General features: G+C 33.5%; 9 protein-coding genes, 2 long non-coding RNA genes and 1 pseudogene across 18 annotated transcripts in view; 4 read left to right on the forward strand and 8 right to left on the reverse strand.

Annotated features, from left to right (window-relative positions):
- Positions 1–29,897: 29,897 nt before the first annotated feature.
- Positions 29,898–32,933, forward strand: LOC108324624 (aluminum-activated malate transporter 14). The gene is made up of 6 exons (XM_017557568.1): positions 29,898–30,177; positions 30,292–30,432; positions 30,633–30,911; positions 32,128–32,240; positions 32,368–32,511; positions 32,595–32,933. Exons 1-6 carry the CDS (start codon positions 29,898–29,900, stop codon positions 32,931–32,933), a joined length of 1,296 nt encoding a protein of 431 aa, XP_017413057.1.
- A 6,526-nt stretch (positions 32,934–39,459) lies between these two features.
- On the forward strand, positions 39,460–40,452 carry LOC128195822 (uncharacterized). The gene has a single exon (XM_052874510.1). The coding sequence runs from the start codon at positions 39,460–39,462 to the stop codon at positions 40,450–40,452; it is 993 nt and encodes a 330-aa protein (XP_052730470.1).
- A 7,664-nt stretch (positions 40,453–48,116) lies between these two features.
- LOC108324623 (antifungal protein ginkbilobin-like protein) lies at positions 48,117–48,578 on the forward strand. The gene has a single exon (XM_017557566.1). The coding sequence runs from the start codon at positions 48,117–48,119 to the stop codon at positions 48,576–48,578; it is 462 nt and encodes a 153-aa protein (XP_017413055.1).
- A 587-nt stretch (positions 48,579–49,165) lies between these two features.
- On the reverse strand, positions 49,166–52,929 carry LOC108325157 (F-box protein At2g27310). 5 transcript variants are annotated; one of them, XM_017558174.2, is made up of 2 exons: positions 52,609–52,929; positions 49,166–50,471 (listed from the first exon to the last, which is right to left on the reverse strand). In XM_017558174.2, exon 2 carries the CDS (start codon positions 50,453–50,455, stop codon positions 49,334–49,336), a length of 1,122 nt encoding a protein of 373 aa, XP_017413663.1. In that variant the 5' UTR covers positions 50,456–50,471; positions 52,609–52,929; the 3' UTR covers positions 49,166–49,333. The 5 variants fall into 5 exon arrangements, with proteins under 5 accessions (XP_017413663.1, XP_052731378.1, XP_052731379.1 ...); XM_052875418.1 differs by having other exon boundaries at positions 49,166–51,524; XM_052875419.1 differs by having other exon boundaries at positions 49,166–51,531.
- Positions 52,930–68,590: 15,661 nt separating this feature from the next.
- LOC108324622 (uncharacterized) lies at positions 68,591–70,752 on the reverse strand. Its single transcript, XM_052874511.1, has 5 exons — positions 70,697–70,752; positions 69,491–70,069; positions 69,097–69,364; positions 68,832–69,023; positions 68,591–68,755 (listed from the first exon to the last, which is right to left on the reverse strand). The coding sequence occupies exons 1-5, from the start codon at positions 70,750–70,752 to the stop codon at positions 68,591–68,593; spliced, it is 1,260 nt and encodes a 419-aa protein (XP_052730471.1).
- A 9,227-nt stretch (positions 70,753–79,979) lies between these two features.
- LOC108325119 (probable aspartic proteinase GIP2) lies at positions 79,980–81,534 on the reverse strand. The gene has a single exon (XM_017558130.2). The coding sequence runs from the start codon at positions 81,516–81,518 to the stop codon at positions 80,211–80,213; it is 1,308 nt and encodes a 435-aa protein (XP_017413619.1). The 5' UTR covers positions 81,519–81,534; the 3' UTR covers positions 79,980–80,210.
- Positions 81,535–82,738: 1,204 nt separating this feature from the next.
- Positions 82,739–86,859, reverse strand: LOC108326675 (uncharacterized). Of its 3 annotated transcripts, none has more exons than XM_017560286.2 (6): positions 86,653–86,858; positions 86,337–86,558; positions 85,964–86,137; positions 85,587–85,748; positions 83,062–83,145; positions 82,739–82,987 (listed from the first exon to the last, which is right to left on the reverse strand). In XM_017560286.2, the coding sequence occupies exons 1-6, from the start codon at positions 86,680–86,682 to the stop codon at positions 82,880–82,882; spliced, it is 780 nt and encodes a 259-aa protein (XP_017415775.1). In that variant the 5' UTR covers positions 86,683–86,858; the 3' UTR covers positions 82,739–82,879. The 3 variants fall into 3 exon arrangements, with proteins under 3 accessions (XP_017415775.1, XP_017415774.1, XP_052731383.1); XM_017560285.2 differs by having other exon boundaries at positions 85,964–86,254; XM_052875423.1 differs by lacking the exon at positions 85,587–85,748 and having other exon boundaries at positions 85,964–86,254; positions 86,653–86,859.
- Positions 86,860–87,840: 981 nt separating this feature from the next.
- LOC108326674 (uncharacterized) lies at positions 87,841–89,931 on the reverse strand (annotated as a pseudogene).
- Positions 89,932–94,987: 5,056 nt separating this feature from the next.
- Positions 94,988–97,646, reverse strand: LOC128196013 (uncharacterized). Its single transcript, XR_008248054.1, has 3 exons — positions 97,397–97,646; positions 96,163–96,295; positions 94,988–95,144 (listed from the first exon to the last, which is right to left on the reverse strand). It is a non-coding gene; the product is annotated as an uncharacterized LOC128196013 (long non-coding RNA).
- Positions 97,647–104,744: 7,098 nt separating this feature from the next.
- Positions 104,745–113,483, reverse strand: LOC108325011 (uncharacterized). Its single transcript, XM_017557984.2, has 7 exons — positions 113,314–113,483; positions 106,362–106,537; positions 106,099–106,293; positions 105,477–105,791; positions 105,238–105,399; positions 105,090–105,173; positions 104,745–105,021 (listed from the first exon to the last, which is right to left on the reverse strand). The coding sequence occupies exons 2-7, from the start codon at positions 106,389–106,391 to the stop codon at positions 104,914–104,916; spliced, it is 894 nt and encodes a 297-aa protein (XP_017413473.1). The 5' UTR covers positions 106,392–106,537; positions 113,314–113,483; the 3' UTR covers positions 104,745–104,913.
- LOC128196014 (uncharacterized) lies at positions 111,938–114,239 on the forward strand. Its single transcript, XR_008248055.1, has 2 exons — positions 111,938–113,337; positions 113,532–114,239. It is a non-coding gene; the product is annotated as an uncharacterized LOC128196014 (long non-coding RNA).
- Positions 114,240–142,936: 28,697 nt separating this feature from the next.
- LOC108326539 (uncharacterized) overlaps positions 142,937–144,179 on the reverse strand; it is a 2,263-nt gene continuing 1,020 nt past the window's right edge. The window contains exons 4-6 of one of the 2 annotated variants that reach the window (XM_017560099.2): positions 143,961–144,122; positions 143,236–143,319; positions 142,937–143,155 (exon numbers count right to left, since the gene is read on the reverse strand). In XM_017560099.2, coding sequence (XP_017415588.1) covers positions 143,078–143,155; positions 143,236–143,319; positions 143,961–144,122 — 324 coding nt within the window. In that variant the 3' untranslated portion in view covers positions 142,937–143,077. Of the gene's footprint in view, positions 143,163–143,235; positions 143,320–143,960; positions 144,123–144,179 lie in introns of both variants that reach the window. The other variant, XM_017560098.2, reaches the window with a different exon arrangement.

Here is a 144,179-nt window from a genome sequence, read left to right on the forward strand (position 1 = left end):
TACCTCCGTGACGTTATGAGCTCCGTTGTCCACCGACTACGAATCTGAAAGGAAAAGGAAACATGGGCAATCCAAAGGAGAAATGAAAGAAATGAATGACAACAGGAAATAGAAGAAGGAAGAAAGGAAGATTGCGTACCTGCGAGGGACAAATCGGATGGAATGAAGGGGGAACTGATTTTGCGGATGGAATTAAGGGGGAACTGATTTTAGGGTTCAGTGGAAGGGAGAAATTGAATCAGAAATTATTAGACGAAAATATTGGGTTTAATATATGAAGGGAATAAAATTTTAGGATTGTTAAAAGAAAACTTAAAGTAAAATTTTTAGAGGGAAAAATGTAAAAGAATTAGTAAATGAAGAAAAAAAATATATTATTATTTGAGGAGGTTATAAACCTCTCTTAAAAGGAATTAAAACTCCCACAAACATTGTCAGTTAAATAATTTAAATTAAACATCTTAAGTTGTGTTAATTTGAGGGGGGTTTTTTATACCCTTTCCAACATAACCCCTCTAAATAAGATTTTTTTTGTAGTGGTTCATGACAAAAATTTTCAAAAGATCATTTTGAAACTCACCACCATGATCACTTCTCAAAGTTTTGATTTTCAAATCTTTTTCATTTTGAACACGTTTTGCAAAAGTTTTGAATGCTTTAAAAGCTTCACTTTTCAAAGTAAAAAAGAATGTCCAAGTAAACCTAGTATAATCATCAACAATTACAAGTGCATAATAATTTCCACCAAAACTCTTGATTCTAGATGGACCAAACAAATCCATATGCAAGAGTTCTAAAGGTTTTGATGTTGAAATCATACTTTTGGATGAAAAAGAGGATTTGGTTTGTTTTCCTTTTTGACATGCAGCACAAAGTTTGTCTTTCTCAAATTTTAGCTTGGGAAAACCAACCACAAGGTCTTTAGAAATTAATTTGTTCAAATGTTCCATATGAATGTGTGCAGCCCTTTTATGCCATAGTCAAGGCTTTTCCTCTTTTGCAACTAAACATGTTATGCTTTATGACTAGATGCACTTTCAATGTCAATCAAATAAATGTTGTTATGCCTAACACCTTGCAAAGAAATATCAGAAGAATTTTTTAAAGTAAACAGTGCATTTATCACTTTCAAAAGTTACCTTGAGACCTTTGTCACATAATTGAATTATACTTAGAAGGTTGTGCTTGAGACCTTCAACATATAGCGCGTCTTTTATGGTCAAAGTGTTCCCTCCTCCAATGTCTCCAGTTCCAATAATTCTTCCTTTATTGTTATCCCCATATGTAACAAATCCTTGCTTCTTCTTTTCAAAAGAGATGAACCTCTTCTTGTCACCAGTCATGTGTCTTGAACAACCACTGTCAAGATACCACGATGACTTCTTTGACTTAGAATGTTCCTACAAAACAAGTTGTGCAAGAATTTTAGGTCTTCAATCTCATTATGGGTCCTTGGAGTTAGTATCAAACAAACATCATTTAACAACTTTAACCCATGCATACTTTCCATTAGACACTCCAAAATGTTTAATGTTGCATTTGTTTGATGTATGACCATGCTTCATGTAATAAAAGCAACAAACACTAGGCATTTTATTTTTCACAAAGGTGCCTTTTTCAACCCAAACTCTATGACTTCTTTTACCTTGTGGTTTCTTATGTTGATGCATGCTCTTGTTTCTAAAATTTCTCCTTTTAAAGAAAGTTTGATCATGTGAGTTAGACTTGGTTTCTCTAGCAAGTAATTTCTCAAGTATATCAATATCAAACATATGACTCTTACAAGACAAACACTCAACAGGATTTTCATTTACATTAAACTAGGACACTTTAGTTTCAAGATTGCAAATTTTATTTCTTAGAATGACCTCTTCATCTAATGCACTTTCATATTGTAATATAAATTCATGAAATTCTTTCTTTAATTTCTTATATGCAACACCCAATTTTCAGATTCATTCATCAATTCAAAGAAAGGTTTTTCTAAATCTAATTCACTAGACTCAAAGCTAGAACCACTTACTTGACTTCCAGCATCATCAGAGTCAGCCATTAAACAGAGATTTGCTTTCTCGATTGATTCACTTGAGCTTGAAGAACTAGAATCATTTTCTTCCCATGCTATATAAGCCTTTTTCTTCTTGGGAAATTTCCTTTCTTTCTTTTCTTCACTTATTTTGTTCTTGGGATAGTGAGTCTTTACATGTCCTTTTTCTCCATATCCAAAGCATTTGATGCTTGATGGAGATCCTTGATTCTCCCTTCTTTATCCTCGGTATTTGTCCTTTCCTTTTGCTCTCATGAACTTAGCAAAATTTTTTATCATGTGGCTCATGTTTTCCTCATCATCAGAGTCGTCATCATCATTTCTTTTTGAGCTTTTTCCTTTAGATATTTCATATTTGAAGGCAAGATTCTTCCTTCCTTGATCCTCTTCTGTAGTCAACCTATTCAATTCTAGCTCGTGCTCATGAAACATTCTAAAGAGAATTGCCATTAACATTTGGGTGAGATTTTGTGACTTTGAGATTGTTGTTACCTTTGGTGTCAAAGACCTATCCAATGATTTCAAAATTTCTACATTCAATTCATCAACATCAAAGGTCTTACCTAACCCTGTTAGATGGTTCACTGTGTAAGTGAAGCACTTCTAAACATCAAAAATTGATTCTCCAGGCTGCATCCTGAACATCTCATATTCTTGGATGAGTATGTTCTATGTAACTCTCAGGACTTCCCACATCTCCTGCGCGGTCTTACACACATAAATTCTATAATGTTACGAGCCTTAATATCAAATTGGGCTATTCTATTTTCCTCATTAGTCTAGTTAAAGTAAGGTTTTTCAACTTCAACACCATCAATAGACCCCATGAAAATTTCCATTCTAACTTTCCAGAATGCATAGTTATCACCAGTAAAAGGAGGAGGTCTGTTGATGGAAGCACCTTCAGCCTAAACTTGATTTTGACCGGCCATTTTTTAAAATTTTGAAAGAATATCAAAGTAAGCTCTGATACCAATTGTAGGTATTAGGGTGTCGCGTAGCGGAATAAAAAGCGATTATAAGAGCGGAAAACGTGTAGTAGTTAATAAACAAGTTACAGTGGTCCATTTTCAAAAATTGATTTTCTTAAAGCACTTTTATCAAACAGTTGGTGTGCTAAAAGTGTAAAGAATGTAGGGAAGAAAAAAATCACACAAATTATTTTTATCCTAGTTCGAATCAAAAGATTCTACGTCCAGCCGTTAATCACTATAACGAGTGATTAACTATTTCACTAAAAACAGTTTAACAATTACAATAAGATGAATAGAAATTAAGAACAACAAAAACCTTCCTTCGCCAAACGAACCGAAAGAAACCGCTCAGCCAACTTGAAGAGAATCGCTCCGACCTTAGACACACTAAGCGCGAGTTTCTCCTATTCAAAAGACTTAACAAGAGCACACTATCACTTGAGAACTTCCTCAGACAAACCGCATTCTCAAATGGCATAGATATTTTCTAAAGAGTTTGGGAAAGAGTATATATAGCCTAGAGGTCAGAATTTATAAAGACATTTCCCAACTGCTAGTGATAATCGATTATTGTAAGTGATAATCGATTATGCTTGTTCGTTATGGGTTTTTCAAAAAGTGATAATCGATTATTTCGAGAGATAATCAATTATCTACGAGACTTGGGCAGTACTGACTCAGAACAGAATAATCGAGTATTCTGAGCAATAATCGATTATTTACGTGAGCAATTGATTTTCAAATGAGCTTGTGATAATCGATTATTACACTAAATAGTCGATTATCTGCTCAAACTTTCTAAAGACAGAAAAACTTCTAAGTGTTTACATTATCAAGGTTTATTCTTATTACAATTGATTTTACAGAAATGTTTTTAAATAAATTATAACTAAAGTCTTCAAGTTCTTCATTTTGTAGCATCATCAAAATCCTAATCTTCAAGACACCAATGCTCATCATGAAAAGATAGTACAAAAAATTTCAAAGTAAAACTCAAAGTGTAGCTATGTCAACCAACACAGGAAAGTGTGAAGAACGGTAAAAAAAACTTCAAAAATAAAAAAGAAATAGAAAACGGCCTCTTTTTGGAATTAGAGGCATGGGCTACTAGCTATGCAAGTACAGTTGGATTACTTGCATTTTTCTACCCAAAAAGCACGCATGATACGTCCGACTCCGTGACCAAAAGTTATGTTGTCACAAAGTTTGGGCTCACCCACTTCTCACAAAACTGAATCTGGACAACCAGTAGTGGTTTTGGGATTTTTCTATGAAAATATGGAGTAAAAGAAGTGACCACACCAAATTTGATCGAGGTTGTACCCGAATCAAATTAATGTGCAAATTAAAGGGAAATATACTAGGAAAATGACCCTTAGGTCGTCTCTTAAGGACCAAATGTGATTCAAGGAATACGTCAAACAGGTAGTGAGGGTGTTATGTGGACAATTTTACTAACTAAATTCACTAATTAAAACATTCATTAAAACACTAGTTAAAACAATGGTTAAAGATAGGTTGGTGTTTAACTTAGTTACAATGCTTCCAATCATAGATTAGTAATAAATTAAACACTGCTCTCACCCTATTCCAACACCAATCAACCAAATAAGCGAAGATTAATTGGGTTGTCCTAAATTTGAATTAAGCAAACGAATTGCACATGATTAATTGGTTCTAAACATTACGGATTAATTAACTAAGCGAGAATTAAACCCAATTAAACTACTAAGCATGTTCTAATTGCAAGTGCAAAACTGATTGAACATGATGCAAAGCAAGTCAGTTACATCAACAACTCACAAACCTTATGGAACCATTGCAACCTCACTAATCATCAATGCAAAAAGATTTAAGTTATCATTGTGAACAAACTAAAACACCAAAACACAATGGAATTCATTATTAAACGCTGCAAAACAGAACTGAAAGCGAAATGGAAAATCAAATTATGCAGAACACGAAAATCCAATTCAAGAACAAAATCCCAAAGCAAGAACAAAGACCCAATGTAGAATACAAAACTGAACAAAATGACGAATTGAAAACACACTAAACAAAATTGAATCAGTAAACGCAAATAATGAAGGCGCCTAAAAATGTAAAACGAAAAGGAGAGTGTAACTTGAAAAAATGAACAACAATGGAGAACAAATTCAAAAGGAAAATGAACTCAATGTAGTGAAATAAACTTCAATTAAATCAGAAACGAGTTCATGAGCAATGGAAATGGGTAAAAGATGGAAACCAAAAACCTAAGAATGGAGAGGAGTGCTCCCACTCTGTCCAAGCCTTCTAAAACGAAAAAGAGGAGAATGAAAGGGTGAGTGGGTTTGCCCCCTCCTTGGCACTAAAACCTAGGTCAGCCCACAAATGGGTCTCTCCAAAAAAAATGGCCGAAAACGGCCCAATGTGCTAAATTTGTCCAAAAATACCCTAAAAAATTACAATTTAAATTAAATTAAAATGTTGGTGTGGCGAGTGGAGAATGATGTGGTAGCCCTTAATGTCCCCAAAATATGATTCCAAAAATTCCCCTACAATTAATAATGACAATAATGAAGCACAATTAGTAAAATTGGGTAAATAATGAACATTTAAGCACAATTTCCTAATTAAATGTAGTACAATAAGCTAAGTGAAGTCGAGAAAATATTGACTCATCAATGATTACAAACTAATATTTTATTGTCATATACATTATTGCATACTCATACTTAGTTGATCATTCATTTTGCTTCACAACTATGTTGTATTACTGAAGTAACACTCAACACAGTTGAGAAAGTTCTAAGTTGCAGGTTTAATATAAAAGTTAACAAGTCTACATGATCATACCACTGGTCTGAAATTGATTATCAAATACTCTGCAGGAGTTCATCGATTATACTGACAGTAAAATCGATTAACAGACAAGAATGTGGTTTGATTCTCATTTCTGCTAAATCATAATTTTGAAACATTCATTTTTCTATTAAATGATTTCATGCATTCTTATTCTCTTTACTTCATATCCGTTGTACATCAAATTTAAGTATTTTGAATATTTCACAAGAAAATACAATGGCATCAAGCATTACTTTCACTCTAATACATGTTAATAAATATGTTATTGCTTGAAATAAGTTCTGCCATTCATGATATAATACTTTGATTAGACTATACTGTGTTAACTATTTTCTTTTTAGCTCTAATAATAGAATAAATCTTTTGTTTGGAATGTTTGAAAAGAAATACTACATCATGATAAGGGGAGCATCAATTTCTACAAATTGATCTGTAAGAATTTATATTGTTGTATCCCTTTATGCACTTATTTTCCTGTTACTTGGTATCTTTTTTGCTAATTCCCAAAGGAGGAGAAGTAACTAGAAGTCACTGGAAATCAGATTTTGGTTGTGCATTATAAGAAAAGGGGACATTGTTGATAGGGGGAGCTATGAGAAAGCTAAACCCAAACCCTTATGTGCTTTTTATGATGACAACAACAGAAATGTTTCAATGAGTTTCTTGCACAACAACAGAAATGTTTTAATATGTAAAGCTACATTTACATGTTTGTTTGTGCTTAACTGTTTGGTTTGCATACTTACTGTGGTTATACATGAGTTTATATCTGTGGTTATACATGAGTTTATATCTGTGGTATGCACATTCATGGTTTTGTATGATAAAATTGTTTGCACAATGCATATCTGTATGAAGTAATCAATTACAGTGTTTATGTAATCAGTTAGATTCATCAAATATCAGCAAATGCTTTAACTAACTGCAAGTTTTAACCTATTACATTATATGTATAATCGATTAAAACTCGTGCCTTTGCTTACACCTGATTGCTGAGTGCAGTGATCAGTTTTCAAATGAATTTTTTTTCAAATTTGCATAAGTGTTATACTTAGCCAATTACACAGTTTTCTTAATCGGTTAAATCTCGTGCACATTGAAAATTATTTTCATGACCAGTCTTAACTAACATAACGATCATATTTTGAATTGTTTTGACTTATGATAATTGTGCAATCGATTACATTAAATGTGTAATCTGTTAAATCTGTTTTAAGGTAATTCTGGTATAGTAGTGTTAATTATTTAACCGATTACATTAATATTGTAATCAATTAACATGCGTCAGACTTGAGAAAACTATATATTGACCCATAACACTCTGCGTTGATAACTTTCGAACATTCGATCTTTAATATTTGACAAAATGAGTTGAGATAAGATTTTGCAGGTGTGCTCATTCTCCAAGAATCAAGAAACGTTAGTTTGGAAAATTTTAAGGATTCTTGAAGGAATTGTTGTGTGTTTTCTTTGGCTGATCATCATCTGCACTTTGAGGTGAAGTTGTCAAAATGGGTTGTAACCAACGAGCCAACCCGACTCACCACGGGTTTGAGCCGGGTTGGGTTTGAAAAAATTGTAATTTTTTTATGCAGGGTTAGTTTTCAACCCGGCTCACTTAGAACCTAGTTCATCCGGGTTGAACCCATGGTGAGTCCGGTTGACTCTCCAATCCACCTAATTTAATTTAATTATTTATTATTTTGTGTTTCAATATTATTACTTAGCATTTTTTTTATGATATTGTAGATGGGGATAAAAAAAAGTTTCAAGAGAGAAAAATATTATAGATTTATCTATTCAAGACTCTAATATTATAAATGGACAAGTGATACAAAAAATATCAATATTAAAAACTTATTTGTTCGTCTTTTGTACTTATTTTTGGATTACGCTTGGATTGTATGATTTTTTTTTAATTTGAATTGTCTTTGGAGTTTAACATCATTTTAGAGTAAAACTTATTTAGATTTGAATTAAAAAATATTATATTTGATTTTTATTTTTAAAAAACTTATAATTAAGTAAGTTAGTGATTCAACCCGTTTAACCCACCAACCCATGATGGGTCAGGCTGGGTTCGAATTTTTTCATCTCATGAAGGGAACATGAGGTTCTGGTTTCTTTGAGAGGTGTCTCAAAGGGTTTCTGCAGGAAGAGGATTGTTCTTTCTATATTGTATTCTTCTATATTAGATTTTGAGTTGGAGAGGAGATTACATTGAAAGAGGGTCTCTGTAAGTCTTGTTATATAACTCAATCTTTATAGTGAAGTGGTTTTCAATCTCAAGTTGATTGCAAGGGACTGGTGATAATGCTAATTCTTACCATTATCTAAGCATCATTTTAGTAGCAAAATCAACTCTTCTTTAGCTTATTACTTACTTAAATCCTCTCTTTTATTTAGTTTTAGTATTTATCTATATTTTGAGCTACATTACGTAAATAATAATCTAATCCATTGTTTTTTGAGTTGTAATGTTGTTTTTGTGGTTTGTATAAGTATATTATGTTATTTGTAGCTTGGTTTGTGTGTAAGTGCATTGAATGAAGGTATGGAACTAAAAATCACAGATTGAATGGCCAATCTCGCACGAATCTGCATTATTTTCGCCTAGGCTAAACTTTCTCGCTTGGGCGAGATATGCAGAAAACTGAAAAAATAAGTTTTGCTGATATTTTAGCTTAGGCGAAACCTAACTCGCTTGGGCGAGAAGCGAATTTAAAATTCAAGCGCTGTCTGGAATATTTTCGCTTAAGCAAAAACTAAGTCGCTTGGGCGAGATTTAGGCTGAAAGTTGGGGTGCCACTGGAACATTTTCGCTTAAGCTAAAACTTTCTAGCCTGGGCGAAAAATTCTTCTGTATATTTAGCTTAAGCTAAAAAGTTTTAGCTTAAGCGAAAAACTGATATGACGCCCAACACCTTAAAAACTGGTTCTGCACCTAATTTTTGTTGTTGATTCTGAGCTTTCCTTTTCTTTGCGCTCTTTCACACATTCCTTTTAGTGTGCTTTTGGACCTTTCTATTCAGTTGTTGACTATGGAATACTAATTTAACTTTGAGCTCACTTTGTTCAAGATAACATCTTTCTTAGAACTTTAAAAGGTGTCAAAACCACCAGTGGTCATCCTTTGAGGCATGCATGAGCTGAGCAATGTATGGCTTGAAGATTTTGCTGCTCGTGTAGCATGGCCTGGGAGCTAGGCCCCTACTGATGGGGAGGTGGAGCAATTGCGGAGTATAAGCTACTGAAGGAGGAAGATGTTACATATGAAAAGTGAAGCTAGTGTTCTACACTGTTGGACCTGCAAAGAGTCCATTTTGATCGGTTTTTCAGTTTTAATTTCCAGTTCTTATTTACTTTTAGTTTTTGTGTTTTTGATTTCTTTTTGACTTGCCTAGTGGATAGTTCTTTTGCAATTGGTTTGGTGATTCGAGTGAATCATATGTTATGCTTGAATTGAATGCAAATCTTTTGTGCTTGCTCTTTATCTATGAAAATTTCATTGAAAATTTAATTGAGATTATGTGGTTAGGTTTGTTGAATAGAGGTTGTGGTTGCTTGTATATGTTTAGAGGGATGCTTGGTTTTAATTGTGATCAATATTCTTGGCATGATGTTTATCAAACTTTGGAACCCTAAGTAAACCTGTGAGATGTTGTGCCCAGAGTTTATTGTTGAGTGTTATCACTTTGAAATCACAATTGATTTTGCCTGAGTTTCTCTATTTGAACTATTTGCTTGCTTGTTACAAATGATCAAGGCCATCTTGTTCTTCAACCTCTTCTACATTTTTTAGCCTAAAAGCCAATGCAAAACACTTGAACCTTGAAGAAAAACTTTCTCACCCCTGGAACCTTAAGCTTATTGAAAAATCCTTAACCTCCTTACCTTGAGTTGAGATGAACATATATGTTAGGATAAGGAGAATGGTTTAAGTTTGGGGGAGTTTTTGAAATAAGGGAGCATTGAGAAAATAACAAAATGAGTCAAAAAGAAAGAAAAAGAAGAAAGAAGAAGAAGAGAAAGAAAAATGAATTCATTGAAAAAGAATTGGGAAATAAGTTGAGAAGTGGTTTATCCAATTGTGAAGCAAAGAGAGAGACTAATGCTATATCATGAAGTAAATTGTTTTATCTCGTAGCTCAAGGTGCTTTGTTGCCTAGAAAAACTAATTTTTCTTTTTAGCCAAGCCACATTACAAGCCTTAAAAAGTCCTTGTGATGCTAACTTGCTTGTGAATGTGTTTGATATTGTGAAACGAACGACAAATTTAATTTGTATAACACTATGATAGTTGAGAGTTAGACACACATCCTTATACACCATTGTGCTTGAGTGAAACACTTTCCTTGGTGAAGGATGGTTCCATGCATTCAATGAAAACATCTTGCCAGGTTTGTTGATCTATCAATTAAATCTATCTTGTGATTTTAAATTGTGAGCACAATGATTGAAGTTTAGCTTGCTAAGGCCATTTTATCTCTTGAATGTAATTTCTAAGTTGAGCAAGCATGATTGATTTTGTTTATTTGATTGGAATTGTGCTTGAGTTGCTAGACTGTCGTGATTGAATTGTTTACTACGTGAAGTACTTTTGCTTGAGAACAAGCAAAGTTGTAAGTTTGGGGGAGTTTGATAATGTTCATTCTTACCATTATCTAAGCATCATTTTAGTAGCAAAATCAACTCTTCTTTAGCTTATTATTTGCTTAAATCCTCTCTTTTATTTAGTTTTAGTATTTATCTATATTTTGAGCTACATTACGTAAATAATACTCTAATCCCTTGTTTTTTGATCTATTTTGATGTTAGGAAGATCCTCCATTACATTGAAGAGCCTCGGTGATCCAGGAAGTCATTGATTTAAAAGTCATTTTCGCTTAAGCGAGAATAATTTAGCTTAAGCGAGAATTCGGGCAGTATATATACTCACGAGGCAGAAAGAAAAAGGGTCTTTGGTTCTTTGGAGGCGCGATTTCACGTCTGGAGCTCATGGAGGGCGCGAGGAGCTTGTGGGAACATTTGTAAGCTTTACCCCATGGAAATGGAGAACCAGATTCATCTTGTTAGGGTTAGATGTAGCCTATGAACTCTTGTGTAACGAATGATTGTTTCGTATTTATAAATGCCTTTTCTATCTATTACTAGTATTCTTGTTTCCGATCTTAAAGCTTGCATGTAATGGGGACGTTCATGACTTGATTTTGGGGTTTCATTGAGCCAGGGATGAGATATGAAATCTTGAACTGAAACAAGAGTCCTTGTGGGTCATTGAGCCAGGGATGGGATATGATTCACATGTTGTCTTAGATCCTAGTTCTTAATGCGGGTTTGCTTGTTAGATTGTCCCAGGATTGGAGTTTGATAAGGAAAACCTAGGCTCTTTCACCTAAGGGATTAGGGCTAGAGTGTTTTAGTGGATTGACTTTAGTAAATTGATAGAGAGGAGATGAAATTGGTTATACACAAGAGTGCATTGGTGAAAACTAACCTTAACAATGTCATTTCATACCATTTCTAGTCTTTTCCATTTCCAAGTGCCTTCAATACCAAAGTCCAACCTTGTAATTACTTGTGAATTTATCTTTTTGCACATATTCTTAAATGATGAGTTGTTCTTGAGTCTAGATGAGTTGTTAATCGCACAATTTTCTAGTATTACAAATCTCTTGGGAAAATGATACTTGGTCTTACCACGGTTTATTACTTGAACGATTTGGTGCACTTGCCAAAGAGATTAACAACTGGATGTAGGCATTGAGGCCGAACCAATATAAAAATCTTGTGTTTGTCTTTCTATCCCTTATCTCTTTTATTGCATTACAATCTTTATTTGCTTGAGTTTCAAGAAAGTGCAAAAGATTTTATCTTAAATGTCTTTAACCTTCCATGTTTAGAGTCACTATTAAAAAAAATACTATTTGTATCCATTGTGCTTTACACTTTTAATATTTTATCTTAATAGAGTTACACTTTTAACTTCTTGTTTCAACAAAATAATTAAATTTCTCTTGTAAAATAAAATTCTATTTTAAAAGTATAAAAAATTTTAATTAAACTTGGCAAAAAAAAATTAGTCAAATTTAAATATTTAAATAATATATAATAAGTTAATATTTCTTTCAATACGTGTATACAAAAATTACTAGTTGTAAAATTTTAATTTATTTTTTAATAAAATTTAAACTTTATTGTTTTAGTTATTTGAAATATCTTCACACAATTTCTAAATTTCAATTTTTTTCTGTTTCCTCGTCCACTGAGACATGTTATTTAAAAATAAAATTTAAATTTATTAAATAAAAGAATTACTTTTTTTAGTTACCTCGTCTTAAAAAGCTTTCCACCATCATCAAACCCAACTGGGAATTCGGGCACTACACGAGACATATCCTCTGATGTGAGAAATTTGGACAAAAAGGAGCACAAGCTCTCTTTAGTGATTCCCCTAATAAAGGATTAAGCAAATGAGAGATGAATGAGAGATGAATGAGAGATGAAAGGTTTTATCGTAATTTCATTACAGAAAACTGAATTTCAGACAAACATTTTTGCAGTGCAGGTCAAATAGTAACCAAAACAATAACAAGATGAATGACTCATTATCATATTCTTATTAAAAGTTACTCATAATATAAATATTACAAATACATTTGTTTATTTATATGTTAACCTCTTTATAATATGTTTGGTTTTGAAAAAAGAAACAGAGAAAATGAAAATAGAAAAAAATCTTGAAAACTAAAAAGTAGGTAAAACATGAAATTAAGAGTTTTTGTTGTTTGTTAAAAGAAATAAGTACACTAGTAAAAAAACAACTTTTAAAGGCGCCCAATATGTCTCGGTTTTCCAAAAACCGAAGCATAATAAAACGCGGTGGCTTTTTGGTAATTAAAGGGAACGTATATGCTTCGGTTGTTGGGGAACTAGTGCCTAAAACCGATACTACCTCGGTTCATTGGGCCACCCGCGGCATAAACCTCTCTGTCACTCAACCAGTCAGATTGACTAACGTCCCGTCAAGGAGCTATCGCCTCGGCTCCCCCACAAACCGGTGCCGAAAACGACTATGACCTCGGTTGCTCACCCACCCGAGGCATAAACCAATCTGCCATTAACCACCCTCTGCACGTAGTCAGACTGACTGTCTTTTGTGAAGGAGATATCACCTCGGGTCCACACAGAACCGATGCCTAAAGCGGATCTGACCTCGGTTACAGTAGTGAACCGAGGCGTAAACGTCTGCATGTTCAGACTTTTCATCTGACAAATGTCTGTGTCATTCATTTTTTCCACATATATTGCTTCGGGTTTCCCCGGACCGAGGCCGAAAGCATCTACTACCTCTGTTTGGATGCCACTCGAAGCTTATAAGTTCATTTTGAAATTTATTTAAGTTGTTTAGGCCTCGGTTATTCGTAAAACCGAGGCATTATTGGTTTGATTTTTACCATAAAACAGAAGGGTTTACGGTTCTTCTTCAACACCTCCCTGTGCTTTCTCTTCTCCGTTGCGACCACCGTTTCTGGGCGAGCCTCCACCACCAAGGCGCCATTGTTGTCTTCTCCGTGCGTCCACCGTCGTGTCGTCGTGCCTCCATTGTCTCCCGCGAAGCGTTGTCCAAGTCGGGTGGCTATTTCTTGCACGAACTACAGGAGTTCTTTCCAAGCGCTGCTTCCGCCATCGTTCCCGCCGCTCCATCGCCGCTCCACCGCCGGTCCGCTGCCGCTCCGCTGCCTTTACTGTTGTCCTTTGCTGCCACGGTAAGTTTTTAAAAGCCTTTTCATAGAATTTGTCTGTGGCGATTGATATTCGTTTGAACGAAGAAAGGAATGTCTGCTTGTTGCTTGTTGCTTTTTGCTTGGATTCGTTATAAGCTTCCCAATCTGAAACTATTGTTATCTGCTGTAACAGTGTTGGAATGAATAGGAAACGATGATGTAAGTGTATGTTGTAACAGTGTGTATGCGTGTGTGATCCGAGACAAACAAGAAAAGGTCCCAATGCATGAGTTAATTGGAAGAAAATCATGACTTTGGTAGCTTAGATTTTGCTCAAATTGTAAAAGGTGTTTAGTGGAATTCTAATGGAATTCTAATGGTTTGACATGATACCTGTTTAGTGGAATTCTAATGGAAAAAAATGTATACATTTGTTAGTCCATGCTTGAGATTCAACTCATAACCCAAAATATCTTAACTATAATGGTAATTGAGTTAAAAAGTAAACATCTCTAACTTCAACTAAAAAGCTAACACGAAAATTGAAAACATCTAAACAAACTTAATCTTGAGACAATAATAAATTGAAATAATAAATTTACTTATTTAATTCTTTAATTGAACAATAAAGTCCATTCTAAAAAATATTCTAAAAACCTATCAATTACTTTTGGAAGAATTAAAATAAAAAGATAGTAGAGAAACCCAAGTTATTAGGTTCACTTGACCTAGATGCCGGCCACAACTTGTGTTTTGAGTCATGAAGCACTTGACTTTAGGCCAACACGTGTGTGTATATATATATATATATATATATATATATTTGAATGATATTTTTCTGTGGTGATTTTAATAGTCCTTTGCTTCCTTTTACTTGATGTATGTTGCATATGTAATTATTTGTTTGTTTGGATATATTCTCGTTTTGAATTAGCCTTAGATTCCCGTTTGAGATTGAATACAAAAATTATTTAATATCTCCATTTTTTTCTGAACAAATGTACTTTTTAAAAATGAATAGAAAGGAGATAGTAATAATAATTTATAAGTATTGAATCTTGAATTGTCCGGTTGGACAGTTTAAGAAGAGTAATAACTTTTTTCATAGTTTATTATAAGATATCAATTTTAATATACATGTCTTAAATTTCATGAAATTTTGCAGTTGTATTTTGTATTGATCTTCGGGTGCATATTTGATTGTGATTTATAATCACTTTCATTTCGTGTAACCTGAAGACCAATGCGAAATGCTGGCAAAATTTCGTGAAATTTAAGATATGTTGTTTAAAATTGATATGTTTAATAAACTAAAAAAAGTGAATCTTCTTGAATGGGACAGGGTCACACCTTGAATACAAACACGATCAAAGTGATCATTCAAGATTATTGAAATTGTGTAAACAATTTCAGTAAACATGCGTACAGATAGAGGGTGGATTAATTTACCACGCATCAGCACTGAGTACGAGAGAGGGGTAGAAGAATTTATAGCGTTTGCACAACGTAATGTGAGTACAAGTAGTGATGATGAAGTCAAGTTCAGATGTCCCTGTGTCAACTGTTTGAATGGGAGGAAGTTGAACGCAACGGATATTAGGGAACATCTTATCTGTGATGGTTTCATACGAAGTTATACAACATGGATATGGCACGGCGAATTAACAGACTTTCCAACTGTCTCTCCAACTGAAAATGTTTATGATTCCACAATGGATATGGAAGATCAAGCAGAAGAAGACAACTTAGAGGACATGATCCGCGATGTTGGCGTAGAAGCTTTTGCCCAAGCGCATGTGTATGAAACGATGTCCACTGATGCGGAGACTCCTTTGTATGTGGGTTCAACTAAGTTCACACGGTTGTCAGCGGTATTAAGACTGATGAATTTAAAGGCGAGCAATGGATGGAGTGATAAGAGTTTTACAGAATTGTTGTCGTTGTTGAATGAAATGCTGTCAGATGGAAATACGTTACCCAATTGTAATTATGATGCCAAAAAAATTCTTTGTCTGATGGGTATAGAATATAAACGGATACATTCATGTCCGAATGATTGCATATTATATAGGAATGAGAATGAAGTTTTGATAAAGTGTCCAAAATGTGGGTTATCACGATACAAGTCGAAAAACGGTGAAGAAGGTGGCATCACAGAAAAGAATGGTTCTGCTTTGAAAGTAGTTTGGTACCTTCCACTAGTTGCCAGACTTAAGCGTTTGTTTGCGAATCCAAAAGACGTTAAAATCCTAAGATGGCATGCAGATGAGAGAACAACTGATGGGATGCTTCGTCATCCGGCTGATTCAAAGCAATGGAAAATTATTGATCAAGAATTCCCCCAATTTGGTGAAGAATGTAGAAATCTTAGGTTTGGCTTAGCTACTGATGGAATGAATCCATTTGGTAATTTAAGTACCAATCACAGTTGTTGGCCCGTTATACTGATAATTTACAACTTATCTCCTGGATTGTGCATGAAAAGAAAGTACATGATGTTGTCAATGTTGATATCTGGTCCAAAGCAGCCTGGAAATGACATCGATGTTTATCTAAGGCCACTAGTTGAAGACTTGAAGTTGTTGTGGGTTGATGGGGTTGAAATATTTGATGCCTTTGCTTCAGAAACTTTCATGATGCATGCCATGTTATTTTGCACCATTAATGACTTCCCAGCTTATGGTAATTTGTCGGGGTACAGTGTGAAGGGTCATAAAGCATGTCCTATATGTGAAGAAAACACTGCAGCTCAACAATTAAAACACGGAAGGAAGACAATGTATATGCGTCATCGGCGATTTTTACAATCTAATCATCCATATCGAAGGTTAAAGAAAGCATTCAATGGAGAACAAGAGAAAGACAATGCACCCATTCCACTTACTGGACTTGAAGTTGCTGAGAAAGTTAATAAAGTACATCATATATTTGGGAAAACGTCGAAGAAGTCTTCTGTAGCGACCCCTTGGAAGAAGAAATCAATATTCTTTGATCTTTCATATTGGTCAAAGTTAGATGTTAGACATTGCATAGATGTCATGCATGTTGAGAAAAATGTTTGTGATAGCTTGATTGGTACACTACTAAACATCCAGGGAAAAACAAAAGATGGAGTGAATGCGCGTTTGGATTTGGTTGACATGAAGATCCGAGAAGAGTTGGAACCAAGAGAGATTGGTAAACGTACTTATTTGCCCCCTGCATGTTACACAATGTCCAAACAAGAGAAGATAAGTTTTTGTCTTTGTTTAAAGAGTATCAAGGTACCACAAGGATACTCTTCAAATATCAAGAGCTTAGTGTCAATGCAGGACTTAAAGCTTGTTGGACTGAAGTCTCACGATTGTCACGTCTTAATGCAACAGTTGTTACCAGTGGCAATTCGTGGAATTTTGCCCAAAAAAGTTAGGCTGACCATAACTCGATTGTGCTCATTTTTCTCGTCAATTTGTAGTAAAGTCATTGATCCTACAAAGTTAGATGAACTTCAAAGCGAAATTATCATCATCTTGTGTCAACTAGAAATGTTTTTCCCTCCATCCTTTTTTGACATCATGGTGCATTTACTTGTTCATTTGGTCAGAGAAATAAAGTTGTGTGGACCAGTATACTTAAGATGGATGTACCCTATTGAGCGTTATATGAAGATTTTGAAAGGGTACGTCAAAAATCAATATCGTCCAGAAGGTTCAATGATTGAAAGATATATTGCTGAAGAAAGTATTGAGTTTTGCTCTGAGTATATGACTAAAGCAAATCCGATAGGAGTCCCTCGGACATCATGGTTGAGTAGATATTCTACAAGTAAAAGCATCCGAGGTGTGAATGTGGTGACGAAAAGTCGTGAAGAATTGATGCAAGCACATCTGTACATATTAAACAACACAGATGAAGTGATCCCATTTTTGGAAGCACACAAAGCCATTGTAAAGGACAACTATCCACGACAATTAGAGAAATGGCAGTTGATGGAGCATAACAGAACATTCTTGTCCTGGTTCAAATCTGAAGTTTTGAAAGAATCACGGTCCTCTGAGACTTTGTTGTGGTTAGCAAATGGCTTGAAGTTTGATGTTGTATGTTGTACATGCTATGAAATTAATAATTGCAAATTCTATACAAAGACTTTGGATGATAAAAGCACAATACAAAATAGTGGCGTCAGTCTAGAAGCTGAGTCGCTACAGTTTTCCACATCCAAAGATCAAAATCCTATAGTTGGATCCATGCGATACTATGGTAGAATTGAAGAGATATTTGAAGTTGATTACACTAAGTTTTCCGTTGCACTCTTCAAATGTAAGTGGGTAGACAATAAGAGTGGTGTCAAAATAGATGAATCTGGTATGACACTTGTTGATTTTCGAAAGGTTGGTTATAGAGACGAACCGTTCATCATGGCATATCAAGCAAGTCAGGTTTTTTATGTCAAAGATCCTGCGTCTGACCATTGGTATGTTGCTCTCCAAGGAAAAAGGCAAATTGAAGATAAAGAAGAGAATCTAAGTAATCTTCATATCGTTGACAGCCATCCATTTAAAACGACAATAAATTTGGATGACGACCCTCTAATTGATGATATACAAGCAATACGAGAAGATCACAATGAGGGAATATATATATGATCAATCCATATGATTATGTATGAATTTCATGTTTGTGTAAATATTTATGGCTTTTGTTTTATAATATATGTTATTTTATAAGTGCTTTATTTATATTTCATCTTATTTATTGTGACAGATATATGGCTGAGTCACCTCATTCGTCAGGCGATGAAGTCCCCACCACTTCTACACGGACCAGAGGAGCAACGAGGTTACGACAGCTTATACTTAGAAGAAATGTAGGTGAGAGGACACCTGTCATTATTGACATGGTCACTGGAGTTGCATCTGGCCCAAATGCAGATGTATTTAGGTCTTACCTTGGAGTACTAGCACGTGATCGTATATCTATACTTACTCCATCCTTTGACCATGTTTCTGAGGCTGATCGGAATCTCATCTGGCAAGATCTATTAGTAAGTTAAGCAATATTGCTCCAAATTCTATATTCATTATATTGATAAATCTGTATTGATATAAGATTATTACTTTCTTTGTTGCAGATAACATTTGATATGCCAAACGTCGAGAGCTTAAGGAATAAGTGTTTATCTGCAATTGCAGAAAGATTTCGAGGGTTTAAGACCAAATTAACGTCTAGATATATATTTGGACCAAAAAGTAATGAAAATCCATGTTCCAAATATTCAGCAATTGACGAAGATACATGGCGTCAGTTTGTAGAGCTTCGTTCATCCGAGGCGTGGCAAGTAAGTGCAGTAAAATCATTCAATTCATCATTCATAATAAACTACCATGACAATTGTTTCATTTTGTCACAGGAAAAAAGGTCAAAAGCACAGGGACTAAGCGCTCAAAATAAAAATCCACACCTATTGTCTCGTGGTGGATATAGGAAGCTTCAAGAAAAAATAATGAAGCAGAAGTCAGATAGTAGACTTCCACTTTCTGATGGTGGTGACCCTCCTCCTCCTCCTTCACCACCATCTCGGCACGAGATGTGGAAGTTAGCCCGTATAAGACCATCAGGCTCCTACACTTCCGAGTCTGCCAGAGAAATATCTGAAAGAATTGTATGTCATTTCTTATATTTTTACATTAATTTTGTTATATATATTACATAGATCTTTCAAATGATTTTGAACTTTTGTTATGTGACAGGACTCCTTGGTTGAGCAGAGCTCCCAAGGTCAATTCACACAAGAAGGTCGCCAAGATATTCTTGCCACAGCTATTGGATGACCTGAGCACCCAGGACGGGTGCGTGGTGCTGGGACTGGCATAGGCATACGACAGTTTTTTGGGTCTTCCTCGCGTCCATATTCATACGAAAAGATGAAGGAGGAAATAAGAAAAGAGATGACGCAGGAGATCACAAAGAAGGTTCGAGCAGAGTTGTATGATGAAGTTGCTGAAATGGTTGCGCGCCAGTTCCAGCAGCGATATGAGGATTATGGCAATCGTCCTCCGCCATCTCCTGTAGCGGAACATGTTGTGCCCCCTACAGGTAAACTTATTCATTTTTTGGTTACTAATTTACTTTTTGCATAACCTAACATTTAATTTGACAGGTAGAAGCGGTAAAGGAAGTTGTTCAGCTGCCGGTGCCCCAGGGGACGACATGGATGAAACTCGTCCATGTAAGTTATATATTTTTTCTGATACTGGGACCATGCTAGTGGCTCGTGGTACAGTTTATGAGACAGCCACTGTAGTGCATGGTGTACAACTTTCAGAAGATGAGTTCAAGGTCACGGTGGATGAAGTTGTCATAGCGGATGCTGTTCTTCCTATGCCTACAGATGAGTTCTTCACTGTGGAAGAAGCATTTAAGTCCTTTGTCGCCTGGCCTAGACATTTGGTTGGTGATGTATCTGATCCCCCGGTAAACACTCGTACTATATACTTTTCAATTTTAATATTTACTTCTAATTGACGTTATAACATAACCATTTTTGCATTTAACAGCAGATAGGTCAAGAGGGAAGTCCTCCCCCGAAGAAGACTCATTTATCTGAGGATGACCCTCTTGGTGCGTTAGACGAGCTTGCTAAAATCATTTCAGATGTGCCGATGAATGTACACTGGGATTCTACTACATTTGGAAGAGAAGCTCAGATCCCATTGTACTTGCATCATCAAGATGTTAGGGAGCTTGCGTCGGGGAGAGAAGAAATTAATATTACACTCATTCAATTGTGGATGATGTAAGTTTATGCGAACTTTTTTATATAATTATTTTTTATCAAGTTACTTATATCAGATTATTTCTTCATTTTAGGTATATGTTTGATGTTAGTAACAAGAAGGGGTTCAACGATGTATATGGGTTCATTGACCCCTCTATGACTCATGAAAGAAATAAATTTGATGATATCCAAACATACATCACCACCTGCTTTGGAATGGGGAAGGAGATATATTTTCTCCCTTATATACATGGGTAAGTGAAGTTTGTTAACTTTAAAGTTTCATTTATTAATTTCAGTATATGACAATGAAGTTAGTACCAATTTCAGGTGTCATTGGCAGCTACTTGTGATCTCCATACCGGAGAACACTGCTGTCTGGTTTTGTTCATTGCAAAAGTCTCCGCCCAGCCCTCTTAGACATATAGTAGATTGGTAAGAACCTCAAGGTTTCAACTTTCTTTGTTGTATAAATGTATGCTAAAGCCATTTTTTTTAATAGTTCGCTTGCAACACACGTGATGTTATCTGGGAGATCTACTGCTACAGCTAAAAAGCTTGCATGGGTTGCCCTTAAGGTTTGGTATTTTAGTCCATACTTTGTTACATTTGGTTCCATTCAAATGATGTTATTTAACATTTTATAATTATGATGATATATTGTAGTGTAATAGACAAACGGGGTCATATGAATGTGGTTACTACGTCATGTTTTGGATGATGACCATTATTCGTGCACATTACACTACTGGATGGGAAACGGTAATATTTAGGTTTGAATTTTATTTTCTGTAGAGTTTAGATTTCATATACACTAATTGAAATCATTGTGTTTTATGCAGAGATTCAATAGGACTGCTCCAATTCCAGAGAAGTCACTTCAACTTGTGAGGAAAACACTGGCTAAATATGTAATTCATTTATATAATAGTATTTAGTAGATATTAGGATATAGTAAGTTCTAAGTTTATGTTTCTAAGTTGATTTATGTTTTTCTACATTATTATTAGTTTAACTTTGTACATTACATTCATTTATCCTTCAAACTTGATTTATGATTACATTAGTTGATTTATGATTCTAAGAAGTTGATTTATGATTATATTTAATGCATTTATGTTTTATTATAATTTTCATTCAAAATATACGTTTATGTATTTTTCTGGACTGTTCTGGCTGTAAATATATATGCAGGTCTGTTTCTGTAGTGGGGAATGTAGCAGAAACAGACCTCATTTTTAAAAAAAAAAACAAGGGAATATTCCTCGGTTAAGGTCATACCCGAGGTAGAAACGAGGTCTACTGCTTCGGTTATGGCAAGAACCAAGGCAGTAGAGGGTGGCTTTATGCCTCGGTTGTGGGGGAACCGAGGCAGTATGTCCTGCAAACGAGTCTACTGCTTCGGTTATGGCTCGAAACGAGGCAGTAGAGGGTGGCTTTATGCCTCGGTTCTGGGGGAACCGAGGCAGTATGTCCTGCAAACGAGTCTACTGCTTCGGTTATGGCTCGAAACGAGGCAGTAGAGGGTGACTTTAAGCCTCGGTTCAGGGGGAACCGAGGCAGTATGTGCTGCAAAAAAAAATAAAAATAAAAATAAAAATTTTACTGCTTCGGGTACGAAGCAACCGAGGTCGTATCCCAATTAAATATGCCTCGGTTCAGACCCGAGGTCAAAAGGGGAAGACATATTGCCTCGCCTGCGTATGCCTCGGTTGTAGAACCGGTGCCTATAAGCAAATCTAACCGGTGCCATTTCCCTTCATTGCACTAGTGGTAAGAAGAGAAAATATAACGAAAGTTATATAATTTGATTTTATTTCAAAGAAAAGAGGGAGATAAATGTATATAAGAAATAATGTATAATGTATTGGGTTGTTCTATACTTTCCAAAAGTAAATGGACAGTACGGAAAATTTCCGTGCCACGGATTCCGATTGAATCACTAAGGTTGTGTTCGCATGAGGGGAATTTACTGTTCACAGTGATTTGCGAGCGACGATGGACAGAGGTGAGCGTGTTCGTTTCAAGTGATTGTCGAAGACGAAAATGGACGGATTTGCGGGATGGTACGGTTTCAACGATCTTCGTATAATTGAGATGATTTGCGCGGATTCTTACCTGTTTACACATTTGCCCTGCCTCATTTCCGTAATACCGTATACATAATAACATAAAATATTACCCACGTTTGGCATATGCTGCAGTGACATGCTCACTTTTTACTGTTGAAGGATGCGGTTGAAGAGGAAGAAGACAACCATGGTTATGTAAAATATGGTGCAGAGATGTGGCTACGGGTGAAGGAAGTTAAAAGCGAGGGTGGTGTAATCGGTTATTGGAGGGTGTAACCGGTTACGCTGAAGAGGATGAAAACGAAGCCATACGTAATCGGTTACGTACTGAGTAACCGGTTACCAGCATTCGAAAATTTGTGGTCCTGTAATTGAAAATGCCGAATGAAGGAGACGAAGGTGGAGCATGGCGGAGCCTGGACGATGCACAGCGGATGGCCTGCAGCTTGTTGTTCTTCTTCACAGACCCGCATGAAGGTGAGGAAGGTGGAGGATGGTGGATGATGGTGGAGGCTGGACGTAGCAGAGGATGGGATGTAGGTTGTTGTTGTTGTTGTTGGCAGACAAGAGCTGAAGGTGACGAAGGTGGATGATGGTGGAGGGTGGAGGATGGAGTCTATATGGGATCAGAGTGAACCATGCATTATACGTGAGGAAGGTGAGGATTTACCACAAATTACAACCATAACCTACTGTATTTTTTTGTGTGTTGCAGGTGAAGGAGTTGTGAAGAATGTTGAGGTAGGCGAAGGTGTTGTGAAGAATGTTGAGGTAAGCAAAAACTAGTAGTAGCTAACACAAGAAGGTGCCCTGCAACTGCAAACTGCAATGTACGTTTGCAAAAAGGTAGAAAGTGAAGATGGGAAAGGAAAAGAGGAGGTGGGCACGGAGTGATTTTGGTTGTGCTGCTGTATTGAAGAAAATAGCTAACGTGGAGAGATTAGGAATGGGGTAGGAGGTGGTAGTGGATGTGTCATAATATACAAGGTAGAAAAGAAGATGGAATATTTATTATCATCGAAGATTTGATACCATGCAAGGTTCAGATTCAACTTATTAAGCTAGTAATAACAGTAACCTTAACATAATTATAATATAATAATATAATATGAATGTTTATTCAATCTTCAGTGCTTGATTGTGTTGTTACAGTTATTGAGCTCTTTCTTTGGTCATTGCATGAGTGGTTCATATATATAAGTTATTAAGTTCATTATATTTCCCATAATGTATTACATGACTTTAATATATATAAGTTTCTATGTAACTTATATTTGTATATCGAATTTTTTAAATTTTTTTTTAGATCATGTAATATTATAACTTGCTACTTAATTGTGGTTGTTTGATTAATATTAATCATTCTCACTTCAATGACTTATAAATTCACATCACTTTGTACTAAATTATATTACAATTTAAATTTACATTTTAAAATACATTCATTTTACTACATTATAATTTTTATAATTTTTAAACATTAATTTTCACAATTATTTGTAATTTTTTCCTATTCATAAACATTTTTACAATTAAATATAACATTACAAAATTACATTTTATAATACTTTTATAACTAGGGGCAATTTGGTCATCTTCATTTTCTACCAATTAAACTAATTTTTAAAATCTATTACATCAATCAAATCCTACACTAATTCTCATAAACTTTACTTCCAAATCCACTCTCAATTACCCACAAATCTACTCAAAAAAACAACTAAAAAATTATCCTCAAATCCACTCAAATCCATTCAAATCATCTCCCACAAATCACCCCAAAAGAACACACCCTAAATGTTGGAAACGGAACCGTCACACAAAAAATCTCGTCAATGGCTCCCGTTAATGGAAAAAAAATATTTCATCTATCTTGATCACTTTTCTACTTCATTAGTCAGACAAGCTTATGGAGAATGGGAAGAGAAATGCTAACTATATATTTATTTTTGTGTATTTTTAATATACCAAAAGAAAAACAATGACATTGAAACAGGATATTCTAAAATGGAGTATCATAGTAATATATATAGACTAATATTGATGAAAAGAAAGATACATAATAAAGAATATGTATTTTCATAATTATTGATAAAAAAGGATGATGATAAAATTACTAAAAAATTATCATGATTAATGAGGAGGAGAGCTAGTAGAAACCATTTTCTCTAAATCCATAACTAAAGTACATATTTTTTTTTACTAATTATAATGTAAGAAGACAACTCTTTTTTACAATGCTTCAACTTCATTTATTAAGTTATTCAAGACCCTTTTTAATTTCTTTAAAAAATAATTAAATACATCTTTAAATGTAACATTTTTATATGTATGAGTGTATATATTTATATTTATAATAGATTTTGACTTTTAAGATGTACACACCATTAATTCTCTTTGACTTAAGGCTTTCAGATAAAATTGAATATGGCTGAGTACTTAAAAAAAGGTATTATCTACAGTTAAAATATGTCGAAAACATTAAAAAATTTGTTTCTAATGATAATTTTTTAATAGATTTTTCATGAAGTAAAATCTGTTGAAAAATATTTATTTATAGAAATTTATATCTTTATTAATTAAAAAAATTTGTCAGCAAATTTTGTTTGTAAATATCATGATATAATTTGTCTTCTTTCTTTTTTCTCATTCTTCTTATTTTATATTTTTTTTTCATCTTTTTTGTCCTCCTTCACCCCCTCTACACAAGCATCACACTCCAAAGAGAAGAGTGCATCTTCACTCCAAAACCAAAATGAAAAATCTCAAACAATAATCTGGTTCGCGGTGATGGTTTGTGACGTTCGCTCAATATGTGGTGATTTTGTGTGGGTCGCAATTTGTGTCTTCAAGGTGTTACAATGGAGATCTCATGGTGAATGTTGATGCTACTCTAATGATGTTATATGATGTGTGAATTGACATCATAGTAAAGCTCGCGTGTACTGGGCTTTTGTTCAGGTGATTATTTCAAATGGTGCTCGGGTGGCTCATAGAGATCTAATGCAAAACTATGACTGCAACATAGTGAATCTTTAATGATTTCATATTTGGATCACGTCCCTATCAAGCCTAATCTATTCAGATCCTCGACGATAGTGAAACAACGTGCGCGTCCATCGTCGACTTCATATTTTTCCATCATCGATGATGCCACTAGACATTTTGCTCGTCGAAAGAAACTTTTGTTAAGACAATACCATCTATAGAATATATTGTCTAAACCAACTCATGTTTTGAAGTTTAACAAAAGTATTAAACAAAATATCGCTCTGTATGAAAAGTTGTTTTAGAAATAGTGTCTAAGAGAAAAATATTTTGTAACATCTCTGATAGACAAAATGAAGCTAATAATAACAATTTCTAGACTAAATTGTCTGATGAACTAAGTTTATGAATAATTTCTAAGAAAATAAAAGCGTTTTTAATAAATAATCTAATAAACAATATGAGTAACAAGCTAGAGTTTTATGAAAAGAAATATTTATCTAATGATAACACCGAAGTTAAAAGAAAGTTTTATTCAATACAATGTTAATTCAAGCAAAGCTTATTATGAAATATACCATCTAATATATGACCATTAAACTTTACAAATATCCTTTGATATAACATCTAATGTTTTACACCATCTGATGATCATATATGTTGTATGCTTTACCAAATGATGCATTTATTGATAATATGACAAATGATAAAATGTTTTGAATACGCAATACGACTAATGTTTATCAACGTTCAAAATATTTAATGCATGTATGATAAAGTGTTTCAATGCTTGTATACATTGTTCTTGATATTTGTGCATATTGCTAAAGTATAAATTATGATCATAATCACTGCATCTAAGAGAAAGAAGTTGTGAGATGAAATACATTCTGGGAATATTTCCTATGAAGCCTTATGCTTTGTCACATCGTACAAGCTTTGTTTTGCTAAAGGCTATGATAAAGCATTGTACCTCTACGAATACTAGACTCTGACTTGCCACCTAAAGACTACTTGCACTCTTGAAGTCAACTTCTTTGTCTAACAGTCATCTCTTAAGAAAAGTTTTTAATAGATAATGAACTCGTGAATGCTCAAAAAAAACTTGTTGTGTTCATATATCGTCTAAAGCCAAATATTTTCTATAAGAGAAAAACCTTAAAAAGTCTCATATTTCTTTGTGTTGTTTCTATAGTCTCTTTGAGAGTTATCAATTTGTACCTTTGCTCATAACATTGTTTGTATTGTAAATTCTAAAGATAAGTAAAACATTTGGTGTTTAACTTAGTTGAGTTAAATACATGTTGTGGTTGAGACCAGAAGTGGTTAAAAACGTGTATACCAAGAATGATTAAACTCGGACTAGTCATGTTGACTAGGTGAACCAAGAGTGATCATAATACTTGTTGTAAATCTAGAGAGGTAAAACTCATTTTCTTAAAGATTAGCGGAACCCCATAAGAGTTCTTAAGGGAGAACTGAACGTAGTTTAGATTGAGTGAATCAGTATAAAACAAAGTTATAGTATTTTGCTTCTTTAAACGTTTTCTTAAAACTCTTTTTGGACAGCATCGTCTGAACTTATCTTTTGTCTACCAATCTCTTAAAAACCTATCAAATGTCATTTTCGAAAAGTTTTAAAAATATTATTCATCTCCTTTCTAGTGTTTTCAGCTTTGCTCAAAAAAGAATACATGGTGGCTACCTCTAGTGTTGGCTAGGGTTTCTGTGTGGAGATATTGGAGAAGAAATCTTTGATGGTTTCTAAATTGGCAAAGATGAAGATTGGCTTTGGTGTTGGCTAAGGTATACACCTTCCATATTTAGAAGACAAATTTGTCATTCTTTTTATCGACAAATATATTGACAAAAAAAATCGTCAATAATAAAAATTTTAAATTATCAACAGATTTTAAAAACAAATTTTATAGTTTAAAATTACAACAGATTTTAAGGTTTAAAAATACTGACAGATTTTATCGATATAAAATTGATCGATATTATATATTTTATATATTAACAAATTTTCCTTAAAAAATATTTATCAATAAAATAATTTTTTTCATCATAGATAATTAAAATTTTAAAATTCGTTAATATACTAAATTTATCCACAGATCATCAATAAAATTCATCGATTTGAAATTTGATATATATGGAAAATTGTTAGAAATAACTACAAATCTCACAATAATAATAAAGTAAAAATATAAATATTATAGATCTCCATTTCTTTTTCGGTTTACTTTTTATTGTATAAACATCATCCTTCTAAATATTATTAAAGTATTAGTATATTTAAGTGCTTTTCGTCTGATTTGTTTTGTTAATGAAATACACTTAAACTTACTTCCTTTTTAATAATATATATGATAAGTAATTAAGTTCAAACGAGATAAATAAAATTCGAGTAACAAAAAACATGGTTGAAGCTTGATTTTTTAATTAACTAATTTTGTAGACATTTAGGTTGGAATGATATATTGAATTATGTGAAGGTAGATAGAGATCATGAAATTATGTATCGTATGATTTGAGTTTAAGAAGTTAGATTCTTATATTCGGAAATGATCATATTTTATAATTATATGGTTAAACTTGAAATATATAAAATATATATTTTATTTTTAATTACATTTTAAAATTATTAAAAATTATTTAAATGTTAAAAATAACTATATATACATCTCAATCAAACTATATAAATCATTGATATTTTTTAACAACATAATATCATACAAACTATTCGTTATTTTTATCCCATCATTATTAATTTGATATTTTTTAAAATTATACAGACACCCTCTTTCCTACAAGTTATTATAAAATAAATTTAATGTGGCCATAATTGTGTCAATATAGTACATCTAATGGGACATAGCAAGCACTAAGCGTGCATATAAATGTTTAAAGTAGGCCTTTCACTAAACAATGTCATCAAACAAATAAGACAAAACTTTAATTAATTATAAAGTCATCAAACTCAACTTTATTTCTTCCTAAATAACTAGAAATATTATTTAATCTAGAATTACCATGTTAGTTGAGGTTTTCAAATAATATTGTCTTAACGTGTGAATAATTTATGACTTGTATTACATTGTTAATATTTAAACTATTAATTGTAGATATTTTCAAAACTTGAAATGTACACGCTAATGTCATTAAATGTACTACTAGTGAATTGATTAAATTATATTTATAAGTAAAAAGGATATTAGTTAAGTAACATAATTTCTCATCATAAAATTGGTTCACTTTCACCTTTTTTTCCTACATTTTTTTCAAAAGAAATACTGTATTTTTCAGAAATACTTTTCTACTAAATAATGCTAAAATATAATATTTGCACAAACAACAAGGTAGGTACTTATTTGTGTGTCCAACGGGATATAAAGGCACAAAATTATCCCTTTCTACTAAATATTGCCAAAATGTAATATTTGACACAAACAACAAGGTAGGTACTATTTGTGTGTCCAACGGGATATTGGCACAAAATTAATGAGAGTATATTTATAAGAATTTTTTTACTAATAAAAATATTATTCTATAAGTTTCTTAAAATTTAATTAATTAATTTATATAAAAATTTCTTTAACTTTAAAGTGTATACCAATACGCGTTGTATGGTTGATGGAATAATGATGGTTTGTTTTGTGTCAGCCATTATCTTATATTTTGCTGACTAAGTTAACACATTCGAATCACTCTACCGTACGCTTCTTTATTTTAAGGAAAAGTGAAGCATCTTTTGGTAGTGCTCTTGACTATAGATGTCTTCTATTCCAGGTGTTAATTATTAGTGCCAAAAGCAATGCACGAAGTTGCAACGAAGAAGCAGAATTAAGCTATAGCTATGTTGTGAGATAACATAGAGAAACTCAGAAACGTGGAATTTGGTGGCTGGTGGAGGCATATACCAAAATAAAAGTGGTGTGAAGGAACTTACATATAATTATTCTGTGAAAGCCATTTTGTTTTGCTGTTGGCCGCCAAAATATAGTGCTTTTGTCATAGTAACATTCTGAATTAGGTTGTTACTGTTATTCGTGCCAACTAAACATAACAGTAGTTTTGGCTAATTGAGTTAGGACTTACACTATGAAGTAAGCATTACAGATATTTCATTTTTTTCTTCTAATATATACATGATTTCTCTTATGTAGTTACGTACATAAGAAAAACTAGGAAAGAAAATAAAGAGAGGATCTTTAACATGTGTAAAAAAAGGTAAGGCAGGGATTGAGAAAGAACATTCCTGATGTCTGTGTAATATGGTACACTCATCCGTGTACAAACCGTGTTCCACTGAGGTTCGGTGCATTAGTAATAAAAAAAATTATTAGTGTACTGTTGGCCGTACATGCTCATTTTCTTACTTCAAGGGTACTTGATCCTCCATATCGATCGTTGCATGCTATAAATATGATCGTAGAAGACCCTTCTACTATAGCTGCTGAATAATCAAAAGGAAACAAAACAATGGAATCAACTCATGTAATATCCATTACAAATGGTGAAGACAATGTTGCTCCAAGGAAGAATACTACTAAAACGTTTAAATTTTCACTTCCACCAGTTTCTTCCCTTCTTAGAGAAAACAAAATGAAAGACGCTAAAAAAATTATCCACAGCATCAAAGTTGGAATCTCCCTTGCTTTGATTTCACTTCTGTACCTCTTGGATCCTCTTTACGAGCAAGTTGGAGAAAATGCTATATGGGCTATCATGACTGTGGTCGTCACCTTCGAATTTTCCGCAGGTACTTTTCATCAGTAACACAGATTAAGATATAGGTTCAACTCTTACTACTTATATTGTCATGGCTTTGTAACCTGGTTGAAGCAATATGCATATAAACTAATTTTATATGCAGGAGCTACTCTAGGAAAAGGTTTAAATCGCGGAATGGGAACTATATTAGGAGGTGGACTGGGTTGCATAGCAGCAGTTTTGGCTCAAAATATTGGTGGAGTTGGCAACTCGATTATAATTGGTGCTTCAGTATTTATCTTTGGTAAGTTTCTCATATAAAACCTCTGAACTGTTGGTTTATTCTTTTCGAATTGTTGTTACAGTTTGTGTTTGATAAAAACAATGGTAAAAATGCAGCTGCAATTGCATTTGAAGAAACCTTTCAATATGCTCTTAATAGTGTAGATAGATTTTCCTACTTAAGAGCTGGAGCAATATTTAATTACAAAACTTTAATTTCAGGGACAATTGGAACATATTTTCGACTATTCCCGAGCGTGAAGAAGAGATACGATTATGGAGTGATGATTTTGATTCTGACTTTTAGTTTGATTGTGGTGTCTGGTGTGCGCACTGAAGATCAGAAAGTTTGGGAAATAGCAGTTGAACGGCTTTTAACAATTGTGATGGGTTTCGTTGTGTGCATTTGTGTGAGCTTGTTGATCTTCCCCTTGTGGGCCAGTGATGAACTTCATGATTCCATTGTCTCTAGATTCCAACACATTGCTGATTCATTACAAGGTAGCAGATATATAGTTTCTTCCTTTTTCTATAGTACAGTAGTAAATTTTCTTATTCAACTACAATAAGTCACAGTATTTTAAAAATGTCATATTTGAGAATGTATTTAGCTTTAAAATATACTTTTAAATACTGATATCTAGAAAAAACAATTCTACATAGTATCAACTATAAACTTTTAACGAGATGTTTAAAATATATCGATGACTTTGGAACTACCAGTAAATATTAACAGATCATAAATTGTTCTGTTATGGAATATTTCTGGTATGATAAAAAATAGAATAAAATAAAATAAAAATTTAGAAAGTAAGGTTATTTAGATTAAGCGAAGATAAATAAATAAATAAAATGTTGGTATTTATATTTAATAAAAAACTTTATTTTTTATTTTTTAATATAATTTTTCACTAAATTTATTATTAATATAATAAAAAGTATTTATAATTGATTGAGTCAGAAAAATATAAAAATTATCAAATATTATATACTTAAGCACGGGCAGATCGTCATTGGTTTTGAGCGGTCATGACTAATCTAATTTTTTTTCTCATTCAGAAAATTAATATATAAATAAAAAAAATTATTTTAATTTCAGTATATTTTATATATTTGATATTTTTAAAATTTTTGTATATCTATTTCGATATCTTTAAAATATTTTCTGAAAATGTCATTGTATTTAAGTATATGTTCACTCTTTAACATGCATTTTTTTTTCTTGTGTTTTATGTAAATAAATAAATTCCTTAAAATAATACACCCGTACAAGTTATTTTTCTAGAGTATTATTACTCTAAGTACATATTCGCTTTTAATGCATAAAGTTTGAATACTATATATTCTAGTGGACCACATGTTTAGTTTAATTTTTAGCACTCAAACTTTATTGATAAAAATAACATGAAATTGATAAATTATTTCTTATACAAGCCAATGAGTTGGCTTTTATACAAAACTATTATTCTTTTTTATGTTGGTGGGACCTATAGTCCAAACCCCATAAAATATTCTCTTAAATAAAAGAAGATCCCAATAAATAAAAGTCAGATAAAAAAAGTATTTATTTATTTATTTTCATCATATTATATTATATATTTTATATATCTCTTTGTTTCCATCTACTCTCTTCACCCTAATTATTGATCCAATTTTGGAAATGACATTTACTAGCTAAACTAAGATGAAAGGGTTGTATTTGTATTTCGTAACATAGGGTGCATGGAGGAATATGTCAAATTCGTTAGTCAAAAAGAAAATAAAAAGCCTGGTGCTAGCTTCAGTGTTTGCAAGTCGTTCTTGGACTCCAAATCAAAGGACGAGGTGCTGGTACGTATTACATTACGTATACATTCTGAAGCATTTCATACAAAGTAAAGTAAGATATCTTTTTGAAATTCGGATTCCATGTTCAGTGATACAAGTAAATAATGAAACTACATATCCGGTGTTTCAGGCAAACTTTGCAAAATGGGAACCCTGGCGTGGAAAATTTGGATTTTTCTATCCTTGGGAGAAGTACCTAAAGATTGGAGACGTTCTTCGAGAACTAGCTGCAATAATTCTTGCTTTGGGAGGTTGCCTCCAGGCCTCAGAAACGGTAGGTATTTAGAAATACCTAATCATCAATCCTTAATGTATGAACTAGTTTTGTTATTTGGGTTGAAATGGTTCGTTGGTTAGGCCATGAAAGTGGAACCAGTGAGTCAAAGTGTTCAAATGGAACCATGTGAGGCAATTGGGTCAGGAATTGTGTGGAGTCTGCGAGAACTTGGGGAGAGCATGAAGCAAATGAGCAAGTGTGAGGCTGACATATCAGAAAAGTTGAAGACAATGAGAGGAGAGATAAACTTGGTAATTTCCACGTCGAAAATTGCAGCAATTGATAACATGGATGCACTTGCAGTGGCGAGCTTCGTCTTCTTATTGAAGAAAGTTGTGGAGAAAGTAGAAGAACTTACCAAAGAGGTGGAGCAACTGGGAGACCTAGCTGCTTTTCCTGCTCATTCAACTTTAGTCTAAACGCTATATATATATAATATATAAATATAACGAGATACAAAACGAAATTTTGTTATCTACCTTTATGTATGTTATTTTATTTCCACTGAATTACCAAGAAATAGAGTATTATTTGACTTAATTACTTTCCTCAGATTTAAGCTGGATTTTCTTCAAGTCTACCATTCATAATGAATGTTAAAATCTATAGATTTTAAGATTTTCAAATTTTCTAGATTTTCCGTAGTTCATATTTTAAAACCACCCCTCGAATTTTTGTTAAGTACCAAATGAACAGAGACATGAAACATTAACGTCCAAAATAAAGTTTAAATGGCCGGCAACAAGCAGACAATATTGACTCCGTTTGAATTAAAAAAATTGACTTTTATGCCCTCATATTCAACAATTATATATATTAGAAAAAATCTCCTTAACTAAAAATTAGATTTATCTTCTTAGTTAACTAATTACATTATCTTTGGTTTTTGTTTAAAATCTGAACACTTTAAAAAAAAGACATTACCAACAGTTGTAATCCGTCAAAAACAATCAAAATCCGTCAGTAATAGGAAATTATCGATGGATTAACGACGGTCACATATTTGTCAGTAAATCCTTTGTTGGTAATAAGTATCGATGAACTTTAAAGAGGGTTTAAGTTGATTGCTAGAAGTAACTTAAGAGAGAAAAATAAAATGTAAAGTGGGATACGAGTAAAGAGAATTATGGAGGAGTTGCTCCAGGATTGCCGCAAATGAGAGTAGAATGTTTGGTGTGATATGGGTTGCGTTTGTAAATAAAGAAAGAGAAGTTAGTATTAGGGGAAGGTGTCACAACGTAAAAGAAGTTGAAGATAAAAAGATGAGTGAGGAAGTTAAGTTTTTTACATGGGTTTCTTGAACCTTGTCCAGGTTACATTGTGGGTGTTATCAAAGTAAGAAATAGAAAGGAATTAGATGGAGATGATGAAAGTTGAATTGGTGAAGAATGGGGAGAATGGGGCTATATGCGTGATGTTGATGCAGAGGGTTAGGTTTAACTAGAGTTAAGTGGAGGGAGAGAATGTTGTTGTTTTGTAAAAGGAGAAAGAAAAATGGTTACATGAAGAATGGTGGTTGTTGAAATGAATGGAGTGTCATATGTGATGGAGAAGGAAGGAAGAAAGGAGAGAGGGAATGACATGGAATGGGTGCTGGGAAGTTGAAAGATGAAGAGAAAGAAGAAAGAAAACAAAGGAAGACATAGGAAGCAAGTTTTTGGTTAAAGATAAGGTTGGTCCGTAGGGTGGCCAAATTCCAAACATTATACTCAAACTATGAGAGGCTAACAAGATTATGCAAGATCCAAGCCTGAATTATGCAGTAGCTAGACAATTACCTAGGTCAACTAACACTCATGGATTATGGTTTCTTCAATTTCCTTCCCTCTATAATTGTTGCATCAGTAGTCTTTCTTGCCTGCTAGACACTAGATCAGTCAAACCATCAATGGGTTAGTCCTTTCATTCATAGTTTCCCTTACAGTTGAAGCTAGCTACCATGAATCACACTCATTCTTTTTATTCATATTTACTTCAGAATCTAACTTTTCAAGACTATGCCAGTTACAAAGCATCATTTCAAATGTTCAAGGCCATAATGTGAGCCATAGAATTCTTTCTTTGATACATTAAAACACCATTTAACTTAGCTATATACCGAGAGAGCTACACTGTACACCAAATATAATTTACTCACTTCATTATCATCGCATCAGCAATAAAACAAACATCAAATTATGAACTATTTCTTCTTCTAATCATAAATACCACATTCCATTAACTTTATAGTCCAATCAACATCAATAGCCACTAATAAATCCACAGAATAGTCACTAACAATCGGACAATGGACTAACCGTTATAAGAAGAAGAGGGCAAAAGAAGAGGGCTTAATGGCCCAAGCCTCGCGACGCACGAACCCTACACCGCTCTCAACACACCAGGAAGCCCCTCATCACGGTTGTCGCCTCCTCTACGAAGCCCTCCTAACGTAGCAACAACTACTTTCTCACGCAGCCCCTGCAACCATAGAACGAAGCGCCACCGAAGAATGCCTGTGCGAATGAAACCTTGCCAATTTTGGGGAATGCTAGTGAGGGTTTGATGGCTCGAAAGAAAGGGTCCGTGAATGAAGAAAGGGTTTGATGGTCCTTGAATGAAGAAAGAAAGAGGAAGTTTGGCTCAAAAAATGAAAGTTGGGCGAGGGAAACCCAAGTTTTGGGGTTTAATACTCGAGCATCTTACTGATGGGTAAGTTAATTCACCAAGCCATTATTGACAGCCTAAAGGCCTTCGGTAATATTCCGCCGAAAATTTGACGTTTTCCTGTAATGGAATGAGAAAGAGAAGAATAATTTATGAACATTTCTTTTTCAATCAATCAAAATGTTTCTTAGAGATAAAATTGTTTGAATGACTTGTAGCATGCATTTGATACATCTTTTATATATATATATATATATATATATATATATATATATAAAGTAATAAAATTAGAATTCATATACTAATTTTGTTAATTATTCATAGAATAAGTATTATTTTTAATTAGGTATCATTTTAGACTAAACATTGGATTTCATAAATATAAATGAACAAATGGAAAAATTACTTTTTATAATGATTTTTTATATTAGTTATAATTCATCCACTATAATAAGTGACACGATGATAATATAAATAAGATAACAATTTTGATACTAATTGTAGTTATAATCGATGTAGGAAGTAACAAATCGCATATTTTTGTAATAATGAAGAAACAAATTTATACCGATTTTAGTTATAATTGGTGTAGAAAATATTTTTTATTTTGTTTTATTTCTAAACACAAACATACACAAAGGGTTCTCAAAATGTTCTCCACTAAAATCGTATCTCACTTAACCTCAAGTGAGGGAAAACCTGAAGCAATGAAATCAGAGATGTTCCCTTAACCCACCCAACAAAAAACCCCTGCTTAATGGTGCTGTTGGTGGTTGATGTAAAGTGGAGGAGCTAGGGTACAAGAAGATACGCACACGATTTATCTTCACATAGTGGCGACGACATCATCCTTGTAGTGATTTTAGCTTCCAACTCCAACAAATGGAGAATGGACTCCTTAAGGTTCACTAGTGCGACATTGTCCTAGTTCTGACGTTAATATTGGTGGTAGCAACAACGCAATGAGCAAATGTAACCTTTTGTCAGCGGTGGCTTGAGTGAGACAGCAGAGGTTCGTAGTTCGAGCGAATTGAAGCTAGGGTTCAAAAGGATGGGAAAGGAGGTTGTGCAATAGATAGCAAAAATCATAATCATCATCAGTGAGTCTCGTTGAACATCAATGTAGCCATGGCTAGTGGTGGCTTGGTAAAATAGTGGAGATGCCTCAACTTGTAGGAATTGGGGTTCTTTCAAGTTAGCAAATTAAGTTGTCTTTTAAACTTCCATTTGTTTCTTCTTTTGGTATTTGTGTGTACTTTATACATATGCAGGAATAAGCCCAAAATTGCTAAAAACATTGAAAATATGTGAGGTTTTTACAAAAAGGTACTTAAAATCTTGGTATGAGACTTGTAGAGTTGTTGGGAAAACAGTGAAGATAGAGAAGAGAGAGTTGGAGGTGTTCGAGGATGGGATACAAAATCTAAGGATAACATACTATGTGGGAAATGATTTCTATATCGGTTGTGGACTTAATTGATATAAAATGTAACCCTTTTTGTATTTGGAACCAGTATAAAAATTGGAAACTTTTTATACCGCTTGTATTTATAACCAATATAGAAGTCTTTTTTAACCGATATAAAAAGACTTCCCTACATTAATGGAGGGATTGTCTCAAATTGTAGACACAATGCATTTTTTTTCTAAACACAATCAATGTATTCAATGTATACAAATGAGAAATTTTCAATGCATAGTCTAATGCAATGTTTCATAAGACGTGATGCATTGTTTAAATATAAAAGGTATATATCACGATATAAATTATACATCATTTGAATCCAATTTAGAGATGTTTATTTTAATGAAAATAATGTACGCTTTAGTACAATGTTTTGATAATGTGATTTTGAGTCATAGGCTGGGTTCATTTTCTTTTCCATGTGTAAAAACTCTATAATGACAATAATCTCAAGGAACCCCAAGGAAAGGAGTATAACCCACTTTACTTTCTTCTAAAATCAATACAAGTTTGCTATATTTTCTTCATTTCAATTTACTTTTCCTGCATTCCTTATTGTTCTTGTACTGATTTACAATTCTTTGCATTATTTTACTGTTCTGCATGATTTTACTCGGTTTTTTACTTGCCTTTCTGATAACGGTTTAAAATACCATTATGTGTGATGTAATTTTGATACTAAAAGCACCCTTTTTGACTTAGAAACTTGCTTTGACTCATGCTTTTTAATTAAGTTATGTGAATAAGAGAGTTAAGGTTGAATTTGATGATTTTATGACTAATTCCCTTTGTTTTGATAGAAAATGAGTTAATACAGGAAGCAAAGATGAAGTGCTAAGGGGGAACCGCACGAAGCTTGGGCGCCCTATAGGAAGCTTGAGCGCAGAAAAATTGACGTCCGCCGCTCGGGCGCCCTCCTAGGCCGCCCGTGCGTCGGCCCCCGAAGCCCAGGCGTCCAATTGAAGGCTCAAGCCCTACGAAAATCGACATCCACCGCTCGGGCGCTCTACATGGGGCGCCCGAGCGTCACGCGCTGCAGATCCGATCCAGCTTTTGCTCTGTTTTGACTCTTTTGGACCGGGCCCTGTTTCTACTCCTTTCCAGCTTTATTTAAAAGACCCAGGCGCTCTAGGTTTTGTATCTCTGGCTAGAGAAACACAATAACACACTCTTCCACTCTCTAAAGACGGATCTGGAGGCGGGAGCTTCCTATTCTACTCTTAGGGTTTCACTATCTCATGTTTTTCCATTATTCATATAGTTTCTCCATGTTTATGGGGAACTAAACTCTATTTGTTGTTGGGGAATGATGTAACCTTGTGAACTCTCATGTATTTGAATTGATTCTTAATTTATATGCTTTTGTATTAATTATTAGGAAATTCATCTGTTTCAATGCTTGCTCTATTTAACTCATTTAGTAGCATGATTTATGAATTGCATGAGTGCCGGGAGGTTTCTTACAATTCAGGTTCTTGTTGAATTCTCCCAAGGGTAATAATATTTCTCAAGGATGAGGGTATGAGTACTTGGTCGTCTTAAGCTCTTGATCTTCACACTTAATTTTCTAGGAACACTAGGAATTGCACGAACTAGGAATTAAGGCAGACTTATTGCGCCGAGGGATCGGGTTCTAAGTAATTTAGTGAGTGACGTTAATATTAATGTAAAAAGAAGAATTCTTATATACATGAGAGTAAAGTTGGTGAAATCAAACCCTAACAACACAACCATCTCATTTTATAAACAATATTCGTTCATCTTTGTGTTACTCTACTATTGATCAATTTGCATTAATATTTAATTTTATGTCTCTACATTTGAAACCAACAATCTCATTTTATTTAAGTCTTAATTAATTGAGTTATCTCACACCTGTTTAGTGCCGAGAGTCTTTAGGGATATGTTACTTGGTCTTACCAGTTTATATTACTTGTGCGATTTGGTACACTTGCCGATCCATCAACAAGTTTTTGGTTTCGTTTCTAGAGATCAAAAATATTGTTAACAAATTTTTGGCGCCGTTTCTGGGGACTCATGGTTTAAAGTATTCTATTTGTGTGATTCTTAATTAATTTTGGCCTTACTTTATTTTATTTGATTTTATTTTTGTTTATTTTTGTTTCTTTTACTTTTATTTTTGTGCTAACAATATTTTCTAGGATTTTGTGTCTAAGCTTGCAGAATGCAATTCGGACAAGAAATTAATTATATGGGCACTCAATTCCACCAAAGTAATTTCAACCACTGGTGGGAACCTCACTCAAATATGGGACTAGGTCAATTTGGATAAGCTGTCGGACAACAACAATGACAGCAACAACCCTCTCTATCAGAAAGATGGGCTAAGATGGATGACACCCTTCAATAGTTAATTCAAGTGTTTGATGCTCATCATAAAAGCAATCAAGCAGCATTCAAGAGGATAGAGAAGTAGCTCGGTCACATGATTCAGAAGCTGGATGATATTGGGAATAACATGAAAGCTAACCCCAGAGAAGAATGCAACGCTGTTGTTACTAGAAGTGGAAAAGTTTTAGATGAGAGGTTGAGTTAAAAAGAAAAAGAAGAGAGAGAAAAAAAAAGAAAAAGAGAGAAAAGAAAAAGAAAGGTTCAGTGAAAAAGAAAAAGATAAAAATGAGAGGGAAAAAGAAAAAGAGAGAGAAAAAAAAAGAGAGGAAGAAGATGAGAGAAAGAAAAAAGAATCTTATGAAAAACCCCTTCCTTATCCAAAGAATTATTCTAGGAAGGAAAAAGAAAAACAGTTTGAGCGTTTCATGGAAATCTTCAAGAAATTGGAGATTAATATACCCTTCTCTGAGGCTCTGCAACAAATGCCTTCATATGTTAAATTTTTGAAGGAGTTCCTTACAAAGAAAAGAAAGTACATTGAAGAAGAAACCATTGAAGTTCAAGGAAACTGCAGTGCTATCATACAAAAGCTCTTACCCCCCAAGTATAAAGATCCAAGAAGCTTCAATATTCCTTGCACTATAGGGAATATCTCTGTTGGGAAAGCACTTATTGATCTGGGAGCCAGTATTAATGTCATGTCGCTCTCCATGTTTGAAAAGATTCAAGGGTTGGAACTCAAGCCTACTCGGATGACTCTTCAACTTGTAGACAGATCCTTGAAATATCCTTATGGGGTAGCTGAAGATGTGCTTATGAAGGTAGATAAATTTCTTTTTCCTATGGACTTTGTCATCATGGAGATGGAGGAGGACGTGAATGTACCTCTTATTCTTGGGAGACCTTTCATGAAAACATCAAGAGTTTTGATTGATGTGGAAAATGGAAAATTGAAGGTGAGAATGCAAGATGAAGAAGTAAATTTTGATGTCTTTCAAGCCATGTCTCACCCAAAAGATGATAAGGAATGTTTTCATCTTGATTCTCTTGATGAAATTTGTATAATACAAGAGAACAAAGCAAGTAATACTCTTTCTTTGGAAGAGATGCTAGTCGACACCTGTGAAGAGTTTAATGAAAAAGAAGAGGAACTAATTGATGAATGCATGACTGATTTGGAAGAATTAAAAAAAGTTCCTTTGCAAAATACAGAAGTAAAAGCCAAGGTAAGCAAAATCGAGCTGAAGATGTTACTGCTACACTTGAAATATGTGTTTTTAGAAGAAGGTGGAAACAAACCAGTTATCATCAGCAACTCTCTCTCTCCCAAAGAAGAAGAAAAGTTAGTAGAAATACTCAAAGCCAACAAAGGAGCTATTGGATGGTCAATCTCAGATCTCAAAGGTATAAGTCCAACATATTGCATGCACAAGATATTCATGGAGGATGATTACAAACCAGTTGCTCAACCATAGAGGAGGCTCAATCTAGTGATGAAGGAGGAAGTGAGGAAAGAAGGGCTAAAGTTACTTGAAGCTGGACTTATTTATCCTATTTCTGACAGTGCATGGGTAAGCCTAGTACAAGTGGTACCAAAAACAGGTGGGATGACAGTTATTTATAATGAAAATAATGAGCTCATACCTACAAGGACTGTTACAGGATGGAGGATGTGTATTGACTACAGGAAGTTGAACAATGCTACTAGAAAGGATCACTTTTCTCTTCCGTTTATGGATCATGCTGGAGAGACTGTCAGGTCAGGCTTTTTATTGTTTTCTGGATGGATATTTAGGTTACAATCAAATTGTGGTGGATCTTAAAGACCAGGAGAAGACGGCTTTCACATGCCTATTTGGAGGTTTTGCCTATAGAAAAATGTCGTTTGGGTTATGTAATGCTGCAGCAACTTTTCAGAGATGCATGCAAGCCATCTTCGCAGATTTAATAGAAAAGTGCATTGAGGTCTTCATGGATGATTTTTTAGTATTTGGCAGTTCCTTTCATGAGTGTTTGTCTAACTTGGATGTTGTACTTAAAAGATGCACCCAATCCAACCTCGTTCTAAATTGGGAGAAAATTCACTTTATGGTCACAAAAGGTATTGTTTTGGGGCATAAAATCTCTTCAGGGGAATTGAGGTTGATAAAGCCAAAGTGGAAGTTATTGAAAAACTTCCTCCACCAACCAATGTGAAGGGAATCAGAAGCTTTCTGGGTCATGCTGGTTTTTACAGAAGATTTATCAAAGATTTTTCAAACATTGCCAAACCACTAAGTAACCTCCTTGTCAAGGACGCACCCTTTGTGATGAATGATGAATGCCTTCATGCATTTGATATTTTGAAAAAAAATTGATTTCTGCCCCAATAATTTAGCTCCTGATTGGAACCAAGATTTTGAGCTGATGTGTGGTGCTAGTAATTATGTTATAGGAGCTGTCCTTGGCCAGAGAAGAGAAAAGGTATTTCACACTATTTATCATGCAAGCAAAGTTTTGAATGAAACCCAGTTGAATTATGCCACCACAGAAAAAGAATTTCTTGCTATTGTATATGCCTTGGAGAAATTTAGATCATACCTCATTGGGTCTAAAGTGATTATCTACACAGATCATGCATCTACAAAGTTTTTGCTAACCAAGCCGGATTCCAAGCTGCGATTGATTAGATTGGTGCTTCTACTACAAGAGTTTGATGTGGAAATTCGTGACAAGAAAGGAAGTGAAAAATTAATTGTTGATCACTTATCTCGGTTGGTTAACAGTGAAGTTACAAGCAAGGAAGCAGAAATCTGGGAATCTTTCTCTAATGAAATACTCATGTATATTCAACAAAGGTCGTGGTTTGCTGATATGACTAATTTCAAAGCTGCAGGAGTAATCCCAGATGATCTCAATTGGCATCAAAGAAAAAGAAATTTACATGATGCCAAACAGTTCATTTAGGATGATCCTTACTTGTTCAAAATTGGGGCAGATAACCTTCTAAGGCGCTGTGTGACTAAGGAAAAGGTGGAAGGAATTTTATGGCACTATCATGACTCACCTTATGGGGGGCATTTTAGTGGAGAGAAAATAGCTACAAAAGTGCTCCAGTCAGGATTTTATTGACCTACTCTGTTTAAAGATGCTCACAATCATGCCAGAAACTGTGATAAGTGTCAAAGGACAGGTAATATCTCCAAACGGCATGAGATGCCACTACAAAGCATATAAGTTGAAGTTTTTGATTGTTGGGGCATAGATTTTGTTGGACCTTTTCCACCCTCTTTCAATAATGAGCAAATGGGTGGAGGCCCTGGCCTGTCCCAAGAATGATTCCAAAACTGTCATCAAATTTTTTAAAAGGCAAATTTTCTTCCGGTTTGGAACACCCAGGGTACTCATTAGTGATGAAGGATCTCATTTTTGCAATTTTCAGCTAGCAAGGATACTCAAACATTATAGTGTGAGACACAATGTAGCTACACCGTATCATCCACAAACAAACAGGCAAGCAGAGGTTTCCAACAGGGAGATAAAAAGAATTTTAGAAAAGACAGTGGCTTATCAAGAAAAGATTGGTCTCAAAAGTTGGATGATGCCCTTTGGGCATATAGAACTGTAATGAAGACAACTATTGAATTATCTCCTTTTCAAATGGTTTATGGAAAGGCATGCCACCTTCCGGTGGAGATGAAACATCGGGCTCTGTGGGCTTTAAAATTCTTGAATTATGATTCTTGTGACACTGCAGAAAAAAGGAAAAGGCAAATTGTTGAGCTTGAGGAGATGTGGCTGCACGCCTATGATTCTTCAAAGAATTACAAAGAAAATGTGAAGTTTTATTATGACAAGAAGCTGGTAAAGAAAGTCTTCAATCAGGACAACAGGTATTGATGTTCAATTCACGACTAAAACTTTTCCCTGGAAAGTTGAAGTCCAAGTGGTCTGGTCCATTTATAATCAAGAATGTTCTTCCACATGGAGCAGTTGAGTTAACAGATCCAGCATCTGAAGATCCACAAAGAAGTTAGGTTGCCAGTGGACAACGTCTCAAGCATTATTTGGGTGGTGAGGTGGAACGCCTTTCCACAGTCATGGAGTTGGTTGATCCAGATTGAACCTATTGGGTCAAGCTAGTGACGTTAAAGAAGCTCTTACTAGGAGGCAACCCAGCTTTCCAAAATTTTCCCTTTCTTTTATTTTATTATTTTATTTTGTTTATTGTTGAACTCTTTTTATATTCCTGTTTTTATTGTTTTTCTATAGTATAGGAATGATGTACTTTGCTCTATCTTATTCCAGTGGTTTAGTTCTTCTAATGTTGTGTTTTGATGAGTGTTACTTTTTTATGCTCATTTTTTGGATTGAGGTTGAGATGATGCATGATGTGAAAATACACAGGTGGTTGCTTCTAACATGTGAAACAGGTGCTTGAGGTAAAACTTGATTGAGATACTAAGCATGATGTTTTTCTGATCTCTGGAACTTGAGAGTTTACCTGTGTGAGTTTTGGGCTTCAGAGTTGTTGTAAATAATTGCTATTACTTTGAAAGCATAAAAGATTTTGCCCAAATTTTTTGTGATTGAACTACTTGCTTGCAGGTTTCATATGATCAAGGTCATCTCTTGTTTTCCCTTATTCTTTTATCCTTCATAAATTTTTCCACTAAAAAGAAAACCAATTGTTCTACCTTTTGAACCTTGAGCCTTATGCATGTTTTGAAAACCCTATTTTAAATTCTTTACCTTGAGTTGAGTTGAGAATATTTGTGAGGTATTGAAAAAGGTTCAAGTTTGGGGTTGCTGGTATGCAACCCCACTTTTCTAAGCAGTGAGCAATTGAAAAGCAACAGAAAAAGAAAAAGAAAAATCAAAAGGAAAGAAAATGAAAGGAAAAAGGAAAAATAAAAAGAAAAGAAAATAGAGCTCACTACAAGGGAAAAAGGTTGGGAAAGATCTTCTTGAAAAGAGAACCTGTGAGTAATTGATAAATTCATAAATGTCTCTCTTAACTCAAGGAATTTTGCTGACCAGAAAAACCAATTTCCTTCTTAGCCCAACCAAGCTACAAGCCATAAAAATCTCTTGTGATGACAACTTGCTTGTAAGTCTGTTTGATTGTAGTTAAATGAAAGGCAAAGCTAATTTGTGTGACATTATGATAGCAGAGTGAAAAAAAAAGCACCAACACTATACACCTGTATGTGAGTGATACACTTGTGAGTACTTGAGTGAAACACTTTCCTTGGTGAGAAGTAGTTCTTTGAATTTCTGATTACATCTCTGCTTGGTTGATTGATTATTCGTAAGGATAGCATCTGTTGAATTGTTTGAGCATCACTTTGAGTTATTTGAGAGAAAGCATATGTGCATCTTGACTGACATTCTTATGATGAGCTGATTGAAGTAATGATTTGTCTTGGGAAAAAGATTGTGAAAAATTGTTGAACCACTATGATAATTGTTAAGAGCTGAGTTACATTCTTTTTTGCTTGAGGACAAGCAAAGTTCTAAGTTTGGGGTTTTGATAACGGTTTAAAATATCGTTATTTGTTATATAATTTTTATACTAAATGCACCCTTTTTGACTTAGAAACTTGCTTGGACTCCTGTTTTTTCATTAAGTTGTGTGAATAAGAGAGTTGAGGTTGAATTTGATGATTTTATGACTAATTCCCTTTGTTTTGATAGAAAATGAGTTAATACAGGAAGCAAAGATGAAGTGCTAAGGAGATAGAGCTCAAAAATGCTTGGAAAAGCACCAAAAAGGGGAATCGCACGAAGCTTGGGCGCCCTGCAGGAAGCTTGAGCGTAGAAAAATTGACATTCACCGCCCGGGCGGCCTCCTAGGCCGCCCGAGCGTTGGGCCCCGAAGCCCGGGCGTCCAATTGAAGGCTCAAGCCCTACGGAAATCGACGTCCACCGCCTGGGCACCCTAAATGGGGCGCCCGAGCGTCGCGCGTTGCAGATCCGACCCAGTTTTTTGCTCTATTTCGACTCTTTTGGACCGGGCCCTGTTTCTACTCTTTTCCAACTTTATTTAAAGGACCCAGGCACTCTAGGTTTTGTATCTCTGGCTGGAGCAACACAACAGCACACTCTTCCACTCTCTAAAGGTAGATCTGGAGGCGGGAGCTTCCTGTTCTACTCTTAGGGTTTCACTATCTCATGCTTTTCCATTATTCATATAGTTTCTCCATGTTTATGGGGAACTAAACTCTATTCGTTGTTGGGGAATGATGTAACCTATTGAACTCTCATGTATCTCATGTATTTGAATTAATTCTTAATTTATATGCTTTTGCATTAATTATTAGGGAATTCATCTGTTTCAATGATTGCTCTATTTAACTCATTTAGTAGCATGATTTATGAATTGCATGAGTGCTGGGAGGTTCCTTACAATTCAGGTTTTTGTTGAATTCTCCCAAGGGTAATAATATTTCTCAAGGATGAGGGTATGAATACTTGGTCGTCTTAAGCTCTTGATCTTCAGACTTAATTTTCTAGGAACGCTAGGAATTGCACGAACTAGGAATTAAGGCAGGCTTATTGCGTCGAGGGATCGGGTTCTAAGTAATTTAGTGAGTGACGTTAATATTAATGTAAAAAGAAGAATTCTTATATACATGAGAGTAAAGTTGGTGAAATCAAACCCTAACAACATAATCATCTCATTTTATAAACAACCTCAGTTCATCTTTGTGTTACTCTACTATTGATCAATTTGCATTCATATTTAATTTTATGTCTTTGCATTTAAAACCAACAATCTCATTTTATTTAAGTCTTAATTAATTGAGTTATCTCACAACTGTTTAGTGCCGAGAGTCTTCAGGGATACGATACTTGGTCTTACCATTTTATATTACTTGTGCGATTCGGTACACTTGCCGATCCATCAACAAGTTTTTGGTTTTGTTTCTGGAGATCAAAAATATTTTTAACACTTTCGTTCTTGCATTAATTCTTTAATTTCCTTGCAATCCTTTATCATTTTCTTGCACTATAGCTATTGTATCGGTATTGAATTTCTTGATTTCAACCTTTATGCACAAAATTTCTAGTTGTGCACATCTTAGTGTTAGGTTTTTTTGTCAAGAACCTAAGTCAGTGTCAGCATTCCAGTTCATGACACCTTATCCTGAGTCAATGTCGACATTCCAGTTCATGACACCTGCTCTGATTTGATTTATATTGAAAACTTAAACCTTATGAATTAAATTTAGTGTAGTTAGGAGTGTAGTTTAGTTTATACCGTAGTTTAGTTCAATTTAGTTCAATTTTATACAGTTCAATGAAGTGCAGTTTAATAAAATAAAAAGTAGTTCAATTCAGTTTGTCTGAATTACTTTCTAGTTTAGTACAGTTCAAAAGAAATAGGTTTTAGTTCAGTATAATTTTTATCAATATAGTTCAATACAATTCAGTTTGCCTAACCCTAGAACCTAGTCCTTAAAGGGCCACACACTATGTTAAGGTCCATCCAATTGGTTCCCTACGATTAAAAACTAATTTCAATAGCTCTTATAGTCTTTTGTTTAGTTAATCGAGAATACTAATTGTTAGTATTTTTTTATGGAAAGAATTGAACTCAACCTCTCAAACTCACCATGTATCTTTTAAATGTTAGTGGGAGAGTTCAACTCACAACCTTTCTTTCTCATTATCAACTTTAATAAGTCAATCTTATATCTCTCTTTGTAATTCTGGTATCATGTTCAATTCATATTTTCATCGAGTAAACCTTATTTATGAAAACAATACCTTAACACCAATTAATGTGATCTTGATATATTTCTTATAATCAAATTCTCCTTAAACTAGAAATAAGTTATTCTCAAATAAAATTTTATGAAGTAAACTTCGTAATGCATTCCATGTGTTATGCATATGACTAACAACACAGATCACCTGGCTAGGTCATTAGTCAGCTAAAAGTTGATCAGTATGGCCAAACCCATCATAAGAAAATAGGTTGAAAATTCTAAGACATCCCACTAAAGATACCTACTAGTTCTTTTTTTTTTTAATTTTTAATTTTGTTTTGAGCTTTTTAATTATATATAAATGTACATATTAAAATAAACTATGAATATTTTTTATCTTTTAATTAATTATTTAATATCTCTAATCAAATAAATTAAAATAATTATTATCTTTATATATTAAATTTTTATATTATAATTAATAATTAGAACTTTAATTTGTAACGGTTAATAATTTAAATTATAATATTATTATATATTTTTATTTTTCAAATTATATAATACACACACAAAAATTAAAATTATTTTTTATTTTAAAAAATATATATAAGATACTATTCTGTTCCTTTTTTACCTATTAAATTGATGGGTCAAGCGAAATGGACCAGAGTGATCTAATGGGTCAAGTGAAATGAACCAGAGTGGTCTAATTGGTTGAGAATTTTAATCTATCCACCAAATTTCAGTGAGTTGATGGGTCAGCATGCTAGACTAAACCAATTTTATCATTTCTAATTACAAAAGTAAATATGAAAGTTTTTATATTTAACTAGTCAATTAATTCTTTTCACGAACGTGTATTAAAATTATTAATGTTATATTGTAATAAGTTTAAACAGATTTTAATTTTACCATAAATTATAATATAATAGATAAACTAAAAACATGTTATATGTTGATTAAAGACCTGTAAAAAGACATAATCCAAATTTTTGGCAACTTGTCCAGAGAAGGAAGAAGTCACTTACGTAATTTCCACATGGATTACTTTACTTTTCTTAAACAGTAGACCAAAACGGCTAGTATTGTTTATTTTCAAACCACTTTTGTCGCTTCTCTTATCTTAATAATACATATGTTTATGTTGTTTGCTCAATAATCAACTATTAGTTTGTTAATCATAGTGGCAAACACATTAATACAAATCACAAAAGCCTTATTAACTAACCGACAGAAAGAACTATAAGAAAAAGAGGACAATGAATCTATTTCAAGAAAGGATAATTAAGTACTCACTCTTGAATATTGGAACGCGAATGAAGACAATCACGCGAACTGCAACTTGATCATAAGAGAAATTAAAAGTAAATCAGTGAAGAAGACTCAAACCTACCCACAAATTATAAACTGTGTCGTTGAAATTAATCGAAGAGCATAGTATTAAGATGGGCATAGTATTAAGATGGGCATTTCTTCCGAAGTTAATCGAAGAGCATAGTATTAAGATGGGCATTTCTTCCGAAATTGCAGCAACTTCGATTGTTTGGCTGTGCCTGTGGAGTGTTGCTGACAGTGTTCTCAACACGAACATCACTGCCGTTCTGTGCAACGTTGGTGGGTACACCTCAGGTGATCCTTTTGCTGTCAGTTTATCATATGTTGTTGAAGAATTGGAGAGAGAGACTCCATCGCAGAAAAATTACGATTACTACAACATTTCTCCATATCCTAATGCCTTTGCCTACGGACATGCCGCTTGCAACCTAAATCTCACAACCTCTGACTGCAAAACCTGTCTTGGTGTTGCCAAAACGGCCATGTTCAACGGATGTCCCAAACGGATAGGAGCTCGCTCGGTGCTGCATGATTGTACGATCAGGTATGAGCAGTACCCATTTGACGATTAGAGATACAGAATTGTTGGAGTTTTTTCTCATGTTTCCACCAGAACCCTTTGTAAGCAATGAATCTGTTTGTGTACCACAAAAATGCTTAGTAATAAAGTCAAATACTACCTATTCTATTCTTTCATGATCAACTCTCATTTTGATTTCAATTTGCTTATGTTGTTTTGGGTTATGATTAATTTACTTATTGTGGAAGGCAAACTGAATTACAAGCAGGAAGGTAAAGCTTCAGTGATAAAGTTAGCAAAGTGCGTGATTTAATTAACTTAATTTGATATGAGAAGATATATTTTTAGTATCAATCAAGAGAAGGTCAAGTTTGATAAGTTTATATTCCTGCGTAAACATTTGAACAAGTGTTAGATAACATAGACATATAATTAAGTTAATTCGGGAAGTTAAGAAGAAAGTAGCTAAGGTAATGTCTTATTTTGGAGAAGATTATCTCTAAGTACATAAATTGGATGGTAAAGTGATAAATTGTCATATAAATGAAAATAAGTTAAATTTCAAAATTTGAAGAACATGAAAGAGCTTCCAAACAGTGAAAATATTTTTGTAATACCAGCTCCCGCTGATACCGTCAATTTGCAGAAGGTTCAAACCAAGAAAACTTCAATTCTCGCAATGAAGCTGTCTTTGATTATTTACTTTATTTTGAAATCTTGTGTTACATAAGAGGAGAGCCAAAGCTGATAATATGTTGTTAGATCAACATTAGCTTATTTCAGTAAAATGAGCAATGCCTTACCACATCACAAAACATAGTACCAGAATGTCATTACAGCAAAAATGCTACTTAGAATACAAATTGTATCAATCCTACTTTCGTTTCTAATCTTTTCCTCTTTTAACTTATTTTGCATTTTTGAGTATGCAAGACAAGATTCAAGTACTTCACTGTAATTTGTGCTTCTTCGGCAACTAAGTGCTTTCTTAAGAATAAGCAAACTTTTCCTCCCATTAACATGCGCACCTTCCATGTCTTCTAACTGCATACTCAGCTCTGTTGATCTAAGAGTTGTTTGAACCCCCTCTTGTTCAGTGTGAACAACTCTAAACTTCATAATAAAGATGCACTGCACTACTTGAGAAGGAAGAACTTCCTTGGCAGAGAGAACAGATCCAAAACGAAAGACAAAATCCTTGTCTGTTGGCCAATGTCTTTGTCCATCTAGAGGGCTCCAGCTAGCAAGATTAGCAGATCGCTTAATTTTCTTGTTTACTATGATCCAACTAAGCAAGAGACCATCACGAAGTTCCCGCCATAGCTTCCCATCTTTCTTTTCCCTTTCCATAGAAGTAATTGGTGGCAGTCCATCAGAAACAGAAAGGGTAACCACACCATCATTGTTATCATCTCTATCAGCACAACTCAGAAGATCAATCCGGAAAGGACAGTTGTAGAACCACCCATTATAGCCATTTGCGTTTGGAATTCCCCATAGAACTTTGGAGCAGATTGGTTTCTCTTTGAACTTGATATCCACTATGGAAACAAAATCGGATGGAGAGATGCTTTCCAATTCATTCATATCCCCATAATATTCAGCCTCAGTCCAATCATCAGGGTACTCATGATATCCGTTCCATTGATACTCTCCAACCTCCTTGATAACAATAAGAGGAAAACAATCTGCGTAGAATTTTCTGAATCCACCAATAAAAGATATTAAAATTTTGACATCTTCCCTGTTTGTTGAAGGCCACATTGAAGAACACACATTTTCCCATAAGATCTCTTCTTTTGAGATGGAACAAAATGATGTACAAGTGCAAGCTGCACAAGCCAACGTAGGGCCGTCAAGACGTCTTAATATGTCGTAAAAGAGGTCATTAATCAATGAGGCAATACTCTCAGCTGGAGCAACTGCCATAACAATAATCCTGTGACTGTCATAGAGCATATTTCAAATCAAAATAACTAACACAGAAATGTAGATAAAACAGGTTAACCTTTTTACTACATTAGCCAATAATGGAGCATAATTTAATGTTTTGGAAACATGGTAATCTCAATTCTGTAAATACTAGTGCCTAACATAGTGTTCATGAGGACCAGTGGAAACCAGTTAGTTTATCAGTGCCAACCACCAACCATTCAATCCAAACTTCATTGATGACTACAAGATAGCATAAACTTGTCATATTAAAATAGCTACTACTTCAATTTTATTTTATTGTGAGAGTAACTGACCTTCTGAAGTTTCTAAAAGTAGAATAAAATTAATAAAACTTCAGTAATCTAAGAAACTTAATTGCGAATTAAAAGGTTGGAATTCAAAATAAATCCGAGCTTTCTAAAAACTAACATAATAAGGCATGTTGTATCAATACAGCCTGCAACATAGGAAGAACTGTAGATTTTGCTGTTGTCAATAACAAATAACGTCTCTTTTAGATACTCCAGCACAGAACATCTGATTGAATGTAAACTATTACAGATACTACTTCAAAGCCTGCACGAAATAATGCACGGGGAGCTTGCTATTTAAGTGTCTATTATTGACTAGTGGAGCCATGTGTCTGTTTTAGAACTTGTGACGATAATATCAGCACTGAATTAGTTCTTAACAAATTAAATTAGTAATAAAAAGTAGCAAAGTACTATATCCCTTCCAATAAACATTCTCTTCACGGGTTTGACTTTGAGAAAACACTATATAGCAGAGCAGAGACTGATTATAACATATCATTCAATACTAGGCACACAAGAGGAAAATTCCATATCAATCATCTGTTAACTTTGATATCCTAAATAGAATGTTGGAGATCAGGGTTCCAATGACATAAGATATTCAATTGACATCTTAACAGCAAGATCAGCATGTACTTGTACAAATCCATGAGGGTCAATTTGCATTTAATTGATAGCGGGACCTTCTCAAGGTATCAGAAACCAAGATTTCCAAGATAATCCATACATCGAACTCTGGCTTGTAAAAGCTGTGCACTGAACTTGATTCAGAGGTTTTTGTTTGAAACATGTCAAAAATTAAATTGAGAGAAAAATAAACATTAAAGGAAAACATCAATACGAGAAAGAAAGTAAATGAAAGCATTTTCCTTTACTAGGATTATTAATTATATTAAATATTAATAGTTACCTACAATTTTAGCACTAAAAATATAAGAAAATTCAGAACAGATTTTGACTATAGAAATTTTCAATTCGATTAAAAACTAAGAGTTGAAAAATCCAAACCTAGCGTTTAACAGATGTCAATGATTAAAGTATCAAGTTAACCATCAAATAAGGAAAGAACAAAATTTCAGTACGGTACTTTAGGTAGCTTAGGTACTATTCTCTGGTTAAAGTTGAAGTTTCAGACTAGAAACTTTTGGTGGATAGAAAAGAAAAGAAAGGGTAATAATGCATATTTCCCCTTTATTAAAGAAATACTTGTAGAAAAAAGAAATCTTTTTTTTTTTTTCTTTTTTCCGCTTTCTCTTCAATTCAAATCTAACATTTCCCTTCCTTTCTTTACATACAACCAGGCAGACTAAAAAGCACTGATTATAAATAGAAAATGGCACCAAAAGTGCTACACCAAAGTTTATCCGTAAGAAAGCCATCAAGCTAGGTATGTCTGAGCTGCATTTCATACATTAAGTTTAGAAAGCAACTTTTACAATGCAATTTGTTTTCCTCTGGACTCTTCAAACTACTACTCGAATAAAAGTTGTGAAAGACAACCATTTAACAATTGGGTCTTAACCATTAAAGAAACACGCACTTAATAAGTAACCTGCAACCCTTTATATGACTGCAGCAGAATACCCTTTTACTTCATCAGTTCAACATTACAAATTGACCAACAACAGGACTCCCTACTATTAAACATAAAACATAAACAACCAATAAAGATAAACAAGCATGAAAACGCCACCTTATATATGCGAAATAACCAGAAATGCAGTCAAATTCAGAATGTAAAAATTAAGATACATTGAAAATAACAGAAGTGCTAATATCTAACTTAAGCATACCAAAATTACAAGTTGGGAAATATGGGTTGTCAGTAGTCACCTTAAATATCCCACATGAGTGATGATCAACAAAAGAAGCTGCTAAAAACAGAAGAAGGGAGACAAGAACAAATGGGGAAGGAGATATAAAGAACGAGAAAAAAAGAACTGATTTTGAAGAAAACCCAAATGAAAATATCAGGATTTGGGAAAATTAATAATGTAAGAAGATTGGTTTAAGGGTCACAATCCATTGGGTTTGGAGTACTGTTCTTGTGTTCTGGTTCTTAGTTGTTCTCAACTAATGCTTGAAAGCACAGGAGCAACCGCATGAGAGGTCAACGATTTCATACTCAACTCTTGAGGTGAACGCCATGCACTGCCCCTTCCATTCACCACACAGATTTTGCCACGTCCCAAATCTACTTTAAGCAAAAAAATCTTGTAACGCAAGTTGTCACTTGGATCATTTTAGGGATGCACGAAATCGTCAGAAAGAGACAATTAATTATCCGGTTGATTAAATTTGAATTTTATTAAGCAGACTCCATCAAAATATAATAACTTAGTCTCTCTGCTTGCACCATGGAACAGTGTATTGGATGAAAATAAGGGAATTGGAGAGCATGATTCTTATTTGTTGAAGCTGATTTGGAGGTATTAAAGAAAAGTTTTATGGTTTCATTGCTTCTTTTAAGAAAAATATGTTGTTAAAATAATTAGTGTTTTTTATATATTAATTATAAAACATCATACTTGATTATGACAGTTTTTTTTATAATATTAATAATAATAAATAAATTTATCTTATTTTTCATTTGATTTTTAACTAAATAATATATTTTTTGATTTTCTTCTCTTTCTTTTTATCTTAGTTCTCTCTATTAAATGGAACATTCATATTTTACTAACTGATAATCTGTTACTTTTTTTATAAAAAAAATATAGAATCTATTATAATATAAAAAATACTAAAAATTTATTTTATTATTCATTTTATTTTGTTAATAAGTATCTCAAAATTTTAGTTTTTAGTCATTTAATATTTATTTTGATATAAGAAAAATATATATTAATAAATTTATTTATTTATTTATTTATTTTATTGACAAGTGTCTCAAAAAGTTAATTTTTTTACTCATTTGATATTTTTAATATTTATTTTGTTGTCAAATATGCATAAACATTATTTTACTTTTTTATTTATTTATTTATTTTCTAAATTTTTTTTATTAATCTTTACTTTTCTATTACATGTGCATAATGTTTATTTTACCTTTTCATTCATTTATTTTATTCTTAAACAAATTTATCTATATTATTTTTTTATTTTTAATTTTTTTTTAACTTTTAACTAATTGGTCATTTAATAAATTATTAAATGATAACTTATAAACTATAAACTTTCTTATATTATTTTTTTCATTTTCAATTTTATCCATTTATAATCCTTTTATCACTAATAAAATTAAATAAAATATATTTTATTTTTATTTCTTAAAATAATATTATTTTAAAATATTATATATATATAATATAAATTATTTATACTTTGTCATTTAAAAAATTGTATCTAAATAATTATTTTATTTTTGTAAGAACCTAGAAAATAAAATATTATAGTTGATAGGTGTTTTAAATAATGAGACTCGTGTATTTTATTTTAAAATAACTCGATAATATAATAATTTTTTAAACTCGTCTCATTACTTAAAATACAAATCATCTCTTTAAAAGTCAATCTCTTAGTTTCATCTCACTTCTCTTTAAGATATATGACTACTTGATCATCTATTCGATAATCGGAAAGTCCCTAGGAGATCACAACTGAGGAATATCCACTTCTATCTGATCAGATTCTTTTATAGAGCAAGTAAATTTTGACTCATTTTTCTCTTTCATTTTTAGTTTGAGATCATGCATAGTGATCTTTTGTCGCATGTGTTTCATGACCTCTTTTCCTAGTTCTTTGTTAATATGAGATCTATCACAATTTGATGATTCATAGGTGTTTCTAGAGTTCATTGTTCGGAAAGGAAAGGGTGTGCGTTCTTAGATATCCATAGCTTTGGAGGTGGGAAACTAGTTGTTTAACTTTGAATTAAGTTGGTGGTGTGAGTTTGGTGTTTGTATGTATGTTAAATTGAGTTAATTATGATTCCAATAGTTATGTTAGTGTTAGTTCATTTCATATTTGAATGATTAATTTCTGGTCTAATGCAAATTTTGATGTTATATATGTTATGGATTATATGTTATGGACTTATATTGATGTTTGGAGTTGATTGCAAGGTTTGTGGAGTAATGAGTTAATAATCAATGGGTTTTGAAGGTTAAATAGAGCTTTTAGAGGTAATTTAATGAAATATTGGTCTAAAGTGAGAATCTGTCATGTGTGACAGTTATTTGGGTCTTTAATAACTTGTTTAGGATGAGAGTTATCTGATATGTGATGTAGAATAGAATGGTAGTCATTATAGTGCTTTTACAATGTTGTTTCAAAGGTAATTTAGGGTCTTGATAGGCAAAAATCTAAAAGGAGTAAGTCTGAAGTAAAATTGAACTTTACGGTATGCCTTTAGGTGATTTAAAACTTAGTTGAACTTTGATAATGGTAGAAATATGATGCAAAAGTGTTTCATGGTGGATAGGTGGAGTTTAGCTCGGTTGGAGCTAGTTTTAGGAGTTTTGACTAATGAGTTTCCAAATTAGAAGGTCTAGGATAGAAAGGATGGTTTGGGGTTGGTTGTTGAGTCATTTATGATTTTTTTGTTACCTTGGTTTACTAAAATTGGTGTTAGAAGAAGTAAAGATGATTTCAGGGAGAAGTGGATTTGGTTTGGAGTGGTCAATTTGAGTTAGAGGTGTGTTTTCTGAGGTTTCTCAGTTTCCAGAGGGTTTGAGGGTTAATGAAAGTTGTGTAAAGAGTGTCCAAAGTCATGCTATAAGAGTATTGGTATATGTCATGGTGTTGAGCGCCACTGTCATGATGCCTAGGCGCTAAATCACTAGAATCCTCGCGTTGAGTGCTACTTCTTGAGCGCTTGAGCACCAACTCTTTGGGTGTTGAGTGCTAGCTTTGGGGTGCCTGAGCACCACCCTGTGTGTTTTCAAAAATAGGTTTTATGTGGTTTTTGATGACTTGTTTGGTTGTTCCTGGTTCTTTTGTGGATGTTCAGTGATCTCATATGTTTGTATGAAATGTTAATGTGAAGTTATTTCAATGGTTTAAAAGTTGTGGAAATAAGTTCCAAGGAGAAACTTTTTGGTGATGATTTCAAGTATTGTTAGTATGAATGCAGTAGGCTCAGTCTTGAGAGTTATCTTGATACTCTAATGATCATTCATTCTCAAGTAGAGTGGATTGACACATGTGGTGAAAGTAGCAGGAGGTCTTAGTCTATGTGCTTCCTGTATGGTCCAAGACGCAATACAAACTAAGCTCGTGAGTGCAGTAGAGTCAAACCCATTGACAATGGCTTTGCAAAGTAATAGCGGCCACCATAAGTGCACAACCCGCCATAGCTCGACATTCATACTAAATCCAAATAGTCTAGTCTAGGTCCTTGCATGTTTAAGATGTTTAGTTTAATTCATGTGATATATGATTCATGTATGAAATATTTTAAGTGTAATATGAATTGTTTTGTATCTAACTTACCTTTTTTCTTTGTGTTTCGTTGGTTTTCTCTTGTGCTTCGATATTTTGGCTATGATCATACGGTAGGTGTGACAGAGGACAACGATGTGATTGAGGACAATGATGTGACTGTAGAGCAAGCTTTGGAGGGAGGATCAACATATGTTTAATTTTCCTTAGAATAGTTGGAATGTATATATTTTTGCTTAATTATGTTGTATATAAAGTTTATTATTATAGTTATGTTAGATGACCGAAAATAACTTTATATTTCTTATTCGTCGACTATTCTATTTTATTAAATATGTAATAGTTCCTATATAGTTTTATACTATATTTTGATGTTATAATTTCAATATATTTATTATTAAAGAATAATTTGTATTTAAAATATTAACTTTTTTTATATTTTTTTCATTCTTAATTATATCCATTTCTAATTTTTAATTACTTTGTCATTAATAAATTATTAAAGAATAAAATGTATTAAAGTATTAATTATTTTCTAAACTATTTTTAATTTTTAATTTTATTTCTTTAGGATTTCTAATAATTTGGTTGGTTACTTAATAAAGTTATGTTTTAAAAAATATGTTTTACTTTTATTTCTTAAAATAATATATTTAAAAAATAATATTTATTTATTAACAATACAAACAACTTGTCATACCAAACATTCTTTTCATATATTTTTTTAATCATTATAAACATTCTTAAAAGTTATTTTAAAAGATATTTAATTTTTAAAATAAATAAATAATTAATTTTTTAATTTGTGTCTTTAGACACATTTTAGCTATAATTATAAGTTTTTATATAATGTGTAACATCCCAAAAATTATAGTATGAAACTACATTAATGAGACATCACATAATAACAATATAGAACAGTCACTGTGGGAAAAATTATCTTACAATTATCCTAAAATAACCAGGAAATTTAAAGCTTTACAAAATTCCTATGGTAGTACGAACCTATGTACAAGACCGAACGATCTTATACCTACTTAGGTGGATCCTTTGTTACCAGCGATTGCTCTAGTGAAAACTCCTCTCCATCTGTTCACACCCACAAGGTGATCATCGCAAGGAAGAATACTGAACGGACAACGTGACAAGATAGGAAATAAGGGTATGCTAGTGTAATTTAATTAATTATGTTAACATGCAATTCAGACAAACATATAATACAATCATACACATACAGATATCATAGAAGCATGTTATGACCGACCACTTGACTTGACTATCCGGATTGCATGAATATGTAGCTACAATCGTCCTTGCACTTGTGGTAGTGTAACAGGTGACACCAATCATGCTACTACCCAAGGTTAATCCCATAATACCTACCTCGGCACCCTGAGGTGGTGGGACCTCCTGCTATTCTCACTAATGAAATATCTCTCTATGTGAGAATGATACTCATAGAATTTCAGGATGAACGCCTGCTTAGCAATATCCATATTCATACTTTACAAATCAATAACCATACACGAGATATTCCTCCTTAGAATACTCTTTCATATCCATATTACACATATCATAACATACTTCAATACCATCATATTTCCTCATCCAGAACACATTTAAGTAAAATCAAACTGAACAGTAAAACCAAATACCACCCCAGTACAGAACCAAACGGTAACGACTACCACTCATAAATATGACCGAACGGTCAATTTGAAGAGTAAGGCTCAAACATGAGCCGAATACAGTTTGAGGTTCAAACACTAGAACAACCGAACACTTAGAGATTAGACCGAATGTTAAGAACTTAAACCGAACATTTAGTTTAAGACCGAGCGGTCTTTCACTATCCACAGAACAGGACCAAACGATCAATACTAGGTAAGGTTGAGGAAATGGTCGAACACTATTAAGGACCAAACACCAGGAAAAGACCAAACACCAGGGAAAGACTAAACACTAATATAAGTCCGAACACTACCAAGACAAAGTGCCCACTGTAAGATCCGGACAAAATAAAAATATATTTTTATTTTTATTCTATAATTTATAATATTAAATAATTAATTAGAGTGTGGTATTGGGTGATAAAAATGTTTAAGAGTTGTATAAAATTAATTAACAATTATTTTAATTTTAATTTTCGAAATACGTTGAAATAGGGTTTAAATATAATTATTTGTTATTATTATTACGAACTATCTCTGGTCTAGTGGTTAAAGTGTTTGTTTGATTTGTTGGATTCTATGTGAGCACCTGTCTTTGATCTGCTACTGCTTTACAAGCTTTTGGCTTGCATTAATTGTTTTGTGATAATTTCCATAAAGTGAAGAATTATAAAACTGATGGCAGCGGTCACGTGGGGGTAGAGGGAAGAGAATTTGTTTTTGCATGGGTTTTTGTTTAGTTTTGTTGAATGCACTAAACAAAGAATTTTAATTCGCTTTTAATTTTGTGTGCCTTCATTATATTTGTTTTATTTTATTTATTTATTTTCTTCCCTGGTGCATTTCGGTGGGGCCGCAGCCTTGATTAGCCAATAGGATTTGAACTTATGTTGCAAACCTTAAATATTATTTGAGGTGAGAAAATTTGATGAGAGAATTTAATATAATTTTTTTAGTTGTTATTCTCTAGTCTTAAGAAAGAGAAAGTGTAGGTTCTTAAATTGTTTTTCTCTCTTTCACGAAGACAACAAGCTAGAATATGAATTAAGAAAATTTAATTGGTTTATTTATATAGGAGAGAGAAAGGCTTTATTTCCAGTACAGGACTATGTGAATAAAATGAAATTTTGAAGAAAGAAACTAATTTTTCTGTTACGTGACAGATTGCATTTTTTAGGGATTATTACTTTTACCGTTCATGACCATGCACACTAGTGGTAGAATTATAATAGAAAATAGTTGGGAGTAGATTAGGAGATATCTTTATATATAAAAGGGGATATACGTTTGGCAGTCGAGAGAATAAACCCAAAAACCTAGTGTTGTTGTTATGCGGCGAATGGAAAGATTACCGAGAGGAAGGGAGCGTCCATGTTCTTCATACCACGCCGCCAAAGACCTAGGCGTTGAGAGAGGTTCTGCTGCTGCGAGAGAAGAGGTTGTTCAATGCTGATAGGACTCTAAGAAAGCTAGAAAAGCTTTGGAAAAAAAAATATAAGGTAAGGGGAGCAACTTTCATGCGTTTGTAAATAGGATGGTTTATATATTGTTGGTTTGTATTATGTATAAAGTCGTATGTAAATTATGGTTTATTATGAAGAGTATAACAGGGGTGGTACGATTCGAACATTGAGAATGTTTCCTACGTTTTGTTTTCAACTCTTTTCTCTTCCTTGTGTCGTGGTTGACCCTTATCAAGGGTTATGTTGTTAGTTGATACACTTTGGACTATGTTGAACGTGAAAAGTCCGTGAGGACTTTCAAATCCAGTTTCGTTTGAATGAGGAGCTATGGAGAAGAGTGAGTGTGTGTAAATATCTAGGGCTTAAATGAGTTTTTAGGAAGTTGGGTATAAGAATAGAATATGAATACTTTAGGTTTGAACGAACTGTATGAGATTTCCTTATAGTGTTGGAGTTTCGGATACACGAAGATAAACGTGTGTAGTGTAGTTTCTTGGTATTGAGTGGATTGAGAAGAAGATAATGGAGAAGGTAGGGTTTGTGTGGGTATTGTGAAGGATGATGTTATTATTAGTTTAATGAAGAGTGACCCAGATTTGACGGAATGGTTTTGGGAGGTAGGGGTATTGAGGTAAAGTGAAACTTTTGCATGAGAAAAATCCTAATCAGGGGCTACATTTATATAAGAAAAGTATGTTAATATATATGTTAATATAATATAGGTATACGTAATATAATATTAATATAGTATATATATATATATATATATATATATATATATATATATATATATATAACACGTTGGCTGTTACGTAAGTTAATAGCAATATAGTATAAATTTATATCTTTGTATAATACAGTTTGGGTTATTTGGTAGGTTCAAGTGGGAACTTTAATGGAAGGAACTTTTTTATTGATGCGTGTCCCAGGTGGTAGAAAGGGTGCTTGTTGGGTACCCATTATGAGTATAGACATGAGCATTGTATTTCTTTTCTACTGCTGGTGTTTTTTTTTTTTATTGAAATTTTGTTATGTTGCGGATTTCGAATTTGATGGTTATGTGTATATTATTGAGACTATATATATATAGACACACACACGAGGGGTAAATAATTATCATGGTGATGGTGTGGTGAAGTTTTGTGAATGATGATACGATGTCTATCCTTAAAACCACATATGTATGTACTTGGAATTATGTTCAAATTTGATGATTGGTGGAGTAATACATATTAATGAGATGGTGTATCAATGTGTGATTGATCCATAGACGTTATGTTATTTCCTTCAACTGATGTCGGTTATGTGAGAACTTTTCGTATTGCATTACGATAAGGATGTGTAGTCTCGTATAGATGTCGGTTATGTGAGAACTTTTCGTATTGCATTACGATAAAGATGTGTAGTCTCGTATAGAGACGGAGATTCAAGTGTCACTTCCTTTTGCGTAAGGAGGTTAATGTCTCGCTCAAAAGGCTTGAGAAGTTGGGGAGATAAGTTTGAAGTTGTGATGGAGGACGACTCGAATCATCCTGTTTTGCGTAACAGGATGAGACGACAAAGTGCAAGGAAACAAATTGGTTTATGAATGAATTGATTGTGATATTATTTATGAGTGGATATAGGCTGCTATGACTCGTTATGGTTTGTATTTAATGTTGTTTTTACTGTGTTATATGCTAAGATGATATGTAGATGGTTTGCAAATGAGATCGGATCTGAGTAGCGGATGAGAGTTGGGATGTTATGTTCCGGAATATATTAATTACTTTCTATTATGTAAAAGTCTTCCGATTCGGTATTTTTTATGTAAAAGTCATAGTCTAAGATTTTCAAACGATGTTTATAGTTATGACTTGATTCCGTATTTGAATTGAATGTTTTATATAAAGGTTTTAAAAAAAAAAATTACACCGTGATATAAAAAAAAATCGGGGTGTTACACCCACCTAAAGCCGAACACTCTGGACTTAGACAACAAACTCTGTTAGGACCGAACACTAAAGCATGACCGAACGGTCATTAACATGTAAGGCCCCTAGGAGGCCGAATGCAGTTAGAACCGAACATAATACGAACCGAGTACTAGTGAAAGATCGTTCAGTCATTAACTGAAAACTCCACAGAAACAGAACTTAGTTAAGACCGAACACAAGAGCAAGACCATCCACACCTAATACCGAATGGTCATGAACTGGTAAGACTTTAAAGAAGCCGAACCTAGTTAATGACCGAGTACCTGAACACGATCGAGTGGTCAACAGCGCATGGCCGAACAGAACAACATATGTTCCACATTCTGCATAATTCTGTAGAAATATCTGCAGAATTATGAACAACTCCTAACTTTATCAAACCTGAATATTTTTCTCAACTTCTAATTCCCCATACCTGAATCATATACCAATTTACATTATTCCAAGGGTGTCTAAACCTTTATAAACACTTTCAAAAGGGTTTGTTACCATATTCATGATCCAGAACTGTATAATCATCAACCTAAGGACTCAAATTCTACTGGTTTTTGGCACGGTTTGAGGGTCTTAGGGATTCTAACAAGTCCTAAACAACTCATCTAAATTCTCCCCAGTGAACAATTTAACACTTAACCCCAATTCCCCACTTTTGCTACTCCACTTCCTCAAACACACTCAAGAACAACACCAACCACTCAAACCAGAATAGTTTAACACGGTCACAAGTTATATCATCTCATACAACTATAGAATTCACACAATCACTCAATTACACTTGTCCACTCCAAAATCTCGGTTCTTACATAATGTACTTTTAATGTATTTATAATCATATAAGTTAAGTATTAAATTTTTTTTATGTTATTTCTCTCCGTCTTAATTTTATCCTTTCTCCTTTAATAAATAATTAATGATTAATTTATATTAATTATTTTTTTATAATATTTTTTATTTTTTATTTTATCATTTTATGATTTTTAATTACTTTCTCATATAGTAAATTAAATTTAGAAAAATATATTTTAGATTTATGTCATGAAATAATATTATTTATAAAAGTAATATAGAATTACAAACAATTTACACTTTCATATAAAATTTGTTGTCATATGTAATAATTTTATCTTATAAAATACCTCTTAATAAAAAAATTATGTTTGTCATTATTATATAAATATTCTTATTACGGAATATTCTTTATATTTTTATTATGTAAAAGTTAAACTAATATAATTTAATAAAAATTAGCATGAGTTATATATATATATATATATATATATTAAAAATTTAAATAAAAGTTAATTATGTTTTTAATCCCTTGAATGTGAAATTGGAATTAGTTCATGTTTGAAACTTTGATACATTTTGTTCTTCCAACTTTAAAAATGAATGAATATACTTCTTTTAATCCAATGGTGATAATTTTCTTTACCGGTTAAATTGTCTTTCAGAAATTTCAACTAGAATATAGTGTAAACAACTCAAACACCAACCAGAAACATCACTTGATGCGTAGAAAATACAATTTCGTTAGAAAGATTATATCCATTCATTTAAAAATTTAATAATCAAATTGCATCAAAATTTTAAAGAACAAATTTCACTTTTACATTAAAGTTTAAGGACTAAAAACATATTTCACCTTTAAATAATTATATTTATCACACACACAAAAAATTAAAAGATTGTACTTAATAGTTCACTTCAAATGTTTAGTAATGAAAAAATCACATTTCTTAATATTATAAATTTTGTTTTATATGCACTGAATTCATTTTTTATTCCAACTTAAAATTATTAAAGCTTGTGACCTTAATAAGACCAAAACAAAAAGGTAAAAAACAACAAACTAGTTATCTTAAAATGTACTACTATTGTATTTAGGGTGTTGCTCCCTCTACCACCATAGTTTCTCCCTCCACCTCCCCAACTCCACTACATCTTTTTTTAATTACAAAAATAACTTTTTTTAATTACAAAAGTAACTTTTTTACTTTTAATCCTAATTATTTACTTTAACCCCAAACCCTATCTTTCTACCCATTCTCACTTTTCACTCAACCCCACCTCCCAACTCTCCTTCTCTCTCTTTCCAGATTCCCCCCCCCCCCCCCCCCAAACTCCACCACATCCATTCTTCTCATCTCCCATCTCTCCTCAATATCCATTTTGTTGCTTCAGCGGTGCAGCGAGAGAGTGCGACAGTGCGGGTGCAGTGCGGCGCGACAGTGCGGTGATGCGACATTGTGTGGGGTGGTCAGTGGGTATACGAGAGGTTAGGATCTTCGTTTTTCATGATATTTTAAAATTTTTTTTAAAATGTATTGAATATGTTGTTTTGTTGTGGATCTGTGGTGGTTCTATGTTTTGTCTGTGCTGTGTGCATGTGTTCGGAGAGAGGAAGAAGATAACAGGCCAAGAATGGATGGTGCATATCCGTTTGGCCCTGAAACGGATATGCGACATTCGTTCAGGCCTGGATGTTGTTTTTTAGTTTTTAAGTTTATTATTAGTTTTTATTTTAATTTTTTATTTTCAATTAATTTGTTACGTAATTATTTTATTTTTAATTTTTTTAGTTTATTAATTTATTATATTTTTAATTAATTTATAGAGTATTTAAATTTAGTATTTTTTTCTAATTTGTTATTTATTTATATCTAAATTAAAATTATTTTATTTAATGAAATAATTATTATTAAATTAATGAAAAAAATAATATTAATTTAATGAAATAATTATTAATTTAATTAAAAATGTTTTTGTCAGAAATGGTAAGAACACGAGGTGCATCTCTTAGTTCTCATGGAGAGAGTTCTCGAGGAGAGAGTTCTAGAGGAGAGAGTTCTGCATAGGGTGAAGGTAGGAGACGACCTACAACTTCAGTTCGGAGAAGACGTGCAGCTCCAATTCAGGATGACCCTATAGCCGAGGATCGAGCATTTGAGAAGGAGGCATATCAGGCCTATGAGGGTCTTGTTCACGAGGAGGCATTTGAGGCTCCTGATGACGATAATGAGGAGGAGGAACATGTCGATGTTCCTGACATACATGAGGCGGATGTCGGTGGATTTCCTGGAGGTCCACGTGATGCTTCATTGTTAACGCACTATGTTCAGCATGTTGCTTATGGTATTTCGCAGGGCAAGGTGAGTGCATAACTTAAATTTTAATTATTAATTTTTTTCGAATACAATTGATATTAAATATTATTGTGTAGGATCGAGGGGAGATACTGAAGTTGATCTCCCATGGTAAAAAAGTTAATAAGTTAGGATTGTGCGCCGAAGGAATTCAACACATTGTGTTGAATTCCTCTTTGATGCCTCTCACAGATATTTGCTATGATACGTTGATAAGGGCTTGTTGCTCGGTTTCATAGAGATATGGAACTTTGAGACGAGTAGTTTCCATCTCCCTGTAGAGGAGATGTCGATCACTCTTGATGATGTCTCCACTTTACTTCACCTCCCGGTACTAGGACAACTATGTGATTTGGAGGAGTTGGAGTTTGAGGAGGCTCGTACAGCCCTTGCAGACCTGCTCGGCGTTGATGGTCGCGCAGCTAGTGTTGAGATGGAGGATGCACATGGTCCGAAAGCCAGACTCAGCTGGCTCAGAGAGATATATGTTCAGAGGTGTCAGTCGCAACATTAGGACTATGCTTCCATAGCATATCTGTTACATCTAGTAGGATGCACGATTTTCGCAAATAAAAGTGCCACTTCTATAGCGTGTCTTACCTACTATTATTTAGATATGTACACGCGTGTGACAGATTTGCTTGGGGTGTTGTTGCACTCGCTCATTTGTACGACCAGCTCGGGGATGCGAGTCTGGCTTCCACGAAGCATATGGCTGAATTTTTGACTTTGTTTCAGGTACAAACATATACCCTTCACATTTATTTGATGTACTTATTTCCATGTTCAAAGACGAAAGATATTTAATTGAATAATTGCATTTTTAGAGTTAGATATACGAGCATTTCCCTAGCATAGGAAGGAGGCGGTTGGTGTCTTCTTATGATGAGACCACACCACATGCGGCTAGGTGGCAGAGCCCTCGGTAGAGTTCGACTCTTGCAGAGATTCGATCGCAGTTGGATGGCCTGACATACAGTGGAGTTGTATGGCATCCATATGAGGGACATCGGGGCATTCGTCCATTCTTTGGCATTTGTATGTATTCTGGATGGATTTGGATTGGTGACACCTTTTCCAATCATTTGCTTGAGCGTGTGATGAGGCAGTTAAGGTTATACCAGGACATTCCATGACCACCCACTACAGTTTCAGATGCAGATGTAGTCGCGGTTGATTATGCGTAGTTGCAGTTCATGAATCACGTTATTATGAATGTGAGACAGGCATCATACCCTTATGAATGTGTCGATGGATACATATAGTGGTTTAGGAGGGTTTCACATTCTTATATTATTCCTGCTCCACCTGACGCGAGACTGGCTCTTGCGCCCCGATGTTCCACAGGAGGCACGACCCCATCGTAGATCCTCTCCACCTTCACCATCTGGCGTCGTGGTATGTTATTTTTCATTGCTTATGTTATTAAATTTTCTTAACCATGTTTATTTATTTGTTTGATATAATTATAATGCAGGCTAGATTTAGGCGAATGGCGAGAATGTTACAATCGTTGATATCGTGTCATCATGTGACAAAGGGTACTGTTGCACATCAGGTGTCGGTGGATCTGCTTCAGATTGCTAATGAGGGCATCAACGAATATTCTCCGACTAGGAGAGGACATAGGCATGTGCTTGGTAGACGATCGACGTCTAATTGATAGGACTTTGTATTTCATTTAATATGATTTTCGTTTTATAAATATGGTGCAGAGGTTTATTTCAACTAATGGCTTAGAGTTGTAATTTAATTTTTATAAAACTTGCATTATTAAATGTGATACATTACTACGATTGTCTACAAAGATTATATTATTCGTTTTATTTTTATTAATCTAAATATACACCATTAATCATACTTTATATGAAATCCTTGCATGTAGTACTTATTTCAAGGTAATATGTCATTCATTATGAAATTTTTATGGATTTCTTTCAAAACAATTGTCATTCATCACATTACTTTAAGTTTTACTTTTCTTCCAATTCCTTAGGTTGGGTGCTGCTTAAGGCAGTGTTCGCTTGAACAGATTTTACTGTTCAAAGGCGAATGCGAGCGATGAATTTAGAGTGAGAAGGTGTTCGTTTGTGCGGATTTGCAAGTGGCGAAATGCAGTGATTTACGAGATGGGGCTATTTTTTTATCTCGCTAAAACGAGGAGATTTACGCTGATTTCTTCGCAAATTACGTGTGTGCCCTCATGATTTTGTTAACTTCGCAGTTTTGGTGTGCAGCGCTTGTTGCCCTAGCTGGCGAGATTCTCTGCCATTGACACAACCATTCAAGACGAAGAACAGGGTTGATTGCAGCTTGATGTTGAGGACAACTTGATGGATGAAGATGAAGTTTACTGAAGCAGCGGCGCTTGAAGAAGAGGTGGTTTATAGGCATGTATTCGGTTCCACAAATCTGGTAACCGATTCCAGTGGTAAGAAGAAAATGAAGATGGAGTTGTATTCGGTTCCACTCCTTCAAGAAATTGCAGAGAAGAACGTATTCGGTTCCACATTCTTGTATTCGGTTCCAACTTTGAAAAATGTGTGTGCAATAATTGATTCCCCAACATTCTTCCTCCCTCGTTCATGGCTGATACGTGTTGCGGGTTGATGCGATTTTAATTATGGTTGGAGTTCGGTGGTGATGCAGTTGACAATGAAGTTACAGAGTGAGTTGGATGTAAACTCGTAACTGGCGACTTTTCGTTGCACCTTCCAAAGTTCACTATCGGAGTTGAAGATTCTGTTGCCGAGGAGGTCATGGAGGGGGTGGATGAAGCGTTCACCCTTTGGGTAGTTTTCGAATCGGATTTTGAGCATATGTTCGACGTTGTCGAAATTGGCCGTTACGACGATGTTAAATCTGTAGGGGCGGGACATGACGGCGGTGTTGGTGGGGCAGTCATTGAGGACTTGGGTGGTTCATTCGAGGAAGCGGCAGCGCTTTTTGAGGAATTCCAATAATCCTCGGATGAGAGGGTAGGGTCTGAAGCATTTGTTGTTGTGGGGTTTTTCTCTGGCGAAGTAGAGAGAGAGAATGAAGAGAAGGGCAAGGAAGAGGAAGGACAAGAACTCCATGTTCGTAAGGAGTGTTGATCATGTGTCTACTTCTTTTATTTTTATTTAGTAATAATAATGATAATTAGTTAATTAATTTAATATTTTTTATAATTTAATTATTATTTATATTTTCATATAATTTAATAAATAATAATAATTATTAAATAAAAATAAAAAAGTAAACCTAAAAAAAGAAAACTTTAACCCTTGAAAATACGGTTAATATATTGAAATTAAATATGATAAACGTATTTTCAAATGTTAACATATTTTATTTAAATTTTTCTTTTAATTTTATAATATTATTTATTTTCTTAATAATTAATATTTTATAAATTAAAAAATTAATATATATTAATTTTATAAAAAATATTAAATTAATTAATTGTTTATTATTATTATTATTAATTAATTAAAAATGTAAAAAAAAAGCTTTATAGTTGGAAATACTTGGTAGTAAATTATATTACAAATAAATATTACATTTAAAAATAAATTCATTTTACTACATTATAATTTTTAAATTTTTAAAAATTAATTATAATTCTTATTTATAATTTTTTTCTTTTTATATACATTTTTAGAATTACATATAACATTAATAAATAAATTTTTTAAATCTATCACATCAATCAAATCCTACACTAGTTCTCACAAACTTTACTTTCCAAATCTACTCTCAATTACCCACAAATCCACTCAAAAAAACAACAAAAAAATTACCCTCAAATCCATTCAATTACTCTTCCCTAAGTCATTTCCCACAAATCAGCTCATGTGAACAAAGCATAAATTCTTCAAAATTTTATGCCAGGTATATTAGTGATTTTAGCATTGGGCATTGAAGTGGGGCCGCTTTGATATGCATGTTATAAAAGTTACGTACATATATGTATACATAAATATATAATATATTATGTTAGGTGTTATATATATATATAATATTATATTAGGAGTTACGTAAAGGAAAAGAAGGGAGAGATATACGTCCAAGAGTTTTTTAATAAGATAGAAAAGTAAATGTTTAGTATTTTAGTTGAATGAAGGGTGTGGGTCCATCAAAAAGCTTAAAATACACCTTATAAAAAAGTAATAGTGTATTTTTATATATCTTCATAAATATCACGAATCACCCAAGTCAACATAAGATGTCGTTATGTCCATCAACTGTGCAAATGTTTGCATCCTACTAGTATAAATAAATGAACACGCTCGTGCCTCAGGATAATAGTGGGTTGAGGAGATGATATTCACCATGGGAAAAGGACAACCTTCTTGTAACTTAACCTGCCATAATACAAATTACAATAGTTAATTGAGTTATAAGTAATTTTCAAATGAAATCACAAAATAATACAATTACCTGCACGAAATGACATCTATGAACATGTCCTATACAAATTAACCGATGTTGACTTATATCAGAAGGTGGTGTGGAACGTAGTGGGAAGATAGTATAATTTTGAGATGATGACATACACACTAAGATGACATTATATCGGTTAGCAATTGCATAACCAATGTCTGGTAATGTCATCCACTTATTCCTATTAGCCTGTTATGAATAAAAGAAGTTGTTAGATAAAATAAATATAATAAATAAAATACATAAAATAGGAAACACTTACTGTCGACTGTGACTGCACCAACAAAGAGTTCCTTAGTTCTTCTAGTCTATCATACCCTCCTACTAGGCTTGCGTATTCATCACGCCATTGACTGAGTTCTTTGTACAAATCATTTCTGATAATGGGCCATGAATCTTCTCCGAGTCCCAACAACGCAACAATGCATCTATATCCACAGTGACCATCAGCCACAACATCAACAACGTCCACAATGAAGGGGTGAGTAATAAAATGAAACTGTCTATCATTGGAACTCTCTTTCTCTTCACTACAGTTGGCTTTGATTGTAATTTACTTTTCACAGTTGAAGATTCTATGGTTGAATGAAAGGCATCGACATACTTAAAATATGATGGATCCCACGTAGTAGACCTTTCTCTTCGTTGAACTTTACTTTTTTTTAGCACCCTTTGTCTTGAATTTATGTAATGGAGGGACCATTGATGTCAATGTAGGACAAGTAATTTCAAGTAACTTCTGCTTGATGGTGACTTTACCTCCAATATCAACCTCATTGAATCGTTCTTCTACTTGTTTCAACTCATCTTTAATGGATAACTCGGGCTTGGTTTCATTTAATTCAACATTTGAGAAATGCAATCTTCGCCACATGATATGAAATTCAGCCAGAGGGATCAATCCAACATCATACCTTGCTAATTCACATGCATAGTGGACACCAAATGTACGTCTCAATACGCATCCACACTTTGATGAGTCCAATCCTATCTGCTGCACTCTTTCCAATTCCTTAGCAATGAGATCCAATGCATATCGAGAGACATGTCCAATAAGTTTTTTATATATGTATCCTTTAAAAGGGTCATTCGTAAGCAACAGACTTCTTTCAAATGACGCCTTAATCTTGTTGTGTTGTAGGATAACGACGTTATGAATATTATCCCAACAAGAACACAAATCACCCATACTATTGCCCAAAACTTTCTTCAGACTCCAATGAGCAAACTCAACCCTGAAATAAAAAAAAAACCATCAACAAGTGCAAATAAATATTTCTCTACAAAACAAATAAATAAAATAACATTACAACATACCTATTTGTGGTTGCACTACAAAAAAAATCTTATTTAGAGGGGGTTATTTTGGAGAGGGTATAAAAAACCCCCTCAAATTAACACAACTTAAGATGTTTAATTTAAATTATTTAACTGACAATGTTTGTGGGAGTTTTAATTCCTTTTAAGAGAGGTTTATAACCTCCTCAAATAATAATATTTTTTTTTTCTTCATTTACTAATTCTTTTACATTTTTCCCTCTAAAAATTTTACAGTAAGTTTTCTTTTAACAATCCTAAAATTTTATTCCCTTCATATCTTAAACCCATCTGCCTAAACCCAATATTTTCGTCTAATTTCTGATTCAATTTCTCCCTTCCACTGAACCCTAAAATCAGTTCCCCCCTTAATTCCATCCGCAAAATCAGTTCCCCCTTCATTCCATCCGATTTCTCCCTCGCAGGTACGCAATCTTCCTTTCTTCCTTCTTCTATTTCCTGTTGTCATTCATTTCTTTCATTTCTCCTTTGGATTGTCCGTGTTTCCTTTTCCTTTCAGATTCGCAGTCGGTGGACGAAGCTACAACGGGGGTTCTGCGGACCGGCAGACAGCGGAGCTCATAACGTCACGGAGGTACATCGTTCTACAACTCTTTGTGCTTTTATTTGGTGCAGCGTTTTATTGAGTTCATTCTGCGTCACTTTAGTGGGTTATCTTCTTCCCAGTTTCAATCATGTTTTTCATCAACGAGTAACTTGAGTTCGACATTTGGTTTTCTTTCAGTTTTTGTAGGGTCAAATGAATATTAACTGGAAAGTGTCTAATTCATCAAGTTTATGCATTTTATTGAGTGGTGTATGTGTTTTAATACTTCAAAAGTGCATCAAGATATATCCACATTAATCAAATTTCTTTTATTAACATACATAATTTGAAACATGAACATACTTCTTTACAAGCATGTACACTATATTTATACCTAGAATAAATTTGCCAAGCTTGCGATTGGAACAATAGATTGGACCGTATGTTGATGTCATTGAATAGCTTGTAATTGCGTACTATATTTCTGCAGTAAGACAAATTATTTTTGAAAACCAACCGACATATATATATATATATATATATATATATATATATATATATATATGTATGTATGTAAGGTATCCAACGAAATCAAACGATACCTAATTAAATTGCTTCTCAGGTCTTTGTAGATAGCTTTGGCTCTGTCCTGATATGGTCCATTCTCTAAAAAATTCATAAAAAGGTATGAATGATAAAAATTAAAGCATGTTATTACTGAGTATGAATTTATGATAATTGATATGGAGTGTTTACAAGAGGAGCATATATTTTTAGTTTTGAAATGTAGCTAGCAATATTATTATACACAGATCAGCAGTTTTTATTTTACTCTCTGGAATGCACTGAAGAGTTGTTACAATTAAATCTAACCAAAAGACTTGTTGGATATAATGAAGAAATTGTGGATATGAAGTTTTTGGGGGATGATGAAAAATTCCTAGCCCTTGCTACAAATCTTGAACAGGTATGGGGATGTGTGTTTTTATCTAGAAATTAGCAAACTGTTGTGAATTAAATATAATTCGACACTTTCAACACACACACACAGAGTGAAAAGCTAAATTTTCTTGGCTGCACAATGTTGTTCTTGTTTAGTTTTCTGGTGTTTGTTCTTGTCGCTTTGTCAATGTAATTGTAATTTGTCAGAGTATAAGCACTTTTAGAAGATTTTTATACATAGAAAATTTTGGGATGAAATTTGGTTTATAGCTATTTTTCATTTTACAATTAATTACATCAACTTTGTAAATAAGTCCATTCTGAAATCTTTAGCTCATAAGGCGAATGAGTTATAATTGTTTCTAAGATGATTTTCCAATGTTATTTGTGCTTTGGTGATCCGTGACATATGAAAATCTCCTTGATTTTTAAATTTGTCTTTTGGATGAACATCACATGTTTACACCAGGAAGGATATTCCCACCAAGCCCATTCAAAATGATTATACAAACGAGTTAAGACTAAATGGGGTAGTGGACTATGAGTTTTATAACCATGATGTTGGGGTGGGTTAAACCTATGTCTGGACTTAAAAGTAATTTTTCAAGAGTGAATTTGGACGAAGCAACTTGGAGAGGTTTGCTAATTTTTTAAATTGCAAGGTTTCACATTTTCCTTTTATTTATATTGGTGTAGCTTTGGGTGCAAATCCTCTTCGAGAGGTTGATTGGAAGCCTATTCTAGGTAATTTCTCTAAGAAATTGGCACCTTGGAAACATAGGTCTTTGATCTGTTTGCTGGGAGGTTATGCTTAGTCACTTATGTTTTGTTATCTTTATGAATCTTTTTCCCATCCAATTGCTTGGAACATAGTTAGCTTTATTGATTGTTGCAATAAGATTTATATGCATAGTGTGAGAAGTATTGGTCCATTGCATTTTATATATGGTGTAAAGTAGTAACTGCAGTAGTCAAGGAAAATTTGAATAATGACTTTTAAAACTGAATTCTATTTGATTATTTTTTTATATATTATTTACAAAATGTAAGTACATGTAATTGAGTTTATTTTATTAATTTTTTTTTATATTATTTCAGCAAGCTCCTGATGCAAATGAGCCAGAGTCTCCTTTGGGTGCAAGACAATCATCTGATGGAAGTAACATTTAGGAAGTTTATGATATTGTTTTAGGATAAAACTATACCTAGTTTATTATGAATTGAGTAACATTTCTTTCTTTGTAACTACTTTTGTAATGAGATTACATTGACTTTTAGTCTATCTTGATGTGACTATAAAATTGTTTCTCAATTTATTTTTCTAAATTTCTTTCTATTCAGGGGCTTTTGTTGTATGATATCTTTTTTTAATCAAATGAATCATATTTGTTTGGTATTTAATAATTTTAGAAAAAAATTAAATTTATTTAATTTTGAAATTGAAAAAAAAAATTAATGGAAATAGATAGTTATTATATATTTTAATAATCATCAAACAAAAAACGATATTATATATTTTAATAATCATTAAACAAAAAAGTGACAAAAATATAAAGGAGGTTAAAAACCCCCTCAAAATAATAGTCAGTAATAGAGGAGGTTTTTACCCTCCGCCGAAAAACCCCCGCAACGCAGATAATTTGTGGCGACTCAAACTGCGGGGGTTTGAAAAACCCCCGGAATTTATTTAGCGGAGGGTAAAAACCCCCGCAAATTGAAAAAAAAAAACCCCTCTAAATAAGCTTTTTTTTGTAGTGTTGTGTTCCCTAAATGCATTACTCTGTTTGTCCAAAACTTTACAAAGTATGTACTATACGGAATAATTCAAGTCTGATTCACATATTCAAAGAACAAAGGCCATGAACTGCTCGCGTATTGAAAACCATTCACATACTTAGCAAACAAGCTCTCATCAGCATAATCCATCACCTTTTGCCATGCATCCATCAACATACCCCAAACCTCAGTAAAATGAACTAACATTTTGCATTTAGCTTTAACATTTTTAAGGATGTGGAACTAACATAACATCTGATATGACTCAGGGAATACATTTGCAATGGCATTCATCAAAGCCAAGTCTCAGTCAGTGACAATGACTTTAGGACCACCCTTAGATGTTAAAAATAAACCTTTCAGCTTTTCCAAAGCCCATGTGAAATTACTCTGTCATTCAGTAGACAAGAAAGCAAATGCTGTAGAGAAGTTTTATCCTGTAGACGTCATTCCCACAATCTCAAGCAATGGAAGTCTATATTTGTTTGTTTTATATGTGGAATCCATCAAAAATACAACATTAAATGAGTTTAACAATTTCATCGCTTCAGGATGTGTCCAAAATAGGTCAGTAACAACCTCTGAATCGTCGGCTCACCTACTCCAATGAATGTACTTATCCTGGTCCAACAACATCATAAGTTGTTGTAGTTTAGTTCTAGACCCTCTCAATGATCGTTTATACGCTTGTCTTGGTTGTAGATTTGTTTAATCGTTGTGACATTTCGATCATTATTTTGTTTGAGGGTTAATAAAATATTTGCAGGTGTAACTTTACTCTTTGTCATATCAACCAGTAATGACTGCTCACTCATATTTAACCTGCCAGCATAAGGATGTCCAACTAAAGTTTCAGCCAACTCATGGTTGTGATGTCCACACATCACCTTCAACACCCATCCATCACCGTCTGAACATGGTTTACCCTTTAATCTAAACGGACACTCATATTTACGAGTGTCGTATACACTAGGCACCGCATCGGCTTTGTATTTCTAATATTTCCCTCCTCTTTCACATCCAAGTATGACGAACGTTTTTCTTCCCCGTACACCGGTAGCTATATCAGATCTTAGTATTACCACAACAAATCCTAAATCATAAGTCATCCATCTTACCCAATAAATTAAGTGCTCCTGTGAACGAAATATTTCATTTGTGGTAAATTTATTTGTTAAACCTCCCTCTCCAACTTTGCTAATGAATGAAGAGAAATCGGATATCAAACTAGAACCAACTTGAGAATCCATATGAAGATATTCATCCATTTTAAACAATAATCACCTATAAAATTATAATAAGTCTTATTAATATAATTAATAATTAATCAAACAAATATAAATATATTAATATAATAAAATTATATATTTCATATAATTAAACTAATAAATAATTTTTTATATAATTATAAAATTATTAAAGAATACAAAAATCATATATAAAAAATATATATTATACAAAAACATTAAAACAAAAAACTAATTATATATAACGTGAAAATAAGAAAAATCTAAATATATACTAATAACAATAAAGATCTTAACAAATACATCAAAATATATTCAAAAATAATATATCAAATCATATAAATTACATTATTAAAATATCTCCAAAATTAATATAAAAAAAACTGCAAAATAAATGTATAATCTTTAAACAGATGTGAGCATCCGTCAGCGGATGTCAACATCCGTTTAAGGAAAAACGGATATCGATATTTGTTTTCCCTTAAACGGATGTTGACATCCGTTGACGGATGCTCACATCCGTTTAAAGATTATACGTTTATTTTTTAGGGTTTATTATGCACCTTCACCACGAATCTCTCGACCTGCACCTTCAAGCACCACCACACCACCACCACACAACACGCCTGATCAATTGCTTCCACCACTTGCAATCTCTCACTAAGCACACTGAAAGTCCACCACACTCTCATACCACAATTCTATAAACGAGAGGAAGAAGTGGAACGTGAGAGGAAGAATAACACAATGAAACAATGAGGGACGAATGATAAAGATGAAGAAGACTTGATGCGCTTCATACATGTAGAGAGGTTAAAAAATATTAACCCTAAAATTTTACTAAGGATAAAATAGAAATGGAAAAATAAAGAGAAGGGTAAAACAAAAATGGGATAGTGGAGGGAGCAAGTGGTGGTGGTGGAGGGAACAACACTCATGTATTTATATTATAATTAGATGAGTTTAGAAATATATATATATATATATATATATATATATATATATATATATATATTTATTAATTGATTAAACGAGTTTAATAAAAAATACTAAACAAATATAAAAAAAATATTAGATAAAAATAACTTATATTTAAAGTATTAAACTTTTTTTCTATAGTATTTGTTTCATTTTTAGTTCTATTGTTTTTGTGATTTCTAATTAATTGATCATTTAATAAAATAAATTTTAAAAAATATTTTAATTTTATTTCTTAAAATAATATTGTTTAAAAATAATATATTTTTATTAATAATACAAAATTGTTACACTGTAATATAAAATAACTTGTAATGTAATACTTCTGTGTAAAACAAATTACGTTTATCTTTTTTATTTTAATTTATAACATAAATATTCTTGTTGAATATTTTTATGTGCAATAGAAATTGACAAAAAGTTTTTAATAATGATATTTATAACAAAATAAATTAAAATATTGTACTAGTTAATTTTAAATGTTCAAATTAGATACTTGGAATAACAAAATCATACTTCTTAATATTATTAATTTTTTTATATTTTTAAATTAATTGTTTACTATTTTTAACTTGAAAATGTAGAATTTAAGACTTAATACGATAAAAACAAAAAAAAAAACTAAAAACTAAAAAATTAATTATTTTAAAAAATAATGTATTTATATTGTCATTGCTTGAGTCTATACATATATATATATATTAAACCTACATTGATGAGACGAGTTTAGTAACACATATTAAACAAATATAATAAAAAAAACATTATATGAGTCTAACAATATACACAATAGACGAGATTGTCGATATATTGATTAAACAAGTCTAACAATACACATTAGACAAGACATTCATATAATTATTATATGACTCTAGCAATATACATAAGATGGGTCTTTTCACACACAAATTAGACAAGTCTATTAATAAAAATTAGACAAGTTTGTTCATTTACTGCTTAGATCAATCTTGTAATACATATTAGACGAGTCCGTTCATACATTGATTAGATGAGTATAAAAAATATTACATAGGTGCAATAATACACATTAAACAAGTTTACTGACAGATATAGATCATATTAAAATAGAATTGATGGACTTAATATACATCAATAGAAAATGAGAATTGATTTCATGATGTGTTACCTTAAATTGCTACTAGAATGGTTTTGTGTCTTCTAGAGGTATTGCTCCTCATAATAGTCAAGGCTGAAGAAATTATTACTTAATAGGCCTTGTAATGGCATGGGAAGCAACTCTAAAGAAAGAAACCTAAATATGAATAAAAAAAAGTTATCAAAATTAAAGCAAAGTAAAACAATTCATGTAATAAAAATTAGTTACAAAGATGTTATGATATTACCCTCGACCATAAGGTTCAATGATCGATCAATCATGGAGAGAAGGGTCATCTCCATCAATAAGTGAAGCAGGATCGTTAGATGGATGGTGTATATTTGGAGACAGTACTAAGGAATATGTGGGTATTGAAGGAGTATGATAAAGAGATGATTTGGGATCCATAGAAGGGTTTGGTTTGGGTCCTAAAGCAGGGCATGCTGCATGTAATGATAGTGTGGAAGGAACCTTTAAAATGTAGTGGGGGCGAGATGATATGTTATCAAACATAATACAATATGTGACACTTGAATGTGTTTCTTTCTTTTACAAATATTTTCTCTCAAAAAGATATTAAGCATCAAACGATATAAGAACACTTTAAACTTTTCTATTTTTTCACATTGTTATTCTTATTATGTTATCTTTCTCGTGCTTTTATCAACAACATCTTCTCTTCAAGCTTTCTTCTAAATATAGCTTATTGAAAGAAGACTATTAGACAAAGAAGTTGATTTCTGAAGAGTTGGAAGTCTTTAAATGTGAAGTCTGACTTTAGTCTACTTTGTAGGGTCCAGAGCTTTCTCTTATAGCCTTAAGCAAAACTTGAGCTTGTACGATGTGACAGAACAAATGACTACAATGAAACATTTACAAAATGTTCTTCTTCTCTCAACACTGCTTTTTCTTGGATGTCCTGATTTTGGTTATATCTTACTGCTTTATTGATCTGCACATATATATATATATATATGGAAACAAAGTATACAAGTATCGAAGTACTTTTTCGTACATTCATTAAATGTTTTGAACGTTGATAAGCATTAACCGGTATATCGTGTTCAAGACATTTTATCATTTGTCATTTCATTAATAAATGCATCATTTGGTAAAACAAATGTATATTCATCATATGGTATAAGCATAAAATGCTTTCTCAAGGACTAAAGCTTTTAACAATCACTTACTAGCTAGACGATGTTTTCTCTAGAAAGTTTTGCTTGATATAACACTAAAAACATTCTTTTATCTTTAGTGTTATATAAGGGATAAACTTCTATTTTCATAAGAATCTAGCTTAATTTTCTCATATAGTCTATTGAGAGATTTCAATAAGAGACACTTTCTTTTAAACGTTGTTTATGATTTTCTAATTCATTTAAACAGTTTGTTCTATAAAGCATTACTTCAGCTTTTGGCTTCATATGTTATAAAATGCTTCATCATTAGACGTTGTTGTTTTAAACAGTTTTTCCTACACAATAATATTTCGTTTAATGCATTTTGTTAAACTTTAAAACTTAGGTTGCTTTAGACGGTCTATTCTCTAAACGATTTTGTCTTAACAAGTCTGTGCCGAAGAATTGAGACAAGTTGACCAAAGTTGAATAATGAAGCTAAGTTGGCCTAGGTTGAAGAATCGAGCCTAGTCGGTGGCCTAAAAGTCGAGAGGTGTTAGTCCAAGACAAAGATCAAGATGAGTCATCTTGGGTTGAAGGTTGAGCTGAGTTGGCCTAATCCAAAAGGTTAAGCCAAGTTGGCTTATGACAAAAAATTGAACCAAGTTGACCTTGATTGAAAAGTTGAGTCGAGATAGCTTGGGTTAAAGATCGAGCAAAGTCAGACTGAGTTGAAGGTCAAGTTGAGTCAGTCTAAGGTGAATAATCAAGCTAAGTTGGTTTAGTATAAAGGTCGGGATGTGTTGGCCTATCCTAAAGAATCGAGACCAGTCGACTCGGGTTGAATAATTGAATCGGGTTGACCTAAATTAAGGTCAAGATAACTCAATGCATACAAAAGAATCGAGACGAGTCAACTTGAATAAGAGAATTGAGTCGAGTCAACTCAGATTGAAGAATCTAAGTCGACCAAAACTATAGGTCAATCAGAGTCACTTCTGATCAAAGATGAATCCAAGTTGGCCTCAATTAAAGGTCAATTAAAGTGCATTTCTGTCAAAAATTAAATCTCGTTATTCTTAACTAAAGATTAAGCTGAGTCATATAAAATTGGAATTCAAGCCATTTGAAAATCAAGGTTGAGCAAAGTAGTAATAAATTAATTTTCACGATTAATTATACCTATCAATTTCTTTTTCTATTCCTAACTTCTATATTTAAATTTTAAAAGGCTAATAAATATTACTATTTACAAATAACTAAATTTTCACAATTAATTAGTCTTTAATTTTTTTTCTATTCTTAACTTCTAAAGTTAAATTTTAAAAATCTAATAAATATTAATATATACTAATAAATTACTTTTTACTATGTTTTTTTATCAATTTTTAAAAACTAACAAACTTAAATGTAAATAAATAAGCTAATTTTAAGATATTTCAATCATCAAGATTTTAGCTACTAATTAATTTCTAATTTTAAACTAGATACTAATTTTGACGATAATTTCTTGGTGGTTAATGTTTATAAAAAATTAACTTAGATTTTAATTTATAAATCAATTATAATTTTTTTATTTATAAAGACTATTTTAAGTTTTTATAATTTTTTAAGTCTTTTAAAATTGATTGCTATATAATGATTTTTAATTTTATTATGTATAATTGAGTAATTAAAAATCATTAACAAGCTCAATTTTAAGTCTTAAAGTTTCGTGGTAAAAATTGAGTAATTAACACGGACAATGAAAGAATATTAGAAGTATTTTTTATTAGAGAGATTATATAAATTATTTATAACTGACACCTACTTTAAATCAACGTCTTAACACTTTTAATATTTATAGATTTTTATATTTTTAATGCCTCTCAACTTTCAATTACCTCGATTATTAATATGATGGCTATGAATTTATACTTATGATCAGTTATATATCTAAAATAATCTTGTGGAAAACTACTCTTCCATTCTCAACAGTTGAATTGCTTTTTCTTAAAAGTGAATATTAAAAATAAAAAACAAGCTATGAAAAAAAGGCTCCTGAGACAAATCATGTTTAATGATACTTAATACTATTAATCTAAAATATTAAGATAAAGAGAGATTATAAAGATGCATTATTAAGTTATTAAATAAAGCAAAACTATGTATGATGAATGCTGATACAGACAGAGAGGCGTGGAGGTTTCCCACACTTTAATCAGTAAGAAAAAATCTAAATAAAATGTTCAAACTTATAGCTGTCTACACGAAACTATGCATACTCAAATTCCACAGCTAGCATTTATTATGGATGAAAATGAGATAATGGTAGTTATAGAAAGGTTTCTTTTAGGCAGTGGAGGTAAAGTTGAAGTTTGCGCATGTAGTTCGGCTTCCAAAGAGCAAAGAACTGAAACCCAACCTTGAAGCGGCCAAATCGAACTGCAAGAGATTATTCTCAAGTTGATACCCACCAATCACAATCGAAGTGCTCGGCTTCTCACCACCATTCACAAACCCGAGACAAAGTACCTCATCGCTCACACTCACCATCGAGTTCGCTCCGAAAATTCTCCAAATCGTCTTCTGGTTGTGCAGAACAAGCTCAATGGTTGGCACCGACGCCCCTAACCGAGTGCCCACCACGTTCTCACTGCTGAAACACACTTCAAACGGTGCCACACCAGCCACCCTCGTTATATTCCTCGCAGCAGACGCTTTTACAAAAGCTTCCGTCACTGCTTTGAAGATCGAAGCCTCCAACACGGTGTAGGGGTCAACGGAACTGATCTTGGTTCCGCCAACGCCTTCGCTGTTTATGGATAGCAAAGTCGTGTTAAGGGGCACGGCTTTTTCGTCGATTCTGATAGATTTCACGCCGATGAAATACTCGGCGGAGGGTTCTCCCTGGGAGAAAGCGGAAGCGGTGCTGACGGGGTTGACTAACAGAGGGGTGAAGGTGAGTAACTGAGCGGCGTCGATGTTGGGGAGTAGGACGTAAGGGCCGTCGCCGAAGAAAGCGACGCCTTTGGAAGAGGAGAGGCAGACGGCGAATTTCCTGTGGAAGCTGAACGCGGAAGCGAACTGTGAGGGAAGTGCGATTTTCGTCCTGCCGAGACCTGCCATGCCGGAGACTCCAGTGGCGAGACCTTGGAGTAAGAAGGTGGAGGCGCAGGAGAAGAGGAAGCGGGAAACGGTGACGTTTCGTCCCGGGTTGAAGCCGTTGGTGGATTGGACGGAGACGGTATCTTCAGCAAGCTCGCCGGAGGTAGCGGTGTGGGTGATGGTGTTGTCCGGCGTGAGGCCGCACGTGTTGTTGTTGCAGCCGGGTCTGGGGGCGGAAAAGCAGTCCCCGCAGGAGGTGGATCTGGCGAGGGAGCACTGGGCGGAGCGGCACCGTGCAGGGCGGTAAGTGGAGGAGACGTAGTTGGTGTCGCAGTCGACCCAGAGGAATTGGCCTCCGATGTCAAGCACAAGGTTTAGTGGGACAAGGGGAGTTCTTTGGTTGATTTGAGTTACGTATTGAAGAGTTGATGCATGTTTTGTAACGGGGACAACGAGGGCTTTGGGTCTGAAAGATTGCTGAGCGAAAGAGGGTGCAATGAAGAAAAGTTGGAAGAGAGAGATGAGACGCAGAAAGTTGGGAGTATTAGCCATGGCTGTGTATGACAACTGAAATAGAAATGAAGTTGAAGATAAGTGGCAGCAGTATCTGTATTTATATACGTGAAAGGAATGGTTTCATTTTGATGTGTTGGTATTTCTAATCCTTACATGTTTGAAATGTGGTATTGCAATAATAGTTAATAGTCAACTGGCATAAGTTAGCCAGCTGTTTAAGATTGTATCTAATAAGACTAGATAGTGCCTTTTTCCTTCTCTCTATATTAGATTTAGCTAGAAACAGAACACGTGTATCTTTGGGCTTGATTAGTTAATTTTGGAAGGAATCATACTCTCCAACTCAAGCCTAATATAAAGAATAATAAATAATTAGAGCGCATATTGAATAAACATTTAAAGTGGATGCTTATTCGGATGAAAGGTGACATTTACATGCAAAATGCATTGAAACTAACAGCAAGAAATATTACATTTACAAATGAAGTTTCAATGTTTTTGATTATATATTGTTTTAACTTGTTTAATATTTTTGGTTCATTTTACTTCAATGACAGAATGTTTTCCGTGGAGTTTGTAAAAAAAGAACAGTTTGTGAATATATATATATATATATATATATATATATATATATATATATATATATATATATATATATATATATATATATAAGTTTTATCCTTAGTTGCAAATCTATGTTTTTCAATATATTAACTATAAGAAGGTAACAATAAGAAGGAATACATGATTTTAAATAAAAAAAAAAAATACATGAAGAAATCGTCCTGTGCTGCACATTTGTGTTTGACATTTTTTAAAAAACAAATGGTACATTTACGTTTTTCAAAAGAAAATAATTAATTTTATGCATTTCCGTAATAGCGAACCAAAATTCATTTTAAAAAACTATAGCTAAAATAAAATATAAAAAGAGAAACTAAACAAACAACAAATCATAATGTAATAAAAAAAGAAAATGAACTAATTTTGATAAAAATAAGACTATGCTTATGTGAAATTTAAGTATTACAAAAGTGTTTTTCTTCTTAGAGTTGAGTTCTTCAGATGAGAAATTTTATTGTATATTAGAGGCCTATCTTCGAAGCTTACGCAATATAATAAAATAAGCCTTCAATGACCATGAACATCATGAAATCGATCTTGTTGACGTTTTTCTCAGCATTTTTCAACACTTTTATAATAAAATAGAAAAGTAATCACCAAAGCACATTTTCTCTAATGTAAAACTTCTCATCTCACAAAAGTATTTATCCAATTTAAATAAATCATCAACCTGAGATTACAAATCTCAGGTATAAAAATCCAATTCCTGACTATTAACTCAGTTACAGTTTCTGGGTCTATTTTTCTTTGCAATGTTCAAATAACCTTGGAATTCAAATCAGAACACTCCCATCCATGACAGTTACTGCATTTCCTCGCATCAATATCCTTTTGCTCTGCTCATCAAAATGAACATGAACAACTCCACTTCTCGATGATGCCTGTTCAAAAGTAACCCACAAATTTACTATGACAAATAACCATAATATACCAAAAAGTGAAGAGAAAAGACTACCGCATAAGCACTGAGATCACATCTCCCCAGTTTTTTGGCCCAGTAAGGTGCCAAGGCACATTGTGCACTTCCAGTGATAGGATCCTGAAGCAAATCAACAAGTGTTTCAACATCTCTCTATCTAATTCTTTACAACAGAAGAAAAGATTGGAACAAACCTTTCTCATACATGTAAAACAGATAATTTTTCAATTTACTCATGGAAAATGCTACTTTTCAGTCAGGTAAAAGCTACACATGCATCAGATAGCAAATGTGAGAAAAAGTGACAATTAGCAACTTGAGGATTAGGGAAGTATGATAGGATATAATATGATAGGTTATAATGGGTAATAGATGCAGGATAGAGGAAACAGTATAGGAATTAATTGTTAGTTGGTTGGGGAGCCTTTATAAAAAGGCAAGGAGGTCTTGTGTGAGGGTAGCTTTTGATATTCATTGTATTGACAAGAGGTTGTTCCTGTGGAGGGAGAGTGCTCCCTTGGGGAAAGATTGTAAACACTTCATTCTTTGATTACAGAAGCAATATACATACGTATTCTTTCTTTTGTGTGTGAGTGGATACTGTGAGGAGTGAAAGATTAGTTTCTTGACTAAAGAAACCTAACAAATTGGTCCGACCTGACAAATCAAAGGTTGCATATCAAGAAGTGATCAAGAAAGAGTTGAAGCAAGGAAGGAAAAGACAATACCTTGGAGAGGAGGACCAACGAACAGAAAAATGAGTAGGGCAAAACCAAAAATGAGCATGGCAGAATGGAGAAGAAATATGCAAGAAATGCGGCAGGAAATCAAAGAACTCATACGAGTTCTTGGAGGAAGGGCACAAAACTAGGAAAAAGGATTAGAAGGCAGTCCAAGGTCTATAGATGGAGATAAGATTTTGTTAATAGACGAAAAATAGGAAGGAGAGAGGAATTTCTTCAAGATGTCTTGAAAGGAAAGAAAGAAGGAAAGATGAGTACGAAGGTTGGGCAAGATAGTCTGTTAGACATCAAGAAAGCCAAGAAACCTTTATATGGAGGGGAAAATTCAAACAATTGGGAGAAGGAAAGAGAAACAGATATTAGTCCAGAGGACGGGGTTGACCAAGACTATGAGAGGGATGTTGTTACCGCTACATCAGGGAGTAGAGTGTCAAAAGCTGCTATTTTGAGTGTTGATTGTTTTACAGGAATAGAGGGCAAGATAGGAGAGAAGAAAATACATATGAAGGGGAAGGCAACGACGAAAACTGTGATGGAGACATTGTTGTTGTTGCTGCTGAGAAAGTGGCAAAAGCTGTTATTTTTAGGGAAGATAGTGGGGTAGGTAGTGGTGTGTATGTCAAAACAGTGAAGACGGGTGAAGACAGAGGAAAGAAAGCAGAATATGGTGGGAACATGGTGACTATTATGGCTGGGAATAAAGTAGACGATGAAGCTTTTTTGAGTGGGGAAAAATTCATCTAAGAATTCAAGATATGGTTGTCACAAACATATAAAACACCAGAAGACCAATGGCAGGCATATTTCTTTGCAGGGCTGTAATATAACGTTCAGAGGAAACAATTAGCTCAACATGATAATGATGATGAAATTGAATGGCCAGATCAACAAGCTCTTTCCTTTTTAACTTCTAGGATGAACAAATCTGGACAAGGAAAGGGTTTAGCCAGTGTTGATGCTATAACAGAAAAAGTTTTGGGGTTGGAAGAACAGAAAAGAATTCTTGATCATTCATCAGAGAATTGTTAAAGTTCAGGCCCATGTAAGTGGTCACCAGGTCAGAAAGCAGTATAGAACAATCATATGGTCCATGGGAATTCTGGAAAAGAAGAAACTCTTATCATTAATGGAACAAAAGGAGTCAATAATTCTCTCATATCGACCACCACCAAAGCCTCCAGACCTGAATTGGAGGACAGTAGCCAGTGGGTTTCCTTCCTATGATAGAAGATGACCCCTGAGATCAAGTTTCACGGTTCCAACCTTGAGAACAAGGTTGTTTTGCAATGGAGTGTAATGATAGCATATAATATGATAGGTTATAATGGGTAATAGGTGCAGGACAGAGGAAACAATTTAGAAATTAATTGTTAGTTGGTTGGGGGTGGGGCCTTTATAAGGAGGCAGAGAGGTCTTGTGTGAGGGTAGCTTTTGATATTCATTGTATTGAAAGGAGGTTGTTGCTGTGAAGGGAAAGTGCTCCCTTGGGGAAAGATTGTAAACACTTCATTCTTTGATTATAGAAGAAATATACATACGTATTCTTTCTTTTGTGTGTGAGTGGATAGTGTGAGGAGTGAAAGATTGGTTTCTTGACTAAAGAAACCTAACAAAGTATGTCGTCCCTAACTATTGGTTTTCAGTATTACGGCTATTGTAATCTTACTAGATGCATTGAAAGTTAATCTAATGCATTGGAGATTTGTCCAACACTTCTTAAAGATTTATTACCAAATAAGGGACACAATAAAAATTTATATTATTTCAACCACTTGACAACACAAACACAAGCTAGCTTGTACTAAACATATGTATTACCTCATTGATTCCAAATTTGGGAAAGAAAGTTCGACAATAATAATCAAATCCAGACTCTGGAGAAGCAGTCCCTGTAACCAGGATGCCTCCTCCAGGGCATTTTTCTATTGCACCAATATCTGGCTGTAGTTCTACAACTTCTTTTCCTGAAGCAAGTTCAACCTATGAAACATCATTAGCTTTATCATTCACTCAATATCAAATTTTCACGATTCAAATCCAACATGCCATTTTCCAATATACCATATAAAAGACATCATATCTTTAAATAGAACATACTGTTACTCTAGAGAATGGCTTAGCAGACATAAACCAATGAGCTTGTTTGATGGTGCCAGAAAACAAAACAGAAATCAGGAACAGATACAAGGAATTACCAAGAGGTTATCTCCAATGGTTGTCCTCTTTACATCAATAATATGGGCACCATTCAAAGCGGCAGAAATTTGTGAAATGTCAGCACCATTGAACTCAGCAACTGTATCAGCAGGGAAATCCAATTCAACGAAAATCCCATCATCTGGGGCGCCTGATTCATTGATCCCTGGGACCTTTTTGGCAGTTAGAACTCCAGACAGAGTGAAAAATTCAATAATATTGGACTTCACCAAACCACATGAAAAAAGAACATGTGCAGATGCTAAAGTGGCATGGCCGCATAGTTCAACCTAGGAAGACAAGACAAGACACCAAGAATTGGAGCATAATTTCCAAAAAGAAAAGGACACTGAATATGAAACGTAAATTCACCTCTGTAGTGGGAGTGAACCATCTGAGGTGGAAACGATCATTTGAGGGTTCAATGGACGAGATATCAGATCTGTCGGAGTCTGCAATCCGTGTCAAGTAGCATGTCTCAGAGAGATTGAACTCAGTTGCTAGGCTTTGCATCCATGATTCCTCCCTCTCTTCTTCCAACAAACACACTGCGGCAGGGTTCCCCTTGAACGCCGACTCGGTGAACGCGTCCACCTGGGTGTTTATCCAGACATTAAGGTCACAGGCTACTTCATAATAGACCGTAAGAACAAACAAATTAACAGAGTTGATGTACAAACACATATACCACAAAGTATTTAACAGGTTTCTTTGTCATAGAACCGATAATCTTAGAAAAGAGAATCGATATGACTCAACTCCGAGCTGTTAGAGAATAGAGAAACACACTCTATGAGAGGTAGAAACTTGTCCAGAGGAGGAAGAGACTCCCCAGGGCAGACCGAGGGATGAAAAGTGGAATTTGAATTCTTTCGTGAATTTTTGTAGATGTTGTGTCTTTAAAATATAGTGACATATATCGATTTTGATGTTTTAAATATGACTACAATTTTCTTTTTAAAATTTATGATTTTATTAAATAACTATTAATCTTGATAAATATATTGATTTTTTCTCCTTTTCATATGAAAAATATTCTTTTAATAATTTTTTTAACAATTTTTTTTATAATTTAATATATTAATTCGTGATTAACCGTTTTAAATATTTTTTTAAAAATAAATCTAAACAAATTAATAAAATAATAACACGTAATTTATTATCCAAAAATTATTATAAAAAATTGTTAATATTTTTTGTGTATGTGTTTAAGGTACGGGGAAAATAGCGGAACTCAAGAGAGTTCTACATTTTGAGACTTTGATTGCATAACAAAACCCAACACAATATGGTAATATTAACATGCATATACTTCTATTTGCTTCTTAAATTTACAGCATAGAAATGTATGTACAAATTGTCTCTAGACTTGGCTAGTTGCAATATACAGCGTTGATAGAATTTTTCATTTCATGGGGAGTGATGGAAGATGGAGTATTTTTTTTATAGACAATGTTAAGTTTTAATTTTTGTTAATAGGAGACTTAAATCCAGAATCTATTTCATTCTCTCTTCAAATCTTTAAATAGATTTTATATCTTTCAAAGTAGAAAATTAAATTCACGATATTTCTCATTCTTCTTTTTAACTTTTATCAATAGATCAATCTTATACCTTATACCTTTTAAGGAGTAGGCCCATATACTATGTGAAATGTGGTCCATTTTTGAACAATTATCAAAACATTTGTGTTGAAGTTTTAGTATCGTGTTTGTTACTATGTTTCCATGTTTTTTATTTTTTGTTTTCTTTTGACATCTGTGATGGTCAAGGTTTTATAATTACTACAGATGTTCTGTCTTTTATGTTATCAAATCTCCTCTCTATCAATGTACCTGCATTATTAAACTTCACAAACACAATCAAGTTTGTGGGTAACTGTATCATACACGGATTTGCTGGGATAATGCATCATAAAAACTTCAGTACTCCCATTTCAATTCTGGTTACACAATCTGCAATGCTATAAATAAAACTAGGCGAGAACACACCCTTCCATCACTGTAACTGCTTTCCCACGCAAAAGCACTCTTTGGTTCTGCTCATCTAAACTAATATTGAAAATTGCTCCTCTGGGTGATGCCTGTTAGAATTGTAATCTACATATTAGTATGACAATGAGACAGATAATCCCAACGAGTGAAAGGAGAGTACCTGATAAGCATTCAAATCATATTTCCCCAGCTTCTTGCTCCAGTAGCATGCTAAGGAACAATGTGCAGTCCCACAAGCAGGATCCTGAAAGTTAAAACCAGTAAAATTATCTCATTTATTCTAATTTTTTATCAAAGAACTTCAATGAAGATTGCTTTTGCTTTTAATATCCTTCCCATTCCACCAAGTGACCTAACTGTGGACCTTGTAAAAATATGTAGCACATGAAATAGTCTGTATCTTGATCCAAAGTTCCTTTGTTTAATTAAAAGTGAAATTAGATCCCAGATGTGATACATGATATATAGTATTAGGGTAAAACAACAGGAAATAGAACAGGAGTTTTAACGGATTATGCAGTTCAAAAATTGCATAAGTATGGTTGAGTTAAAAATCAATCTATACTTTACCTTAGCTCTGCTGTCTATAGTTACGGCAAAATAATAAAGCAGAACTCACCAATTCAAGTAGAGAAATATAATATAACAATCATAATATCTCAGCCACATACCTCATTGATTCCAAACTTTGGGCAGAAGAATCGACTGTAGAAGTCAAATCCAGATCCCGGAGGAGCAATCCCCGAAACAATTATTCCCCTTCCGGAACATTTAACTATTGCATCGAGCTGTGGCTTTACTTCTGTGACATTTTCCCCAGATTTGACAACAACCTAGGAAATTACATAAGTCTCATAATGTTCAGTGCGCACCAATTGCACAAAACACACCTAGCTACTTTGCAGAGAAAAGTAACATGAGATATATAATACATTTGTTCTTCATTAATCAAGCAGGTTAGCTGATAGTATGAATGTGCATCTAAATATAATGACGAAAATATGGTCTTCATCATACGCAAGGATATTCTGTTTTCTGGGAAATATTTATCATGTGTGTAGTAAATATGGAAGAGAGAAGATATAAGAATTACAAGTAGGTCATCTGTAACTTGGGTCCTCCTTATATCAATTATGGAAGCACCTATCAAGGCCCCAGAAATAAGTGATGTTTGATCCAAGTTGAAATCTGTTACAGGATCAGCAGGAAAATCCAATTCAATGTAAAAGCCATCCTCGGTTTCACCATTTTGCAAGTTTGAGGCACTGGAGATATTGATTGCTGGGATTAATTTTGCAGTTAATAACCCAGATAGCGTTACAAATTAAATAATATTGGTATGCACCAAACCAGATGAAAAGAGTGTGTGTGCAGCAGCTAATGTGGCATGACCACAAAGTTTAACCTGCAAAAGGGTGACCCAGATAATGTTATTAATGGTTCCACCAAAGCATTTTGTCTAATTTGAGAAAACTGACCTCAGTAATAGGAGTAAACCATCTGAGGCGAAAACGGGGATTAGAGGTGCCATTGGGAGAGTCAACAATCCTGGTTAAGAAACAAGTCTGAGAGATGTTGAACTCAGCGGCTACAGCTTGTAACCAGTGGTCGCTCCTCTCTTCCTCTTCCTCTAAGAAACACACTGCTGCAGGGTTCCCTTTGAATGGTACATCAGTGAATGCGTCGACCTGTTTATAAACTCAGACAAGTCGATTTGACCACACAACCTAATTTACAACGATGCACTAATAACAATTAACAACAAACACACCAACATACCACAAAGTATTTGACAGGTTTCTTTGCCATATAGAAGACACGCCACACAAAAGAACACGATAGAATTTCTAACGCAGGACAGAGAAGAAGAAACAGGGTTATCAGTTCTCTAGCCTGAACTGTTCAACCGGTCAAAAGAACACGATAGAATTTCTGCACTTTTTTATTCAACCATTCGTATCTCTGCACGTTCACATTGCGTCATTAGCACCACATCATATGATTTAGTTTAGTTTCTTTTACTGAATGCGGATTTTTTAGTTTTAGGATTTTCATTGTTTTGGGTCTTAATTGGGAAGTTGCTGATGTAATTTAGGGAAAGTGTTAATTTTTTGGTAGGATGATTGTGAACCTTTTGTTATATGTGAAATTTGTTGGTCTATTTCATAATGTTTGTGACCTTTTATATATATTTTTATATTCATGTTTTCTGAGCTTTGATTTATGGGTGATAAATCCAAGTCATTATATATAAGTGAATGTTGTTAGCTTTTAGCTCTAGTGCTTATTTGATCCGTAACTTTTTCTTATTAATTAATTTGATTTTTTTGTATTATATATTTTTATTTAATTATCTTTAATTTGAGTGTAAGAATGTAATTTTTGGAGTTTTGTAAAAATTGCAGTTTTATTTTGAAAATGTCAAAGAGTATATTAGAGGTGTTGACTGTGATTTTAGTGTTGTTGTTACTTGTTAGGAAGCATCTAACAAATTTTAAAATTTATTTTTGAATCAGCCTTTCATATACGATGATTTAGTGAGCTTCTATATTTTTTCAACTTGATATTCACGCATAGTTTTTCAGAGTATGGATTCATGGGTGGTAAATCAAAGTTATGAAAGTGAATGTCGTCAACTTTAATTTTTATTGCTTGTTTGGTTCATAAATTTTGTCAGAGTTATTTAATTAAGTTTATTTTTTTATTATATTATTGATTCAATTATATTTAATTTTTTTACTAGAATGTAAGTTTTTAAATTTGTAGAAGTTGCGGTTTTATTTTGAAAAAACCAAGCAGTGTGTTAGACGTTTTGATTTATGATTTTAGGTGTTGTCATATGTGCTTGTGAAATGCACTTGAGAGTATCAATATTAGTTTAGGTTAGGCTTTCTTCACTTCGAGGATATGATTTTGAGGAAAGTGAGTCAATATATTTGAGAGTAAATTTTTTATTTTTTATTTAAATGAATTTAAAGGTAAGTGAAAATGAGTTTAGAAATAAAAGTTTTGAAAATTAGTATAAAATTTGATTGATGTAATATAAAAGAAGGCTTAAATGTTTATGAAGAATAATGGATTGTGTTATTGGTAAGTAGTGGTACTAATCTTTTATTATTTTCTAATACGTTTGATGGAGAATTCATAATTTATTACTTTAGTTTATATCCACTTTTCACGGTGCCACATCTAAGAATAATTAGGTACTTTTTTTCAAAAATTTATGTATGCTTTGATTATAATATTTTTTTTATTTAATTTGGAGAAATTAATGGAGTAGCAGAAGATAAATCTGGGATCCAATAGTAAGTTGAATTATAGTATTATGGATGATAATCGGCTTCACATTTTGGTTTTGGACTTACATGCACGTGTTGTCCCATTTCAGTGAAGCATTAAATAATTCTCTTTCTGCAAATGTTGAGGGTTTTCTTCTTCTCCGTCCTTTCTCCATCAAAATCTTCTTCATATTTTTTTTGCTCCTCCACGGGGAACTTCACTTTTTATATTGGACTCAAAAACGGAGTTCAAATGCCAAAAAAGTGCATCGAGAAATGAAGAGTGGAGGACCAAAAACGGAGTTCAAATGCTATAAATAAAGCTCAATATTGACATCTTGGACTCAGCTGCCAATCACTTTCTGCTTTTTAGTTAATGGTGAGAGAAATAGAAAAGAGAGAAAATGGTACTAGGAAGAGTTGAAAAGAGAAAAAAAAAGTACAAACCTAAGCGTGAAGTTAACACCGTTTTTACTAATTTAACGAATAGAACTTTATTTATATAAATTTTATAATTTTGAGACTCAATGTCTTCATTTTTAAAACTAGATACTAAACAGAAATTCACCTCATGAGGACAAAATAAGCATTTAAGCCTAAAAAAATTGTTTAATTGGTAAAAGTTAAAGATTATCAAAATAATATAAAATGATGATTGTTAATGTTATATTTAATTGTAAAAATGTTTATAAAAAAATAAAAAATTAACGTTAATTATTAAAATTAATTTTAAAAATGTAAACAAATTATAATTTTAAAACTGATTATAAATTTAAAATTCTTTTGGAAGTTAAAATTTGAAGGAAAATAGTTTTCAAAATCTCATAGTTTGCCATTTTCAGGTTGATAAAATGAGAGGGGGAAATATTCAATTAAAAAAAGAGTGAGTTGGATATATAAAAACAAAAAATATGTAATTCAAAAATGGTTGACATGTACCTGTTTATTCAAAAATATATATTGTAATACATTCTTTGTAGGTTTACTTTGACACAAAAAAGTTGTAGAAATAATTATGTGCAAATATCAAAGTTCACTCCTTCCCTCTCTTCTCCCAACTCCATGATTGTCCTCGCTTCGTCATCTCCAGATCCCAATTCTCTCACGCCACTCCGTCAGCTCTCCGATCACCCATCATCATCTCCCAACCCTTCTCCTTCCTTTCCAAACTCAAAGCCTTTAAATTCAACCCCTTTCCGAAACCCCATTACCCAATTCAAGCTTCTTCATCACCTCCTCACCACCAACACCAACACCTCTATAGGGTGGAAAGCCCTTGCCTTTTGTGATCTCCATAGACATAGGCCTTATTGTTTAGTGCTTCGTTCGAACCAAACGCAAGGAGAGAGGAGTAGTTCAGACTTTTTCGATTGGATCCCTCCAAATCTCACAACATCCGTGGATGAGTGAAAAAGCACATCATCCGCATTTCTCTTTAAATCTATTTGCACATTTCTCTGCAAGTGAACACGAAATTCACTTCAAATCATCACTCGCCAAACTGCTTAAACAATAATTTTACCCCAAAGTGAACACAACATAAATGAATTTGATTCTTATCTAAATGAATTTGGTTATGTGAAAGTTTATGCATTGAAACACTTACACTTTATTCACTTGAATGGATTTGGGAGAAAGTGATTGAATGAATTTGAGAGGATTTGAAGGTAAATTTTTTGTTGTTTATTTGAGTGAATTTGGAGGTAAGTGAGAGTGAATTTAGAAGTAAATTTTTTTAATCTGTCACATCAATCAAATTCTATTCTAATTCTCATAAACTTTACTTCCAAATCCACTCTCACTTACCTCCAAATCCACTCAAATAAACAACAAAAAATTTACCTTCAAATTCTCTCAAATTCATTTAATCACTTTTCCCCAAATCCATTCAAGTGAAAGCCATTAGTCCAGCTATAAAAAGTTACTAAAAAAAACTTGCTTGAAAAGTTTTGAACCAAAACAACTGCACTTAGAACGTGCCTCGCATTAGTTACTTCAAAGGGGAGCTAGACTAAACATGCCTAAATACACATATGTAACTAATCATTGTTAAAGTTCATTACATTAAATTGGTATTGTAAAACATATATATGGACCGTGTGCTTTCATGCTTTTTCAATTTTGTTATTCGTTCCATTAATTCTCACGTTTTCTTTTCTTTTTTTTTCTATGATTTTTCATTATACTTTTGTTAGAATCGAATTGAATAATATATATTAAAAGACTAAGAAAAATAAATATATACATATTTTTAAGGATTAAATATGTTTTTGTCTATACATTATTGTGTATTTTTTATTTTGCCTCTTTTTAAAATTTTAATCCATTTTCGTTCCTCTTCTTTTTGAAAGTCATGGATTTACTTCTCTTTGACCAATGCTTTTAGTTTTTTGTGACATGACAAACGATATGTCACATTCCAAACCTATTTAAGACATGTGTATTGTGTCTCAAAGTCAACAAGATAGCTTGGTCATAAACAATGTGCCATGTCCCCAGTCTGGTAAGGTCAGCAAAACACGTGTATTGTGTCCCATGTCGACAAGATATTTGTCTAACTTAGTGGAAAGTCCAGATAGCCCGGTAACGTGAATAGAAAACTCAGATATCTTGATGGAAAGTTTAGATAGTTTGGTAAGGTTAATGGAGAACTCAGATAGCTTAGTCAAAAGTTTAGAGAGCTCGGTAAAGTATTATCCAAGCTATCTAGACAGTCCACTGAGTTATCCGAGTTCTCAATACACCTTACCTATATGGAACTTCGATCGAGCTAACAGAGTTTCCCATGCATCTTACCAGGCCATCCAAACTTCCCATCGAGCTATTAAACTATCCATTCATCTTATCAAGTTGTCTGGACTTCCCATCAAACTATTCAGATGTTTTACCAACCTGAAAACACACTACACGTGTTTTGTCGATCTTACCAAGTTGGGAATGTAGCACACTGTTTGCCATTGAATTATTTCTCCGACTTTAGAACATAATACAAATGTCTTAAAAGGTAACAAAGTGTTTGTCACGTTAGAAAAAATAAAAAAACTACCGCGCGCATTGGGTATGATAGATTAAATATGTAACATTTTAAAAGGAGAGAAACAGAATAGATCAAAGTTTAGAGAAGAAACGAAAACAAACACTACAAAAATATGTAATTTTAGTAGGGGTTATTTTTAACGTTACCTGGGGTTTTAACCCCCGGAAAATACACGTTTCCAGGGGTTACAAGAACCATTGGGAAAAGCAGCGTCACAAAGTTACTAGCGGTTTTCTGCCAATTTCCAAGGGTTTTGGGAACCGTCGAAACTACCCGGGGTTCCGTAAAATTGCTCCTATTACCAGGGGTTTCTTGGAAACCGCCGGTACTCACTAGGTTCTACGAACTGTCCCTTTTCCAGGGGTTTCTATGAATCGTCGGAAGTAGCTGGGTTCGAAAAATTTCTAGGATTTTATCCAAAATCGCCGAAAATGCATACAAATCTTTTTTTCTGAGTTGAAATTAGAGAATTTCTTAATTCTGATGCATCAGAGACTTATCTAGCAATTTAGTAGTTTATGCCAATAAAATCATATGAATTAATAAGCAATCTGGAATGCTTCTTAGCAGTGTAGTAGTTTATGCCAATAAAATCAAATGAATTAATAAACAATCTGGAATGCTTCTTTGTAAATTTTGGATAATCTCCTTTTGTTAATGGATCCATAAACCTTCAATGGAACAAGTTTGTTTTCAGAGAGTTGCAGACTCCAAACAAATTCAATGTTATGTCATTTTGAATTTTCTGCACAGTTTTGCTATAAAAAATTAAAGACAAAGATGTTCAATACTAAAAATTAAATACAAAGATGTCTTAAGATTCTTCTTCTTCATTACATCCATTGTTTGGCACACTTCCTTGATCAGATACCTACAGTATAACATAATAGTTAGTTGGTTATATATTTAAAAAAAATCATACAAATAAATTTAATAATTATTACCGATGATGGTTGAGTCACACGAATATGACTAGTTAATAATTTAATTATTTATTTAGACAAATGGAGTACATTTATCAACTTGATATTACAGTGTTTGTTCAGAGCAATTCCACATTATTAATTGACCATGTTAGATATACATCTACACAACATAATAATGCTCGTTTGACAAGGTTAAGCATCTTTTCCAAGATGTACCTTAATACCCGTATAGTCTTGTCCCTTGAATTTGGAGTCCAGTGAGCAACAACCCTAGAGGAGTAAGAGCTATTCTAATACTTTATATGTAAATTAAAAAATTACTATATAAGTATATTATACGCTGGAAAAAGAAGAGAAAAGACAAATTTCATACACTAATCATAATTAATAGTAAAAACTATAGTACATGAAAAACTATATAGTACGCCAATTCTTAATAATACTACTCAGTAACTAAATTAAAATATCACAAAATCAATTAAAAATAAGAATTAATTGTAAGTTAGAATCCAAAGAAATGTAAAATCTACCTCTCCAAAGACTTGAGCAAATAGAAAAGTATTTGGAAAAAGAATTAATAGTATATAAGTTAGAATCAAAGAGAGACGTGAAATCAAAAGAAAAAGAAAAGCTAAAGTTTGTAAAATTTCCAATTAGTTTTCACAAATAAATTTGCCTAAGCCGTCATAATAATTTCACATAAATATTCCATTTTCACAAATAAATAAATAGCTTGGAAATTAGTGTTTGAACCATTAATTAACTACTAGAAATTTATATTTCATTGTTGCACCAAGATAATATGATGCAATAAATATATACAACTCATTGTTATACAAAGACACAGACATATATTTCACACTGATAACATGGCAGAAATATTAGTTAAGTGATAACTGTAATACATGAGGCAGATGTTAAATAATAGGTAAAAACAACTCCAATAACAATACAAAGCATTACCTTAACAGTAGAAGACCACTTGTATTGTTGTACAAGTGTTTTGTACAAGGAATTTAACTATTCTATTTGATCAGGCGAGTACTGTCCATCTTCTAAACAAAGTCCAACACACTTTTGAAGTCCTTCATAGTATCTGAATAGTAACATGAATCGTGAACTAAAATTCAGTTTAAACAAGCATAATAGACAAATAAGCAATATAACATACACAAATACAGTGTACACAACTGTAAATAACATATCAAACTGACCAGAACCAAATTTAAAAGAAAAAATAAAGTTAAACCAATTCCGCAACTGAATCAAAATCATCTCTCGTCCATTTACTGGAGAGTATTCAAAAACATTTTAATTTCTATTAAAATTAGGACACGACATGCATTGCTTATCATATAAAAAAATACAATGTAGATAACGTATCAAACCGAATAGAACCAAGTTAAAAAGAAAAAACAAATTTAAAATTATTCTGCCACTGAATTAAAATCATCCCCCTTGGCCATTTATAATTTCTCTTAAAATTAGGACAAGACAATCACTGCTAATCCTAATCTAATTTCACACAAAATCCACCTTAAGACATCAGGTAAACAAAAAAATGAGAGAAAAAATGAAACGAAAAAAGAAATATAACTATGAAGTGTAAGAAGTTTCAAAAAAGAAATATAACTATGAAGTGTAAAGTAAAACAACTAGTTAAGAACTACTCATCACAAGTGGCAGATAACTTATTTGATACAAACATACTAAATAGAGAATTTGAAATTCGAATCAAGTTATAAATCTCAATATACAAAATATTCTAGAAATTTATTTGAAAAAACTTGAGATCACAAGTCGGAAACTCATGATGTGGTTACGGAAATGAGTCTTGGTTGGCGAAAGTGAAAGGAACTACGAAATGTAAGAAACTCGTGTGAATCGGTTGTTCCTCACACGAGATGGTGAGTTGACGCTGCACATGAACTAATATCTTTGAAAAATTGCTTTTGATATAATACGAATTAAAAAAATAAAAGAGCATAAATATAGAAATCACGAAAGGAGATGATCATTAGAAACGATGAAAATTAGGTTAGAGTGAAAAATGAAGATATAAATAGAGAGATAGATGAAGATTGGGTTAGAGTAAAAGAGGAAGGAGAGGAACTAGGAAGTATTAGGAATGGAGGCTCAGGTAAGAGGAAAAGAACGCAGAGAGAATAATTTGATTGAAGAGATAAGATGAACATACCAGGGAGACGGAAGTGATAAAAATCGCCTCAGCATAGTCCTCGCCACTTCGACCTCGCCGCCTCGACCTTGCCGCATCGACCTCGTCGCCTCGACCTCGTCGCCTCGACCTCGTCGCCTCGACCTCGTCGCCTCGACCACGACGCTCAGCCCAAGCAAGGGAAGACACAAAGTAGACGAACACGAACACAAAACGGGAAAGATTGTGATGAGGACAGCGAAAGAAATGAAAGTGCTTAGGAGGAAGGGAATTACGGCTTAGAGAATTAGAAATGAAGGTACGGGAAAAACTTTTCTAATATTAAGGACCACCGAAAAATTATTCTCAAATAAAAAATATTTTAGGGCAGTTTTTGTTAGTAACAGTCAAATTTTTTTTTTTTAAAAACTTACTTGCAATTTTAAGCATAAATTGTCGGAACGTATTTAGGGTTTCCAAAATCGCCAGAAAAAACCCCTCCTAAAATTAATTACTTTTGTAGTGAAAAAATATGTAATAATTTAGAGACTAAAAATATATTTAATTATTTTTTTTTAAAAAAGTAATTTTATTTATTTTGTTTTAGTTTTATTAATGGTTAAGTTATATAATACATGTTTGATTTTTAATAATTGATATGTATTTTTTAAAGATAAAAAATTAAAATAATATATAATTAATCTTAAAATTTGCCTTTGTTGGGTTATTTTTTAAATTTTAAATTATTACATTAGCTTTAATTTTCTCTTTAATTTAATAAATATATGTGTTAATTACTAAATATCAAATGCATATTCAATTATATTAACCTACTCATTTTAAATAAAATTAATAAAATTAGAGTTGTTGCACTAAGACTGTAGTGTTTTTTCTTATGGTACTGAAAAGTAATCATGTTAATATATTTGTTATACTAATCCACTGTTTACCATGATAAAATGTTATACAATCTTTTCATCCAATTAGTAAGTTTAGTTATAGGTGTGATCTCCCAATATTTATTTGGTTTAATGTCTCAGTAGGTTCCTATTTTCGTCTACTATTTTCGTCTAAAATCTCAAATAGGACTCTTTCTTTTTTGGCATCTCAATTAGGTCCTTATTTTTGTAAAATTGAATCAAATAGGACTTTCCGTCAAATTGATTAAACAGCGTTAAGGATTGTGTCACCTGACATGCTGAAAGTCTAATTTTAACATACGTGTCATTAGAAACATTGGTCAATTTTATATTTTTAAATTTTAAATTAAAAAATTAAGTAAACAAAGTGGAAATATAATTCAAGAAAGAGTAAAGTTGGGAATTCGTATTCTACTTTCTGCTGAAAGTCCCATTCTCTCTGCAACTGCGAAATTGAACTGAGGTTTCGTTTGTGAATGAATATCCTATATTTTTTCAAGTTCACTTTAACTTATAGAGAAAAGATCTTTAGTTTTCTTCATAAATCCTTCTCATTCATATACAAGTGTTGGGTGAGATAGATAAATCAGAAAATATGTAAGTAAGGAAGAAGTTGGCGTTAGTTGGAAAAGCATGGGTTTCTCAGTTGGGAGGTGAAAGTGGCTTTAATCATATTATCTTGTCTTTGTCCAACTTCGACACATGATTAATGAGATAGGTAGAAGCCAATGTCCCATTGTACCAATTAACCAAATTAACTACTGTGTTTTAGGACCCATCACACTCTGGAGATTAACATGCATTTAGCTAACAAAATCAAAACATCCTTCCCATTTAGCATTTTCTTCATTTTCAATTCACTCTTTTTCTTCTTCCTTTTCCTATAGCCCAATTCAGGAACTCCTCGCTCAACGCTTCATGACACTATCAAGACCACAATGGTAGAAGCTGCAATCTTCACGCCCAAAAAACTCGCGCCTCTTTGTCCCTCATCGTCCTCCTCCTCATCTCCTCGGTCGTCGTTGCCATTCACGCCCAAACGATCACAGTCAGTGGAGCGAAGACGACCCGGCACTAGTGGCACCACCCGCACGACGTCGTCGTCTGGCAAAATGCTTCCAACTTCCGCGATAACAAGAAGCCTATTCGTGTCGTTTCCGGGGGAGTCATTCTGGATCACCGTCAACAAAGCCAAACCGACAACGAACGTCGTTTCCCCTCCTAAACTCGTCGCGCCTAGAAAATCGTCGTTGGATGGTGCATCGTCTTCGCGAGGAGTTATAAATAGCAAGGGCCAGGTTTCTTTTATTGCTTCACCAAACAAGGTTTCTAATGCATTGCCAGCCTCTTCTTCTTCTTCCAAAGGTGTGAGCCCCCTAAGGCTCGGAAACGGAGCGTCCTATAACGAGCCTTCTGTTTTGAGTTTTGTCGTTGATGTTAAGAGACTAAGGGTGGGAGAGAACCGAATTATGGAGGCGCATTCGTTAAGGCTTCTCCATAACCCAAACGAAACCCGAAAACAACAACGATTTTGTGGAGAGTGACGAACCCTAAAACTCAAATTCCCCTAATTTCAGTTCAATTTTGCACAGAGAGAATGGAACTTTCAGTAGAAAGTAGAATCCCAACTTTACCCTTTCTTGAATTATATTTCCACGTTTACTTAATTTTTTAATTCAAAATTTAGAAAAATAAAATTGACTCACGTTTTTAATGACACATATGTTAAAATTAGATTGTCAGCATGCCAGTTGACACAATCCTTAACGACGTTGAATTAATTTGACGGAAAGTCCCTGTTTGATTCAATTTTACAAAAATAAGGACCTAATTGAAACGCCAAAAAAGAAAAGGTCCTATTTGAGATTCTGAACTAAAATAGGGACTTGTTGAGACATTAAACCTATTTATTTTTATTTTAGTAATAATATGTTGTTTCTTCTTATTAAGGGTGTTATAACTTTTATATATATATATATATATATATATATATATATATATATATATATATATATATATATATATATATATATATATATATATATATATATATATATATATTTTTAATATGCTGGCAAGAATTTTATTTTTATTTTATAGGAAATTTAATCATTTTTAAGAAATTAAAATATATTAAGTTTCAACTCTTTTTCATTTTAGATTGTTTAATTATTTAAATGTTTTGTTTAGATAAAAAATTGTATATATTAAATTTTATTTTTTCGTATAAAGCATTTCAATTATCGTCAAGTATCATTAGCCATCTTGATCGAGAAACAAAATAATTCCTCCAGACATTGAAAAAAACAATTACTACAAACTTTAACCCCCCCCAAAAAAAAATCCTATCGACATCCACTTAAAAATAGTCTTACCAATATTAGCTGAGAAAATTTCTACAAAATTCAATTAAATAAAAATATCACTAGCCTACATTACAAGATAAAAATGCCAATTAAAGAGTATCTTCTATAAAAATTGATTAAAAAACCTTGAATTACATTGGTCGAAAAATATTTTATTAACGTAAAAAAAAACTGTGGTTGACATTATTAGCTTAAATAACCTAATTAGACTTAGTTGAAGAAATAAATGTGACAAATTTTGATTGACATAGATAGAAAAACAAGTAAAAATAATTTAGAAAACCTTTTATAAGTTGTCAATTATGAAAGATTATTATGAAGTAATGAACAATTTATGAACTCCAAAAAAATACAAAAAAAAATATCAAAGAAATAAATAAAGATTTTTCATACTAATTCGATTTTTTTTAAATTTACATTTAATTAATCCAGACAATCTTATATGGATTTCTTAATTATATGTAAGTAGAATTATATATATAATTCACTTCTTGAAACATATTTCAAAAAGATTTTAAGTTAATGAATATACTCAATTAGCTGCACTGATACACATGCATCAAATTCAAATCCAATGACAAGAAATATAAAAGATAGATATCACAAGAAATATAAAAGATACATATCATCTATGATATGACTAATTATAAAATGAAAAATCTATAGCATGATCACCTTCCAAACAATAAGTAACGTATGACATTCATTATGTCTCTTTTAGAGAAGGTTTAATCCTTTTCGACATCCCTATTTATGTACGAATGTCTCAATTGAGTCCTCGTTTTTTAAAGTGTATTAAAATGGTCCCTAATTTTAAAAATTGATATCAATTGAGTCTTTTCCGTTAAGTTGGCTGTACGCGTTAAAATAATTGATGAGTGGATACTGAGATGACGAACGAACGCTCGTCCACCAGCGAACGAACGCTCGTCCACCAGCGAACGAACGCTCGTCCACCAGCGAACGAACGCTCGTCCACCAGCGAACGAACGCTCGTCCATCAGCGAACGAACGCTCGTCCATCAGCGAACGAACGCTCGTCGACCACCGAACGAACGGTCGTCCAGTGTGGAACGAACGGTCGTCCAGCAGTAAGAGGTCGACGAGCGTTCGTTCTCTGGTGGACAAGCGTTCGTTCGCTGGTGGACGAGCGTTCGTTCGCTGGTGGACGAGCGTTCGTTCGTCATCTCAGCATCCACTCATCAATTTTTTTAACGCCGTCCAGCCAACTTAACGGAAAGGACTCAATTGATATCAATTTTCAAAATTAGGGACCATTTTGATACACTTTAAAAAACGAGGACCCAATTGAGACATTCGTACATAAATAGGGATGTCGAAAAGGATTAAACCTTTAGAAAATAATGATCCGCTCTCTTTTCTGAAAAAAAAAAAAAAGCATGAAAAAGAGAGTTTTTCTTTTAAAAGAGTTTTAAGACCACTTACTAATTTAATAAATTATGTTTAAATATAATCGATTACTATATTTTCTATCGATTATTATAAAACATAATCAATTATTAATAAATGTGAGATATTTCTTAAATAAGTTTAATATAATAATTATTGTCTAAAATAATTGATAATTTGATTATTTATAAAATGTTTTGTTTTTTCAAAACAGTTTGAAATAATAGAAAGTTCGTAATTTTGAGTAAAATTGAAGTTTGGTCATCTTTAGATAATTTATTATAATCTCAACATGTATAATCGACTATTATGTTCGAAAGTAACATAAAATAAATTTTTTTATGTAAATATGTTCAAGATTATTTTAGATATTGATTCATATTTTACATTTTGATCAAATTAATTAAGATAATAAGTCATCAAGAGAGAAATCAACAAAAAAAAATATACAAGTATCACCAAAATCAATTAATCACCAACAACTATTAATGTTTGACTTATAAACAAAGAAAAAATAGTGATTTATATCCAAACAAATCTTGGTGATGGGACTATAAGAAAAATTATCATAGTTTATTTTAATCTAAAAGAAAATATTTGCTGACATTAACAAAAAAAAAGTATATATATTGAATTGATCGTGTCCTATCTCAATTTAGACAATGGCATATTAACAAAAATAAACTCAGTGATGTTCTATTAATTTCAAGTCAAATAAAGAATTTGAAGATAAATTTCATAAATTTCAAATAATAAGAAAAGAGAAGAATTTCATATTCTTACATTTTAAATTAAATTTGGCTTAAGCTAAATTTAACCTATCGTGATTTGAGCTTAGCTAGACTTAAAGCCTAACCTGAGTCAAGCATGGTTTGACATATCTTGACTAGGACTAGACCCAATCAAGCCTAACATAAACTTAATTCAACATGACCTAAACTTACTTCGACTCAACTCGACTTAGTCTCTATTTGGCCTTGATTAGAACAAATCCAGTGTAACATGAGTTCAACTCAAACTAACTTATTTGGATACATATTAATCCAATCTAACCTATTTAGGTTCATCTCAACCTAACCTGACCTATTTGGGCCCATCTCAACCTAACCACACTTAAGTTGGGCATGAACTAACTTGACCTATGTGACTTTGGCCTAACTTTTACCTTTCCTGACCTTGGTTCGATTGACTCAACTAGACTGATTTGGCTTGATGTGGACTTGGTCGTAACATGGACCTAGGCCCACTCAACCTAACTTGAGCCTTATCCAACTCAGTTTGACTTGACTTGCCCATTTAAGCTCAACCTAGATCTCTTATACATGGTTAACTTGGTCTGACTTAGTCTTAACCTAATTTTTTTTATGAAGACCCATCCTGACTCAACTTAACATTGATCATGTCGACTAGGCTCAGCTAAGGATTGGATTGAGTTAGCTTAGTACGGACCTAAGCCACATCAACTTGACTTGAACCCAACTTGACTCAATCCAACTTAGGTTTAACTTAACTTGGGTCAAGCCTAACTCAACCTAACTTGGGCCTTACACACTTGCTCTAGCATGTTTGACTAGGTCTAGATCCAATTCAACTTGAGATGGCTTGTTCTAACTTGACTTGATGTGGACCAAGTTAACTTAGTTTGGCCTAGGATTGAGCCAACTCAATTGACCTTTACCTCGACTTAAACCAATGTGGGTTGGAGCCCACTCAACTAAATATGGAATCTTGGGTGACTTGGCTCAATTTAGGCCTTGTCCAACTCAACTTGACCTTGGCATGACCTGTTTCTGCTTAACCTAAGTCTCACTAACCTGGCCCAACTTGGTCTCAACTTTATTCTTCCTTGTGTGTGTGCCTTGACTCAACAAAAATTGGGTTTGATTTTATTCACCCTAAAATGGACTGTGTTGATTCAACTTTAAGTGGACCTAGGATGACTCAACTTGGCCTAAGCTGAAGCTTACTCAATTTGATGTGGATCTGAGCCGAGTTAACAACCCCACTCAAATAAGTTCAATCTGGCTTAGCTTAACATAAGCATTATTGACTTAGCCTAACTTGGATTTGGCTCGACTACTTCTAATATGGGTTGACCTTTATTTGGTTTGACTTGAGCTCAATTCAATGCAACTTGACCAACTTGACACGATTTTAACCCAACCTAAATTGACTTGAACTCAACCTAGCTAAGACTAATCTTGATTTGGCCTAACCTAGCTTTAGTTAGGATTGAGATGGTTCGATCCAAGCTAACTTGGGTTTGGCTTAATCCAATCTAACTTAGGTTTGGTTTGACCCAACTTAACCTAGGTCTAGTCTAGCATAGCTTCAGTTTGACGTGAATCAATCTAACTTGTCTTGTATTGACTTTACCCAATCCAACTTTATATGACTTTAGACTTACCTTGGCTTGTATGAAATTGGCATAACTTAATGCGGTCTTATCTTACTTAAGTCTAATATAACTTAACATTTCACACCTTGAATTGAATCTGACTGACTTTAGATTTTCAAAAATTAAAAATTATCCAATACAAATCTAATAAAATGAATTATACTTAAAATAAAAATTTATGAATTTGAATTTGAGATAAAAATCATTGAAATATATTTAAAGTAATATAAATTCAGATGATTATGGATTAAATTTGATATTAATGAAAATAATTGTAAGATTTTAGTTATGGAAGTAATGCAATCTTTATTAAATAAAACATGTAGTACGAAATGAAGGTGGTCCACGCAGCTTAACCCGTAAGGAAATGTATCGTAAACTAATACAGAAAGTTAAAAGAAAAAAGAAAAAAGTTATTCCAACCAAGTAATAATGAAGAGAAGAGACGTAGTGGTAGGGAAAGAGCTAGACCATAACACAGCCTTCCATCACCGTTACGGCCTTCCCACGCAAAAGCACTCTTTGGCTTTTCTCATCAAAATGAATTTTGAGAATTCCCCCTCTGCCTGATACCTGCTAAGTCAAATTTACTTGTTAGTGCCATCATAACAAAGATAATAACAACGGTAGAAGGAAAATACCTGATAAGCATTGAAATCACATTTCCCCAACTTCTTGCTCCAGTATGATGCCAATGCACAATGTGCACTCCCACACACCTCATCCTGAAAGTAAATACCATTATTTAAGGAGACATTCACAATGCAATGTAAGAACAATAATAATTACCTCATTGACTCCATCTTTTGGGCAGAAGAACCGACTATAGAAGTCAAATCCTGACCCTGGAGGAGCAACTCCCGAAATAATTACCCCTCTTCCAGGACATTTACTTATTGCATCAAATTGGGGCTCCACTTCTCTCACATTATCTCCAGATGTAACCACAACCTAAGACAAATCATAAAGCTGTAACCGATGCGAATTAGGAAATAATAAATATGGAAAAGATAAGATACAAGAATTACTAGTATGTCATCACCAATTTCTGTCCTCTTTATATCAATGATGGAAGCACCATTCAATGCCCCTGAAATTTTTGAAGTCTCATCCAAGTTGCATTCTATAATAGGGTGAGCAGGAAGATCTATTTCGATATAAAATCCATCACCAACTCCACCATTTTGCAAGTTTGAGACACCATTACAGTTATCAACGGCTGTGATCTTTTTGGCAGTCACTACTCCAGATAGAGTATAAAACTCGATAACATCGGTATCCACCAAACCAGACGAAAATAGTTTGTGTGCAGCAGCTAACGTGGCATGGCCACAAATTTTAACCTGTATAGTGATGTTTGGATTCTCAAAGAACATATTTTGCTACCAAGTGGGGCTCATTGACTGAACATCATCAAACAGGACAAGAATAGAGAAAACTTCGAGAACGGTAGCTGAGACATTATTAGCAAAAATCAGGAGTGCATGTGCTTACTGTGGTGCACAACTTTTACGGATAATGTTTCTTGTCATAATGTGGTATACAAAAACGTGCACTAAATAAGTAAGTGAATGAACAATTTTCTATCTATGATGAATCTCTGATTAGAAGACAATTAGAACATGTATTAAATACTGGTGAAAATTTTACCTCGTGAAGATGAGTAAAATATCTGAAGTGAAAACGTGGATTGTTAGAAGTTCCCATAATGCGAGTCAAGTAACAGGTGACAGGGACATTGAATTCGGTGGCAACCGCCTGCAACCACTCCTCGTTCCTCTCTTCTTCTAAGAAACACACTGCTGCGGGGTTTCCCTTGAAAGCTGAATCGGTGAACGCGTCAACCTGCATTAGTGACTTTGAGAACAAACCTAATTCAAAAACATCTAATTTCACAGACAAGACATACATACCACAGAGTATTTCACAGGATTCTTAGCCATTTCTTGTTGTCACACCAACATGCGAGAGACTACTGGAGTCAGCAACAAAAATTGGTCAGCACACCAATGCCCCCACAGCCACCCATACTCCCGAGTTCCACGAGGATTAATAATAGAACCAACACTTTCAATATTCCATGCTCTCTCTACGAGAATCCAAATAAACAAACATATAATGAGAATCCAAATATTTTATTGATTACTAATGTAGTATATATAGAAAATGATGAAATGAAAAGAAAATCCTGAATATCATCTTGCATCAGTAGAAGAGAAGAGAATATTTATAGTTGTACACCACCAAAGTCGATTTCATCATCAAATCAATAATTTTGGATTTCCATACATTTATGTAAGTAGAAAGCAATTGTCCATTACAAAACACAGCTGTGGGTAAAACAAACAAGAGAAACATGATTTATCTTTTTCTTGATTTATAGCAACAGTAAGAGGTAATAGAAGCTGTATTCTTTCTTTTTAAGAGTCTCTCTATTATGAATTTCAATATAAATTGATAATATCATATTAGGTGAAAATGTTAAAATTGTTATGTTATGATTTTGTATTAAAGAATGTGCATTAATTTTATATAAATTTATTTATGAATTATTAGTTTCAAATTTTGTAGTAATTAAAATTGTTGGGTTGACATCAAAGAGAAGGAAAAAGAGGTGGTAGATGATACTTAGAAGACGTGACAGTATGAAAGGGAAAAGAAAAAGCGCGAATTGAAACAAAACACTCAAGGCATTATGGTGAGTTGGAAAGGAAAAACAGAGTCTCAATTGGTTTCATCAAAGGAAAGATGGCACAAGTGTGTTTTTTCCTTTACTACATTGCTTTCACAGTTAAATAAAGAACATTCCAACCATAGTTAATCACACCAAATTTATGTTTACACACTAGACATGATATATTAACCTAGGTTAATATACTTTTTTTAAAATATTTTTAACATAAAATACATATCATTCTTTTAATTTAATTTAAAATATATTAATATATCAGTAAAATAAAATAGGTATATTGTGTTAAAATGTTATAAAAAAACATATAACACAATAGTTAATATTTTACATTATAATAAGATAAATAATTAAAATAATGAATAAAATAAAATGATTTAAATTTTAGTTCTTTTTTAAAATAATGTTAATATGTTGTAAAATATAATTTTTTATTAGAGTTTTTAAAATGTTTCTTTATTAATTCAAAATATATTTTTATTTTAATTTATATTTCTAAAATCTACTTGTCTTCATTAAATTATTTTCTATAATTATGGATAGTAGTACATGATATTAATTATTCATCTTTCAATTTAATTCATTTTATTAAATTTTAGTAAAGAATATTTTGATAATTCATGATATTACTTAATTCATGTAACTTTTTTATCATCAATAAATTAACAATAAATTTTTCTTTCATTTTTTAACTTTTTATTTTATTTCACTTAATTTAAATAAATTTTGAATGAAAAAAAAAGTTTATGGTACCAACCTAAAAAAATCAAGAATAAAAAAAAATATTTCATTACTTCGTGTACTAGAGCTCAATATGTTGAACTCTACCATCCTAAATAATTACAATAGTTAGAAATAACTCTTCCTATTCTTATAATTTAATCCGTAATATATTCAAACTAACTACTCCTATCTCTACACAAAGAAAGTGTAATTGGAATAAAGCGAAAAAACCAAAATGTTGGTTTCTTCACCAAAATCATTATATTCAAGCATCCCATTCTGTAAAAGATCATCAAATCTGCATACTCCATCTTGAAAAAGCATAAAATGGAATCTTTTACAAAACTTACCAAATTAACTCTAAACAACATTATTTAGGAGAATAAATATGAATAAGAAGGTAAAATTCTTTGTAATTTCCTTATATTATAATAGATTTTAAACTTGTACCTATACATAATTTTTTTAGTATATGTTATTTATTTAGTAAATATATATTATATTAAAAACGATTTTGAGATTGAGAAAAAAATATGTTTAAATTTATAATTAAGCTTTGAATAAAATTAATAAAAATCGTTTTAGAAAATTAATATTTCTAAAAATGTGAAAAGTAGAATTTTGTAAAACTAAAAAAAGATAAAACATGTGCAAAAATATACAGTTCACTATCTAAAAATATAAATGATAGATTTTGTAAAAATATGTAAAATATGCTTGCTAAAAAATACAAATTAATCTAATGTGTATTGTTAGAATTATTTAATCATTGAATTGCCAGACTTGTTTAGTATCTACTGTTAGGCCGTCTAATCAATATATATGGACATATTTGTTTAATGTGTATTGTTAGACTCATTTAATTGTTATATGCATAGACTCATGTAATGTGTATTGCAATACTCCTCTAATATGTAATGTGTATTAACTGAGTTGTGTAATATCCCGTTTTTAATAGTAAAAATACTACTAAAATGAAATATCACATATAAGATAATGGAACCACTATAAAAAAAACAAATCTACAAATGACAAGCTCTACACTTGTAGAATCATCTGAGTTCCCAACTTCTTCATCCTCACCTCCTACTGGAACATCTGGAAAGACTATATCCCTAAGCTCACACCATTCAGGTGATCATCGCAAAGAGAAACAACACACGACATACAACACAGAAGTAAGGGTAAGCTAGATACAAAGCAATTCATATCACCTTTATAATATAACATACATAAATCATTTATATCACATACATCAACCCAAACATCTTAACATACAAAGACCTAGACTCACTATCCGAATATTCTATGGAATGTTGAGTTATAGAGGTTTCTGTACTGGTGTGATGGAACAGCTGGACCACCCCAAGCAACCACACCAAGTTAGTCCGTTATCACTCGCCTTAGGCCAAGATAAAGCTCCTAGACTAGGACCTCCTGCTATTCTCATCACATGACTCATAGCTTGGATGATCATTAGAATGTCAGGATAAACCCTCGACTAACTCCAGCCATTCATACTATCAACACTTGAAACCATACCGAAGGAGTTCCCTGTGGAACCCAAATTACCAACCATTGATATCACATCACCTTTTCCTTGAATCCAGTTGGAACCATACTTATATTCATATACTTTCACATAGAATCACAACACATAACATTGATAATCATATAATCTCATAATTACTTATACATCATTCACATACATTGTACACACTTTAAGAAAACATATAAACTCTTAGTTAAAAATATGATATTTTAGCTCAGCACACCAATTATGTTCGTTAAGCTAAAGTCCTCAGACAAAAAACCCACCTTTACCACCACTCGTTGAGCGAATAAAACTGATAGTGCTCCCAGATTTAAACAATTCGCTCAGCACATACCATTCACTAAACGAAAGTCCTTAGACAGACAACCCACGTCTAACACCATTCGCTGAGCAAATCCACTCGCTCAGCGAGTCTGCATAATTCTGTAGCACCAAATCTGTAGAATTACGCAACCTACACCAAATTTACCAATTCTAACAATTTTTCCCAACTTCTAACTCTCCTAAATTGTGTTATATGCTTAATTAAACTTAACTAAGCGTGTTTAAACCCTTCTAACATCAATCTAAACAAGTAGCTACATGATCTCAATAAAAAACTCACAAAAGCTCAACTTAGAGACTCAAATTGAATTCTACCACTTGTGGCACAATTCCAATTAACTTAGGGACTCTAACAAGTCCCATATGACTTACCAAGACTATTCAAACTGACCATTTGCACACAGAACCCCAAACTCAAGTTTTCACTACTTCACTTCCTCAAAAACAAGTTCTAAACCAACTTGAACTCTACAATTCACCACCACACACTCCTAACTCAATTCTCTTACAATTAAAGTGTTGAACATGACTCAAACCACTTCATAAGCAACCCAAACTTCATCAAATCAATTCATCAACCATTTCTCACCATTTCACTACCTTAGACCCTATTTTAGACCAAATAACCAACAACCAAGATTACTCTTTTCCTTTGACAGTTCAATTAGCCCAATTCACGTTATCAACATCAATTTCAACATCACAAACATACACACAACAGATTCAACATGTTTACAACATCCATCAACATACAAAACATGAATTTCACCAAATTTTTCAACTAAACAGTTAAATCATCATATATCATCAAACTCACACCACATACTTCAATTAAAAGCAATTATCTAACTTCTCTTACCTCTATCCAACTCACAGCTCTAAAAGTACCCCGACAGAGGCTTGCACCGCAAGGAATTTCTAAAACACTTACAACTCACTGATTGGAGATTAAAAAGAAACATTAGAACCCCAAATTAACCAACAAAGTGTCGCAACCGGAATCGCGACAGGACGACGATCCAAAAAAAGAACGGGTTTTGAAAAGAGATTTTGAGTCGCCACCATAGTTTATTATGAAAAACTACGGAAAAACCATAAAATGATACGGCATGGTTTACAAGAACCAAATTCTAGGTTCGGGAGTCGGTTACGTGTAGGGAAGGTACTAACACCCTACAACGTCTGCCCTAAGGCAATACCTTTAACTAAATATGCGAATATGATGTGGTTTTCAAAATCTTTAACTATCCCCTAAAATAAAACTCTAAAGAAATAAAATATATTTTTTAATTTTTTGGGCCCGACAAGAATTGACCTTGCTCCTACGTATTCTCATTCAGAACGAGAAATCAGGGTTACGTAGTTCTTTCGGAAACTATTTGGAAAGTTTGTTTAGAGAATTGTTTGAGAATTTTGTTTGGAAATGATTATGGATGATTTTCAATTTTTGGGAAGTGAACCTGACAAGCTCCTACGTATCTCCACTTTTGATAGAGAATCAAGGATCACGTAGTTCTGGCTGAAAGATTGTTCGTTTGAAAATGTAGATGTTTTTAGTTTTTGAAGGTTTTTTCCATTTTTGGTATTTTTTATAAAAAGAAAGTGGAAAGGTCTTTAGTACAAGGACGATGCGAGCAATCACATATATGCTTAACCTTTAAAATATTTTTTAGTATTTTTATTTTTTTTTATAAAAGAAAGAGAAAAGGTTTTAACACAAGGACGATGTGAGCGATCACACATGTGCTTAAACTTTAAAACATATTTTCTTGGTATTTTTTATAAAAGAAAAAGAAAATGTTTTTAACACAAGGACGATGCGAGCGATCACACACGTGCTTAACCTTTAAAATATTTTTTTTTATAAAAGATAGAGAAAAGGTTTTTTAGCACAAAAACGATGTGAGCGATCACACATGTATTTAACCTTTAAAGTATTTTTTGTAATTTTTATTTAAGAAAGAAGAAAAGATTTCTAGCACAAGAACGATGCGAGCGATCACACATGTGCTTAACTTTTAAAATATTTTTTTATAATTTTTATTATATATTTTATTGTTATGTATTATTATATTTTTTTTTTTAAAAAAGGTAGATATTTAAAATAGAGAACAAATGAAATAAGATACAATAGGAAACAAAACAAATGAAATAAAAGTAAATAAATAAATAAAATACATAATTATGGAGGTGCCTAAATGAGAAAATGGGGTGTCCAAATCATTTTTCCTTTTGTAAACAAACTGGGCCTAAACCCAAACTAAAAGGGGGTGTGGAAGTGAGAACAGGGGTGTCTAAACCAGGTTTATTTCGAATAACGGACTGGGCCCAAGCCCTAACGGAAAAGGGTGTGAATGGGAAGTGGGATTGCGAACGGGAGATGGACGCGTGCAAAGGGAAGATAGAGTTTTTTTTGTTTCAAAAAAAGGATCTGGCCCAAGAACCGGGGCCCAAGGGTTTGGGTTATTTCCCTCACTCAGGAGCATTAGGGGTTTCCCACCTCCGCCCCATTCGTGTTAAACGAGACCAAAGTCTCCTTTTCCCTCCACTTGAATCCAAAGGGAGCTGAGCTCCTCCACGCACGCCCAAGCCTCCACCCGACCGGCAGCCGCGAGCCACGGTCCGTGACGACGTTCGTTGTTGGAGCCGTCGCCGATCGAGGCGAAAGCTCACCTCTTCCGCTGCTCGTCGCGCGCGAGCTGGACACGCCCTCGCCGCCGCCAACGACGCCCATTTCCAGCTCCATCGCTCACTGCCGGGATCATCGCCGTCCACAACGTCAGACCCTCTTTTCCTTCTCTTCTTCCCGCATTAGAGAAGTTCTCACGCTTCTCCGTCAATCGCCGCTTGAGCGATCCCGGTTGCCTCGAACCAGGGCACCGCCAGCGCCGCGAGTCACGACCAAGGTCGTCGCCGGTCACCGCCTTGACGTCCTCCACCGCCACGACCAAATCCATCTCTACCCCTAAAACCGTCACCATCGCAGCCACTCCTGAAACTACCACCGCGCCTACCACCTCTAGGGGTCCCATTGTTTAGTTACCAGAGAATACAGTGCCGAGGCCATGTTTGAGGGTTAACCCCTTCGTTGGCGGCTTGAGGTGAACAGAGGAAGGGGACTTAGTTCCGTTATCAGACTGGGTTTGTCATTGCTGTAATGGATTCGGGGTGGGTGTTTGGATTAATTCTTTTTCTTGCAGGAAAACGGCATTGGAGATTTCGGTATTACAAGTCGGGTTGACGATGATAATGGAGTTGTGTACGAGGAATATCAGTTTGCAGGTTTGGGTTCTGCAAAGAGAGCACTGGTCTCTAATTGTTGAAGGTCGTGAGGCGTTGACAGAGAATGGAGGAATCAGCTGAAGCAAATTTGGGTTTCTGTTTGTTGGGATGAATGAATAACAAACAATGTGCAGAAGCAAATCATGTATACTCAATATAATTGCAAGTTCAATACGAGCAGACAAAGGCAGGCGTTATCAAGTCAAAACAGAAGCAGAAACCCAATTAAGAGTAGATTGTAATCATCTAACATTCATAACTTTTGCGAGCGATGAAGCGAAGGAGAACTTACCTTCTATGTTTGCGTTTTTCTCTCGTAAGTCCTTGTAATCCTTTTTCTTGTGATTCAACTTCACTTCTTTTCTTCAGTCCCCTCAGCATTAGACACAGGGAGGCACTTTAAAGAAACACTATTTTTCTGCTTCGTAAGTACTAGGGAGAATGGTCATGAGAGTGAACTCCAGTTGGTGATATCCAACGAGTGAATGAAGGAGGATTTTGTTTTTGCAGTTAATGGTGTGGGTTGAGGGAATAGTGGGTTCCTGTGATGTGCGTGATGAGGAAATAGAGAAGAGGGTGAGAGGTGAATGATGGATGTAATGGAGGAGAAAGTGGGTTCATCAGAAGTTCACATATATGCTTCTCTGTGTTGAGGCCTTGGCAATGGTTATTGGAATGCAAGATGAATTTGTTCAACGAATGGCCAGGGGTTTTTCTTTCAGCTTCTTTGGGAAGACGGAGATATGAAGAGAAACTCATCCGTTTTGTCTGTGCCCAGTGGTTCTTGATGGTTCCCACATGAATAGTATGTGAAGGGTGAGTACCAATATTGCTCCCAGGATCATTCTTTTTTTTGATTGATTTTTCTTTTTTTGTCTTTTTCCTTGCGTGAGGACTTCAGCCTCCCGACACTCCATTGCTTCATGCCACCCTATTGCCAGCATTTCTTCTTACTGCAACTGGCTAAAGCTATTGCTTCTTGCTGCAGCATAGGTCTGAGCCAAAGATTTTCACCAAAAAATGATAGATGCGCAAAGATTTAAGACCAAAAAAAAAAAGAAAAAAGTTGATAGCATTGAAAACAGAAATGAACGTTAAGTGCAATCTGGTGATCACTTTTTTTGTTTGTTTGTTTTCCTTTAAAAGAGACTAAATAAAATACAATAAAATAAACTAATATTAAATAAATTCAGAATAATAACATAAAATGAAATAAAATAATTATATAGTATAATATGATAAAAAATAGAATTAAAATAATAAAGTAAAGTGGAACAAAATGAAATACGATAACGTAAAATAAAAAGAATTAAAATAAAATAATATAAAATGAAAATGAAATAAAATTAGATACGGAATAAAATAAAATAACGTATAATTAACATAAAATAAGAAACGAAATAAACTAATGTAATAATAATGAAATATAATAAAAATAATAGAAAATAATAATAAAAATAATACATGAAATAGAATTAAAGTAATAAAGTAAAATAGAATAATATAAAAATATAAATAAATATAATAAGATCAAACATAATAAAATAATAATAAAAACATTATTATCTTGTTATCTAGTCATTCGGACGAAATTGGATGTTGACAATATACATATAATCAATTTCATTTTAAATTATAAACAATTTCAACTTATGTTTTTTTATAGTTAGTGAACATATCACGAATGCTAACTAGCATAACTAATTGTAAACATATCTCTTGTGCAAAGAATGGAAGACATGTGTTATGGAGGGAACATTAGAGTTAGGAATTTCAAGTGTCTAGTGTCTAGTTATATTTTCTTTTCAGTCAGGACAATAAATATTATATTGTGACTAGTTCCTAACTAGCCTAGGCTTGTTAGGCTAGTTAGCATTCCAGATATGTCCACTAATTATAAAAAAAACATATAATTATTGTCTTGACTGAAAAGAAAATATAACTAAACACTGAGCACTTGAAATTCCTAACTCTAATGTTCCCTTCATAATACATGTTTTCCATACTTTGCACATCAGATATGTTAACAATTAGTTAGGCTAGTTAGCATTCATGATATGTCCACTAATTATAAAAAAAACATAAGTTGAAATTGTTTATAATTTAAAATTTACTATTAGTTAGGCTAGTTAGCATTCATGATATGTCCACTCATTATGAAAAAACATAAGTTGAAATTGTTTATAATTTAAAATGAAATTGATAATATATATATATATATATATATATATATATAATATAATATAATATAAAATTTAAATATTAAGAAAGTCATTAATGAAATAGGGAGAAAAATATTGTTGATAATTCTTTTATTTTGACACAAATTATAGTACAATATTTTAGATTAAAATTTGATTTTGTGTAATTAATGTATTACAAAAAAATTAATAAAGTTTATTTGCCAACATTATTGAATTAGCTTTTACATCCTAAATAAACTATAAATAGACATCATTTTGCTTACTCATTCTCCTCATCTCCATAAAATATTCACTCATTCTCCATAATATATTCATTCATAATGAAATTTTTTTTTTGTTTTCATTGTGTTTTTCTTATTTCATGATTCTAGTAAAGGATTTGACTAGATAGTAGAAATTTGGCCAATAGGATTTTGTTCCATAAATCACTACAACACAACCAAAATAAGACCAACATTCACAACACAACCAATTAAAATAATAAAGTAAAGTGGAACAAAATGAAAAAGAAATGGAATACGATAACGTAAAATAAAAAGAATTAAAATAAAATAATATAAAATGAAAATGAAATAAAATTAGATACGGAATAAAATAAAATAACGTATAATTAACATAAAATAAGAAACGAAATAAACTAATGTAATAATAATGAAATATAATAAAAATAATAGAAAATAATAATAATAAGGGTTAAATATGTTTTTAGTCCCTAAACTATTGACCGTTTCTGGTTTTCGTCCCTCTTTCAAAGTAAGGTACGATTTGGTCCTCAATCTTTTCGAAACTTTGGTTTTAGTCCTCGAAAACTAACACCGTTAAATATGTGCTGATGTGTCCAACGTCTCTGTCCACGTGTTCTTGGTTTTTTGCTGACGTGTGTTAAGTCGAACTGATTCCTCTTTAATCTTGAATGAAATTGGCACTCAAAATCAGTTACAATTGGTGTTGGTGTTGCTGTTCTTTGTTTGGGTTTGGTTCGTGGTTCATCTGCGCGTGCATTTTCGTGGTTCATGTGTTCGTTATTTGCGTTTGGTTCGTGAAAGAAAGGGATTTCTTTGTGGTTCGTTGAGGTGGTTCGTTGAAGAAGAAAGGCGATTGTGTGTGGTTCGTTGTGCAAGGTAATGTTTTAGTTTAAGTTTAACTTGTTTTCTCTGTGATTCGTTGAACAAGAAAAGCAATTGTGTGTGTAATGGGCATTCCGCTGTACATTGTCAGTCTAATGTGGGAAGTTTTCATTTGACCTTGTAGGAAAAATGGTTTTTGACGTGTGTTTGTATCATATGGGGAAGTTCATGAAGAACAAGGGTCTACAATATGTGGGAGGAGAGATACATGTTATTAGGGGAATCGATCCCGACATGTGGTCATACTTTGAAGCTGTGGGATTTGTTAGAGAATTCAAGTACTGTGGAGAGTTCAAACTTTGGTGGAAGGGTTCCAAACAAAAGGCAATGAACAACCTCAGACCACTGACAGATGACAGAGAAGCCCTTTTGTTGGCTAACTATGCAGAGACAAATAAGGAGGAAGTTGAAATCTATGTTCAACATGGCCAACCCAGTCAGGCAGAGGAAATTTGTTTTCTTACATTTGGTGAGGAGGCAGAGGAAGTAAGAGTACATGAGATGGAGGAAGAGGTTGTTATGGATGAAGAAGATATTGGTGGGGTGGAGGGAAATGTTGAAGTAGAAGACTTGGTAGTAGATGACGAAGAGGGGAATGTTGAGGGAGAAATTGTGGAAGAGGGGAATGTTGAGGGAGATGAAGAAGAAGGTGAAGAAGAAGATGAAGAGTAAGATGAAGAAGAAGAAGATGAAGAAGAAGATGAAGAGGGCAATGTTCTTGAGGACGAAGGGGTGGAAAATGTTGATGAAAGTGAAGATGAGAGAATGGCAAATGGTGATGATGGGTTTGGGATGGACAATGTCACGGTGGAGGAAGATAGAAGAAATATTAATCCAGTTTTGGATAGGTGGAAGAGAATGAAAAACAAAAATACAAATGTTAGGAGCACATTTGTAGATAGTGATGGGGCATTTGTCATTAACGAAGAAGTTGGAGAGCATGAGATAAATGAAGTTTATGATACAGAAGAGTTGTCCTCAAATGTAGATAGTGATGAGGATAAGAGGGACAATAAAAGGCACTTTCCAAAGTATAAAGCAGAAGATATGACTAAGGGATTCAAATTTAGATTGGGAATGGAGTTTAAGTGTTTGAAGGATTTTAAGAGTGCCGTACAAGAGCATAGCGTTTTGAATGGAAAAGAAGTGAAGTTTGTGAAGAATGATTTGAAGAGGGTAAGGGCAGTTTGTAAGAAGGGGTGTGGTTTTGTTATTATGGCTAGCAAGGTAGGAAGTAGGCAAACCTTTAGAGTCAAAACTCTAGTTCGGCACAAGTGTGGAAGGGGTTTTGGTAGCAAAAGTGCAAATGTACAATGGATTGCACAGGTTTTGGTTGCCAGATTTGTCAATGTTGCAGGCATGATAGTGAAACAAATCATAGATGAAATACAAAAGTCATATAGTGTTGGAATAACTCATTGGAAGGCTGGAAGAGCTAAGAGAATTGCAATGGATTGTTTAATGGGTGATGGAGAACGACAATATGCTCGTCTGGTTGACTATGTGGCTGAGTTATTAAGAGTCAAGGTTGGGACCTTCAAGATTAAGGTGAATCAACCCGAACCCACCCTACAACCAAGGTTTGGGTCATTTTACATGTGTTTGGAGGGTTGTAAGCAGGGGTTTTTAGGTAGTTGCAGACCATTTATTGGTGTAGATGGTTGTCACTTGAAGACAAGTTATGGAGGTCAGTTGTTAGTTGCAGTAGGAAGAGACCCTAATGACCAGTATTTCCCACTAGCTTTTGCTGTGGTAGAAACAGAATGCAAAGACACATGGATGTGGTTTTTGACACAGCTGCTTGATGATATTGGAGGCATAGATTGTCAAAGGTGGATCTTTATTTCGGATCAGCAAAAGGTACATTAAAATATGTAGTTTAGTTAGAAATTTATTTTGATTATGTAATACTTATTGGTGTATTATGGTTGCAGGGATTAATGTTAGTTTTTGATGATATCTTGAATGGAGTGGAACACAGGCTGTGTTTACGCCATTTATACAACAATTACAAGAAAAAATTTGGGGGAGGTTTGCTCATTAGAGACCTCATGATGGGGGCTGCGAAGGCAACATACTATAAGGAATGGGAGAAAAAAATGGGTGAGTTAAAAAATCTGAATGTTGATGCCTTTAATTGGTTAATGGGTATACCAACTAAAAGTTGGTGTAAGCATGCTTTTAGTGCTTATCCTAGGTGTGATGTGTTGATCAATAACTTGTCAGAATCATTTAATAGTACTATTTTAATGGCAAGGGACAAACCAATAATTTCAATGATGGAATGAATTAGATCATACATAATGAGTAGGTTTGCAAGTCTTAGAGAAAAAGTTGACTCATATCCTGGTGATGTTATGCCTAAACCGAGGAAAAGATTGGATATGGAGGTTGAAAAGAGTGGGAATTGGCTTCCGGTATGGGCAGGGGGTTCACAGTTTGAAGTAACTCATGGCTTTACCATGGACAAATTTGTTGTTGATTTAAGTAATCACACATGTACTTGTTACTTGTGGGATTTGGTAGGAATACCATGTAGACATGCGGTTGCTGCCATTCATTACAAATCAGAAAACCCAGAAAATTATGTTCATCCTTACTATAAGAAAGATGCCTATAGAACTTGTTATGCACCAATTATAAGTCCTATCAATGGACAACAACTTTGGCCTACATTTGACTCTCCAAAACTACTACCTCCCATTTACAAAACACCTCCTGGGAGGCCAAAAAAATTAAGAAGACGAGAAGCTGATGAATATGTCAGCCATGGAAAATTGTCAAAGACCAATACTGCTATGAGATGTAGCACTTGCAATGCATATGGACACAATGTAAGGACATGTAAAAAGAGCCAGAAAAGCAAGGTAAATCTTCTTGGTAATGTTATTTACAAGTTGATTTATTACTTTTGTTATCTAACTATCTAACTATCTAACTATCTTACTCCTTTCATAGGACAAAAGGGGGGCTTCTACATCAACACCTGGATCTGCATCAAGAAGGGCTGCATCTACATCTGCATCAGAAGGTGGAAGGGTTGCATCTGCATCTGCATCAGAAGCTGGAAGGGGGGCATCTGCATCTGCATCACAAGCTGGAAGGGCTGCATCAATTGCTGGAAAGGGGGCATCTGCATCTGCACCACAAGCTGGAAGGAGATCAGCCAGAGATGCAGGGGTTGGGACTGCTTCTACATCACAAGCTGGAGGATCTGCAACTATGCGTCAAGGGGCAAGAAGAGCATCCTCAAGATTGGCTGCACAAATTGTAGGGTCTCAAGGAAGTTGTAATTCAAGGATGTAATTTCAAGATTTGTAGTGGCTGTAGGGTCTCAAGGAAGTTGTATTTAAAGTAGTGGCTGTAGTGGACCACTTTTTTGTCTTGTAGTGACTGTAACCCTTTAAAGTATGTTGGGACCACTATTTGAACGACTTGTTTATTAATCAATATGGACCACTTTGCTTTGGTTTTACTTATGCTGTAACTGGTTAAGCTGCTGTCTGCTATTAGTCCCTCTGCTGTCTGCTTTGCTTTGCTTTTTTTTATGCTGTAATTGCTTTTAGTGGTTTTAGTCCCTCTGCTGGGACAAGCTACAATTTGGTGGCAGTTTGTGGTTTTAGTCCCTCTGCGCATTTCCCATTCTAAACCACCACTTTTGGTGCTAAAGAGCAACTCATACAGTGATTTTTTCATCTCGAAGCTTTTAGCCTCTGCTGGCAGTTACTACATGTCAAATTTGGTAAAACAAAGTTGCTAAAATCATCACATTAACATTCCAAACTCGTTTTTGCAAAATTCACATTTAAACCCCCAAATTTTTAGCACTTTTTCTGATAAGTTGCAGAATTGGTAGTCAAAGCTGCTAATATTTGCAAACTATATAACACAAATGCACATAACACAACCATCAGGGCACAATTGAACTGAACTTCCACATTTTATTCAATTTAAAACTTGCTTGTACATCCACAACACAACCTATCTAATTACAATTTACCTTCAACACAAACAGAATACAAAACATGGCTGTTAATGCCCATGACAATACAAAAAACACCAACATCATTTTGAAATTTTTTCTCTCTTCCTCTAATTTCTTCTTCAACTTGTCCTTCTTCTTCATTAGATCCAACACCACATTTTCAATACACACTTCAACTTCTTCACTCTTCCTTTGTAAGCTTCCTTCCATTTCGAAATCTCCTTCATCAACCCATTCAAAGAAGTTACAGCTTGAATTACTCTGCAAATGAAAATAACAAATCAATAATACAATATTCAACACAATAAATAAAGCTTTTATTCTCACTTACTGCCCAATTTCTACATCTATAAAATAGTCTCCCTTTGTTCTTCAATGTAGTTTCCTTCAACAACAACAATCTTTCCCCACAACCACAGTTTTTTGAAGCTAAGTGAGAGGATCCACATGTTTGGGACATTCCAGAACCTATGCTCCTTGGTGTGCAACCTCCTCTATCACCTTTCATTTCCCTTCAAAAGTGATTAACAAAGAAACTGAAGTTCGAAACCAAAACCCTTCAACAAAACCCTATATCCCCAAATCCATCCATCAATTTAAACCAAAACAGAGACGAATATGAACTTACGTGCCCAACTCCACCAATGCCCAAGAAGGTGATATCCAAGCTTGAACCTTGACTTCGTCTTTGCTCAAATCCTTCACACAACACTTTGCAGTGAAAGTAATAAACCAAACTTTACCAATGTTGGATTAACTTTGCATTTCAGCTGTAACAACACCTGGACAGAGACGTTAGAACACGTGGACACAGACGTTAGAACACGTGGACAGAGACGTTAGACACATCAGCACATATTTAACGGTGTTAGTTTTCGAGGACTAAAACCAAAGTTTCGAAAAGATTGAGGACCAAATCGTACCTTACTTTGAAAGAGGGACGAAAACCAGAAACGACCAATAGTTTAGGGACTAAAAACATATTTAACCCTAATAATAATAATAATACATGAAATAGAATTAAAGTAATAAAGTAAAATAGAATAATATAAAAATAAAAATAAGATCAAACATAATAAAATAATAAAAACATTATTATCTTGTTATCTAGTCATCCGGACGAAATTGGATGTTGACACAAAGAAGATAGAGTCTTGATCCATGCAAAACAAAAACATCATGTATGATTAAGAACCCTAGAATATAAAAAAAAAGGGTTTTTCACTTACTTGCTCTAAACAACGAATTGATCTGTTGAGGTTGTAGACCTTGATGCCATGATCATCTAGGCACCTCTTGATCGTCAAATAAATGACTTGAGATCAAGAACTTTTAAAGAAAAAGTAGAGAACTCTAGAAAAGTGGTTTCTAGAGAGATGGTACGTTTTAAAATAATGAAACTCGCTTATAACAAAATTATTTATAATAAAACTATTTAATATTAAAATAATCGCGTCTCACTATTTTTAGACAATTACAACTTCTAAAACACATTTTCTAGGGTTTCACAAGTTGTCTAATGTGTATAAATAGATTGATCCAATAAATGTTTGAATGACTCATAATAGACTTGTGTAATTAGTTCATGAACCTTGTTTAATGTGTATCGCTATATTCATCTAATATGTTTTTGCTATATTTAGTGTATGATGTTTAATATGTATTGTTAGACTCCTTTAATGTTTTTTTCTTTTTATAATTGTATATTGTATTGCTAGACTCATAATAAATGTATATAATATATATTCTTAAACTCATTTATAAACTTATATAAAATTTATGTTTTGTTAATTTTTGAGATAAATATAATCTCTTAATTTAATAACAACAATGAATTTAGATAGTTAGTTTTCCCAAAATACACCAGTCTTAATCATTCTATAACATAATGTTTATTGTTAAGTGAATTTTATTATTGTTTCTTGTTTTAGTAGATATTACATAAAAAATATATTCGGTGCAGAAAAATCAATTATAATGGTGAGTTACTCTCCTTTTCCGACTATTGTCCCACAAACAGTTTTTGATTTTTTGGGACAAGGACCACATGAATTATTCAAAAGAAAATTATATATATATATATATATATATATATATATATATATATATATATATATATATATATATATATATATATATATATATATATATATATATATATATATATATATATATATATATATATATATATATATATATATATATATATATATATATATATATATATATATATATATATATATATATATATATATATGGTTTTCAAGAGTGCATATGACTATAATTAGTGAGAGAGGTGAGACGTCAAAGCATAACTAAAGTACTTAGAATTAAAAACAACTTTTGTTCAACAGATTTGCACTTATTAATTAATTGAGTTGTTGATGAATTTGGCAGCTGTGATCCATCCATTTGCAGAACACACATATATCATACTTTTTGTTATTTGCCATTCTACTGTAGTCAACTGTGGTTACAAGAACAACTTCCATAACATCCTATGCTGGTTATCTTTCATAAATTGATTTCATGAACAATTTGGATCATTGCAATTTTGAATTATTAGGAACAAATTTAACAAGATACAAAAGGACAGCTTACATGATATAAGACAATGATAAGCATTCAATTATTGAAAATCCACCCTCAAAATCTAACTATTTAGGTAGAGTCCATAATACCCAAATTCTTTTCAATCATCAAATAAAAGACCAAAATTAAGAAAAGAATCAAATAGAAAGAGAACTGCATGAAAGAAACTCTTTAAAAAGGTAAGTCAGAACTTTAGTAAGATTACATTTGATTTACAAATTTTGAAAGAGTGCTTATTAACACCTCTGCCTTAGTTTATTAACCTGCTTTGTGAAATTTAAGATCCACGGGTGAAACTCTCTTTCCAATCTATCTCTCTAACCACCACCAATTTGTTGGAAAGGTAGGGCGAAAGAGTTGAAAGAGTTGCGCGACCTAGATTGATCGGTGTGAGAGAGACTAAGTGGCGTAACAGATCGGTATTAGTGTATGACCGAACGGTCTAAGAGAAATGAAAAATAACCAGAGAGAGAAAAACTAAAATTGAATATTATCGCGTTGTAAAGCGTTGTTATTACACTAGAGTTTGTGATGTATTTATACACATCATGTGAAGGTAAACTACAAACAGAATTAACAGAATTTTGAAATGTAACAGTTGGAGGCTTGAGTTATATTCCTAACACTCTCCCTTAATTCAAGCCTTAAGAGATATAACCTCGATCTGCTTTCTCAGATACTCAAATTTGTCAATATTCAGTGCTTTTGTGAAAAGATCCGCCCACTGTCGTTTGGTCTTGTAATAGGTTAATTGTATCTTCCCTTTGTTCACCATGTCCCTCAAGAAGTGATACTTCACTTCTATGTGTTTGCTCCTACCATGACTCACAGGGTTTCTTGCCAAATTTATGGCAGATGTGTTATCGATTCTCAATTGCACTAGACTATCCCTTAGTAACTTTAGTTCTCTTAACAATTCAATAAGCCAAACTCCTTAGCATGCGGCATAACATCCCGACTATGTATTCAGCTTCACAGCTTGACAAAGCAACAACCGACTGCTTTTTGGAGCACCATGAGATATGTGCTTCATTTATGAAGAAGATGTACTCGGACATACTCTTCCTTTCCACAGGATCCCCACCATAATCTGAGTCAGCATAACCAACAAGCTTTAATTCATCTTTCTGTCTTTCAACTCGAAACAGTATTCCAAGGTCGGATGTCCCTTTGATATACCTCAAAATTCATTTGGCAACAAGCATGTGGCTCTTCTTTGGTTGGCTCATGAACCTGCTGATGAGTCCAATGCTGAACACCAAATATGGTGTGTTGTTGCACAAAAATCATAGCGATCCAACTATCTGCTTATATGTTGTCTCATTCACCTCCTCTTCGGCGTCATATTTCCTTTACTTGACGTTGACCTCCAAAAGACTTTTAACTGAGTTGCATGAGGTCATTTTAAATTGTTCGAGAACCTCTCCCACATACTTCTGCTGATGCATTACAAGACCAACAACAGTTTGAGTAAATTCCATTCCTAGAAAGTATTTTAGCTTTCCAAGGTCGGTCAACTCAAACTCGGCTTCCATCATCCTCTTGAACTCATCTATCTCTTCCAAGTTTGATCCTGTTATCAATAGATCATCAACATATAAACAAACTTTTATTAGGTCTTTACATGGACTACCTTTCACGTACAATCCATGTTCTACACCACATCTTTCAAAATCGTGTTTGATGAAGAAGGCATCAATTCTCTTGTTCCAAGCTCTCGATGCTTGTCTCAAGCCGTACAGAGCCTTCTGGAGTCTATACACTTTATGCTCCTTGCCTTTTTCATTAAAACCTGAAGGTTGTTGAACGTAAAATTCCTCCTCTAGGGGTCCGTGTAAGAAGGCTGATTTGACATCAAGTTGAAACAATGACCATTCTCTTGCGCAGGCCATTGCTACCACTAACCGAACGGGTACCAACCTTGCAACTGGTGCGAAGACCTCATCAAAGTCTAATCCTCGCCTTTGAAGAAACCCTTTAGCCACAAGTTTTGTCTTGTGTTTTGAGATTGTGTCGTCCGGATTCATCTTCCTTTTGAAGATCCACTTTACTCCAATGCAGTGCTTTCCAACTGGAAGATAAACCAGTCTCCATGTTTCATTCTTTTCTATGGATCTAAGCTCTTCTATCATAACATTCTTCCAAACCAGTTGCTGTAGAGTCTCATCGTCGTTCATTGGTTATGCCTCGACCATCAACGCTATGTGGACAAGATCTCCCTCATCATTAATTCCTGCATCAGAGTAAATTTCGTAATCTGTAAACCTTGGTGGCATTGCAGTTTGTGTACGTGGCCTCTAAGTTGTTATAGAATCAGCATTACTCCCAGTTATTTTTGAGGTTTCATCATCATAACTCCCATGCACCTCTGCCATTTGGTGTAGAAGATCTTTGTCGTTCGGTTCAGAACACCTATGTCGTTCGATCAACAAGTCTTTGTGTCATTCGGTCAACAAGTCTCCTATCGGCTTCTTCAGGCTGGTTTGTCTATGATTCCATTCCCATGTTTCATCCTCAAGTATAATCACATCTCTGCTCAGCACCATCTTTTCTTTGATTGGGTTGTAGAGCTTGTATGCGCCAGTTGGGTGATATCCAACAAAGACCATAGCTTCCCCTTTATCTTGCAGTTTCGATCGTTTTTTATCTGCTACATGACAAAAAGCAAGAGATTCGAACACTTTAAAGTAATGAACTAAAGGTTTATTACCTGACCATGCTTCCAGCGGTACCTTGCCTTCAAGCCCTCTGGTCGGACACCTATTGAGGATGTGAACAGCTGTCGAGACAACCTCTGCCTAGAAGCTTTGTGGCATGTTCTTCTCCTTTATGAGACACCTAGCCATTTTCATTACCGTGCAATTTCTCCTTTCTGCTAGTCCATTATGTTAGGGTGTGTACGACGCTGTCACCTCATGTGCAATTCCACTATTCTGACAGTATTCTTCGAATGCATGTGAAGTGTATTCTCTCCCTCCATCAGTTTTTAGGATTTTTACCTACTTTCCACTTTCTCTTTCTACACAGGCTTTAAACTTTTTGAACACTTCTAACGTTTCATTCTTCATTTAAATGATGTATACCCATACACTAGTGCAAAATTGGCCTTTAACGTCACCCCGTAGACGTTGGACCACCAAATAACCAACGTAAATTATTGATCGGTGGCATTTTCACAAATAAGTTGGGCCTATAAATGTCTGTTAGGGAGGGGCCCGACGTCGAGAATATTATAGACGTCGGGGCCCCCCTTAACCGACGTCTATAGGCTTGACAGGTAGGTGAAAAGTCATTTTTTTCCACCTTATAGACGTCCGATCCCGCCACCTTGACATCTATATTCAATTATACACATCGGTTCCCCTCCTAACGGACGTGTATATGTCTGACAAGTAGATGGAAAGTTCTTTTTTTCCGTCATATAGACGTCGGATCCCGCATTCGACGTCTAAATGCCCTGACAGGGTAGGTGAAAAGTTGTTTTGGACGTCTTATTAGTGAGGGCCCTGACGTCTAGACGAGAATAGACGTCGGTGCCCCGTTGTGTCCGACGTCTTGTTTGCTGTTAAATCAAAAATCGAACCCGCGGTTACGGGCACTTCATTGTCTTCCGTCTCGCCTTTCCAGGTGCGTTTTTGTCTCTTTTGAACCGTTTAAACATATTTTTACTCCGATTAAATTATTCTTTGATTGATTATCTTCCATTTGAACCGATTAAAATGAGTTTATGTTGTGTTTTGGTGCAGTTTTTCTCGTATCTTTGGGTAGCGTAGTAGCACATTCTCCCTTTGCTAGTTTCCCCGTAAGAAACGTTTGCATCTTTTGGATGTCTTATAGCGTTTCAACCCAAAACTGAACCTGGGTCCTTGCCTAGTTCTCAAGTCATCGTATTCGTTTTCATTGCCGGTTGAAATGGAACTAGGCAAGGTCCATATTCGGTTTTCGGTTGAAATGCCATAAGAGGTCCAAAAGACGCAACCTTTTCTATGACGAAACTAGCAAAGGAAGAAGGTGTTACTATGCTACCCAAAGACACGAGCTGCAGTAGACGTCGGTTAATGCCATGTTCGACGTCTATAGAGCCCTTAGACATCGGTTCATGCATGTCCGACGTTTATAAACGTCACCCACAAAGATGTCGGGTCGGGAGCTGACGTTAAAAGGCCAAAATAACAGACATTAAATGCCCTTTCTGCACTAGTGATCTCATCTGCACTTATAACTAGAGTGGTCTTCGGGTCTGCTTTCCTGTTAAACAAGATTCACAAGCATTCTTAGGAAGTGAGACGTTTGGTATACCTGTCACCAAGGTCTTCTCTCCGAGTTACTGAAGATCGCTAAAGTTCAGGTGACCGAACCGTTGATGCCACTTCTAGCTTTCTTCATCCTTCACGGTAGTCAACATCGCAGATTTTATACTACATCCAGGCTGACTTGGAACGTTTGGTTCTTTGAGATCTTGCTCGTTAATATCAACTTCCTGTTGTTGTCGAACAGTTCAACTTGGTCACGATTCCCCATGATCACCGTATACCCTTTCTCTACTAATTGTCCAATACTGAGTAGGTTGCAGTTCATTGCTGTGACCAGCAGCACATTGGCGATGATAGCATGCGATCCATTCTTCCGTTTTATGATCACATCTCCCACTCCTTCAACCTTCAGAGCACTATCATATGTAAATTTCACTTTACTTTTCCTTGTTTCATCAAGGTTTATTAGTCATTCTTTATTACATGTCATATGATTAGAACAACCAGAATCAAGGTACCAAGACTTAACCTGAGATCGTGCGGATTCAGCAATGGTCGTTACCATTAACATTAAAGGCTCTGAGTCTGAGTCATCCTGGGCTAGATGTGCTTCTTTATTCTAAAACTTCTTCTTTTGCTTTCTTTTGTTGGAAAAACATTCATACGAGTAATGTCCCAGTTTGTGACAATTAAAACATTCTTCTTGTCTTTCTTCTTCTCAAATCTGCCTTTTTCTTTCACTGAATCAGACTTCTCATCTTGGTCATCGGCATTGTGATCATTCTTCCACTTCCTTTTTGCTGATTTCCCCTTCCATTTCTTGAATTTCTTCTTACCTTCATTTCTGAATGATGTGCCTTCAACGCTTGATCATTATTCCTGACAGGGTTTCTATCCAGCATCCTCATCTCATGCACTTCCAAGGAACTTTGAAGTTCCTCAATCTTCAGTTTTTCAAGATCTTCGGACTCCTCAATTGCCACTACAATGTAGTCAAATCTTTGAGGCAGTGATCTCATAATTTTCTCAATTACCATGAGATAATTGATGGCTTCACCATAACCTTTCATTTGGTCAGTAATCAACAAAATCTTATTGAAATACTCACTTACCTTATCATTGTCGTCCATCTGCATGAGTTTGTATTGCCTTCTCAGCGTCTGAAGTTTCACCTTCTTGATCCTGTCACTTCTAGCATGGCATCGCACTAATATGTTCCATGCTTCTCTCGTCGTTCCAACATTTTGAATCTTTTCAAAGTGCATGTCATCCACACACTAATGGATGATGAACAGTGCTCATCCTTCTTTCTGAACGTTGCCTTCTACTCCTCTAAGTCACCATCATCAGGCTCATATCCCTTTTCTTCAACAACGTCACTAACGTCTTGAAACCGAAACAAGACCCTCATCTACGTACCCCACTTGCTCCAGTTTTGTCTGTAAGAACAGGAAAACTTGTTGTAGGGATATCAGCCATACCTTAATCTCTTCTCCTCGCTCAAGAACCAAATTCTTGTCTGCCATTCTTGTTGGTTCAATTACTCTGTCCAACCACCACAGTGTTGATGTGATTTCAGAAGCAAGCACCACAAGTCCTCCTTGGAACCTGACACTTTGGATACCATTGTTGGAAAGCTAGGGAGAAAGAGTTGAGAGAGTTGCGTGACCTAGACTGATCGGTGTGAGAGTGTCCGAGTGGCGTGACCGATCAGTGTATGACCGAACTGTCTAAGCGAAATGAAAAATAACCAGAGAGAAAAAAACTAAAAATGAATATTATTGTGTTGTAAAGCGTTGTTATTACACTAGAGTCTATGATGTATTTATACACATCATGTGAAGGTAAATTACAAACAGAATTAACGGAATTTTGAAATGTAACAGCTGGAGGCTTGACTTATATTCCTAACACAATTCATGTCTCTCCACACCCACCACCGCCCTAACTACCACTGGAAAACCCTCAATTTCTTCCTTTTTTTTAACCTCTTATTTTCTAATTTCAATTGATGAAAAGCTAAACGAAAATAATTTTCTTCTATGGTAGCAACAATGTAGAACCGTATGGAACTGGAAACGTGCAGAGAAAACTAAAGAAAATGGAAACTGAACTGAAACTGTTTCTGTAATGCAGAACCGTGTATCTCTCTAAAGTGTGACAGAACTAAGCCTTATACAGGTTGAAAAGGAAGAACTGGTTACTACAGGTCATCTATTCAATGATTACTTCAATTGACTAAAAATAATTCTAAATAGTTTCTGATGTGAGGTCGAGTTACTCCAAACACCTTCACAATTTCTCCTTAAGCGTCGTTTGGTTGCTCTCTTGAATCTTCTTCTTCGTTCCACCACCGTCCGGAGGTGTACCTCAATGTAATAGTAATAAATGCATAGTAAATACCTTTGACCCATATTTATAGTTTTCGACGTGGACTTGGAATTAGCGGAATCTTAATCACGGCCCAATCTCAGCCCAATACCTTTAATCATTACTTACATTGCAAACAAATTACTAAAATGAGATAATTTTGAAGTGTATTACTTAATTTCGAGTTAGACTGTCTTTGTTTTGTAGGGTGACTTGGGTCATTACCAAGCGTTGTGATGGCTCAGTGTTGCGTGCATCCTTTTTAATTTTAAATTAAACTTAAGTTTTATGTTTTGTGTGATAGACATGTGATTTGTAAGAGAAGGTTTTCTTGGAAGCAACGCTGAATTTCGGAACTAACAAGGCTTTCTTTTCTCATTGTTCTAGTTTTTCTGAAATTATATTAAAGAATGTGTCTAACAAAATATTTTAATTTATTTGTAGCTTCCAAAATCCTATAGAGAATGGACAACACACCAATATTCAACTCTGACAGATGTGAAAGTTATGAACAAGATGTCTCATGTCCTCTATGAAGAGTTAAAAGGCTTTGTTCAAAGAATGGACATGAATGTGGTGAAGAAGGATCGACAATTCAAAACTGTCTTTGTGATAACTGTCAAGCTATCTCCCTTTTTTAGACTAATTTTAAATGACGTAAGACTAATTTTGGTGTATTTTTGTTGAAGTATAGTGCCTTTATTATTATTAATATTTATGTTAGGGCTTTCTTAGGGGCTTCCCGCCCTTTTCCTTTTCAGAACTACTGTCTCCTATAAATACAGTAGTAAGTTGTATTAGGCTTTCTAAGTGAAAAATATAAGACTTTTCATCTTCTCTCAACTCTTCAAGTTGGTATCAAGAGCCATACCTTTGTGTCTTCTTTGTCTATTGTGGGCGGCATCGTCTCTATCATTTGCGTCGTTCGCTCCACTGTCCGTCGTTGCCGTAGTTGTCCGCTGTCGCCGCCACCGCCAAGCGTCGTTTTCTTCAACAAAGTCAAGGGTTAGGTGCGCCTTGGGAAGTGAAACCCAACCCTTGTGGTCCAGTCCTCTAAAGCCTTCGCACCAGCCGCCACACGTCGCTTCTTTCTGGCAGGTCTCGGCCGCGTGTTCTGCACGCGCCGCCTTCTCCATGTCGGAATTACACCGCGTCACTCCAGATCGTCTCGTCGGGGCTTCTTGAGTGTGTTTTTGTTCTTGTTTCTCCGTTTCGTTGGCTTGGGCTCATACCTAGGGTTTCTTCCCTCACATTTTTGAAACCTTAAGTCCCATTTCTTCTCACAGTTTTAAAATGGCCTCTTCTATTGGAATTAATTCCTCTTTATCTACTACCCTTATCATTACATCTGCAAAACTAAATTGGAAAAATTATTTATCATGGTCCTCTGTTGTGGAATTGTGGTTTCTTGGTCAAGGACACCATGATCACCTTGAACAAGATATTCCTATGGTCCCAGATGAAGAAAAATCTCAGTGCCAAAAATTAGACTTTCAGTTATGTGTTGTTTTGTGGCAATCGGTTGAGCAAGAGGTTCTTGATATCTTGATACCCTATAAGACATGCTCCTCTTTTTGGAAAAGGGCCCAAGATATTTTTGCTAATGATGTACAACATCCTTTCGATGCAACCCAAAGAGCAACTTCTCTCAAACAAGTCAACCATGATATGGTTTCCCATATAGCAAAAGCTCAGGCTGCGGTAGAAGATTTAAAGAACTTCTTTGTAGCTGATTCATTAGAAAATCTCAACAAAAAGCTTGACAAGTTTTACATGGTCCTAATTTTGAAAATTTTACACCCTAATTTTGATCATGTACGTGATCAAGTTTTAGCTGGTGATCAAATCTTGTCGATGGATGTCTTAGTTACTCGACTCCTTCGGGTACCTACATTGTTAAAAGACGAGAATCTAAGTGATGCTATTGAAACATCAACAATGGTGACACCACGAGGAAGAGGAGGAGGTAAGAGCAACCGTGGAGGACGTGGTGGTCGAAGTGGACGTCGTCAATGCTCATATTGTAAGAGAATGGGTCATACCCAAGATAAATGTTATTCTTTGCATGGCTTTCCAGACAAAGTTGCTCATGTGTCTAAATCTGATAATTCAAAATCTAGAACTTTTGATGAAGAGTACCAAGAGTTTTTGAGGTACAAGTCTGAGAAATCTTCAAATCTTGGCCAATCTTCCTCAATGTCAAATGTGTCAACTGCCTGCATCTCTCAATCTGTGAAAGGTCATAGTCCATGGATTCTTGACTCAGGTGCCTCAAATCATATCTCTGGTAACATCCATTCATTTTCTTCCATGTCCTCTTCGAAAACTCCTCATTTCATTCCTATTACCAATGGATCCAAAGTTGCATCTCAAGGGAATGGAAAAGTTTCCCTGTCTCCTTCACTAAAATTGAATTTTGTTTTGTATATTCCTCATTGTCCTTACAATTTAATCTCTTTGAGTCAATTAACTCGTTCCTTAAATTGTTTTGTAACCTTTTCTACTAATTGGGCCACCCAAGCTTATCCAAGTTGAAGATGATGGTTCCAAGTCTCAACACATTCAAGTCTTAGATTGTGAATCTTGTCAGTTAGGAAAACATGTTAGATCTTCCTATCCTAAAAAGTCTGAGACGCGATGTAATTTTGCCTTTTCAACTATTCACTCTGATATTTGGGTCCAAGTCGTGTTACTTCTTTTGATTTTAATTATTTTGTAACCTTCATTGATGAATCTTCTCGATGTACTTGGGTTTTGTAATGAAAGAGAGATCTCAACTTTTGGCAATGTTTGTGTCCTTTTTTAATGAAATTAAGAACCAATCTGGGAAGACAATTAAAATCCTCAAATGTGATAATGCTAAGGAATACTTTTCTACAACATTTTCTTCATTCTTATCTTCCCAAGGAATTTTACACCAGTCAACATGTCCCCACACTCCAACACAAAATGGCATTGTAGAGAGAAATAACAGACATCTCATTGAAACTGCATGCTCCCTGATGGTGAATACTAATGTTCATGTTCATCATTGGGGTGATGCAGTCCTTACTGCCTGTTTTCTTATCAATAGGATGCCTTCTTCCTCTCTTGAGAATAAAGTCCCTCACTTTGTCATTTTTCCAAATGACCCTCTTTACCATGTTTCTCCTTGTATATTTAGGTGTACTTGTTTTGTTCATAATGTTTCTCCAGGTCTTGATAAACTCTCTACAAAAGCTATTAAGTGTGTCTTTTTGGGATACTCTCACCTTTAGAAAGAGTATAAATGTTATTCTCCGTCAACCAAGAGGTATTATATGTTTGTTGATGTCACATTCTTTGAGGATACACCGTTTTTCTTGTCCTCCATGGAGGATCGTTCATCTATTCAATAAATGTTTCCTCTACCATCGTGTGATCCCTTAGTTACTCTTGCTTCTTTACCTCAAACTCAAAATGCAAATGACATTGTTCCTCCCCCTTTTCTCACATATCAGTGTCAGACACAATCTCAAACTCAGAACACTGAAGATCCTCAAGACTCAGATCCTCCTTCATCAGATTCCCAAACCATGGATCATTCATCCTCTTCACCCTCTCTTGACTCATATAATAATTGGCCTATTGCTCTTCGGAAAGGTATTTGCTCTACACGTAATCCTTATCCTATTTATAATTTTTCGAGTTATCATCGTTTGTCTGCTCCATATTTCTCTTTCGTTTCTTCCTTATCTTCCATTAAGGTTCCTAATAATGTTCATGAGGCACTTTGTAACACCCCGATTTTTTGAGATGTCACGGTGTAAAATTTTTTTTTCAAAACTTTTCTATAAAACATTTATTTCGGATAATCAAACTTTATTCGATTACAATGCGGAAGTAAAACATAATAATAAACATTGTCAATTCAAAATGAAAATCTCAAATAATCTCTTTTACAATAAAAATATAAGTCTGAAAACTTTTAAATGGAATAAACAATCATTTCTGAAATCAAATATCCCAACTCTCATGTCAACTACTTCGATCCAGTTTTATTTGCAACGCCATCTACTCCCGTACAAGTACGATCATCGTAGGTGGAAACCACAACCACAACATTTCAGGGTGAGCAACCAGAAATATCATAACATACAACAAAACATATTTCATTTTAATCATAGAGTAATATAATCATATAACATTCCATCAACGCATTAATATCATAGCCACACCATTCATGAACCAATGTCGTTTCCTTCTATTGTGTCGTCATGACATGTTATCACTAACAGGGACCTGTTAAGTTCTCACTAACAGGGCAATTCGAGTCGTCCTCTATCGCAACTTCCGACCTATCTCCCCGACTTCTCAAGGACTAACGAGTAAAAACACTGGCACTACGCGCATCAGTGCACTATACTCAGCACGAGCCGAAGTCTTTTGGGCAAGACATCCACCTCCCCACGTAGAGGGAAGTGACACTCGAATCACTCTCTCTAAACGAGACATTCTTAACATAGCGCAATACAAAAAGTTCATCCATGACCGACGACAATACAAGGAAATAACATAGCTTCATGTTCACATCACAATTCTATACATATTTTCATTATCATGCATTCCCCATAAATCATAAGATTTATCTCACCATTATCAAAATATACATAGTCTCAACAATATGCATTGTCCACCAATTAGAAAGCTTATAACACAACCTCAATATCTTTCATGCATAGTGTCAATACTATATATTAACTCACCAATCACAAATCTCAATACATTCCACACTTAATCTCAATAATAAACATCAACTCGTCAAACACAAGATTCTACTATACCATATAAAATACGACTTCATATACAACTTCACAACATCTTATACAAATACTACGACTTCAAGTAAATCACCATAAAACATAAAATTATTACGACTTTTATAAACTACCACCACAATACCTAGAAATATTCAACTTTTATTATTTATTCTATATACATAAAAGTCCCTCATATTAAATTATGAAAATTATTCGTACCAACACTTAATTTATATTACTAAGAAACCAACAAGTATTTCAACTAAAAGTATAATCCGTTATATATCCGTTATATAATAATATAATATTAATTATAACTTATCCCTGTTAAGTTTCTATACGGTTATATATCCGTTATATAATAATTTGCATAAAAGTTATATATTATTTTATAATATACAAAGATTATAAAAACGGAATGAAATCTAATATATAATATACAAAGATCATAAAAGAATTATATATTATATGTTAATATATAATATAATATACTATTTATAAATCTTGATTTTTCTAACTGCTACAACTCCTTTTATTAAAATCTGAATTTCCTTATCTAACACCGTAGAACCCACACGGACCCTTACCCTCTCAACATTCCCTCACATACTCTCTCCTATTTTACGTAGTCCCCTGTGGTGAAATATAACCCATGCACATCTTTACTTTCCTTTTCTTTAAGATTAATATGTTGCACATAAGTAAAACTACTTCCATCAAACTCGAAACCTAATACCCTATTTTCCTTCTTTTTCAAACGCAACCCAAACAGAAACCTAGAGTCATTAACCTTGAATCATTGATTCCTCTGCAACCCGTAACCCTACTCCCCACTAATTACATAAGTAAACCGAAATTCATTAAGGTATCGTAAAACAACCATTACATGATAAATGCACTGAAAACAACCATCACAAGAATAAGCGCAAGAAAATCATCCAAACCCAATACACATGATATATCCTAGTCACTCCCCTTACCTTACTTCCCAGCGGTTTGCATCATCCTTGGATTCCTAGCCACCCCCAAATGCTTTCCTTTCCAATGGTTAGACTCTAAGCCCTCCATGCTCCCTTGTTTCGCTCACGGACTTGCACTAGAGAAGATGTGGTCTTACACTCTCTCACAAACTCTCACCGTTTCTACTGCTGAATATAGGGTTAGGCTTGTTTCCTCAACTCTCCCGACTGCCGTGTGCTTTCTTATATTTTTAACCTAATCTATCACTCAAACACACTCTAACCCTAATCTCCAACGGCCCAGAATCTATCTCGGTATCCATAAAATATTTTTCGTTTTAATTCTTCCCTTGCTTCTATCTTTAAATGGCCAAAAGATACATTAAAAACTAATTCTATCTTGATTCGCCGAGACTACCTAAAACAGACGTTTTCTCTTTCCTAAACTTAAGGATCATATAATTAATATAAAAAAATAACTTACTCTCTTCTCTAAACCCATTCTGAAAATTTAAAAATAAAACTAAAACTAATTAATAACTTTTTATACTACCCCTAAATACTTTATCACCCAACACCATCATAATTAAATATTTAATATGAGAAATTATAAAAATAAAAATAAAAGATATTTTTATTTTATCTAGGTCTTACACACTTGGTCATCCTGATGACGAAAAGTCATGATTGATGAAATACACACACTTGAACACAATGGCACTTAGGACCTTGTTCCTCTTCCTTCTGGTAAGAAGTTTGTTGGTTGTAGATGGGTCAATGCTATTAAGGTGGGTCTTCTTGGTGAAATTGATCGTCTCAAAGCTCGTGTGGTAGCTAAGGGATATACTCAAGTATATGGCCTCAACTATTGTGATACATTTTCTCATGTGGCTAAAACCAGTAGTGTTCGTATTTTGCTTGCTATGGCTGTCATTCGTCAATGGCCCCTTTACGAGTTGGACATTAAAAATGTCTTTCTTCATGGTGATCTAGAAGAAGAGATATACATGGAGCAACCTCTTGGATTTGTTGCTTAAGGGGAGTCTGGGTTAGTTTTTAAATTACATCGTTCCCTCCATGACTTGAAGCAATCACCTCGAGCTTGGTTTGGTAAATTTAGTTGGGTTGTGCAGAATTTTGGATTGAAACGATGTGAGGCGGATCATTCAGTATTTTATAGTCACTCTTCTCTTGATAAATGTGTTTATCTTATGGTCTATGTTGATGATATTGTCATTATAGGAAATGACGTTACTAGAATTGCTCAATTAAAGAATCATTTGTTCAACCACTTTCAAACCAAAGATATGGGTAGACTAAAATATTTCCTTGGTATTAAAGTGACACAATCAAAGGAAGGTGTTGTCATTTCACATAGAAAATATGCTCTTGATATTTTGGAGGAAACAGGCCTGACAAATTGCAAGCCTATTGATAGTCCTATGGACTCAAATCAAAAGTTAATAAAAGACCAAGGTGAACTTTTCTCAGACCTAGAGAAATATAGAAGGCTTGTTGGAAAACTTATCTATCTTACCATAACAAGACCTGATATTTCTTATCCGGTGGGAGTTGTGAGTCAATTTATGCAAAATCCACATGTTGATCATTGGAATGCAGTAATTCGCATTCTCAGATATGTAAAAGGGAACCCAATACAAGAATTGTTGTATGAGAACAAGGGAAGCACTCGAGTTGAGCGTGATGCAGATTGGGCTGGTTGTCCAATTGATAGAAGATCTATCCCAAAATATTGTGTTTTACTTGGAAGGAACCTTGTATCTTGGAAAAGTAAGAAACAAAGTGTCGTTGCTCGATCTAGTGTTGAAGCTGAGTATCAATCTATGGCTCTAACTACATGTGAACTTGTGAGGATTAGACAACTCCTTCAAGAGTTGAAATTTTGTGAAAATAGCAGATGAAGTTGTACTGTGACAATCAAGTCGCCCTTTACATTGCCTCCAATCCAGTGTTTCATGAAAGAACAAAACACACAGAGATTGATTGTCATTTTATTAAAGAGAAGTTATTGCCAAAGGATCTTGTTACTGAGTTTGTCAACTCTAATGAACAACTCGCAAACATTCTGACCAAATATCTAAGGGGGCCTAGAATTCAATTTATATGTTTCAAGCTTGATGCATATGATCTATATGTTCCAGTTTGAGTGGGAGTGTTGAAGTATAGTGCCTTTATTATTATTAATATTTATGTTAGGGCTTTGTTAGGGGCTTTCCGCCCATTTCCTTCTCAGAACTACTGTCTCCTATAAATAAAGTAGTAAGTTGTATTAGGCTTTCTAAGTGAAAAATATAAGACTTTCATCTTCTCTCAACTCTTCAAGTATTTTTTCTGTAGTTACCTTTTTGGCACTTCTTTCTGCAATATATCAGTTTATAAGTATACTGATAGAGACAATATATTTGAATATACACACCCCAGTTTGCACAAAGACAACCCAAAATAAATTTGCAGCAGTAAATGGTGCATATAATTGAAAGGTTTTACTTTGTTGGAAGTGATTAATAAGTATGATCATTTGTTGTTATGGATTAATCACAACCATAATTTTAGATGAATAGATTGTTGATGTAAGGAGAGGTTTGTGATATAATTTCCTTTTCTTCAATATTTCAAATCTCAACATCTAAACTATCTTCTTAAGAACTATATCTATGACTTCTGAATACTGATTAAGTTATTATATTTACAGAAACATGTATGTATGATGCTGTTATAATATATCTGAACAATGACAACAACAAAAGTCTTATCCAATGCATCAAAGGGCTTTACGCTGAGTATATTATAGACAATTTCCTCTAATGTCTTTCTTCATCTCCTTTTGTCCCTTACTTTCTCAGATGCCTAAAAACCACATAATCTGTTCTAATCACTGGTGTGCTTACAGGAATCTTCTTTGTAAATGTTTATATGAAGGTGAATAATTTTCTCCAATACTGCTACAGAGGTGTTGTGACTGCATAATGAGTAAAGTTTTGCATAACTTATAACTATGTCTTCAAGAACAGATTTTCTTTGAGGTACTGACTCATACGAATGTTAGAAGGCCATATTATATCAATGGAAAGAATGTTAAAGGGTAGGCTGAGAAAATTATGCAGGGATTCTTATTTTCTCACATGGTTGCACTTTGCTTATCACAATTGTTTTTTTTTATATTAGTTTTTGTAGTTTTATGAATGCCTTTCTTCTGCAATCTTGTGCAGTGAAATGGTAGTTTTTATTTAATATGCATTTTTACATGTTTGGATAATATGATCTTATAGTGGTCATTCTTGATTATTTTGCCTGCTGATATGCAAACTTCATAGTAAATTTGCATATTTAATGCAGACAGCTTTTTGAAGATGCTGGTGATGATTTGTATTAGTGTCTACCTTAATTAATAATATATATGGCTAGGAGTGATATATCTTTTCATAGAATGTTTTGAGTTCATGTGCCAGACTTAAAATTGAACACAAATTTATGATATAATTTGGAGAATATTTAAACTCCAAATTTGAATTGCCATCATAATTTGATTACTCAATCGATTGAACAGGGGGGAATGTGAGTAAGTTACTGAAAACCTTTTTACATGTTTTTATGACTTTTATGAATTTGGATGAAGAGTAGGAAAAATTTTGCAGATGATGTTTTAGCAACCTTTGTTAAAAAAATTTTGGGGTTCTTGGTTGAATTTTTTTTTTGTAATTTAATATTTTTGCTTAAATTATAACTAATACTGATTAGTAGTGTATTGATAACTTTTTTTAAAATTCATACCAGTAGTAATAATTCATTAAAATTTATCAAATATACTTTATAATATTCATTTTCTTCACAGTTAAACATAAAACTTGGCAGGCAAGGGTCCAGATTCTTTGTTTTATTATTAAGTTGAATCGAAAGGTATATGGCAGTGAATATGTATTATGGTCCATCCATCGGAAAAGCTACATAAGTCATGCAACAACGTGATTCCGAAGTAGAGTTTATTGAACCCGAACCTCATGACAAGAGGAAAACTCGTATTAATATCACTTAAATGGCTTGTATTCTCTCATTAACGGGCAATATATTTGAAAAAGGTTCATTCTTTAAATCTTTGCAGTTACCCACCAGGGAGAAAAGTGATGCGAAATAATTTTAATTTCTCTTACATTTTATTAAGATTCCCGGAATGATCTGACGCTCTAGAATTTGAAAAAGAAAAACACTGTATTAGACATATTTTCCTTATGTTTTATGTTTGTTAGAAGTTATTCTGACTTCCTAGGTATAATTATGGATGGGTTTCTGTTGATCTTGTCATTGATCATTCAGTTCAAGTTGATGTTACAAGGTCAAAAAATACAGTGCTGGTCAGAAATTTAAAAAAATAATTTAAATAATTAAAAAATATTAAATTAATTGTATTACGGCTGTTTTTAAAACCGAAATAGTAAATTCAGAAATTCTCGACGATTTTGAATAACTTACGCAATCCCCGGCGATTTTAATAGTCCCAGCAATTACCGATAGTTTATGTAAAAACCCGCAAACAGCAATGGTTTTGAACAAAATGTTATAAAGTCTTTGTCAACGGTGATTTTTCTAGCGGTTTTGCCAACCTCAGATAATACATTAACCAAGGGTTAGAATCCTGGTTAGGGGTGGGCAAACTGCACTATTTGCACTGCACTATAAATCTATTACAATTAACTATAAAATAGTTTAAAAAAACTCAACTATACTAGAAAATAGTTCACAAAAACTGAACTAAACTACTTTTTAGTTCAGTTAACTACAAAACAATTCAGTTAACTACAATGCACCTTTTTCTAATAAATAAATGTAGTTTTGCACTAGTACAACTGTCAATGGCTAATCATCGATAGAGTTAAAAGAATTAGTTCAATTTGATTTTTTTTTAATAATTACAAACAAATAAATTAATATTCAATAACATCACAGCATTTAAAAAAATTAAATTATAAATCTATATAATTAGAATTAGTAAATAATTATAATAAAAAATTTAAAAAAATTAATGAAATATTATTAGTACTATTTTATCATATTATTAAAATTAAATTAATAACTATAATTATTTATCATTACTATTTATTATTAATTTAAAAATATAAAATGTCTAAAATTTGATTCTCATATTAAATATAGTTTAATTTAATAATATAAATTTGTTTATATATTATTTTATATAGATTAAAAACTTAATCTCTAAAAAATATTTCTGTTTATCTCTGTTTTGCATTATTCGAAATATTTTTATTTTGACAATTATCTAGTTTAATATAAAAACTCTCATCTTTCTTCTCTTCTCACCTTTTTCTGAATTCTCATATATATATATATATATATATATATATATATATATATATATATATATATATATATATAATATTATATTTTATAATTATTTACATAAGTACTTTTATCTTTTTATTTTTACAATTATAGTTAATTTTATTAAGTTATAAAAATAATTACCAGTTTTTGAAATATAATTACAATATAATAAAATTTAGTTTTTTTTAAAATAGATAATTATTTTAGTATAAATTTAATAATATCATTTTATTTTAATAATTATTATAATAATAGTTAACTTTTTAAGAACAACTAATTAATACAAAAATTATTTATCATTACTATAATTATTTATCATTACAATTTAATTATGTTGTGGATTGTCTAAACTTAAGAACAACTAATTAATACAAAAATTAACTAAATAAAAAATCCCCAATTAAGGTAAGATACTAAAATTAAATCAGAAATAAAAACTTATAAGTTTAATATGAGAAAATTAAATCTAAAATTGTAATAATAGAACGTCAACATGACCATCAACAAAAAATATTTATAACCATAGTGAATCGATGATTGAAAGAAAAAAAATGATAGAAAAAGACTTTACCACAAAGCATGGTAGAAGATAAACATAAAAGAGATAGTTTATGCAGTTAACTGCACTGTAACTATAAAGGTTCAGTTTTTTAAAACTGAACCACAACATAGTATAATTTAGTTATCAGTAAAAATAGTTTAGTTTTTATAGTTTAATATAGTATAGATAATCTATAGTTTAGTACAGTTAAGTTAATTATGCCCAACCCTAATCCTGGTAATGCATTATAATTATATATTTTTTTGTAGTGAATAAGTTAATACCTTGATTACAATGCATATTTTTTTTATCCGGAAACCTCAATAATAACCCTGCAGGTGGTTCTATTATTTGTTATTGTCTTCCTATTTGCATAGCGGTTCGTGTGATAGCATACAAATTGCTGTTTTTTAATTTAATTTTCAAACCTTTCATACAATATGTTTGATTCACATACATTGAGAAGATAAGAGATTGTCACTTTGTTGTTTATTGACTGCAGAAAAGAACATGAAGGCCTCCATGTCAGATTTTTTTAAGTACCAGGATTATTTCTCGACTCCACGCGAGGTACCCTTTACTTTTGTATTTTTGAGAATTTTATATGATTCTCGTGATGCAACAGTTGTGACATAAGATTTAGATATTTTAAGAACATTTTTTAACAATTTTATGACAATAAAACATTTGTTATTATTTTATTGGTTTGCTTGAATTTGTTTTAAAAAAAATATTTAAAAATGGATCAATCACAAGTCACTGTACTGACAAAAAATTGTCAAAAAAAAGTTCTTAAAAGAATTTTTTTTCCTTTATCTCCAATGAAAGGTTTATTTTTACCAAAATGTACACGACTTCTGTCAGCCACAATTAAAAAAAAAATGAAATCATGTGTCTTATACGGTTTTTAAGTTTGATAATCGATTATAAGTCCTAGACACAGATACGTTCCCCTTATCTAATGTATCGGTACATCAGATAGTTGGACTAATTAGTTTGTCAAAAATAAAATATTTTTATTTTTATAATTATTAGTTAATAAAATAAAATTTAAATTATTAAGGATAAATTAGATTAAACATTTAAAATATTTTTAGTTAAGTAATTTTACCTGCAATTTATATAATTATGAGTCTTGAGAAAAATGTTCATCATTTTTAGTTTTATAATTTTATAATAATAATAGTTTTTAAAATGTCTTAACATAATTGTAAAATAGTATAAATTAATAATTATAATATCATTTTAAAGTTTGATTATCTAACAATTAAATTAACTCATCTAATTTTCACATAGTTATTCCTAGAAAATCAATAGCAAAAGCAAAAAGTTTTAGAAACTTTAAACATTTCCCAACCCACCAGATTCAGACTTCCTTGACATTCTTGCACTCAACGCCTAAGATAAAAGCACATTGACCTTCATGGGAGAAGGATTTGGCCCTTACTCTTTCCATTGCGTTTTACACACGATTGCTTCTATCAGATAAGTTTGTATCATATAAGTATTATGTTTAGTAACGGATCTAACACAAATTTTAAGTAGCAAAAGGGTGATCCAGATATTGCTTGAGGTTTAAAAAATGCATTTAATAATCAGTGGACCTCAAAGATCGAATATCATCTCACTAGTCAAGATTAATGAGGGATAGTGATTACCCTTTGTGGCTGTCAACGCCTCAACATTGATGTAGTGAAAATAACGCAAGTGGTTACCCTCTATGATACATAACTGGATTAAAACAAGTATACATAAAACGACTCAGAAGATTATTGTGTCATAATAATAAAGTATCGCAACAGTGTAGTACTTGGTGTCATCGAAAACATTGGTGCTATTACAAACTCTGCAATGTTAACAACAGGACTAGACCAGAACACAGCCTTCCATTACAGTAACTGCCTTTCCACGCAGAAGCACTCTTTGGTTCTTCTCATCGAGATGAATATTGAGAACTCCCCCTCTGGCTGATGCCTGCACAAAAGTTAGTATGACAGTAACAACTGACAAAGATAATCATTAGTCACAATGAGGCGAAGGAGAGTACCTGGTAAGCATTGAAGTCACACTTCCCTAGCTTCTTGCTCCAGTAGGGTGCTAATGCACAATGAGCACCCCCACAAACAGGATCCTGAATTGAAATATTATAGTTATTATAGTCATTTGATATTATCTCTTTAATTCTACTTTTATCTATTATGCTTGAATTTAAGATTGGTCTTGCTTTCCATTATATCCTTCGCTTTATTATAAATGATACAACAATGGACATGGTTAAATTAGGTAGTAAAAATTAGGATCCTGATATTTTAACAACAAATTTTAACAATTTTTTGACAATGAGCCACATGTTATTGTTTTATTGGTCTGTTTGAATTTGTTTTCAGAAAAATATTTGAAACCAACCCATCATAAGCCACCACGTTAGTGTTGTCAAAATATTGTTAAAAAAGAGTTGTTAAAAAAGACATTTCCTAAAAATTATCATGTGTCTTCAATTAAAGATCTTTTTTGTTAATATAATTGAAAACATTCAACTGGTTGCTGTAACTAGTAAAACTTGACCACAGATAAGCTAGAAAAGCTGAGGCTTGTAGGGTAAAACAAACGAAAGGAAAGAACAGTAGTAGCATTTATAAAAAAGATTTTGACAAGATTGTATCCAGAATGATGAGTTCATAATCAATTTGAAGCACGCCATGCTTGGACCCCAGATGAACATTTTAGACTAAATTGTCAACCACTTATAAATACAAATTCTCAGCCACTAACCTCATTGACTCCATATTTTGGGCAGAAGAACCTACTACAGAAGTCAAACCCTGAGCCAGGAGGGGCAATCGCAGAAACAATTATCCCCCTTCCAGGACATTTAACTATTGCATCAAGTTGTGGCTGTAGTTCTTCGACAGCACTTCCAGATTCGACCACAACCTAGGAAAATATGCAATACTTTAATAGTGTTCAATGCACACAAATTGCTTAAAAGGC

Source organism: Vigna angularis, chromosome 3 (assembly GCF_016808095.1).
Source record: "Vigna angularis cultivar LongXiaoDou No.4 chromosome 3, ASM1680809v1, whole genome shotgun sequence".
NCBI lineage: Eukaryota > Viridiplantae > Streptophyta > Magnoliopsida > Fabales > Fabaceae > Vigna > Vigna angularis.

What these genes read in the sequence shown, in the direction of transcription:
- LOC108324623 (XM_017557566.1), top strand. Translation starts at nt 48,117, where the DNA reads ATGGGCATAGTATTAAGATGGGCATTTCTTCCGAAGTTAATCGAAGAG.
- LOC108326675 (XM_017560285.2), bottom strand. Translation starts at nt 86,682, where the DNA reads ATGACAAAGAAACCTGTTAAATACTTTGTG. An exon ending in AACCTGTTAAATACTTTGTG is followed by an intron (nt 86,559 to 86,652) that starts GTATATGTGTTT and finishes ATAAACACCCAG; the next exon opens with GTGGACGCGTTCACCGAGTC. An exon ending in CCATTGGAGATAACCTCTTG is followed by an intron (nt 85,749 to 85,963) that starts GTAATTCCTTGT and finishes GATGTTTCATAG; the next exon opens with GTTGAACTTGCTTCAGGAAA.
- LOC108325157 (XM_052875418.1), bottom strand. Translation starts at nt 50,485, where the DNA reads ATGCTCTATGACAGTCACAGGATTATTGTTATGGCAGTTGCTCCAGCT.
- LOC108324622 (XM_052874511.1), bottom strand. Translation starts at nt 70,752, where the DNA reads ATGTACCTCCGTGACGTTATGAGCTCCGCTGTCTGCCGGTCCGCAGAA. An exon ending in CGGTCCGCAGAACCCCCGTT is followed by an intron (nt 70,070 to 70,696) that starts GTAGCTTCGTCC and finishes TTTTTATTTCAG; the next exon opens with GGTTGAGTTTGCTCATTGGA. An exon ending in ACAAAGGGTGCTAAAAAAAA is followed by an intron (nt 69,365 to 69,490) that starts GTAAAGTTCAAC and finishes AGCCAACTGTAG; the next exon opens with TGAAGAGAAAGAGAGTTCCA.
- LOC108325011 (XM_017557984.2), bottom strand. Translation starts at nt 106,391, where the DNA reads ATGGCTAAGAATCCTGTGAAATACTCTGTG. An exon ending in ATCCTGTGAAATACTCTGTG is followed by an intron (nt 106,294 to 106,361) that starts GTATGTATGTCT and finishes TCACTAATGCAG; the next exon opens with GTTGACGCGTTCACCGATTC. An exon ending in ATTTTACTCATCTTCACGAG is followed by an intron (nt 105,792 to 106,098) that starts GTAAAATTTTCA and finishes ATCACTATACAG; the next exon opens with GTTAAAATTTGTGGCCATGC.
- LOC108325119 (XM_017558130.2), bottom strand. Translation starts at nt 81,518, where the DNA reads ATGGCTAATACTCCCAACTTTCTGCGTCTCATCTCTCTCTTCCAACTT.
- LOC128195822 (XM_052874510.1), top strand. Translation starts at nt 39,460, where the DNA reads ATGCCTTCATATGTTAAATTTTTGAAGGAGTTCCTTACAAAGAAAAGA.
- LOC108324624 (XM_017557568.1), top strand. Translation starts at nt 29,898, where the DNA reads ATGGAATCAACTCATGTAATATCCATTACAAATGGTGAAGACAATGTT. An exon ending in CACCTTCGAATTTTCCGCAG is followed by an intron (nt 30,178 to 30,291) that starts GTACTTTTCATC and finishes TTTTATATGCAG; the next exon opens with GAGCTACTCTAGGAAAAGGT. An exon ending in TGCTTCAGTATTTATCTTTG is followed by an intron (nt 30,433 to 30,632) that starts GTAAGTTTCTCA and finishes CTTTAATTTCAG; the next exon opens with GGACAATTGGAACATATTTT.